Raw genomic sequence first — 144,179 nt, forward strand, 5'->3', positions numbered from 1 at the left:
CCCATCTATCTCTGCCTCAGACTTGCCCTTAAGAATATGTGACTATAAGGAATTGAAAGACACATACTACAAATTACATCTTCTCCCATCTATCTCTGCCTCAGACTTGCCCTTAAGAATATGTGACAATAAGGAATTGAAAGACACATACTACAAATTACATCTTCTCCCATCTATCTCTGCCTCAGACTTGCCCTTAAGAATATGTGACAATAAGGAATTGAAAGACACATACTACAAATTACATCTTCTCCCATCTATCTCTGCCTCAGACTTGCCCTTAAGAATATGTGACAATAAGGAATTGAAAGACACATACTACAAATTACATCTTCTCCCATCTATCTCTGCCTCAGACTTGTCCTTAAGAATATGTGACAATAAGGAATTGAAAGACACATACTACAAATTACATCTTCTCCCATCTATCTCTGCCTCAGACTTGCCCTTAAGAATATGTGACAATAAGGAATTGAAAGACACATACTACAAATTACATCTTCTCACATCTATCTCTGCCTCAGACTTGTCCTTAAGAATATGTGACAATAAGGAATTGAAAGACATATACTACAAATTACATCTTCTCCCATCTATCTCTGCCTCAGACTTGCCCTTAAGAATATGTGACTATAAGGAATTGAAAGACACATACTACAAATTACATCTTCTCCCATCTATCTCTGCCTCAGACTTGTCCTTAAGAATATGTGACAATAAGGAATTGAAAGACACATACTACAAATTACATCTTCTCCCATCTATCTCTGCCTCAGACTTGCCCTTAAGAATATGTGACAATAAGGAATTGAAAGACACATACTACAAATTACATCTTCTCCCATCTATCTCTGCCTCAGACTTGCCCTTAAGAATATGTGACAATAAGGAATTGAAAGACACATACTACAAATTACATCTTCTCCCATCTATCTCTGCCTCAGACTTGTCCTTAAGAATATGTGACAATAAGGAATAATTGAAAGACACATACTACGAATTACATCTTAATGTATTTTCCCTCATTACTCAAGTACTGTGAAAATTGGGTAGTAAAATGCTTTTTGAAACTTCTTTAGTAATAGATTCCAAGCTGGATGAATAAAATATTTTAAAATATATTTTTGCTTTTTAATGTATGTAAAAACTTTGTAAAAACTGTATGCAATTTAAACACATAAAACCATCAATCTGAGCATTATCATCCCAAACTGTAAGTAATTTATACAATCGAGATATCTATTTTTTTGCAGATTGTTTATCTGTTAAGTCTTAATTGTTGACGAAACATGGTTAATGGTTTATACATTGAAAGATTTATTAAGATTTTTATTTCCCCCTAAGAATTTTATAGAGGGTATCAGTTTATTATAAAAAAAAATAAAAACTATGCTTTATTCAAAGACTGAGTTTACATCAACGGGACGTTGCAGTGGGTGACATTTGCTCAAATGCCATCTTTCTCACATCTTCTAAATGTTAGACTGAATGTCATTTGCTGCTTTTGAATCATTCCTAATATCATATCTGTGTTTAAAAATCGAACAGAATGTGTAAGGTTGTTTTATAAAACAAAGTTTAATTGAATTATTTGATGAAAATTTGCTCTGCATTACACTTATAACACGAATCAAAATAGCTTTATGAAAAGTTTGTCAAATAAAGCGGGTTTCTCTTCACTTATAACTAAGTAAATTTCCTTCCGGTCTGTCTTGTTATACAAAATATTACAACCAATGTTGATTTATTGATGAATCCTAACAATTTGGTGTTCAGTTTATAATGTAGTTAAGATTTTATTTATTTTGGATATTGTGTCTTTGAATTTAAGTATAATAATAAATAGACACGTTTTAGCCAGCGTTGTATTATTTTTCAAAATATTAATATTTCTTTTACTCGAAACAATACATTAAAATAAAGAAAAAAATGTTTCAATATACGTATAAGAACTTTTCTTATTCTTTAAAGAAAAATATTGATTTAGTGACAAAAACATTGTAATATCTACTTGAGTTTTTCCGTTTCGTTTTAAGTCGTTATCCTTCCTACGTAAATAAAATAATAATGTCGATACCTTAATACAATAAAAATCTAATATGTTATAATAGGTCAAAAATCCTTTTCCTATACAATTGATCAACATTTTAATCTAAAAATTAATAATATATCCTACCTGTTTAAATCAAATTCCAAAACCAAATGACATGGTGCATCGATACCCCTTAACCTGAAATGAATATAACTCAGCCTAATGAGATACAGGTGCGTCTTATTGTCTTGTCATCATTTAAAGTGACAGCAACAATGCAATAAATAACGCAACAATGAACGTGGACCTGGGGCATTGTTGGTAATGAGGAACTGATTGTTGACCCCGGCGATTGTGGGTGGGCAACTGCTAATCGGCTACTGGTGGACGAGAATGGTGTCCAGAAAGATTCACTTGAAGAGGGGTTCGTTCCGATGGGGAGAAAAAAGGAGAGAGACCCAGCTCTGTGAACGACTCTTTGAAACGAATCGTTCCTCTGTTTGTTTATGCTCACAGATAGCTTCCATGATGACAATGAATATACATAATGCTTGTGGTCAATCAATCAATGGATTTAGAGGGAGTAAAAATTTATGAGTTAAATAATATCTTTTCTGTAGCTTATTTAACTTTATATTATTGTCATTCATGTAACAATAATTCGGGATCATTGTAATACTTATATATTTTCTTTGAAATGTTCAAACATTTTCTTAATTAAGGAGAACTGCCAAAAATAAAACAGCTTTAGGACTAATCTTATACATACTAGGCTCGATTTAAGATTTTACGTTGACTGTTTTGAAATAAATATAATTTTAAGTCGATGCCGTTAGTGTATGAACTAAATGAACTAAGGAGGACTAAATGAGAGAATGAATTCAAGAGTGGTTCGTTTTCAAAAGTCGGCAACAGAGCATTGTTTCCCCCCATTTATTCCCCTGATGCCCATATTTCATGATGATGAGGATTATCATGATCGTATCGTAACACTTCTGCACAGTAACATTTAGGCCCAAAACCCTCAGATTTTGCATGCGGTTCAACTCTCTAACTGTTCACTAGTAGCACCCCCCCCCCCCCACCCACGTTGTCCCAAAAATATTTGATAGGTCTTCACTAACTATTTGTAAGGATAGTAATAAACTAACAACACTTAAAAGCTAACAAAAGGCACTAGATTTAAAACTAACTCACAACAAACTGTGTTAGGTTAGGTTAGGTCAGGTTTACTAGTGGGTTGCAAAGTATACAGGCCACTTACTACCTGAACTGCTTCCCCCAACCCTTAAAAATCTTTTGTTTGGGCCGAAATGTTACTACATTAGCTTATTAAATTTGTAAAAGCCAGTGGGACAAAGTGTTACTGTTTTTTAAGACATTTGAGATTGGCTGAAATGTTATTAGGAGGCCAAAGTGTTACTATACTATCATGATGATATTTATCATAGTGATGAGGATAAGGAGGGTGATGAGGTTAATAATGAGGATGAGGATGAGTGGAGTGCTAGGACCTCGAGAGATCTGCATGCTCCAAGGTCTGCTCGGTGAGCCATGGTTCCTTATAGCTGAGGCCCCTTCTTGTAGGCGATGGGTCTGTCATAACACTACCTAGTACAAGGTGTTTGGAAACTTACCTTAGATTTGTTGGAGCCGTACTTTGAAAATCTTAAAATGGTTTCTTTTCTAAACATTAAAAATCCAAAGTAATTTATTTCCGTGTTTAATTTCTAACAAATATTCATAAAATGTAATCCCTGTATGAAAAAATCTTATGCATGAGAGAAATTTTTATTTTGTGATCAATGTGAACGCAAGTGACGTCAACAACTGTTTGGTTAAAGATAAATACTGTACAATAAATTCTTAAAATACATTCTAAATAAATGATATAATATTGCATGTTCATCCATTTTAGAGCTATGTTTCAAGTTTAAAGTCTTTAGCTCATTTAGAAGTTAGTTTACAATTGCTTGCAAAACTTGTACCGGACAAGAAAGCGAGCTAATAAAAACGTTTTAAAAATGAGTAGCTATGTCATAAACAAATTTATTTTTGGGCTACATTACCGGTACGTAAAAATAAATTAGAGTCTTAACACGAGAGGTATTTATTCTGCCATTTGTGGAATTGCTAAAACTGGATATGAGACAAAAGTTTTTTTATTCAATTGTCTATTAATCATAAAATTACTTTGGATATAATTCATTAACATTTTTTAATGAACGGAATTATATTATGGCATGAATGTAGTACACTTCGAAAATAAAACCGAGAATCAAAAATTGATGTTTAGTTTTATGTTATGAGTGACTTCAAAATTCCATGGAAAAACATAAGGAAATATTGTTTTATAAAAATTGAGGAAACACGCCGAAAAAAACATATAAAAAACACAGAGAAAGAGTTTTAAAACATTGATAACAAACATATTGAATAACATATTTTTATTTAAATTTGTTAATAAATTAACTCACCAAATTAGCCATAGACATTAAATAAGCACGAAAATGCAAGCAGTACTATTATACAATCTAATTTAATTCCTTTAAAGCTTATTTTGAATGTCAACCTTTGTCATTTTTATAACTTTTAGCTTTCATTTACTCCGTTAAATGTGTTATTCATAAGAAATTGTAGACACCTTTTGACACATTAAAACTTACTAAGATTGGAATGATAAAATATTAGATTACACACATTTGAGAATTACCCTAAAAGGTGACAGAAGGCAAAGAAAATACGCAGAACAATTTAAACGTATATTTGACTATAAAACAAACATAAATTCTATAAAATTAATTAATAAATATACAAATATTTAAAATATAAATACAAAGTTACAATGAAGCTGGTAGGCGTTACTTACAGAGAGAGGAAAAAGAATAATTGACATTTATCTACATCTAGAAAATGGATGGAAGAGTACATCAGTTTATTCAGTTACTCGATAGCTTTAATGGATTACTCGTCAAAAGCTAAAAGTTCAAGTTTTTCATTTAATCGTTACAATTATACTCTCAAAGTTACGAAATTATTTATGTTATTGTTGGTTGATCAAGGTATTGCGCCCTGATTGCATTTGTTACACTAAACAGAACGAAATGTAATTCCATAATGTAGTAGATTAAGTATTTTTAATTATCTTAAAATATAAATAAATATCTAGATTTTAAAAGATTCATTCTAAAATAACTTAAACACTTAAAGTAAATTTATAAAAAAACACAATAAAATAAAATGTAAGAATACCTGAAACAGTTTTTAAAAGTAAAGAAAATAAAGTGGACAAAGAGCAGTATGCTGTTAAAATTAATTTCTACTTGAGGTTTTAAGGACAAGTTAAAAACAATTTTACTAAAGTAATGCAGATAAATATACTGAAATATAATTTTATTATTTTTTTATTTCACTTAGGCCTAGTACATTAGCAAACTTTCCTTTGTATTTACTAAAATTCTTATAAGGACTCAACTAAAGTATGATTGAAGAAAATAACGCTCTGAGAATTAAGTTAGAAATTAATTTTACTGTTTTATTATGTCTTAAGCTGCATATTTCAATAACTGGAATAGACTTGAACATTTCGAAATACTTGTATGTACACAGTCTTATGACGACACTGATGTACTCTTAGAATGCGGAGCTGTAACATCTAACTAGACAGGAGGGGTTTGAAATACATAATTTAAGATACATTTAAAAAAAATAGAACGGAAAACGGTAAACATCACAAGTTTTAAAATTGTTTTAAACAAAAATATCTTCAAAACATTATCAACTGCAAATGAGAAATCTGTAAAAAAAATTTTGTCAAAATACTGCAATAATTCAATTTGAGATTAAATAAGATAAGGTTACATACTACAGTAGCAGTATCGTTGCTTAAGACCCTAATTGTTGCGTTAATAAGTCTTAAAACCAAACTGATAAGGTTCTTGCTGATTTATAGTGATTTTGATTCTCGAAGATTACTTCCCTACGTTTCAGTGAAGGGTAAAGTATTTTATACTGTTTGAATTTTGTTAGAAAACCTATGCGTTTTGATTTTATCATAAAAAATTGTTTCATATAACTACTTTCTTATAAAAATACAATGTAATTTTTTTCACAATTTAAGAAACCGGATAACAAAGGAATACTAATGGAAAAATCAAACATAACCAATGAGATATTGCTTGATAGAATACCAACAAAATATATTTCAAATACCAATAAAACACTAATTGAATATATATTGGATATTAGTAAAATGGACATGTATTGGGTATATCTTTTGTTAGAATACTAGTCTTTTATTAATAGAATAAGAATGGAATATCAACTAGATTTTAGAAACTAACGTGAGATGGTATTAATCATAATGGTATTGATCATAATCAATTTGATATTAATTTATAAATTAGAAGTTAATATTTCTCAATTGACAATATAACATATCATTCGCCTATTGGGTCTGATGATGATTGGAGTGTCCAATCGAAATCGATCACCACTTACCATCTTTTTTGTATATTTACCGTCTTGTGAGTAACAGTGTAAGCGTAAATATATGTTTTAAGTGTTATAAGACGTTTCTTTTATTTAGTAGAACATAAATAAAATAGAAATGGGTATGGACACTATAGAATAAAAATGGGACATCAATAAGACAATAATGAACCAGATAGATATAAAAAATTAACTATCATTAGTCAATGCCCAACCCCTCCTGTAGGACTAATAACAACAATCTGTATTCTTAGGATAACATTAATACAAGGCGAATAATTATTGTCAATGCTTGCAATAGGAACCTTTTTTCTATCAAGTAACACACAAAAGGGTGGATAAAAACCAACCCTTCACAACTCCTGATAGTAAAACTTCAGCCAAAATGCTGTTTTCCTGATACAAATTATTTCAATTATTATTGACTATTATTATGAGTGTAAAATGTAACTGAAAATGTTAAAAAAATTTCCATAATCAAAGAGTATATTTATGCACTGGACAGTTAGTTATACATGTATGAAAGAGTTTATGAACCTAGATTGCTACGAATGTGTGATTTTCATGAATTAACTTAGTTTTCGTATAAAATTCTAAGTCTTTATTTATATTGCTTTAATTTCCCTTTTTATTGGATGAAGATTAATATTTTAGATTAGTTTTTTTTTTATATCAAGATAGCATTAAAGAATTGCGTTAGTAATTTAATATAATATTATGTATTACTACTTACTTTAATAGTGCATTTAGTTAATAAATTTAAACTTTCTATTAAAGTTAAAGAGGAATATCCTAGCAAAATTTTTATTTTTCACAATTTTTCCAAGATTTACTAATAGTTTATTGTCTTTTAATGAGTTAACAAAATATATTTAGTTAATAAAAAAATACTAATAATATTCACTGAAAACCTACTACACCAAGAGAATGTATTCATTTACAAAACTTTTCATTTTACTATAAAATACTATATAACCAAAATTTATTTGACATTTTTTACTAACTACTCACAACAGATGTTGAAAATATACCAAGGAATAGATAAGGTGCAATAATTTAAAGAGCGACAAAAAGCAAGCAGTGTGTAGAAGTTTAGTAGATGTCTAACCTTGATCAACTAATGATTTGCAAAGCTTGGCAGTGGATAAAAATAATACTGAAACATCTGTTTATGTACAATGGTCTATGTACAACAATATATAAGTTAATTTACTAACAATAAATATCATACGTCAAGTCCGCGTTCAAAAACATATACAGTGCTTTCACAGAATATCTTACTCGAATAAATATATTTACAATTCCCTAATACGTGCTATAAATATTAATCTGTGAGTATTACACTAAAAGTAAAAAAAAAAAAAAAACATTATTGCCCACTTGAAATAAATATAGTAGCAAACTTTGTTTATGAAAGAATTGTTCTACTGTGATTTATAAAGAAATTGCATAATAATTAACGCTATTGCAGCAATAACATTTCCTAAACTTTACTGAATTTACAAAACTATGGAGACAACAATTTTTAGTAAAAAGACAAACTATTAACATTGAAGAACGTAACAGAACTTTAACAATCAGCGAAGTCAACAATCTTTGTTAAGTTAATAGTTAATTATGTGTTGAGTCGCCATTATCACAATTAAGTAGCCTAGTATTTTACCAGTATTTACAACACTATAACATAGTATGACCAGCACAATCGCGTAAAGCTAGGATTCTAATGACTAGAATAAATTGTAGCAGACCCACCATCGGATGATTCCTCCCTTTCATCTGAAACATAGAGGGAGAAAGTTTTAATTTTGAACACACAAAAATGCTTTTTTCTTCGACAATATAGAAATGGCCACATTGCAACATCAGTAAACAGTACGCAAATGGGTCATTTCCGCTCAAGAGTGGGAATGGATCATTCCTGCTTGCTATATCACCTGATTTCCCAGTTGGTGTTTCTACACCACCACAGACGCGGAGCCGGTACGTTAACAACCGGTAAGCAAGTAACATAATAACCTAAATAGCATTTCATAAACCACTAAAAAGTTAATCCGTGTGTTATGATAAGTTAATTATGGCGGTGGAAATATTCTTGTGTGTATTACACATACGAGCACAAACAGTCATTGCCGCTCTCGAAATGTATGGCCGCACGAAGCTAGCACCCGAGTCGCAATGATGCGCTTTGCGCTCTTAATATACAAATAGCAGCTATTAAAATATAGACACAGGGTGCAAGTACTTAAAAATGAATGTCGTTTTGGATATGTGATTTTTGTTTCTAAAAGATGTGGCATAATCTGCTTTGAATAAAATAACGCCAATGACTAGGGAGCAAAGTAGTCTAATGAGTAAAGAGCGAGTCTTTGGTTTCCAAGGTCCCGGGCTCAAATCCCACAAGTCACGTATTGGTTTTAGCTAAGTCATAATGCAAATCCCTTGAATAGGTCGGATATTTCTATTTGGTCACAAAATTTTGAGAAAAAAAATGATTAGCAATCTAAAATAATTGATTCGAATAAAGTTTTTTTACTGAGAATTTTTTTAACTATTTAAACATTGAGTATACACAGGAATTATCAAATTAGTTGGCAATTTAAATAAATATAATCAATCTTTGACAAGTTTACTTGAAAATCGATATTTAAAGATAGATACCACACACAATGCAATTTAAACTTAGACCCAATATTCATATTCAAAGTAAAAAAAAATGCTGGGTATTAAGAATTGTTTGTTTATTTCAACGACTGAGGTTCAAGTTTAAAACTCAATTTTCAACTTACCACATTATTTTTACTTCTTAGGCAGGCCTGCCCGTTAGTCCTTTAGCCTAAGCGCATCACTGTTTCAAAAGTTTATGGAAAAATCTGAAAAACAAAAGAGAACAATTGATTAAGTATAACGTGAACTAATAATCTTATCTTTAAGTAACAAATTTTTGCTATGAATTAGTAAACTTTTTGTAAGTTCTGGAGTTTAGTATTATAAATGTACTTGCCAAACTATAAAAACGCTTATTAGTCATGAAATATCGGATAAAATGGCTTTTCAGAGAGTTTGAAATACGAAATATTAAATTAATAAAGGTAAAATAAAATAACCACAATATATACTTGGAATCGGCACGATAAAAATACAATCTGTCAAATGGGAGTTGTTTCAGTTTTCAATGTTTGTATATAGTTTAAAGGCTTGAAAAATATCTTAATACACTAAGTATATGAGCATTTATTTTTAAATGAAAATGGACATTTCATTAAATAAGTTCTGTTTTATCAGCAACGCATAAAAACCGTACTCACAAAAAAACTCTTTAATTTTTACTTTAAAAGTCAGAATTTTCTACTTATATTTTCCAGAATTTTCCATTTTCTACTTTAACTTAAAAATAAGTCAAATTATCATGGTAATTATTATTTATATTTCCCCATTTAAACTTGTTATTTCATGGAATATAATAAAAGACAGTAAATTATAAACCGCCACAAAATATACACAAATAGATAGGTCACCATAGGATTATAAAGTAAATAAAATCTGTTATATTTTTTTCAAAACTTAGTAATGTCTCACTTTTTTCTAATATTTATAGCGAAATAAAATCTTTTTTAATACACAAAGCTTAAATTATACAACAAAATGATAAACTCAAGGAATTCCCAACAAAAATATTAAAAGTCATAAACGTTATTAAAACCAAATTATCCTTGTGTTACAACTAACAAAGATCATCAAAACATAAACCAACAGTATTCCTACCGCAACCAAAAAAGCAATGTTAATGTACCTTTTAACAGAGGTGATCCACATTTGTGGGTTATTAGTAATTTTTATTCCCCGAATTACTCAGTCTAGCCCGAATATCCTCGTTGGAGCTTCTACCATCCAGACTGACTGGGGGTTGGAATCTACAAAGAATAAAAGTCTACAATAAACCATGAAATGCGTGTATACTATGTTAATGATGCAATAACCAAAAAAGGCCCAAAGTGTTTAGTTTTGAGATTCTCAAAACTAAACAAAGCGATAATGTGTGATCACCAGACACCAAAGCAAACTAAACAGCAAAAGGCTTAACTGGAACTAACAGTTACAGAATAAATCCAGCTCACAACTCTTAACTTAATCCGTTCACTGAGGTACTGAAGTAAACTGTCGCGATTCAAAAGTTGGAAAAGTATCCAAAAGTGTTGATTAAATTCTCAAGTAATTTTTTACCTATCAATATTCTTTAAAATCAATATTAATGAGCAATATATTTTAAACAGATATAGTAGTAATAAAACTTGAGTTAATTCGTAAAAAACAATAATTAAAAAATAATATTTTTTGTCTTGTTTGAATCTTGACTCAGTAATACAGCAATACGCTCACTTCAGTATATCAAGTAAACGCTTAACTTACATTATAAACTAACTATTATCGCTTCCTTGGGCCCTATTTGGTATAGTTAGCTAACTATATAGGTACTTATAAACTGGGTTAGTTGAAACATAAATCCATTAACATGAGATAATTTAAGTTTGAAAGTGATATGGATTTTTAATGTTTAATTGAACTACTCACAATATTATTTTGGGCAGTTATGCTGATGATTGTATATTTCGTACCGTCTTGCAAAATCTGACAATATGTTTTTGCTAAGAAATATAGTTTTGGTTCATTATAATGTCTCAAGAATTTAAAATGTATAAATTTAATTTTTAAACGGCATGGTAAAATAAATTTACAGAGCAAACGTTGAACCATTATTATTCAATTGAAGAAAATATACTAATGGTTGTTGATTTTCAAGTTATTTGTTACAATCCAGTACTTGGCAATAAATTTATTTAGTTTAATTCCATACAATAATAATATACTGTTTAACCGTTCTATAATTTTATGTATTTTTTATATTCAAAACTTTTAGGTATGGACTTATAAAAATATTGGGTTACTGCCCATAAAGTAAGAAGATGATTTTAATCTTTATTTGTACAGGTTAAAATTTTTAATTATTGGATAATCAACAAGTTTTGGTATTGATTACGACTTAATACTAAACTAATTACGCTACATTGAATACCAATTATTAGTTACAACACAAATAACAAGTTTTAACAATCGTACATAGTAATTATTGTTTGAACAAATTACGAGTACCAGCTGTTTAACTGTAACCACATAAAAGTGTTTTTTATATTGAGTATTGCTAAGAATGCCTCATACAAGAAAGGGGTTTCTTTTTAATCTGTAATATAATATTTTCGTATTCTTATTGACAGATAGTTGTTAAATTACAGTATAACTTTCATACCACAAATATGATGATGATTTATGATAGTTTAGTAATAGTATGCGCATAAAATTATAATAAAAAATTTATTATCAAACTAATAAGAAAAATTGCACAAAAAATCTATTCAAAAACCTAACAAAATAATATTTTCAAGTGTCAAAGTTGTGTTAAAAATACGTATTATTCCTAAAATGGCTATAAAACAGCTGGCACAGATTATCAATCTTGATTAGTTGTAATTGGTTAGTAATAAGATTCTTTGAGCCAATAGCCAATACCGTCATAACTTGTACTGTTAAGCGATCAAAAAATTTAAAATTAATTTTGGAAACAGTCACGGAAAAATTTATGGAAAAAACAAAAAAACTAAATTATTAGAACTGTTTTTTACGTAAATTAATTGGGACGTCATTAGTAATTTCGAAATGGATTAAGAGTTATTTTTTATGAAACTGACACCATACAGTTAGGTAGTCTGAAGTATTATTAAATTTTCTATTATTGTTTTTTTTTCTATGTTAGATCCCTTTTTTACCCATCCTTCTTCACCAAGTCTCACTATTAAGGTGTCATTTTGAAGCTTACTTTTTAGCAGATGTCGAAAGGTTTCTAAAAAGGTAAGGTCTTTAGGGCTCCGTCACCTAACGTTTAATTTATTTCTAGACTTCACTTTTAAAGATCCAGTGATGCTGACCAACTTTCTTTATAACAGTTTTAAATGTTAATTTAAACTATACAGCTGATCCTTAAATGTATTGTTTAAAAATAGTAGTTAGATTGTGAACAAGATACGAAACGGTTTTACTAAATTAATTTTAAACATGCTCCTTTCATTTACAATTATAATCTGATTTCCGTATCACTCTTTAATCGCATAATTATTCTTCATGGTGTAGATCTACTACAAAAAAAAAAAAATTAATTGTAAAATTTAGCGGTTTTTTCTCCTAATCATTGTCCTAAACTATCATAATCTTTGGAATGTAAAAGTGTATTGTATTTTGCATTGCAAAGATGTTTTAAACTTTATTGAAATGTACAGTTTGCGCACGGGTGTAGCTATTTTGTACAGGCCTATCTATTTTTAGTGACGTCATCAGCAATTGGCTCCTAGAATGTAAGGATTAAGGATGTAAGGATAAGGAGTTCACGCACCGGTAGTGCTCTCTCCTAGCTCTCCTTATTTGCTCCTGGAGTGTCCTTCGATGCCACCATCCTTCTGGAGACCACTTAGTCTCTACTACATCTAAATCAATTACAATCACTTCAAACAAACAGTCAACAGCTCTCGTTGCAACAGAGAAATTGTAAATATTATAATAATGTATTTGAATAAATTTCCTCTACTAAAAAGTACTTTCAATTGTTAAACATTCTTAACAAACATTCATTTCTATTACAAGTGACAACAGTAAGTCTATAAAAATTAAACTATTATGTCACTGTAAATCTTGTCTTCAAAAGTTAAACTCTATGCAATATTGTTCATAACACTTAACATACCAAAGTCTATTGATCACATTACATAAAGCAACACACTGCATTTGAGATTAACAGTTGGTTGTGAGTTGGATTTATTTTAAAACAACAAATTGAAAATTCTATGCATAGTGAAAACAATAAATTTGACGTAATAGAATATGTACAAACATCCTTTTAGTATAAACCACCCTTGTACATTTGATACAAAAATTTCCTTTTATGTAAATAATAATGATAAGGCCTACTGAAAAACTTGTAAAAATAAAACAAAAAGGAAAACCCAAGTTCACAAATAAATGTGAACTGAGGGAAAATAGTGTTTTAATTTGCTATTGATATTTGGCATGGTAAATCATGTTGAAATAAGGTTTTTCATAAATATCATAATTATGTTCTCTGAACAAGTTGATTAATAGGCGCCTTAAAATAAGAAAAAAATAGCAAAACCTAGAAATAATTAGAACACAGATGAAACCATTGTTATTCGATAGTGAAAGGTATTGTGAATAACATATCAAAAGTCTCCAAAAATATCTTTGGTGGAACACCACTTTTTTTCCAAAATGGCGACCAAATCCGGTATTTTTTTGCTTTTTATTGAAATTCTGACTTTTCAGTCAATATTGGTGAAAAGTAGTTGATACATTATATTTTCATCCTGAAATTACCTTTAAAATAATACCAAATACATGTACCTATAACCAAAAATAAACCCCGTAGAAATAATAAAATATTTCAAATAATATTATTTTTTTATAAATTAACGTAATAGTCCAAGCAAACTAAAATTTCTGACAATAGGGTTCGTGTAAAAAATTGCAAGTAAATGTTTTAAGGTTTTATTTTTATTTTTAGGTGTACAGAGTGACATACTAAAAGTTGACAAAAATCAGTCCTCGGGAAACCCGTGAAATAATGATAAAAGATGGCGGCTTTTCCCAACATTGGACAAATTTTAAAAAAGATGCAACATGCTTTTATGCAAATTTGTTCGAGATATTAAGTTAGGACCACCATCAATATTTATTGGGTAGTCAGTATTTCATTTCGATAGGGAACGCGTTTTTGGCGACCATCTTGGATCCGCCATATTGGATATAAATATTTTTTAATGTAATTATAGTGTTGTGACTCATCATTATGAACTAGATTTCTACCCTGATTTCATTTTTTTAAATCCGTTTTTAAATAAGTTTTTTCGTTTCTTAAGAGATATTAAAACGAAAACTCTCCCCTATACATTAATTATGGACGTATCGTACTTTAAAAATGTGTTTAAATTATTTTTCTCCATGTCTTATTAATGCTTGCAGTTTGTTCTAGCCTTAAAATATTCAGTGATCTAAGATTATTTTTCTCCAGGTATTATTGATGCTTGCAGTTTGTTCTAGCCTTAAAATATTCAGTGATCTAAGAGTATTTTACTCCAGGTATTATTGATGCTTGCAGTTCGTTATAGCATTAAAATATTCAGTGATGTAAGAGCTTTCATTTTAGCTATTTATAGTTAAAACAGACTATTTGAAGACGAGGTACAAACCCCAACACAATATTAAATTACCCTTTATTTAAATCAGTTTTTGTTAAAAGATTTATATCTCGGGTTGTTAATATGTCAACAAGTTCGTTCTGGTATCAAAGTACTCACATATACCATTTTTTTTATCATCACCCCTCTTTTGGCATTTACACTTACTGCCACAACCAGAATGACGTTTTCAGTGGATGAGCTTTAATAGAGAAGGTAGTGCTGGTATAAAGGGCATATGCACATCAGTCAAACATCAACCCCAATCTGTTGGTTCTGCTGGTGAACTATTTCCACGCCATACTTGAACCTGATAATACACCCTTAGGCTGTGGTAGTTTTCAATGTGTGTTTAAATTGTCAAAGTACGAAACGTCCATAAGCAATGTATGGGGGAGAATTTTCGTTTGTATATGTCTTAAAATAGAAAATAGCTATTTAAAAACGGATGTCAGCATTGAAATCAGAGTGGAAATCTAGTTCATAATGATGTGTCACAACACTATAATTAGATGAAATAATATTGATATCCAATATGGAAGATCCAAGATGGCGGCCCAAAAATCATCCCCTATCGAAATTAATTACGGACCATTCAATAAATATCAGCGGTGGTCCCAAGTCAATATCTCGAAAAATGTGCAAAAAAGCATTCGGTATCTCTTTTTGCAAAATTTGTCCAATATTGGGAAAAGCCGCCATTTTATATAAATAATTTAGGGGTTTCCCGTGGACTGATTTTTTGCAACTTTTGATATGTCTCTCTGCACACCACAAAAATAAAAATAAAACCATAAAACGTTTACTTGAAAATTTTTATACTATCCCTGTGTCTGTTTTATTAGTTTGCTTGGACTATTACATTAATTTATTGAAAAACATTTATTTGAAATATTTTATTATTTCTGCGGGGTTTATTTTTGGTCGTACGTACATGTATTTGGTATCATTTTAGAGGTAATTTCAGGAGGAAAATAAAATGTATTTACGACTTTTCACCAACATTGACTGGAAAGTCAGAATTTCAATAAAAAGCAAAAAACTACTGGATTTGGCCGCCATTTTGAAAAAATGGTGGTGTTCCACAAAAGATAATTTTGGAGACTTTTGATATGTTATTCACAATACTTTTCACTATCAAACTACAATGGTTTCATTTGTGTTCTAATTATTTCTAGGTCAAACCATATATTCAGGGGCCTATAATATGTAGTATTATAACAAGTTTTTTCTGTTTTAATCTGTTACGAATGTGCACAGATTTTAAAAATTAAACACAAGGAAAATCAAAGCCCAAAACTACTGCGAACGAGGAATAGTGTTTTAATTTATCAGAGTTATTAAGCACGGTACTTATGGTTAAAAAAGGATTTTCGATTGAAAAAAATAAAAAATTCTGATCGAAACGATTAAAAAGATGCCTATCAGGAAGGTTTTTTTAAATTTTAATCTTTCAGAAATTTAAGGCATATAAAAATTAAAATACTATTAACATATTATCAAATAAAAATGTACTGAGAAAAAACTATTTAAGAACAAACAAATACTGTAACTCCACTATGGTTTGAAATATAAAGTGGTTTACATACAGGTAGACTCTTAAAACTATAACATTTCTACATCCAACACCGAAAGCACATCCACCACCTACATGCAGCTCTACAGTCCTTGGATTTGCTTTGCTTATTGTTTACAAATGTAAAAAAATAAGAAAGTACAGTGACAGTTATAAAAATTATAAAAATAATTACTAAATAATTTAACAATTTAGAGTTCGTAAAATCAAATTTTGTGGCAAAACACAACAATTAACACAAACTCAATGAATTGTACAGTTTTACTACAAAGATTCTTATTACAATATATTTATAATTTACAATAAAAACAAAACGTAAGAGCTGTCACAGGGTTGAGAGGGAAAATAAAGAAAAGAGATTTAGAACAAACATAAAAGTGTATTTCTTTGGTTTAGGAGTATTCGAGAAAGATATACAAAAACAATAAGCGATCCACCGGACGAATGTCAATAAATAGTATAATAAATAGATTTATAGATAAAGTTAGCAGTAATACGAGGCAGAGTAGCCTAGAGAACAGAATACAGTCATTGGCCTATACATACTACTACGGTTGAAGACGTCTTTGCTTTCGCACCTCTGGCCCTTGAAACCGTCCGCGCACCTGGAAACAAAGAAAGAATAATTATAATATTGTTCTGAATTAAATATGAATAATTGCATAACCTCATCTAATACAAGAGCGCGACGTTGGTGTGTGGCAACGTCGCACCGGCGGCCTATGGTGTATAGTAACAGTAATAACCAATGTTGCGCAGAAGCTCTGTTGTGCAACAGCTGTTTCGGTAGGCCGGGGCTGCGGCGTTGCCAATTCTCACCACCGTCTTGTATTAGAGGAGGATGCTATGATAGTAGAGTAATTGTATAGGTTTTTGAGGAAGGAGTTACAGCGATGTTTATAATAGTTCTCCTAACCTCAAAAACCTATCTTATTGTATAAATTAGGGGAAATACACCGTTAAGTGAGTTGTAAAACATAGGATCTGAAAGACATTGATGGTTGGTGGGGTTTAACCAGACCACGAGGGCTCCCGCACTCAATAGTAATTATTGACATTACCACAGTAAAGGAATTACTTGGTTAAAATATTACGGACTACAGTAAGGTAATTGTATCTAGTATAACCACGTGCAAGTATATAAATGTTCTTTTTTACAGTTTAAAGGCATCAAAATAATATCTTTAAAATATAATACATTTTAGGTAAAGAAAACCTTTCAATATTATGTAATGTTAGTGTTCAGGATAAAATCATCATGATTCTATGCATACTTTTATAAGGTTCACCCCGAGAAGGAGGTTTCCCACAATTTAATGTAATACAACCATACTACTCTACCTAAATAAAACAGGAAATAAACCGAAAAAGTTTGCCTAAATATTTCAGTATTACGATATTAATTGCCAAAAAGTTGAATAGAGCTTTAGTTGAATTTCAAACCAAGAATTATTCATAAGCTTACATAAATATTTAGAAGAAGAAACCCACGTATTTAAGGTAAGTAAGCCACAAAGCTTGTTTTTTGTGGCAAAAACAAAAATGGGGTTTTACTTCTCGAGAAAATTCATTGAACCTAAGCTGTGCTAAAATTGCAGCTTATATAGAGTTTTGAATTGGAAAAGTCCACAATTTCTTATCAACTGGATCATGCCTTACAGAGGGTCTACAAAAATAAAAGGAAAACTAAAATAGGATACGTATAACTAAAATATTTACTTACTGACAGACGAGTTCAGCGACGGTTTCATAGTAGGTACAGGTGCCTCCGTTGAGGCAGTAGGTGTCTATGGGACAAGGACTGCCAACAAGTGGCCACAGCGTCGTTGCTGTAACACCATCAACAGACTAAACATAAACTGTAACAAAGTCATCGTAACATGAAAGTCCATGGGAGTGCATGCACCTCTGTGTATAAGTACCCATTGTTAGGGAGTATTTATTTTTTGTAACAAATAAATAAATATATTTCAAGAAATATCCGGCTCGAAGGACCAAAAATTGAAATTGAATTAAATTCATATTCTGAATCGTAAAATATGAAAAATACATAAAAACCTAATGAGAGGATACAATTAACTAATTAAGAACAAATGTTTGTTAAAAACTGATGATAAATTGAAAAAATAACTTTATACTCACTTTTTTAAACGTATAAAACACTCCTCTTTAGAAGCTAACTTTATGCTAGGCAATGTGATAAAACCGTTTTGTAATTTATCACGATCAGTTATGTGTAGGCCTAACAGGAGTATAAATAGAAATCCTTGAAGAGAAGAACATATAACACACTTGAAAAACTAAATTTGACATCCTACAGAGAATGTGATAGATATATGTTATGTAAAGTTGGAATAATTAGCTAAAACTGAATGAACATGTTTATACTCACTGTGCAATAACTTAATGAGCCAAATCATATTTTCCCTACAAGGAAATGTGTATGAATGAATAATTTATAGTGCATGGTTCCTATACAGACTTCACTAAACTATACAGTAATATTGAAATCAAAGCATAACTTCTGTGTTGGCTAGACTGCAAATTGTTTTCGATTTGGCAGCGAAAGTTTGGCATCCCCTGTTGCCCCAGTATTTGCAACTACTTTTTAATTTTTACGACCGCAAAACCTAAATAGTCATCCTGTTTATGGAAAATAAAACCACATTTAGTTTGAATGTGAAAAGTAACTGCATACACTCAAGGAAAACATCTGATATCTTTCCAGAACTTGACTACTGAAAGCAATTAAGGATTTTTGTACTTTTTGTACTTGATCTTTTCATGATTTCAACAAGATGTAAATAGTTAGTGTACACTAATCACTATAATCACATAACTACTCAATAAACAAATTAACCTCCCTTAGGAATCCTTATGAGACTTACCAAAAATATTGATTAGTAAAGAAAAATCGTTCATAGAACAATTTTCGGACCACACTACACAAATTCAGTATAGTTTACAATTGGTTGGAAAAATTCAATACTTATTGAAATGAGTTTTTCAGAATATTTTCTGACCATTGTTTTTTGGAAAGCTGTAAATATTATGTAGGAATGGGTAAATATTCTCAGAAACATAGAAAGAAAGAGAGATGGAAAAAAGTGCATCATTTTTCACAACTAATTTGCAGTTGATACAATAATAATCAGAAACACATTAACACTGTATTATTCATTTTTTAAGTTGATATGATTGCAAAGGATAACTATTTTAATTTTAGTTTATGGACGTCTACTTTTCTACTAAGCTAAGTGTTTTCACAACACTACGTTACTAAAGGTAAGAACACTCATCCCCTTTTCAAGTGACTAACTATTAATCAACATTTTTATAACTGCCCTATCCATGGGTGTAGGTTAGGTAGGTTAGGTTAGGTAGCGTGATTATGTTAATGCAGATTAATAGTCAGGCACTTGAACCGGGAGGACCTTGCCTCCCTAAACATAGTGCAGACAAAGACTTAGCGTAGGAAAACCCCATAAACAAATTAAAATATGTTAACAACTACATTAGAATCATTAAATAATTTAGTTAAAGCTGAGGAGGCATATTTTTGTCATAATTGTTTTGGAGCGGTGGTGCTACCGATCACTATGTACAAAGTGTCGTTAGAATGGTCTTAGCATGAAGTTTTGCCATCAAACAAAAAAACTTTGGAATTCTATCAGGGCTCTGCCCCAGTGGCCTTCAAAGTACCCTTGTTATTCTTAGGGAGAAAATGTTTGTTTACATTTGAACAGATGAATACTTTGACATTGACACTAATATTTGAAAGATCTGGTTGTATAAACATTGGAGATAATATAATATAACAGATAGATAATATAACACAAGATAATATAAGATAATATAACAGTCAGATATGTGCAATAAGGATCTTCTCTTATATTAATACGAGAGGGCTGTTTTTTCTGAACATTACTCCTCCCTTATTTGTGGACCAATCTCTACAATTAGGGTATCAAAAGATTCGGTGTAATTCGTAGTTTTGCATTAAGATTTTAGCATTTTAAAGTTCCTACCCTTGAGGGCGTGAGGCCTTTCTAAGGTCGGGTTTTCACCATAAGAATTACATTGAACAAATTTAAAAACAAAAAAAAACAGCTGTATATAAAAAGAAACTCACCAGCTTCTTGGGAGTAAATAATGGTATGGTCAATGGTAATATTCAGGAGGTTATAGACCAATCCAAGAGTTAATCAGTTTTGTTGGAAGAACAGAAAATTTCTTAAAAGAAGAAATATTGAAAACAGGAGGAGGTTAAGAGGAAATCTTATAAGTATGAGAAGAGTAGTTGGGAGCACTGGTCTAACAGTAAGAAATCCAGATACACAATCACTTGGAGAGATGAATAATTTTGACCAGTTCTGCTATATGCAGCTTATTTTGCAAGTAAAAAATCATGAAGTCAAAGTGGGTAAAGAAAACCTACCTAATGTCAGATCAAATGAATACATACAAGAAATGTTTACTGGTAACAGCTATAAGTCGGTTTTAAACTTATCGAAATCGAAAATTATGACTGTTATTACTTCAGTTTTGGTACTTGACAATTGCTCGATTTCGAGCAACAGGCACACTAGTCCTCAATTACTCCTTTGAACGTGGGTTTTCAACTACATCCTACTCTATTAAATTATCAATATATAATGTATATAATAATGTGTTAATAGTAATGACCTAAATATGCAGCTAGAGGGTATTCATCTCTGAACAGACTGTCAGAAACGGTAAGTGCGACTCTCGTCCAGAACAAATATTGGTGTATTTATAGTGGCACTTGGTCCCACCGATGCTGTCTACTTCGTTAGGTTAACGCCATCTCACTCCACAACACTCTGTTGCAGTTGTGCTTCCTGTGGCTTGCACCTGAAGTTATTCCTTGTTTAGCAGCAGTTTATCACAGAAGTATTTATTATGACGGGTTTCTTTGTATATAGTCTACTTCTACGTTGTTAGATTATCAGCAGCAACACGTATTCCAACCAACATTCCAATATACGTGGAGCAACCATATTCCTGACGCAGGACAACATTAGTTGCGTCAGTTTTTCGTTTTTGATTTTTTTCCTGCCCCTTTATAAAAACGTAATTTTTATTATTTGGGAAAAACATTTTTAATTTCGTGCAGTTGCCCATTATTATATTTTACTGAGGGAAAACAGTGAAGTTTGAGCACACTTGAGAAGTAACTACTAGTCGGGGAAAAAGGTTTAGACAATCGAGTTTGGAGCTTACAGAAAAGTAACCAAACTACTTAGAAAATCATAGAGCATATAACAAACTTCATTGTTTTATTCTACATATTGCTGCCAAAACATTTTTTTTAGCTCGTTTAAAAATCTATTATGACAGTAAGCAGCTAAAATCCCTTTTTTTAGAGTATCAAAAACCATCTTCTGTCATTAAAAATTCCCACAATGTAAACTAAACTTCAAAACTTGATCAAACTTGAATACAATTCATAAATCTCCTTTTTAAACTAATAACCTTTAAGCAACAGTCTAAATTCCATTATTCATCCTTTTATAGGCATAATTCCATATAACTTGGTTACTATAAATATTTAAATAGCAACCCAGCAGACGCACAGGCAGCACTTGCCTATGTCTGCTGTATTTCATACAATCAATTTAATTTAGTTTATACAGAAATGTTCTTTTTTATTCTTCGTCTTAGTTTTATTTTGTAAGTATTTTGTATTAAAAAGTGTGTCATTGTTTTCTGTATATATTATGTGGAAATAAATAAACATTCATTCATTCATTCATTCATTCATTCACAATATACACACATATATGAATTATTTTGTTTGTTTTCAGAATTTTACTTAACCCAAAAAAGTTTTTGTTGTTAATTTTGTAAGTTACCTTTTTCTCAAAAACGGCAAACGGTGGAAAAAAATTAAAAGCCTGAGTTGAAGGGGATTCTTTCGGTATTTGGAGTATTCAAAATGCTCTAGAAAATCATGCATTACCTTGTCATACATTTTTTAACCAACTGAATATCTTGCAAGGAAAAATTAGCTTCTGTCTTATATAATGCATCTAATGGCTATAATACAAATTTCAACGTTGAAAATATTCTTTACAGTACTAGCAAAGTAGTATGTATAGTCTGATTTTCTAACTCCGAGGCAGATCTGAAGGATCGCAACATACACTGTTGCGGTGTAGTGGACTGTTTATTTTGATCCGATTGTACTGTGATGCTTCTTAGCCACATGGTTAGTGTCCGGTAAATGCTGCTGCTCTACATAAAATACTAGGAATATTGTTGCTGTTGATACTTTATTCCATTCCTTGTCCCAAAGGAATGCTTTGATGTTCATCGATTATTTTTTAGAAAAGTAGAATTTGTGGAGGGTATTTGCGGGTTTGACACAGCTATGAAAGTGGGCGTAGCTGTGCTTCAGTTGGAGATCAAGTAGATATGTTCTGAATCATTCAAATAGTTTAACAAACATTCATGAATAAGATTAGGATTTTTAATTATCTCCTTTCAAGGTGGATTATGTTGTAGTTTCATCGCTTTGATATTGTTATAGCTTTACATCCCAACTACTTCAATATTAGACCTAGTAGCTTATTTGAAATAAATGAAGCGCCTTAATTAAATAAAAAAGAACTCTAAACATTGATGAGTAAATAAAGAAAATCTTATGGGAATGTTCACCCAAGAGGATATCCTGACCTTTATAATCTCTAGACGTTTCTACTTCAGCTAAAAAAAAACTACAAATTACATAGAGAAAGAGCAGTGTTCATTTTCCACAGAGAATGCCATTTGAGAATAGTTAACAAGAACAAAACAATAGATAAACCCACAGCACACGCTGCTTTATTTGGTATAAAAATTCAAACACTAGAGTATGCGCTTATTTTCAAACTTCAAAAAACAACCATTATCTATAAGTCCTTAAATAACACTAGATTAAAGTGGAGTTGCAGATGGTACAAATTTGATGGCAAACAATCTCTACAGTACTCAAACTGCTGTTTGCGTTGGTCTGTTGATTCGGCTCTATTTCCTAGACCTCATACCGACAACAAGATTGCTTTATTATGAGTCTGGTTGCAGTTTCCATCATCGCCTGTGGTTCCAGCTATTTCGCAAGGTGATGCTCTGTTTGCCGCGATCAAAGTGAATAGCCGCCACCAACCACAAGATGGGCTCTCGGTCAAAACTGGGATGTGGGTCGAAGCTACGATGAAACCTATGGTGCCATCTTTGGCGGGAACTTTGTGAAAAACACATTTTTAAAAGGATAACAAGGATTCGATTAAAAATTATCCCTCTTTTTCAACACCCTACACATTTTGAAGAAGAAATAAGTACCTATTCCACAGAAGGCCCGCGTTTTAGAAAACGTGCTTTAATCTGTAGACTAATACAGAGAAGTCTTGAGGTCTCATAGTTTTTAGAAACCCTTTCAGTCATGCAGAAAATTGTCTGATAAAGAGCAAATTGTGAGTATGGTCTTTTTATATTTTCAAAGACACGATATGGATACTTTAACAGTAAGATTGAAATTTAGTTGCACAATGGTTTTCCAACTACAAACATTAAAAGTACCAACTTACAATTGAACATCTAAAATAAGGATGAGCACCAGAGCTCGGAAAGATGAAAGTCAACTAATGTCAAGGTCGAGTCGGGTTATATGGAGTGGAAAATGGCTTATAAACCACAGTGTCCCAAAATGGAGCCATTCTCCCTCAACATGTGAGAACAGCTGGCGAGGATTCAAGAGCTCTTGGACTCACCACAGAAAATAATGCAATGACTCTTCAGTCTCGAGACTGGCGGAACATAAGTCTGAAAAGACTGTAGCACATTATAAGCATTCAAACAGTCAATATAGTGATTTAACTCAAATAAATATTAACACCTTTCAATGAAGATCACCCAAACGATTAGTTGAATATTCACAAACTGTGTTTATGCAAAGATGCCGTCATAAATTAGAAATTTGCAAGGGCAATAAAGAAGAATAAATATGTTGTAGGAAAATATTTGTCTACCCATTCAGTTACAAACTGCAAAAAACAATATAATTCAACACATGATAAGAAAACATCCTGATGTAGTAAGAGATTGAGAAATGTGCTGAAGAGGTGCAAATTTTCTCGTGTTATTAATTATTAACTCAAAAGATTTAGAACATATCAAACATTTAATTAAGGATTACAGCCTAGAGTAGTAAATAAGCACCATCTATCTATTGGTCTAACATGCAACGATACTGCAAATCCACTCTTTCTGTAGCCTAATTCATAAAATAATAGACATTTGAAATCTTAGTTGCTATATCAGAGTTGCATCAGCCAGATTTATAGACGGCGAATGATCCTTAAAAAACTGTTACTAATTTTCTCTAGGGGCAGACGACGGCGCTTGCGCGGACAGGAATAGACCCGTCGCGGCGTTGCCAGCTCGCTCTACTCATTGTTATACTCTTGATGACGGATAGATACAACTCTCATCTTCCAAATTGAAATCTATGAATAGTGTTTGTGTACTTGGTATACAGTTTGAACTGAGCAACAACATCATATGGCTGGGGTTCCGAAAAACGCCGATACCAAAATTTACCTTTTGCTGGTACTTTAGGAAATAGAACTTGTTTAATTTATCTAAAATACGTCTACGTCTATGGCTTTAAGTACTGTGGAGCAGTAAAGGGAGAGAAATTTTGCGTATAATCCACGGCATGTCTGCTGATCAGAAATATTCCACCTAAGGTAGTTACTTCTTCCTTAAATCGGAATGGTAAACCCCTAACAATTTGCAGTTAACTCATGAAGGTATTGATTAGAAGCAGCATTGACTTTGTGATGCTAAAGACTATCAATATGCAATAGTCAAGGAAACAGTTAACAGAAGCAGACCCTATTTGATGTTTTACTGTCAACACTTTCCTTTAAGGTCATTTCAAATGCAAATATACGTAAATAATAGAAAATATACGTATATAATATAAAATCCATACATCATAGTTAAAGGGCATTTCCAAAATGGAATAGATCATACTTACTCCGACGTTCAAGGCGACGAAAACGAGGTTAAAATGGCATCGAGCTTATCATATTCATAAGCAACAGATCCAAGACTAAAAGTTTCATCAAATTATTGTTCGCCCCAAGAAAGCCATTGGTCTTGTGCTAGTGCAAGTTTTCATGGCAATAAAGCATTTCTCCAACAGAAGAACGCACCTAGACAATGTACACCTTCTTGGCTCAAGAGTCACAGATAGTCGTTTACTCCGTGTCAGGTAGTGTATGCCAGAACTTGCAAACAATATCGCAGTGATATACTCTTTGTTTACCGTTGTTAAACAAGTGTCGTAGAGTCAGTTTCCAAAACGCTTCTGCCAAACTTTGAAGACAAGGTGTGGAACTGTTTAGTTCTGAGAGTATGCCAGATTCTGCAGACAGTGCATCCTGGCCATGTACTCAACGTTGTACCTCTCAGACCAAGTATATCGCTGATACTCCTAATTTATCCTTGAGAAACTAATGCCTAGTTAATGTCCAAACTGAGCTTGTTAGAATGCGCAGGCAATTTACCTGAAGAATACACATCGTGTTTTACATCTCCTTGTGGTTTGTCAGACTTGGCAAACATTGAATCTCTGTCTTGATAATACTCTTTCAGCAAGTATCTAGTCTATGCCCAAACCGTGTTTGTCACAATCTGCAGACAATGTATCTTGTTTACCCTTGTGGACTGTTGTCTGGTCTGTCCAGCTAGCGACAGACAGGCTCGGAAGTCTGCCACCTGCTAGGGTCGTTGGTCTGATAATTAAGAGTCAGCGTCGCTATTTTCGGACGACCCTGATCTTTCAGCGCCCTGACGCGCCTCGTTGTTGGTCACTTGTTTATCGTCGAGCTCTTATCTCATCTGGAGGGAAAATCTCGAGTTTCCCGCGTCTCGAAATGATATAATGGCCAAATGTACCACGAGCATGAGTCATATCTGGCGAACGTTCAGTTAGTCTGGCCAGTTGGCTGGGCTGAGAACGTCGCTGCCGATGAAACACCTAGTTCACACCTGGGAGAGGAGAGCTAAACAATTTGTTTCCATGGCGTAAAGCTAAATACATTTCCCCATAGAATAGTAATCCAAGTGTTGTTTCAGAAGATACAGTATATTTTCTTGTCTTGACTTGATGTAGCCTATTTGTAATTTTGCTTGGGCGACCTTTTAGTGGAATACACTTTTGAGGGGATGTATTCCCGAAACGTAAGTGAATTTTTCAAACTTGTTTTGAATACACTTACCTTTAAATACTTGTTTTTATTTTGTTTAAAAAAGTACATCCGCAATGTAGAGAAGAGTTTCGATAATACTCCTCCCCAAGCTGACTGCTAAGTAGTGATTTTTAAGTCCTAATACATTCAAAATCCTTAATTTAAATGATTCAACAATAAAGATGGGTCCTACACTGCCCCTTCACGTCTGTGGCAATGTAACCTTCCAAAGGAAAAGTACGTTTTCTCGCATACATGCATGAAGAGTATAAATAATAATTTATATTGCCTATCCTCACAAGGAGTTAGAATCTACAGCTGAAACATGACGAGTTTTTGTAATCCTCAGACAAATACATCAAAATGAGAAGCGCAGTGGAAGTAGAAGCATGGCATGAGCCAAATTGAGGTTTCATCAAGATAGTGATAATGTTGTCAACAAAAGTGGTGTGAACAAATGCGGGAACATTAACAAGACCACGGTTGGCTGGCTTGAGCTGCACGTCATCCACGGTTCCCACCTATTCTATTGTCAGACATGCGACTTCTGAGAATTACTGCAGTTATCGCGGGAAATCATACTCATAAGACGTAGAAACCGAGGGAGTCCATGCAAGCGTCTTTAATCAAAATCAAGCAACAGTTGTTCTAGCTAAAAAATTCTCTTGTTGAATTGGGATGTGATGGTAACAAAGTGTTACTCTTGTACGAGATTTAGATGGTGTTCAGTGTGAAAAATTGTTCACTAGACAAAAAGAAATATATCAATAGAAACAGAACTGAACCGTTTGTGGTTACATGTTTAATCTCTTATATCCGCTATCATAATCTATAATATCTGTAAAAGATTGCATTCATGACTAAAAGAGTTTCAATGTGTGCATTGCATTTACTAATAAGTTAATTCACGCAATTCCTAGGCTATTCTTTCATGCTCAAGGCTGTCCAAGTCTTTTGACGTAGGTGTAAGCCGGGCTTGTATGTAGACTACCGTAGCTAGAGCTGCCAAAAACGACAGCCTACACGATTCATTCACAACCCCTCTCGCCCTTTGCTCCTATTGGCTAATATTTTGAGGTTTGGATAAAGGCCTAATTGATTTGTAGTATTAGCCAACAGTATGTTTAACTTCAGCTGATCAATTTTGAAACACTTGAATATCCGTGTTATGTTGAGCATGGTTTATCTGTGGTGGTTAAACAAAATACGTTTTAGATTCAATGTACCAGGTTTAGGTAAAATATAATAGAATTGAGTAGAGTAGGAATCTTAGGTTAAATGAAGAGTATTCTACCAATTACTGTTTTTGTGAGAAAATGTGTATTTGCAACACAAAAAACCACCAAAGAAAATTCACTTAACTAAAAGTGTTGTCATAAAGGAAAAAAAGAGTCTTTTACTCTACAGCTGGAATTTCAATCTTTGATTAGATTGAGGTCATATGTGCATTCATCAAAGGTTGCGAAGTTTTTATTATATAGATGTAAAGATGTTATCTCCATCAATAACAAATGAGAGTATGTCTTAGTTATTGATTGATGAAATGGGCGGACCCTAGATCCATACAATTACCGTAACTCTTTGTGCACTAATGGCCATTACAAAAAAAAAAACTTAACTAAAAACTATAAAAGTTGTACTTACTGTTGTCGGCGCCACTGGAAGGTTTAACGGGTTGGACGGTAACCGTAGCATACGTCGCCATACTCTCTCCTAATACGCTGATAGCTCTGCACTCGTAGCGACCAGCATCCTCCACGCGGACCCTGGGTATCAGCAGTGAGGACCTCTTCCTGAATCAACAACACACAGATACTATCAGCACAATGTCACATCACCTTGTAGCTCTGCACTCGTAGCGACTAGCATCCTCCACGCGGACCCTGGGTATCAGCAGTGAGGACCTCTTCCTGAATCAACAACACACAGATACTATCAGCACAATGTCACATCACCTTGTAGCTCTACACTCGTAGCGACCAGCGTCCTCCACGCGGACCCTGGGTATCAGCAGTGAGGACCTCTTCCTGAATCAACAACACACAGATACTATCAGCACAATGTCACATCACCTTGTAGCTCTACACTCGTAGCGACCAGCGTCCTCCACGCGGACCCTGGGTATCAGCAGTGAGGACCTCTTCCTGAATCAACAACACACAGATACTATCAGCACAATGTCACATCACCTTGTAGCTCTACACTCGTAGCGACCAGCGTCCTCCACGCGGACCCTGGGTATCAGCAGTGAGGACCTCTTCCTGAATCAACAACACACAGATACTATCAGCACAATGTCACGTCACCTTGTAGCTCTACACTCGTAGCGACCAGCGTCCTCCACGCGGACCCTGGGTATCAGCAGTGAGGACCTCTTCCTGAATCAACAACACACAGATACTATCAGCACAATGTCACGTCACCTTGTAGCTCTACACTCGTAGCGACCAGCGTCCTCCACGCGGACCCTGGGTATCAGCAGTGAGGACCTCTTCCTGAATCAACAACACACAGATACTATCAGCACAATGTCACATCACCTTGTAGCTCTACACTCGTAGCGACCAGCATCCTCCACGCGGACCCTGGGTATCAGCAGTGAGGACCTCTTCCTGAATCAACAACACACAGATACTATCAGCACAATGTCACGTCACCTTGTAGCTCTACACTCGTAGCGACCAGCGTCCTCCACGCGGACCCTGGGTATCAGCAGTGAGGACCTCTTCCTGAATCAACAACACACAGATACTATCAGCACAATGTCACATCACCTTGTAGCTCTACACTCGTAGCGACCAGCATCCTCCACGCGGACCCTGGGTATCAGCAGTGAGGACCTCTTCCTGAATCAACAACACACAGATACTATCAGCACAATGTCACATCACCTTGTAGCTCTACACTCGTAGCGACCAGCATCCTCCACGCGGACCCTGGGTATCAGCAGTGAGGACCTCTTCCTGAATCAACAACACACAGATACTATCAGCACAATGTCACATCACCTTGTAGCTCTACACTCGTAGCAACCAGCATCCTCCACGCGGACCCTGGGTATCAGCAGTGAGGACCTCTTCCTGAATCAACAACACACAGATACTATCAGCACAATGTCACATCACCTTGTAGCTCTACACTCGTAGCAACCAGCATCCTCCACGCGGACCCTGGGTATCAGCAGTGAGGACCTCTTCCTGAATCAACAACACACAGATACTATCAGCACAATGTCACATCACCTTGTAGCTCTACACTCGTAGCGACCAGCGTCCTCCACGCGGACCCTGGGTATCAGCAGTGAGGACCTCTTCCTGAATCAACAACACTCAGATACTATCAGCACAATGTCACATCACCTTGTAGCTCTACACTCGTAGCAACCAGCATCCTCCACGCGGACCCTGGGTATCAGCAGTGAGGACCTCTTCCTGAATCAACAACACACAGATACTATCAGCACAATGTCACATCACCTTGTAGCTCTACACTCGTAGCGACCAGCATCCTCCACGCGGACCCTGGGTATCAGCAGTGAGGACCTCTTCCTGAATCAACAACACACAGATACTATCAGCACAATGTCACATCACCTTGTAGCTCTACACTCGTAGCGACCAGCATCCTCCACGCGGACCCTGGGTATCAGCAGTGAGGACCTCTTCCTGAATCAACAACACACAGATACTATCAGCACAATGTCACATCACCTTGTAGCTCTACACTCGTAGCGACCAGCGTCCTCCACGCGGACCCTGGGTATCAGCAGTGAGGACCTCTTCCTGAATCAACAACACACAGATACTATCAGCACAATGTCACATCACCTTGTAGCTCTACACTCGTAGCGACCAGCATCCTCCACGCGGACCCTGGGTATCAGCAGTGAGGACCTCTTCCTGAATCAACAACACACAGATACTATCAGCACAATGTCACATCACCTTGTAGCTCTGCACTCGTAGCGACCAGCGTCCTCCACGCGGACCCTGGGTATCAGCAGTGAGGACCTCTTCCTGAATCAACAACACACAGATACTATCAGCACAATGTCACATCACCTTGTAGCTCTACACTCGTAGCGACCAGCATCCTCCACGCGGACCCTGGGTATCAGCAGTGAGGACCTCTTCCTGAATCAACAACACACAGATACTATCAGCACAATGTCACATCTGGCCAATCCACAATTGACAGAGTAGTTAGTTGGGGAGTAGAAGACAATAGACAATAGACTAGAAGTGAGCAAAGGTATCTGAAGATTGTGTTCCTCTCGGTTTATTCAGGATTATTTACTCAAAGTCCAATAATTAATGACAGTTGACAGTTTGGTCCATATTCGAACCACCAAAAAAACTACTGATTTTACTGGATCGTATGGAAGTCTTCTGAACAGTAAACGAGCACTATACACACTACATAGGCCAATAGCATAGATAGGATTTTGATCAACGTGGCACGATTTTCTTCAGGGTCACACAAAACTCAAACAGCTATTTAATAACCAAGAGGATTCTCCTACATATTTTCAAGCTACTGACGTTTTCAAAAACCTGAAAGTACCAAATTACGTCAAATAACACTTGTAATAATATATTTACACGTATACGGTTTACTCAAAAAACGGTAAATACATATAAAAGATGGTCATCGGTTATGATTGGACACTCCAATCATCATCAGACCCAATAGGCGAATGACAAGAATCTCAATGGTGTCTCTTATGTACTACAGTATTGGCTCCCAGAAGTAGGCCTACCGGCCATTAAGATTCTTGTCATTCGCCTATTGGATCTGATGATTGGAGTGTCCAATCATAATCGGTCACCACTTACCATATATTTATATTTACCGTCTTGTTAGTAAACAGTATAAGTGTAAATACTATACCTGTTATTAACGTATTTTTGTACTTTCAGGCAACGATGATGTTCAAGAAGTAATTTAGTTTTCTAAAACGGCAACTTTACGATTAGTAGGCAAACACCATAACCACAGCTACCTAGCTAAATGCTTGATACTATTATGGCTATATAGCAATCTAACAAGAACTTTCTACTCTAAAACATAACTCGTCTCTCGCCAGACCACACAAACTTTAAACAGCAAGTATCGAAGATGATTCTCCCACGGTTTCACTGTGTGCCATTGGCGCAGACCGCTCTGCCTTTTCCTGATGCACATTCAAGGTAAATACATTGTTTTAGCGTGTGCTCGCCCCCTCGTTCTCTGCCGTGTCACCCGCCCACCACCTGCATATCTACTCCTCCACGTCTGCAACCCACTATAGTCAAATTAGTTTATCATTGCGCCTGCCTTGCAACTTTAATCAGGCGAGCTTGGAACCTGTTGGTGACAAAAATTGACTATCACGGCATGAAAAATATTTTTTTTAATTTAATTTTTTTTTTCGAAGAGAAAAGTCGAGTTTTTTTCTGCAACCCACTGTAGTCAAGTTAGTTAATCATTGCGCCTGCCTTGCAACTTTAATGAGGCGAGCTTGGAACCTATTGGTGACAACAGTTGAGTATACGGCTTAAAAATTATTTTCTTACATTTTTTAAGATAATGGTATAATTATTTTTCAGCATCACACTATAGTCAAATTGCTTAGTCAATGGCTTTGGTCATTGTGCCTTACAACTTTAACTAGGCAAGCTTGGAACCTATTAATGACGAAATTGAGTATACGGCTTAAAAAAATATTTATTTAAAATTTTGAAGATGATGGTCTAATTATTTTTCAGCGTCACACCATAGTCAAATTCTTTGGTCATTGTGCCCTACAACTTTAACTAGGCAAGCTTGGATCCTGTTAGTGACAAAAATTGACTACAATAGTTTGAAAAATAAATTTTTGAAGATAATAACATTTTAAGATCATTAATTTTCTGTAATCCACTTTAGTCAAGTTAGTTAAGGATTGAGCCTGCTTTGCTACTTTAGTTAGTAAAGCTTGGTACGTCTCGGTGACACTGTTTTAGGCCACTATGTTTATGTTAGGTTATCATTTCGGCTGCCTTGCAACTGTAATCAGAGGAGATTGAAGCATCTTGGTAAAAGAAAGTGACTATAAACCTTGACAATAGAACCAGATATTTCCTTGTTAAGGTTGCAGCCAGTTATTGGATAAAAATGGAGTTGGGTTGAGCCGCCGACGTTGTGTGTCGATGTTTATTACTCATTTTTTCTATGTGTTTTTTACAGCCATTTAACAATCCGTCTTGAAAGTTCATAATATTTTCTTAGGAATGAAAATAATTAAGAAGAATATGAAAACAATTTTAAGCATGTCAAATTAAATTTTGATTTAGCAAAATGGAATTATTCAGTTAAAAGACCGAAGACATAAAATTAGAGTGCACTGTTTAAATGTCTCATTAAAAACTAACTGACATATTCTCATAGCCAGTTTTATATCTTCGTCTACTCACATTTATCCTTAGCAGTTCTTGTGAATTAATAACACATCAAAACTAGTCAATGCACAACAAATAATATTGAAGTCTTGCTGCATTTGGAAGGCTTTAAATTCAAGTTAGTTGATGTTTTATTAATAAAAATATGCTTGTTTGAGCTAACTCTTGATCGGTGTAGGAGAGCCAAGTATAAGATGCTCTTGAAGATCCACCTTGAAACTCTTCTGGTGATCGTTAACTTAATGAAATATTTGACTTTTGGCACACGATTTGCAATGTTGAAATGTGTACTTTACAAACATGCCAAGAGTAGGAGACTCTTTAGTTTATAAATACGTTTTGAGGGTAGTCGGTAATGGGTTTTTCAGTTTCCTAAAATTAAATTTACAAAATCGTTTTTCTGTTCTTAACATAAATCCTCAAAATCATATTATCTGAATGATCTATCTATCAAAATCCAAAATCTACTAGGCCTACTGAAAGTGTCTTCAAAATTTTGAATAAGGTATTTTATATTTTCTAAAATCATTAAGTAATTTTGGATAAATATGTTTCTCATTCAGCCTTTTTTATATGGTTTCCTGTTCACAGCACAAATTTTAGTAATAAAACTAGATTGGGTACAAGTTCAAAATGATCTAACACTTAACAAATTGCTGTTGGAGTAAAACTAGTGAATAATTTTTTTCAATATTCAGTATTTCAGTATTTCAATAGATAAGCTAGTAAATGAAATCACAATTAAGAGACTAAATAGATATTAAAAATTAATTATTTTGCTAAACATACTATGAAGACTGCACTTAAACAATTTACAAATAGTTGAAAACCCATACAACTAAAACGAATACTATTCATTGGGGAAAACAATTTCCATCATTTCGAGTGAAAATTAAAAAAATTTGAAACTGGCTAAACTAAACTCTACTGTCCTAATTATGAAGGATATAATTACGTTTACGGAGCCGTCTGGCTTTTATTTACAAACAGTGCCAACCAGAGCAGTGAACTCCTGTATTTACAAACAGTCTCTGCGATGACCAGACGTCTCGTGGGGAGGTAGAGGTCACTTTCCAATAGGAAAAAGGGAAAACTAGAGGTCACTTTACATCAGAAAACAGGGGAGCTGGGGTCACTTTCCAATAGGAAAACAGGAAAACTAGAGGTCACTTTACAACACAAAAAAGGGGAGGTAGAGGTCACTTTCCAATACGAAAACGGGGAAACTAGATGTCACTTTCCAATAGGATACATAGGAACTAGAGGTTACTTTCCAATAGGAAAAAGGGAAACTAGAGGTCACTTTAGAACAGAAAACGGGGAAACTAGAGGTCACTTTACAACACAAAATAGGGGAGTTAGGGGTCACTTGCCAATACGAAAACGGGGAACTAGATGTCACTTTCCAATAGCAAAACGGGGAGACTAGAGGCCACTTTCCAACAAAACAGGGGAACTAGAGGTTACTTTCCAATAGGAATATTGGAAAACTAGAGGTTACTTTCCAATAGGAATATTGGAAAACTAGAGGTTACTTTCTAAAAGTAAAAAAGGGAAGTAGAGTTTATTTTCTAATAGGAATATTGGAAAACTAGAGGTTACTTTCAAATTGCAATGGGAAATGGGGAAACTCGAGGTCACTTTCCAATAGGAAAACAGGAAAACTAGAGATAAATTTTGAATAGGAAAACGGGAAAACTAGAGGTCACTTTGTAATAGAGAAACTAGTAAAACTATGGATTACTTTAAAATTCACATGAGAGATAAGTAGATAAGGGGGCTATGTAACAGTTTCAAAAATCATCACTCCATTCATATAGTGTTTCCGATTACCTAACTACACTGTTCCATCTCAAATCTAGAAAATTATAAAACATACATCTCAATTTTGGGTTAGAACTTAGAAAACTACTACTGTACAATCCCAATCTAACAGACCAAGTCCGCTAGTTCCCCCGGTTCAAGTTCGCTCTTCCCGACTCGTAACCGATGCTTCCCGGTCCCCAGGGTTCGGAAGTCGTACAAATAAGATGTGCGGTCGGATTACAACGGTAGAGCAGAGGCGAGTGTCCGCGATGACGTCATGGCTTGGGAGGCTGCCACAAGGTCGGTCTACGGTCTACTTCCCACCGACGTCGTCATTACGTTTACGCGTTCGCGCCCAAAACTCCCGAGTTGCGCTTACCTGTACACGTCAAACGGAGAGATTTTGGATGTAACCATGGAGGAATTTTTTTTATAGATTTGAAGTACATACTGAAGAAGCACTTCTTGATATTACCTATAATTATAGAAAAAAATGGGTTGGAATTTTTTCACCCCCTGTGGGAAAGGGGGGAGGTGATTTTTCACGTTTTACAAGGGTTTACTGTATCATGTACGGATTAAAACCAATAAAAGATAATTAATAACGTTTTGTTTCTAAGTGTTTCTTAACGTATGCTCTATGATCTGTAGGATGGGTTTTGTTTGAATACAAAAGTTAATTGTCAACAAAACCAGACAGTCCTAGGTTGAAACAATCACCATACATTTTAAACTTTAACTATTTTCTTTAAGGTAAATAAAAATCGTAGGCTCTTATATTTTATGTTTCTTAAATATTAATAGAGAAAAGAACATGCCAAATTTCTTTTTTTAATTCAGTTTTTTTCATAAACCACCCCCTTAAATATTGATTTTAAAGAGCTACAGTTCTTATTCTATTGTAAAATGATGGGTTAAATAGTATTTTTGTTGTAATTAAAACTGTTCATTGACAACCAAGCACAGTACTGGAAGTTGTAAAACCGCTTATAGAAACAATTACCAGCTATCAAGATTGATATCAGATGCTTACAATTGAATAAGAAATTTCATGTCGATAGTTTGACTTTAAAAGATGGAAAGATCTTGTTAAAAACACTTTTTGACGAAGGAGAGTTTCCAAGACCACGGTATAATCATTGTCTAGAGAGTTTGAAGATAGTGCTGGTTGAAATTGAAAAATTCTTATTCCAAAAACAGTTAGATATTTATCTTAAGCCTACATTTTAACGAAGAAGAAAGTATTGTTGCTTACTTTTTGTACTGTATCCTCGTATTCCTCGTGGCGTTTATCCGCTGACCATCCTTCAGCCACAGCATGGCGGGCAGAGGGTTGCCGCTACATCTGCAGACCAGCCTCAGTCTCTCCTTCACCTTGACTGTCACGTCCCGTAGTCCCCAAACGTCCACGGGCCTGACTGGAACATACCACAGACATTAGAGTTCTGCAGAGGTACAGAGAGATGTTACATCTGTAGACCAGCCTCAGTCTCTCATTCACCTTGACTGTCACGTCCCACAGTCCCCACACGTCCACGGGCCTGACTGGAACATACCACAGACATTACAGTTCTGCAGAGGTACAGAGAGATGTTACATCTGCAGACCAGCCTCAGTCTCTACTTCACCTTGACTGTCACGTCCCGCAGTCCCCACACGTCCACGGGCCTGACCGGAACATACCACAGACATTACAGTTCTGCAGAGGTACAGAGAGATGCAAACTCTGCAGACCAGCCTTAGTCTCTCCTTCACATTGACTGTCACGTACCGTAGTCCCCAAACGTCCACGGGCCTGACTGGAACATACCAAAGACATTAAAGTTCTGCAGAGGTACAGAGAGATGTTACATCTGCAGACCAGCCTCAGTCTCTCCTTCACCTTGACTGTCACGTCCCACAGTCCCCACACGTCCACGGGCCTGACTGGAACATACCACAGACATTACAGTTCTGCAGAGGTACAGAGAGATGTTACATCTGTAGACCAGCCTCAGTCTCTCCTTCACCTTGACTGTCACGTCCCGTAGTCCCCACACGTCCACGGGCCTGACCGGAACATACCACAGACATTACAGTTCTGCAGAGGTACAGAGAGATGCAAACTCTGCAGACCAGCCTTAGTCTCTCCTTCACATTGACTGTCACGTCCCGCAATCCCCACACGTCCACGGGCCTGACTGGAACATACCACAGACATTACAGTTCTGCAGAGGTACAGAGAGATGCTGCATCTGCAGACCAGCCTCAGTCTTTCCTTCGCCTTGACTGTCACGTCCCGCAGTCCCCACACGTCCACGGGCCTGACTGGAACATACCACAGACATTAGAGTTCTGCAGAGGTACAGAGAGATGCTGCATCTGCAGACCAGCCTCAGTCTTTCCTTCACCTTGACTGTCACGTCCCGCAGTCCCCACACGTCCACGGGCCTGACTGAAACATACCACAGACATTAGAGTTCTGCAGAGGTACAGAGAGATGCTGCATCTGCAGACCAGCCTCAGTCTCTCCTTCACCTTGACTGTCGCGTCCCGTAGTCCCCACACGTCCACGGGCCTGACTGAAACATACCACATACATTACAGTTCTGCAGAGGTACAGAGAGATGCAACACTTGCAGACCAAATCTGCGTCGGAGAAATCATATTTATTAGTTTTATAGATTTGAAAATGGAGAAACTTTAAGAAGGATATTTTTTCTATACCTCCTTATATTGTGTTAAATTGAATATACAGGGGTGGTTAGTACTTAACATTGACATGAACAATATTTGTAAGTTGTATTAACAATGTATAATGAGAAGTGTTATTTTAAAACATGTTCGTTTAAAAAAGTAACCCTGAAATGGCCGCATGATAAAGTATTGAGGCCACATTCGGCAAACTCATTAATGTGATCACAAGGGCCTCATTGAGTAGTGATGACTCCTTGGGCTACTGGACAACTGATTAAATCTTTCTGACGCTGTCACATATACGTAATCTAATAATTATTACAAACTAAAAGGTTTGTGAGACCTACATCAACTTCTGAGTTACATGTTCAGCTACAAAATCGGCAAAAATCATAAAGAATCAATTTACAATAGTTTTTTTAAGCAACTTTTAATGTTGACTGTGTAGTTAATTTAATTGCGCTTTGGAACGATCCCTGATCATTTATTTTTATTGTTTACACTACGGGTAGATGAGAAAGACGAAGTAGCCTAAGTGTCATGTTTCGAGTGTTTGTATACTTAAATATACTTTAAGTTTATATTTGGAGGAAGGAAACGTTTGATAATGTTGAATATATACTTAACAAGTGACAATATTGGTAAAAGGAGGTCCTTAGGGAATAGGGGTGATACTCAGTTTGGGAGCTACGAGGACATGAAAAGCCCTTACAGGAATAAGATGACTGGAGGAGGAGGAAAATTGGATGACGGATGCACCTATTTATTTTTATCAACGGCAATGCCAATAATACAATGTGTTGTATTAAGGTCGTAGAAAGTACTGTATAACTAACGGTCTAGATGTACAAGATATTCACAAGCTTCAGCGAAAGGCTGAATTCAGGTGTGGAGACAAAGACTTGACACTTGAAGAGGGATATACTTGTTTCATGGAGAACTCGTACAAGGCAGATACATTTAGTAAGGAGATGAGTGTACTTTGAAATATTTACTCGTAATAACCATCAAAGCAAAGGATAATTTGAGAAAAGAAGTACTCAAAGAAACGTTTGAAGGAAGAAAATAACTTGTGTGAGTGGTAATAATCAAAAGTAGATAAACTTAAAGAGAAAATACTTGGATAAAATTAGATAGGCAAAAGATATAATCAACGAGCAGAGTGTATATGCCAGGAGGGAGGCTAGTGGCAAGAGCCTCGGCGGGCGGCACGGTCCAACAAGAGAACAAGAGTCGCGGCGGCTGTGGACATCCAAGTCTCTACCTCCGGGGTCGTATGGAAATGAACCCACATCAAGGGGTCCGTCTATTAATAAATTCAGCAGCCGGGAGACTTCATTCGGGAGTTCCCATTGTCTATGGCAACGAGCTTTTAAACGGCTGCAAAAACCGCACGGAATGTCCAATTGACAAAGAAGTTATGCCAAAACGGTTCAGAGGCTATGTCTCCTTTCGGCGAGGTCTCCGGGTATGGCAGTGGTCCCTGCATAATACGCGCATTCCAGCGTCGGCCCGCTTTGTCTTACAACTGATGCTTCATCGTCGTTATTGACACCAGAGACCACCATCACCACCCACAAACTCCAGCTTCCAGACACCAGAGAACTCCACCGGCTGCTGGCTCACATGATAGAGGGTTAGTACTTTGGACCCATCTGCCAGGAAATGAAGACATTTTTTTCGTTTAAGAACTGTCTCCATTTTGAAGCTCTCACTCCATGATCTTTACGACAGTGCTATTAGTTGGGGATGGAAAATCTCCGCGCAACTACATTTCAACACCTCCTACTTCACATGTTGGAGCTAAATAATTAATCAACCGGCTTTCTATTCTTGGCCATTTAAAATTGAAAAACTAGCTCTTGTTTGATACTAACCTTTTGCTTAAATATATACAAAATAAAAATAAACCCCTCAAGAATCATTATTTGTTTTTAAGATCATTAGCAAAACTGGGAAATAACAGGTATTGCAGACCAGCTAGCAAGAATTGACCAGAATTGGGTTGTTCGATTTGTCCAGAAGAATCGTGTTGGCAATCGTCTTTGTTAATGCACTGTCTAGTTTAGGAAACTAATTTCTAAACTTTAGGCTAGGACTATAAAATCGTCAAATAACTAAAACCATTGGTTGATTTGCAGGTTTTTAACCCAGGACCTCAAAAATCGAAGCCACACGCACTGCCACAAAAAAATAGAGACCAGATTGTTCCCAAAGACGTCTTACTACGACCGCGGACAACATTGTCCCCGACCGCCTAATTACTTGACACTATGGACCACCTGATTCACTCGCTGGTCATCCGATACCAGCTTAGTCGCCACCCGCCGAACCGGAGAATGTCGTCTGAGACCCGGACTACTTCACTGACCTTAGTCTCGTGGGAATTTTAATGAAGTAAAACCATAGTTATTGAAACACATTTTGCGACACATTTTCGTAATGATTTTATAATTTATTATTTCAAGGTAAAGGACAAGCATCTAGAATATACTAGTAAGTGACAACACCTGCATTCAGTTTTTCCACACTATATGATATTATTCGTCAGCTAGCGTTGCTGCTAGAATAATAAGTTATTATTATTACATTGTTGTCTGTAAGTGAGTAGAAACACACATTGTTCGCGCTTTAGAAAAACCAAGGACATTCAGCATGCTTTTTCATTCCGGTTATGCCACGGAGTTACTTTTAATACTTAAATGATTTTGAACCAAGTGTATGTCACTTCATTGGCAAGTAAGTAATTAGATAAATTAATATTTGTAGGAAAATATCACAATTTGTGCACGCCTGTAAATCCATAGATCACAAAAACGTCTACTCGTGTACCCAAACATCACGAATGTAGTCCTATGTTCAAAGATCATATGAAAGATTTGTCCAGTCCAAAGACCACAAACAAGCCATTCCATTCATCTACAGGCCACCGAATCTCACTCCGTGTGTACCCTTTAAGAACACATCTCTGCACAGTTAAGATGCCACAATTACGAATTGCCGTATATCCAAAGACCACAAGCGAAGTCTGCATGTCCAAAGACCTCCGAAAAACGAATTTTCGTGCATCCAAACACCAGCAGAATGTTGGCTGTCCTGAAACCTCAAGAACACATTTGAGGGCAGTAATGCAACATACCACAATAACAAATATCGGTGTTTCTTAAGACTTAAGACTTAAGGCCTGTGTCTAAAGACCTAAAAACGAATTTGCGCACATCCAAACACCAACAGAACGAACTCCGTATGTCCTGACACCTCAAGAACTCATTTGACACTAATGCAAAATACAACAACACATACCCGTGTTTCCAAGACCACAAGCGAAGTCTGTGTCCAAAGACCTCCAAAGAACGCATGTCCGAAGTCGACCACAAACGTATGTCCGGCCAGCGGTGCCGGCGGCCCTTATCTCTGACTCTGCAGGTGTACTATTCATTATTGATCCCACCAACAATCAACGACACGGAATGCGTGAACATAAAACTAATTATTGCTTGACGAGGTCTGATTAATTCCCAGCGCAAGTTCCCACACGGCAAACCCGCTAACCATCTCATTGCCCCCCGCAAATCCGATTATGGTCTTGCCAAGTCCGCATCTACGAGGACGGAATAGCTGCAGGAACAAAAACGCAAACAGGAGTTGCATGTTTTTCTAGGTGAAGAGGTTTGAATTTTTTTATTGTATGAAAAACGTAATTATGTGCGAGTTCGATTAAAATTTCGACTTGAGAGTTTGGGTTGAAATATCCGCAGTCTTAATGCACCACCTGGTTTAATTGGTGCGAACAACAGAATTGTGTTTTGCCAAAAAGTGTAAACTCAAAAAAATAAATAATTCAGGATTTTACCGAAGGTCATTTACTTGTAATAATAAATGTGGCAGAGTGATACTTGAAGTGGTTAAAATTAAAATAAAGCAAACGTTCAAGTGAATGTGCTCAGCAAGCTTGCAGACTAAACAAATTAGTTTATTGAGTTTGTATTCAAAATCATTGTATTCATACGTAGATTCGCCCTTGATAAAAGTATTTTCGCCCAATTTGTACTCATACTTTCTAAAGAAATTGTCAGTTCTTGACCTCTACTGCGATACCACTTACTCCACAGGGGTGCCAAAACAAAAATATTTTTCTGCAACTCCTAACGAGCAACTAATCCACCTCCAAATCTCGCAATAAACCACGACCTATGAAATAACTGTAATTCAGAGGGCTATAACACGAGATTAGGTGCAATTCTGCCTTGCCACTATGGAACCCCTGCCAGCATCTGAAGTCAACAAACAAACGCTTCATTTTGGCACAACCCCCGCGCAGTTGGGATAGTCCGACTTCACCATGCATGTTACTAATGAGTAGCACGTCCCGCCAGTTTGGCCCGGGAAAATGGACATGTAATGAAGTAATTTAAATGATTTGATGAGGCAATTTGGGTACGCGGGCCCGCGGGTGAGTGGGTCGACTACCCCGCCACTGTATCTACGGCGACGGCAACGACGCTGACCCGAGCGATTACAGACCCATATCAATACTACTGAGGGTTTCAAAATTACTTAATTCAGCGTTTGTATCGTACAGAGTATATATTATGTAATTGTCTAACGACGATTTTGCATTATAGCTAGAATGTTTGTATTTCGGATTGCTAAATTGATTAAATAAATAATTAATTACCAATTAATGGATATATAAACATTTTTTTATATTATAGGTTTTTGTAATGAAAACATATTATAAATTTGCACATATATGCATACTATAGAATTAAAAACAAATGTGTCAGTCACTTCTTATAAATATCGTCCAATATCAACCCAACATATACTTTTAATAGATACTATCAAGGAAAAACACAAATAATCACTGAATTTACAGCTAAATATCCTACACTTTTAACTATCGAATAGGTTCCAAATTTATAAATAAAAAGTTTGAACGGGAGGGCTATGACCGAGTTGAGATTTGAAAGGTAAAACCGCTAGGAAAATTTCTTAGAACATAATGCACACAAATATCGCCAAGAGCAGACTCGTTTTATTGTGTTTTGTTACGAGTTTACCGAGAGTTTCGCTTTAATCCTCATTCCTAGTAATTCTTTTCGTGCAGCTTCAGTAAATGTATGAGCAATTTTTTTCTATTTCCGATATAACATGTTATTTACCTACAGAACACAACAAAAGTAAATAATTTTTGTTATTTAATATTTATGAAATTTTTACTAACAAGAATTACATGATGTTTTTAGTTGTCAAGTTTATTTCTTTGTAACGTTATGCCATTCATAATTATAAATTTATCGTACAAATAGGGCGTAACATTTGATACAAAGCAATGTTTTTGTTCAGCCACTTACCTCGCATATCAATTAATTTTTCACATTGCTTCTCATTGCATTCTAATGAATAAGTTATGGTAACGAAGACTAAAAACGTCAACAAAGTGTTTTATTTGGGTGTTGTATTGTCTCCATATAGGAATCTTCTATTTTGAGTAAAGTTATTTCTCTGAATTTCAAGACTATAAATGTATGCACCCTACCCCCTTTTTTTTGGGTATGAATACATTAAAAAAGACCATATAAATACGTTATTTAGCTATAGAGTATAATTCAAAATAAATAGTTGTAACCTAATCTTAAAACAAAATTGTCTTGTTCACTTTTAATTTGTCATGTTTGGTTTTTTTATGTAATGTAATTGTAATTGTAAATGTAATTTTGTAACATGTGATTTAACGCATGTTTATGTTATGTATGTGTGGCGAAAAAAAAAAACAATTAGTATTATGTCAATCTTAATTCGTAGGCTTACTAACTAAGACAGTTGCTTACCCATCTTTCTCAATAATTTGTTCAAATTATTTCTCATTAAATTACATTAAATCCGCAATACTCAAAAACCGAATCATCTCCAACCGCAGACAGGAATCGCAAGAAGGCTTGCATCTAGTTTACACGGACGATCAGGTTTTGAAACCGCAATCTCGCAATACAAGTCTTGTACTAGGAAGCCAGTTTACACAAAACAATAAAGAGTCGGAGCCCATTCCATGTATGGGCAAGAAGTTAATGGGCTCAATGGGGCTCAGTGGCCGCCCATGAGTAGGGCGCGGGTGGGCCGTTTGTGCGTGTGTGTGTCTACATTTTATGTCTAAGCCGAGTCAGCGGTAATGAAGAAGTTGCCGGTAATGAACCGTAGTACAACTCTTTTATGAATAATAAAAATCAACGTGTAAAAAAGTTACGTGAAGACGTAGTAGAGCTGCTCTGCAATCTGGGAGGAATGCAAGCTCGGTAGGTTCGGTTTAAACGACTTCGTCTGTTGAGTTATACCGGGTGGATTCCTTGTATTCGTAGATTGGTACAGTGAAGTACTTGTAGATTATTAAACTATTTCACAAAACAATTGTTTATTGGAATTTTTTGGACTCAGTGCAAGTTTTTGCTACAAATAATGAATCAATTCTTCGAGAGAGCGGTACAAAGGTGGGGTTTTAGGCTGAACATGAATGCAAAGTGAGTGTAGATGAGGGATATGTGACTTTGTTACTGACTAAGACCGCATTTTTATTCAATCACGATCATTTGACCGAACAACTGAACCTAGTTTCGAACCATAAAAAAGTTTTGATATTTTCCAGGATAGAATTGGTGACATTCTAAATATTAGATCAGCTTTTATTACCAGCTGCACCTCATTGGGACACATAAGTTTATTAACCTAAGTTCTACCATCCCCTAAACTGTTGGTTATTAAGTACTCAGGGCCAAGTAGAATGTTTTCACTTAATCCCCTAGGATATACCTTTACAAAATACAATAATTTTCTAGATTAAATACAAGTGTAAAAACATAATGTACATTTCTTTCAGAAATTTACTGTATTTCAACTTTATTACCACCATACCTAAAACGGATAAAATTTTAATTCAATATTTCTGGTCCAGATAAAGATTCATACTACCTACACCACCCAACCTAATTTTTTACTCAATAAAAACTGTAAAACATCCCGTGCATTCCTTAATCCTCGGGGTGACAGAACACTCGATAGTCGTAAGAGATACTTTCGTGATAAATATTTTGGGAAAGGATTTGTCACCTTAAACACCCTGACCTGTCCCACGGTGTCGGAGGAGGGGAGGTGTGGCGGCCCTTTGATACATTTTGGAAACAAGGGCCATCTGGTAGGTGGGCGTCTTGGGTTACCTGACCACCCAAAACCCAGTCGGACCAAGCTCATCTGCCGCCGCCGCCACCGATAATAGACCTTAAGCCTAATGGGCCTTGTCTACCCACTTTCAATTGGTAGATCAGACATTTAGCGGCCCCTCAGTCCTCGTGTGTATCCGGAGATCTGGCGTTCTGATGAGATTAGGAGGTGGCGGGTGTGACAGGGAAGTCTAACTTGTGGGATCAGGAGAACCGGATGGTTAGTACTAGTGGGATCAGGATGTTTGGTTCCAGTTACAACTTTGGGTACTATGTGAATATAAACAGTTCACTCTTCTAGAGCCGGGAAAGTAGGTAATTGGTCCACTAAATCAATGGAACTTGTAGGATCAGAAGAATCGTCAAAGAACTTACATGATCAGGAGAACCGGCCACTTAGTACTAGTTAGATCAGGATATTTTGTTCCAGTTGGGGACTAGGGGAATAAAAAAAAACTGTTTTGTAACTACTACTAGAACAGGAGAGTAGGTATAATCACTGAATATAGTGGTATAATCTACTAAGTCTAAGGAACTTGAGGGATCCATAGAACCGGAAGCTTATCAGGAGAACCAGCCAGTTAGTACTAGAGGTACTGGGGGATCAGGATGTTTTGTTCCAGTTACAGCCATGGTGACTATGAGAATAAAGAGCAGTTTATACTACTTGTAGAACCAGGAGAGTAGTCCTATGTTACTTGTGGGATTAGAAGAGCTGACAGAGTTTAAGTGAACAGGAGACCCGGTGAGTTAGAACTTGTGGATCACGAGAACTGCTTCGTCCCAGTTGTAACATTAGTGACAGGCTATTTAATGATTTTAGAACCACAATGGTAGTCCAAACTTGGCGGAATAATGAACACAAATGATATTGTGAGGTGACTTGTGGGATCAGGATAACAGTTTAGTCCCGGTTACTGCTTAAGGTATTAGACAAACAAAGAACAGTTATGCTACTTGTAGAATCAGGAGAGCAGTTTAGTGTAACTTTTATGACTAAGAGCAAATTTTGTGATATCTAGTGACATTAGTGTAAGATTCTAGTTACAATTCAAAGAGTTATAACTTGAAGGACCGGGAAAGCTGGTTGGTTTTAATTTGGAAATCAAAATAGTCAAGGAGTTCATAAGATGAATGTTTTCTATTACAGCGTGGTAAAGATGGTGAGAATATGAGAGTACTTAAAAGCTTGATGCATAGAAAGTATATTGCTTGATGCATTTCTGGAACCATAAAATAAGGAAAGACATGTTCACTTAAAACTTGTGCATGCTTATTTCCAGTCATTGTAATGTCCGAAATGTCGCACGTGACAATACAAATATTTTTCAAAACCAAAAACACCATTTTTAATTTTTTAAAGTATCATTTTAAATATGCCTCCTTTTTTACAGGGGATAGGAGCTGAAGTTTCCCCAGAATATTTTTGAATTATATTTTTTAATTGTATAAAGTGAGTAAAAAATCTTGTGAGGAAAAAAGTAAAGTAGTTTTTTGATTCCTCCGATGATGAAGGATTTTGTATTAGGTTAAAATTGCATATATTGCACCAACCCGTTTTGTAATATCTAAGCTTGTCTAGATCTCCAGAAGCCAAAAGAACGGATAGAACTATTAATTAAGTTGCCAGTTTTAGAATCAAATTGAACGTAGTCTAATTATGCCGCCAACCGGGTGCACTGGTGTAATTTTTGTTTTATGTAGAATAAGCAACTTTGAAATCTTTCGAAATATATACAGTATCATCTATTAGAAACCACTCAGTCAACTATGTTCTTTTTAATGAAAATAGGTTACAGATGCTGTAATAGATGAAATGTCTGCTTAAGTATCTAAAAGTCAATATCGGAACGTTGTGGTAGACCCAATGCCAAGGAGCCTCCCCGATCATTTGTCTGAAGGTTGGGTGGCGCTAGACCTGTCAACACAGTTTCTTCCGACAAACGGATAAGCGGGGGTCTGGTTAATATCGTTCCAGGCGAAGAAAACGTCTCTGTCTATATCTACGAGATGATTAAATTCAGTCTCATTTAGCCACTGCTACGTTTTAGAACGCTTGAGACCTAATCTTGAACTTCGAAAAAGCTTTTGGTTGCAAAGTTAAATCGACCATCATGTTGGAAAAGGTCAAAGACGTTTTTATGCTTCCGTCGTAGTTGCCTTCAAATAGCTTGTTGTACTAATTCAATTATATTGTTACTTGTTCAAACAATATTGTTTTACTGACTTTAGACAACCAAGAACTTGAATCGTCCAAAATGATCATCCCTTACCTGATAATTCTTATGACTTTCAGTGGAAGTATATCTCTAACAGGGAAAGATGATCTCTAAACAGCTAAAGCCATTGCACTACTGCATAGCTCGTATTTAATGCTGCACAAGATGAAGTAAGAGTACAATCAATCATCAGAATCATTTGCTGCAGTACAATGAAGTACTGTCAAGTGACGATAGTGCACAGAGGTCAATGTATGCAATTATTTCGTTAATATGAGTTCAGAAGCTCGCAAGGCTCATTGATTATCAGAGTCACATTGATAATTTGGACTTATAACCGCTCTGGTTTTACGTCCCATATTATACTCATTCTTTACTCTCCTTTTATTATCTTCCCATTTTCGTCAGTTGAATAAGGTCATATGTTATAAGGTCTACTAATTATTTTCAATTTAATTTTTTGAATCCCTCCCAACCCTCAGTTTTACAAGTTTATTTCCTCATGAACACCTTTGGATCAGATAACCGTATCATAGTTTTATCACAAATTACAATGTTTACAAAAGTTTTCTCTATGGAATTAGCTTATACCTACATCATAAAAACGCGTCTAGGGGCCACCCCCTTAACGCAACATAACCTGTTGTTTTGGAAGAGGGGCTTGCCTTACGTGCGTTGGATTCTCTATTTAATTTAAATTTGTTTACAGCATAGTAAATGCTATTGTTTTCAAATGTGGTAACCCAATATAAGTTTTGTTGAGAAACCAACAAATTAGTTTATCACCCAATCATATTTGTTCCTCTGTTGGTGATCACATCACCTTTTACAATTGGTTGAGTTTGTCTATGCTGCCAAAACAGAAACGTATTCATCGGAATCAAATCCAACAATTCTGACCAATCTGACGTTTTGGTTTACACCTTTGGTTTTAGTACGATAACCTTGGTTCTATTGGGTAGCTAAGTGGTACAGTTTTCACGTTACAATCAAAAGGTCGATGGTTAAATTCTGAGGAAAAACAGTATTAGTAGAATTGTTAGGTCTTGAAACTGGACTCAGCAGTCCTTGAGTGGGCTTCCAAAAACCATCCAAGTTAAAGAATCGTCTTATCTTAGTCAGTAACAAGGCTACACACTCTCACATTCTACAATCCTTCTTCATTTACATTCAGCATAAAATATTCCAGTGTCTTTAAGGATTTGCTGAATAGAAACAAGTCACCAACAATCACCAATTGGTTTGCTGAAATTAGAAATGGTGATTCAGATTTCAATTTTATAACAAAAAGGAAAAACTTATACATTTAAACTGAACAACAGCCAACATCAGTGGCAGACCACTTCCAATGAGGATGAGGCAGCCAAGATGGCGGGCAGATTCCTAGACTGCTGGCCGCTGAAGGCACTTTGTATGCAGGCCACTCTCAACTGGGGATTCCTCGTATAGGACTTTATAAACATGGCAAAAACCGGCAACTTTTTGTCCGGGACATACTGGCCAGTGGCTGATCACACTCGACGGCTTGCCACTTAACCCGCGTGCTCGGCTAGTGTTGTCGGTTGATCCGAAAGTTGGAGCACTTTTTGAAAAGTCCATGATCTTTGGACTGAAATTATTGGCTAAAATTTTATTGTCTCCATAACAGAGATGAAGAATGTTTTTCTTCCATTATATGGCAACTTTTCGTACACGATTGGTTTGTAATGTGGTTAAGATTTGTTGGAATGACACAAGCCAATCAACGGACTAAATTTCAGCTAGTTTCATGTTTTAAACTTAGTTAATTCTAGTATCCGAAAGAGTCAGCTGCTGAACAACTTGAAAATATGACAACCTAAAAGGCCAAATGTTCCTAAGCTACTGCATAGCTTATGTTCTCGGCGGATTTTAGCAAGAAAAGTAAAGGAAGAAGACCTTTATCAGTCTTCAACAGTCTGTATGAATCAGTTCATTGATTCAAGTTCTCTTTGGGTAAAATACTGGCTTCTACACCACGTACAAAGTTGCTCTATGTTCAATTTAAAATTCGTTTGAAAAACTGTTACTTCATGAGAAATATTACACTGTAGTAAAATTTAATCCCCAAAGAATCTCTAGCATTTGCTAATTCTAGAAAAGCGTCTTTAAAAGTTCAATAGGAGTGATACTGATTGAAATGTACACAATTCCACAACCCAACAATTCATCAACAACACATATTGTACTTTCCTAATCTCTTTACAATCCGAAACATTGTGCAAAGTAATCAGTAAGTACGCTCATGATAGATCAGGTCAGCGTACTTGGGAGGTCTCGGATAAGATCTCCAGGACAGAAGCGACACATAACAGACGTGATTTGTACTGTTGACAAATGTGGGTGGGGGAGGGGGTGTATACAGTGAGCAAGTTTTAATGAAGGAATGTCCGGCACTTGGAGCCCCGCGGGCGCTCAGCCGGCTCAAAAAACCACTGGTTATATTGTAAAGAATTTTAAACGGAGCGCGCGAAACGCACCTGATCACTAGCCTGGCGGGCGCCGTCCAAGGTGGGGGATTCCTGGCGTAGCTGGGGAATATTTACTGGTAATTGGGTAAACTTTGTAATATCTTCACTAGTGGCTATCTGTTCAAAACCGCTCCCCACTAGATCCATTTCTCCATCCAGGTGAAATAGGATTTTTTTAAACATCAATTGCCTAGACGTAGACTCTAGTCGAAGGATACTGAGAGTGAAGTGCCATTACTGGTGTGAAGACAAGCAGTTGTGTACATAGAAACAAAAAATGTGGTAGGTTTTGAACCAAAAACGCCTGAATTAAGGCCGAAACGCTACAATTCAAATACTGTGTTCGGATGATTAAATACTTTGTGTGATTTACTTATTCTTACCGTTGAGGCTTATGTTGGGCCCTTAAGTCAATTCTCTGCTATCATTCCATCTTATATTTGCTGTTAAAATCACCAGAACTCACCACATGGTGTTTTTCCTAGTCATCGTCCGGGTTACACACAATAATATAATTTTAGACCTATCGCCAATATCTTGGTCTATCTCATTTTTTACTATCTCATTTTTTACTATTCAACGGTGCCTAAGTATTTGAAGTCAGTGATTTATAATTAATCCCGGAATAATAAGTAGGCTTTTTTTTATATAAACCACAAATTTCCCTGATCCAGGTTGTTCATGTTTAATTCATCTCTAAATTAAATCCCCATCGAAAGCGTACCTCTTCATATTCAGAAACTGTAATTTTCTTGTAATTAGCTTGAGCTAGGTGGTTTACTATCAAGTATACCTATATCAAGTAAAGGACATATGCTAGATTGTGCAGTTGGATAGATTGTGTGATTTCATTGCAAACAGCCCTCTCCCACCCTTGATATCACCACATTGAGCAACATCCAACGACAGCAAAACAGTTTCAATAGTTTGACAAATACAGGATAAAGTTTGTTGAACTGTTAAATATGTTGGAGTACAACATACCTAGTACTAAGGGATATAACGAGAACCTAAAGTAAGTGAATAGAGTAAAATTTGAGATGGTCATAAGTTGTTCATGATCTAAGTTAAGACGCCAAACTGTCTGTTAGGTAGGTCACGAGACTGATCTATCACACTACCTCCAATTACGGGGATAAACGTCTTTTTTGGATAGGAAAAATAGATGAAATTGTTAAACCACTCCAGCTTCAACAAACATAAAATATCATAATACAGATAAAAATTTATTTTTTACAGTTTTCAACTACTATTTGCTTCGCGGACTTAAAGCCTAGAAAAATGTAATATTTTCTTAAAAACGATTGTAAAATAAATGGCAGTTTTACAAAATAATTACCTCTTGTGGTTTTTGTTACTGATTTACTAGAGTCCGATGAGGGAAGATCCAAATATGTAATGCAGCTATTTCATCAGGTTAATTTTGACTCTCGCAAATAAAGCTGTAAATTTACAAAATGTATAGGACATTCATGGCTGCTGTAGAGGTAATGTGACAGTTGGGTTACATGTGAGATGATGAGCGTAGCGACGGACAGTATAGGTAGGCCAGGTGCGCCAGGAATAGCTGACCTCCTACTCTAGAAATACAGCGTCGTTGTCGCGTCGCGACGCGCTGGTGCAGCAACCTTCACGATCACGAAGTAACGATAACTGCAGCAACCTTCACGTTCAGGAAGTAACGATAACCGCAGCAACCTTCACGTTCACGACGTGACGATAACTGCAGCAACCTTCACGATCATGAAGAGACGATAACTGCAGCAACCTTCATGATCACGAAGAGACGATAACTGCAGCAACCTTCACGTTCACTAAGGGACGATAGCTGCAGCAACCTTCACGTTCACGAAGTAACGATAACTGCAGCAACCTTCACGATCATGAAGTAACGATAACTGCAACAACCTTCACGTTCACTAAGGGACGAGAACTGCAGCAACCTTCACGATCACGAAGTAATGATAACTGAGGCAACCTTCACGTTCACGACGCGATGATAACTGCTGCAACCTTGACGTTCACGACGTGGTGATAACTGCAGCAACCTTCACGATCACGAAGTAACGATAACTGCAGCAACCTTCACTTCACGTTCACGACGCGACGATAACTGCAGCAACCTCCACGTTCACGACGCGACGATAACTGCAGCAACCTTCACGATCACGAAGAGACGATAACTGCAGCAACCTTCACGTTCACGAAGTAACGATAACTGGGGGGACCATAAGTACATTTATGTTTGCCCTTATTGAATATAATTCAGTCAGTTTTTAAAGGTTACAGTAAAAAGGTTAATTTTAACTTAACTATTGAAAAGGAAGTACTTTAGGAAGATAAAGGGAGTCTGGACGAAATATAGATGATGAATCCCACAAAAATTCTTAAACTAATGGTGACCCCTCTTTACTGAAAGACACAAAGAAGTATAAATGTTTACAGAAGAATTTGTCTTATATAAAATCAATGGATTTATAAACAAACTAACGACTAGCATAGTCACAGATCCATCACTTCAAGAAAACAAGCGCAAACTCCTGAACAAAACAAACACAAGTACAAACTCTGGGTACGGTGAGGCGAGTAGGCGGAAGCTGGACTGCCATTGGGGCAATTGATAATGATGTCAAGAGCAAAACAATGTGGCGGCATGTTTTGACGTATTTTGACATTTGCGAGGCCCCGAGCGGCACTTGGGTGGGCCCGCTCCCCCCACACTGCCCCCCGCGCTCCGCTCACCAAACATTTTCATTATTTTTACTGCCCTCTATTAAACAGCCGGCCTCGTTACTAAGCCCGATGCGCGGTTTCGCTTTCATTGTTATGTGTTGTGCTGTGTCTCTATTAGGGACTGTTTGAATGTTTTAAGCGTTGAAAATGCTGAAAATGGGTGGGATTAACAATTTTGAATTCAAGGCTGCATTTTAATGTTGTCAATCTATATACAGTCATTTTTATTACTATAGTCTCTGATTAACTTTTCTTTCGAAATAGACACGCACGCATGACGACAAGTGTACAGCAGAAAATAAGACGAAAGATTTGACAACGCGGAACTATAAGTTTTGAAAATAAATGAAGTGATTGGAAATCAATTTAAGAATTATGACTGTAAAAGATAAGTAACCTATCATTCAGTATTGATTTAAGGATTTTTCATATGTTTCGAAGAGCCAAACATGCGTAAGTCAATTAAAACTTTCAAATTAAAATGTTGTTGTTTAGGTTATTTTACCAATGAACCATTGTATATATTTTAAAAGTCACAATCATTCCCCTCCAATTATTTATTTAAATAATCACTATAAACCACGTAAAACGGTTAGGTAAAATCAATTTCCATTGTAACAAACTTCATGATAGAAACACAATTAACTATTATTCTCTCAAAATTCGTTATTCACTATACTATAAACATTCTTTCAATTATTATTCACTATACTCAAAACCTTTTACTACGCTTAAAGCAGTGGTCCCATTTCAATTATGTTAATACTTTTTTAAGACTATTTTTTTTTAATCTATAATGCATTGGTGAAATTTTATTGGTAGGTGTACGTTTTCTTACGCTAGTGCATCTTACCTAGATCTATAAGTAATTTATACAATTCATTTCTTTGATTTTAATTAAAATAGTGTATTGCCCACAAGTACGTTCGACGTATTATTGCGACAGATCAGACAAATACATCGATGACGCTATATAATGACTATGACGTCACTATCTTCATCATAACATTCTAACCTTGCTCCCACATCTTCACTATTACCATTACAGCATCACACTCATGTGAAGAATGGACTTGTCGTGGCAATATTTATTTGTTCAGCTTCTGTAACTTTCCTAATTTCGCAACTAAAACATTTTACTGATGTTGCTTAGTATGCTTAACTGATATTTTAATTTGAACGTTTACTTACTGGTAATTTTCGCTAAGGAAATTCAAATTAAATGTTATTAATAATATTGACAGAGTTTTTGAACACTGTAAAAAATGTGCTGCTTGAATCTAATATTCCAGTTTGATAAGAATTATGATTGAATGAAAATAGTTTATTCTTAATTTAATATATATGTTGAAATTATTATTCTATGTATGTTAAGAGACACAGCATATAATGTAAATTGCTGGGAACCCACACATTTATACAAAATTCTGATAATTTTACCCTTGGTTTCTTTTTTGGTTAAAAGGAATATGTTATCTTTAGACACATATAAGGGTTTTGAACTATTTGAAAGTACAAAAATACGTCAATTTACACTCATACTGTTTACTCACAAGATGGTAAATACATATAAAAAGATGGTAAGTGGTGATCGATTTCGATTGGACAATCCAATCATCATCAGACCCAAAAGGCAAACCGTTTGTGTCTGATGATGATTGGAGTGTCCAATTGAAATCGATCACCATCTTTTTATATGTATTTACCCATTACCATCTTTTGAGTAAAAAGTATAAGTGTAAAAATATTATTACAAGTGTTATTTGAAGTATTTTTTGTACTTTCAGGCTGTTTAATAACACCTAAGATGCTGATCAAGGAGCTATTTAAAATTCAAATATACACTAGGATTGAAAAAATTAAACTTCTGAACCATTCTCCTTATCACAATTTTAGACTAACATTTAACTTTTAAATCTTAGTATACAGGGTGAATTTTAAATGAGTTCCCCCCTACTTTTTTCTACATTTCTTAAGATATCATCTCCGGACCACGTCAGATCATTGTTGAGTAGTAAGTACTTCATTTTGACTAGGTATACATTTTTGGCCGCCATCTTGGATCCGTCATATTGGATACAAAGTTTTTTTTCAAATGTAAAGGTAGGGTTGTGACCAATTATTTCAAACTATAATTTTACGCTGATTACAATGCCGCAATTAGTTTTTAAAAATATTGATTCGTTCTAAGGTTATGAGGGCATTTTATAACTTTATTTTTAGCCCATTTTAACATTGTGTATTAACAAACTAAGACCATAATCTCAAATTGTGCTAGATAAAGATAAGTATACGCCACCATTCATTGTCGACATATTTTCACTTGGTTATGACGGATGTAGTTTTTTCAGCCGCCATCTTGGAGCCGCCATTTTGAAATGTGATCAATTAATTTAAATATGAAGGTGGTATTGTGACCCATTATTTTGAGTTACTTTTTTATGCTGAACTCAATGCCGTAATCCGTTTTTCATTTGCATCTTTGGATTTTGAAATATTGAAATTTTAAATAAGAGTATTTTAATATATCATCAAGAAAGCTTGATAACCAAAAACGGATTGCAGCATTGAGTCCAGTATAAAAAAGTAGTTCAAAATGATGGGTCACAACACCACCTTCATATTTAAATTAATTGATCACATTTCAAAATGGCGGCTCCAAGATGGCGGCTGAAAAAACTACATCCGTCATAACCAAGTGAAAATATGTCGACAATGAATGGTGGTGTACACTTATCTTTATCTAGCACTATTTTGAGATTATGGTCTTAGTTTGTTAATACACAATGTTAAAATGGGCTAAAAATAAAGTTATAAAAAGTCCTCATAACCTTAGAACGAATCAAGATTTTTAAAAACTAATTGCGGCATTGTAATCAGCGTAAAATTATAGTTTGAAATAATGGGTCACAACCCTACCTTTACATTTGAAAAAAAAATTTGTATCCAATATGGCGGATCCAAGATGGCGGCCAAAAATGTATACCTAGTCAAAATGAAGTACTTACTACTCAACAATGATCTGACGTGGTCCGGAGATGATATCTTAAGAAATGTAGAAAAAAGTAGGGGGGGAACTCATTTAAAATTCACCCTGTATAATGCTAATCAAATTTCGAACCTCTCGTAGTTATGGAGGATTTTTCCTTACCGAACAAAATAAAAATCCAATTTTGACCCCCCCCCCCTCCCACAGGTTTTTTGGGGGGGGGGCTTGTCGCGTGCCCGTGCGTGTGAGGTGCGCCCGACAGCTAGATTCTCTGATACCATTATGAAATTCCAGCCCAGCCTAAACATGACATCAGTGTCAAGCATGGCGACAAAGTAATGCATTCTCATACCTGCGAAATGAGCCTTCCTCACATTTTATGTTCAAATTCAGAGTTATTTAATCCAACTCATGCATAGCACCTACCATTCATAAGACAAAGTAATTTTTCTATACTAATACATCTATTTATATTTAAGTTACGGTGGTTTCAATAGTTTTTTTTTTGTTTTCAAAGCTGGATCTAGCTGTTAATAAAACATTGGGTATAATGTTTCTTAAAAAAGGCTGTTTTTATGCAGGAACAAATCTACACATATCATCTCATCTCATTTGGAAACTTACCCTGAATTAAGGTTCAACAAATTGGTTATCGTGTTATTATTATATATTTTCGTTGGGAGGACTCTCTAAAACATAGATTGGTTGACTTACCTTTTTAACCCACTTATTCGTGTTTTCAAGATAAGTTAACTTATATGTTATAAGGTTGTCTCTGAATTACTTTGCACAAAACTACCATATTAGCATAGATTAAAGGAGTAGACATGTTTATACTCCTTTTATCAATGATATTAGTTAAAAGCATTTTTTTAACCGTCGTAGGTAAACTAATTTTAGTGTCACATTCTGGGGAAATAATGATTTTTTATCAGGAAACTAGAACATAGTCTAGTGAAAACCTTCCTAAAAAATGTCCTAAAGTTAAACTTGGAGTTCCTACACCAGACCGGCGCCCTTATCAATGCCAACATTTTTGCATTCAATGGTAACTTGTTAGAACAACTATAATTTACCCTCCAAAATGTATACCATCAAGAGGCACAGTTGTTATGTTGTTAAATTATCATTTTGATATTTATTTTGGACCATAGAAATAGAGTAAAACATAATCCTGAAAGTACAAAAATACGTCAAATAACACTTGTAATAGTATATTTACACTTATACTGTTTACTCACAAGACGATAAATACATATAAAAGATGGTAAATAGACATAAGGGGACACTCCAATCATCATCAGACCCAATAGGCGAAAATAATCGTCACCTTTCGCCTATCGGGTCTGATGATGATTGGAGCACAGACAATGGAATGTAGTGTCCAATCGACCACCACTTACCATCTTTTACATGTATTAAACGTCTTTTGTGTAAACATTATGAATGTAAGTATATTATTACAAGAGTTATTTGAAGTTTTTTGTACTTTCAGATAATTTAATAACACGTACGATGCTGATCAAGAAGTTATTTAAAACATAAACACAACTAAAACATTTTACCAAACAAAGCCACTCGAGTAAAATACGCTGGAAAAAACCATTAGACCAATCGTTTCTCTACACGCTACTTGCGCAGTAGTTATCCCCTATTAACTCATTACGAATTTGATCTGCACCCGGTCGGGGTTAATTCCCGCGCTAATCTGTATGCGACGCGCGCCGGCGCGCCAGCGACGCCCGGGGCCAACTGAACAGCTGATTGGCAGCCGCTGTCCACCGAGAATTCTGAATATTCAATAATCACGGTGGCTAAATGATGGTTTATTATATCAAATAACCGGCCAATGAGGCCGTAATTAGCGAGGACTACTACGCGCCGGTATGGAGATAAAATTAAATTTAACGTTGGTATGCGTGTAACGACGGCCCTGGAGCGGAGCCGGGGGCCGGGACCGTGGAACTGTGAGATACACTGGTAGAGAAACAGGGGAAACTATGGTATACATTGGTAGAGGAACATGGGAAACTGTGACGTACATTGGTAGAGGAACAGGGGAAACTGTGACATACGTTGGTAGAGGAACAGAGTAAACTGTGACATACATTGGGAGAGGAACAGGGGAAATTGTAAAATACACTGGTAGAGGAACAGGGGAAACTGTGACATAGGTTGGTAGATGAACAGGGGAAACTGTGACATACGTTGGTAGAGGAACAGGGGAATCTGTGACATACGTTGGTAGAGGAACAGGGGAATCTGTGACGTACATTGGTAGAGGAACAGGGGAAACTGTGACGTACATTGGTAGAGGAACAGGGGAATCTGTGACGTACATTGGTAGAGGAACAGGGGAAACTTTGACATACATTGGTAGAGGAACAGGGGAAACTGTGACATACTTTGGTAGAGGAACAGGGGAAACTGTGACATACGTTGGTAGAGGAACAGGGGAAACTGTGACATACTTTGAAAGAGGAACAGGGGAAACTGTGACATACATTGATAGAGGAACAGGAGAATCTGTGGTTTACATTGGTAGAGGAACAGGGGAATCTGTGACGTACATTGGTAGACGAACCGGGGAGACTGAGAGGTAAAGTATGGCAAGTTTAATTAAATGTTAAAGCAAAGGAAAAATAAATACGTGAAATGTTTGGTTACTTGTACAGTAGTGCAATTGCAAGTATTACACATATAAGGATGTACACTATGCGAAACAGGGCATAATTTTTCATCATAGGTGTTAAGTTTAGGTTATGTTGAAGTATTTTTATCCCAACATTTTGAGGGATTTTCTGGGAAAAATCTGGCTAAAGAAGTGTCGAGCACTAAACGGTCGCAAGTGGCTTATCAGAAGTGAAGTAGCGGCTTGGATTGTTGTATAAACAAGATGATTGGTTCAAGAGGCCCAACCTCTTGAGCCCCTTGCGTTAAGCGGCTATTGATCGTGGAGATTCTGTACTGAGGAGTGAGGATTTGAGTAAGATATACAATCAAATTTAAAATAAAAATGATTATATGGACTACCATTGACTAGTGTTATTATTTTTCAAATTTATTTTTCTTTTAATTATTACTCAGCGTCAACCATCAAAGTAAAGAAAAGTAAAAAGTATTTGTCAGATAGATGCCTACTCTAACAAAAGCAATTCTATGACTACTCTTAGTAGTCAGAATTTAAGAAGTGTTATTAATTATGCATGTGACTCACCAAAGATGGTATTCCACCAAGGAACTATTTCCAACAGGCATCTTTTAAATACTGGTATTTATTTCCTACGTTACAAATATACCTCTAGTAAAGTATCTAATATACATTTTTGGGGCACAGATGTTATAGGAAAATGTAACGATTTTGGCAAAAGGGTTGCAGAGAAATTTGACATATTACATAGCCCTGATTTATGTTTAGATTGCCTGTCTTGATCTACTGTGATATATTTCCCCAGCTATCACAACAATGATATGCCCTGCTGAAGTCCCTTAACCTCAGTACCCTTAAGTCAGTCCCATTCTTTACAAACATATTATTATCATGCGATTAACAAATCGACGTAAAACAAGGTGAGTATGTTTAGTGTAATACACAATTGCACAATATGAGTTTTGAATTGATCGAGATAATCCATTAGCCATAATTATTTACCAAGGACTATTCATTCAAAGTCTCTAGGTCCAGTTTCAAACGATCTCTTGACCGAATCGGCGACCTTTTGATTGTCACGTGAGCTCAATAACTCAGATATCCCACGTCGACACCTTTAAACACAATAGATAACATAATGCTCAATCATGATGAAGGTCCATTCATTGAGGGAAAGACACACTGCGGACCAAACAAAACAGAGAACCTCAGAATAACCAGACAACGTGTAACTGATACGTTTAAAGTTATAGTAGAAACAGTCAGCCAGAAGTGATTTTGATCCTCCGCCAAACCGTCACGCTTCGGTCTCTCTCCGTTGCTTTCGTAATCATAATCTTGAACGAGACGCTCCCTTGTCGATGGTTGATGAGAGGGCGTGTGCCAGGGGCCCTGTAGGGCTCAGTACCAGGGCATAAGTAACCTTGGCAACAGGGCCGAGAAACATTGGGATAAACAACTAGGAGATAAAGTTAAGAGGATAAAAGTACGTAGCTGCATTTTTGAATGGAATCAGTGCTAACTAAGTGGGATTGAAAATTCGACTAACGTTTATGTTTCGCCAAAGGCTTTGGTACTTTTAACTTTAGGATATTTCTACACCGGAATCCAAAACAAACCGGAAATTTTAGTTCTATTGTTAATTTTAAAATGTACTGTTTTTTAATTAGATTTATGATTTTGATTGGTTATAAAAACATTTTGGGAGAGTATAAAATTCAGAGTTGAGTCCTAGTATTCTAGTTCTGAGAGTACAGAAGGTCCTTGGTGATGGGTGGTCCCACACCCCAAGGTACAAATACAATTCAATCAAAGATAACTTAGTTTTTCCGGTTTAGTCTGTAAAGTATTGTTGAAAATTTAATTTCAATTAGAAACATAACATATTAAAAATGCTTATAAATTTTTAAAGTGTTTAAACACGCTTTAACAATTGTATACACGAAATTAGACCTACCTCATTTAACTACCCCCGTATAATGTATATTTTGGAATCAGACACTAAAATATGCTTTTAAATATAAGGAACGAATTACCGGTAGTTTAAATCTTTCACGAATTGCATCAGCAGAGTAAATTGAGGAAATAAACACCAAACGTCTGTGAACAATCTCAAACAAACTCCCGTCGGCGAGGGTAGCAACGGCTGCAGATCGCCGATCTGACGTATCGTCGCCGGTTTTATCTGGCCCAATTTCGCACGCCGGAAACCCGTGATGGAGGGAATATTGGGATCGAGGCGACGGCAAAAACAGCAAATGCGGAACGGCGGAACCCGAGCTTTTGTTTGTTTACGTCACTTACGACTGTTTGTGCGGCTAAATATACTAACTGGGGTGAAACTTTAGAGGGTTGTAATCCATCTTCTTCAACTGTCGACACATTTTTCATCGGCTTGCAGATGTTGGAATGACGTTTGGAACCCCGCGACTGTCAATACAAAGTTGTGTTAACAGCTAAGACAGATAGATGGACAATCGTTCCCAAGGTTATAATTGATCTAAGATACATTATCTGTGTTGTTGAGTCTGGACAGACAGTCCCAGGTTCGGGGTGGGACTGATTATCCATCGTTTGCTTCCAGAAATCATCGAGTTTGACAACAGTTGAATTATGCAATATGGATTTTTTGCTCTCTGATGCACTAACAGCTACGCAGTGTAATTATTTCATCAGGAAGATACTATTACTTTCCCTACAACTATAACTAGTCTTTACGAATGAGAATGCGTTGGTTGGCTTAGGTTAAAACCCAAACGCTAAATAACACAAGGATTTGTTATCTAAGTTCGTATTGCAATTTAAATATCAACGTTATGCTAAAGTATTTAGCACAAAATTAATTGGACATTAATTGGATGGTTTACTTTGGAGACTATGATGCAGATTGGTGATGTGCCACGTTTACCTGATTTTCGTATGGACAAACAATCTCAGCTGTTGGTTAGTACTGAGATAGGTTATCCAACACCGCAAACATATTTCACAGCTGAACTTTGTACTGATTGTTCTACGGCCAAAACGAAACAAAAAGGGTAACAGTGGTCAAAACATATGACGACTATTGACTCTTCCATCCCTTACTGCCACTGTTCGTAAATAAGTAGATATAATTAGACATTAGCAAAAACAGAGAGGGGTGTAGAAGGACGCGTGGCACTCAGCTGACTTGTTACTCGTCTGGAGGGGAAAACCCCGCGAACCACCTGGGCAAATACGGCGGGAACAACCAAAACAGGGAGAGACTGACAGCCGATTTGTTTCATAGGAATTATTTTTGGATGAAATGTGATACTAGAAAATTACCAATACTTTTAGATTTCATTATTATTTTACAGTAAAGAAATCAGGTCTTACCAAGTACCAGGTTTTATGATCAAGTACTACATTTAAAACGTCTTTTGGCATTCCAATACCCAATCTACAAAAAACTAGCGCCACAAGAAGAAATTAGCAATGCTCATAGATGTATAAACATGTTTTTATGACTAATCACAGAGAAGTACTTCTCTGTGGACTAATCATTAACGCAACAATCTCTTCCCGAAAGTAAAATATGACCACATTACTCAACTAGTTACGGATGAAAATTTGGTTTCCTATCCAAGACGCATTTATTATTATTTTTCCACCAAGGTCAGTAGGTAAGGACATTTAAATTAAGACATATGGTCCATAGTACAAACGATTCTTTCACTTACGTGAAACAAATAATATCCCTAGAGATTAAATAATATTATTCTACATCAATTTTCACTATCAAATAATACATTTTGAAGTATATGAAAACCACAAGAAATTGGGCATTACAAAACAAAAACATACTATGTAGACAACGAAGGTAGGAGGTCGTAAGTCCCAACACACCTCTCTACATGTGAAACGTAATTACTTAATGGCAATGGTAATAAGTAAATGTACACGTGGGATCCCCAAAGAAAAAAGAATTGCAATCAAAGCCCGCACCACGCACCATAGAGCAGACAGCGGAAGGTGAAGAGGTTGTGTCGGTGACTCATGAGTCGAGACCAGTAAGATTGTTTTGGACCAAAGCCACACACTCACACGCACACACACAACACACACTTACAGAACACTTCCACTCCACTCTGTTATGACTAGATATAGTCTATGGTTAGTTAAGCGAAAATTTGTTTGGTATTTTGTACTTCAGTAACGCCTTCATCAAAAATCAAGAAAAGTATAAAATCGTTAAAAGAACATAACATTTAGAATTTTGAAATTTATGTGAAATAAAAGGCTAACTCATTTTTTATTCATAAGTTAACACTTTAACACACCCGGGTGCATATTTTAGGAAAAGATGTGTGAAGGATTTTGCTGGATTAGATGTCAGTTTTGTAACAAGAGTTTTTTACTAGAAGTCCTTTATGAATAGGACCAAAGTCACACCTTCAAGCGTTCTTAATATCTTCCGGGGATATGAAAATCCGTTCAACATATCAACCCACGAATCTTGAAATTCCGTTGAAAACATTGAGTCTTGGTGCAATGAAAATACCATGGAACTGAAGGTTTCCAAATGCGTTGTCATTTCTTTCCCTTAGTTACCATAGGCTGTATGGGCTATCAATTAACAGTCCTTTCAAAGGAACATGTTGGCCTTAGTCAGTAACAAAACTACAAGAACGCGCCACTCATCCTACTCTCATTTTCATTCATACTTAATGGCTTAAAATACCTACCATCGTATGGTTGCCATTTCAGTAAAAATTATTTAAGTACCGTTCTGTATGATCATGTGCTTAATAACATCAAAGAGAGCTTACAGCTTACGTCTTATCTCAGCCCTATTGATCTTACTGAGATTTGTATTTAGGTTAGGTCGATACTTTAGCTCATCTCTCATATTCATCACGTAGTACAAATATATAGTATGCCCCATGATGGGGGGGGGTTGGTTACCACTTCAGCTTAAGCGCATAGATTAACGGCAGAGCATTCGGAATTCAGAGACTTTTTAGGAAGCTAGGCTCTAGACTTACCAGTGGAATTCACTTACCAATCCATTCATTTAAGTGATGTTGAGCTTTAAACAAAAAATTAAACATACAATATTTGACCAACCATATCACGACCTATGACGTGTTTACCTCTTATGACCCAACTGTATCAGAATATTCAACTTAGCACCCTACCAACATTTTGAAAACATTCAATATTTTTGAAACCATAACATACGATGTTTGCACCAATCATCGGATGAGGGCTGAGAAACATAATAGCAAATGTGTCAAAGAGCTGGCATGGCTAGGTTTAGACTTGCCAGACCACGTGATCTCTTGAGCCTCTGACGAAAATAACGCCGCCGTGATCGTGGTGGCCGTCTGCTGTGAGTGCTGAACTTGAATATTCCTCCGATAACAATATTGTGGTGGCTGTGCAAACGCTATCAATGGTGATACAAAACATTGTGATTTACTGGTCACAAGATTGTGAGGGAATTAAAAAGATGGTTGTAATCAAAGTATGAATAAGTTGAGTTACAAGGTTTAGAAAACATGAAAGAGTAAATTCAAAAAGACTTGCTGAAGAAATAATGTTATGTCACAATTTCATCGATTTGACGTTGAACTAACACACGCAGCTTTGTGCAAATTTTTGCCCCCGCAGTTCATCCCCAAGCACATTTCTCGGAATATGAAACGTAATAGGATAGGAGACTAGGTAAAAATGTACTCGTACAAAGAGAATTAGATGAATGATAAAAACCAGTTTAATGTGTGAAGTTTCTGCAAACAAAATTTTAATTATGACATTTACTTGTGTTATCACTATAGATGCTTCTCCAAGAAGTCAAAATATCCCTACGTGTCGAGAATATTTCAGCTTTCAAAGCATGTAGGCCTACTGTTTTTGAAGCTTTCAACATTGTAACATTTGTTAAGTATAATCCAGCCACTTTAAAAATTTAATTTTCGCCTGCGTTTGCAAATTTAAAAAAGGTCGTTTGCTTAGGTCAACATGTGAATGAAAAAGTTACATGTTTGAAAACTACTGTACTTATCTTTTGCACATTTGTCCTGGCAAAATATTTCAAACTTAAAATTTGCCAAGCACTCAGATAGTATTTTCTGAACTGCCTGTTCAAGTAGTAGATCAACAACGAAAGAATCTTTAACTCAAGTAATCGAACAGTCCAAATTTGCATCTTCCCCCTACAAGAAAGATCAGTGTCAAGTTGACCCAACGTGCACCTGCAGAGAAATCCTCCACAGACTCCGGCTCAACACAGCCCTTTGGAATGATTTAGTGAAAAATTGGAATGTGACAACCGGGAAAGTCCTAAACGAGCAAAGAAGTGAGGAATGGACGCCAGAGCGATTCCAACTTTGGGCTGCAGCGCGGCCTTGGTACTCGCAATGAATATAAAACATACTCCAAACAATAGGTGCATTGTCGGCGGCCTTATGATTGGTCGACGCTGGAACGCTGGCTGAATACCTAAACACCGGTTAATTGTGTCATTGGTCCCGCAGAATATAACTGCACTTTGCACTGGTTAGTTAAACCTGCAGACGGCAGTCTGCAAGAGTTCTAGAATCTGCAGTCTGCAACGCCGCTCGAAACACCTGCAATCTGCAGACCAGAAAGGAATGCTGGAAGGTACAGTAAGTTGGTCGAGCATACACTCTGCAGTTTACAAGACTGTTGAAAATTCAAGAAGCTGGCAATCTGTAGCCAGAATCTAGCACTGGAGTATATCTGCAGTATTGAACTTGGTCATAATTTGTACAGTATACTATCTGAAGATTACGTGGATGAACCTGCAATCTTCAGCCTACAGTGTAAGGCTCGAGTCTTAGTGTTTACAGCATACAACACGCAGTTATCAAAAAAGCACAATATTTGAATTGAGTAAAAATAATAGAGTACGCCGAAGTGACATATAATTTCTGTCAACCACTTCATGTTTATGAACAATCCATACTGAAAGAGTAACTTATTCTATATCATTTGCTTTTTCCCATCAACTACACACAGTAAAAGGAAGAATACAAGGAAAGAATAAAACATAGTTTCACTATGCATCACACACTGTTGCACATTCAACATATCAACCTATTTTGCAAAATAACTTGCTATCTGTAGCCCAGGCAAATTAGACATATGCTCCCCAAAAAATCGTCTAAAGCTGGAAAGTGTTTTAATACCTTTTGGGGGTCCCAAATAAGACTCCTGTGAGTTTGCGACGGATTCTGACGTCTGCTTAAGTTTTGGGAGTCGAAAAACTATGAAAATTTTGCACTTTTTTCAGTTTTTCACTTATAACTCCTAAATAACGAATCCTAAGGAAAATGTTGTTCAAAGGTGTCTTTTAGTGCATTAAATTTCGCGTCGATTGATGTTAAATACGTCAAAATCGGCCGAGCCGTTTAGCCGCTGTAGCTTTTCAAAGTTCGGATATTTTCATCAACATGGCCAAAAGGTTGATTATTTGACCAGTTTTCGACTTACAACTCCTAAACGACGCATGCTATACAAAAATGCGCCTGTAGTTAGTTTGGAAAACACAAAATTCGGCGTAGAATTATGATTATGAATGACTAGATAGTGGTTTATTTCATGGTTATCATCCAGAGGTTTATCCAAGAATGTGTGAAGGGAAGGGGACCCCCTATGCAATTTTAAATCTAATATTGTTGAGGGGGTTACAAAAATTCTACGATTCGTTCTAAGCTCCCATTTATACGATTCCATCTCTGGACACTCCCGAATGATGTTAAGCGATTCTAATATATAATAAGATATTACAACGAGAAAGATTTTATTAAATATAGCAAAAATGCTATTTTTTAGCTTAATAAACGAAAGATGATAATGGGACGGATGTACATAGTTTTACTATGTATTTAGCCTATTTAAAAAAAAATTGGGATTTTTCGTAGATTTTACCATATAACTTTTCTACTTCTCATCATTGGAATCTTAAGAATAAGGATTCATTCTTTGCTCTTATTGGTCTTGCCACAAATGGTGACATTCGGTAACATCTTTTTCGTCAGATATCGAATTGAGATAATCGTGCCCCTTGCAAGTCTTTCAGACAGTAGTTCATTATATCCCTGCATTTCATATGGAGCGAGAAAATGTAAACCTTTTTAACATGTACACGATGGTCGAGATAGGTAGACGGAGTTGAGAAGTTCTTGTCGAACCGGTGGATTAGCCGTAGTGATGGGAGTTAACCCATTGACGTTAATTTTCCATACCTATCTCTCTGAATTAAGTACAATTTTAAATGAGCTCTAAAGGATTGGTGGATGAGCAGCCCCTTTTGTAAGAATCAAAGTCAAAATTAGTTGAAAGTGTCCTCTAGAAGAGACCAACCCTCACTTGATTTGGATATTTTCTGCTCCCAACCATGTATAGGGCCAACCTGCTTCTGCAACTTCGCCAAGCGTTGTAACCCGTCAGAACACAGTGAGATCCACATTGATTGGAGTAAACAGCATGAGTAGTTTTAGGCTACATGAATAGTTAGATTTTCGACTCTTCTATGCTCTTCTACATCACGCTTTCTTCATCAAACTGCGCTAGTGGGTACGGACCTATTTTTAATCCAAAGTATGATTCAAATTGAGGCTTGGATTTAATGAGGAATATCACGTGTTGACTGAGGGGACAGATTCTTCTTTAACCTTTGCTGTTGCCATCACAGCTCGCGATTAATGTCACCACTTCCTTTTATCCTGCACAGTTTATGGTCATTATAGGCTTGCCTATTTACGATTTTCTTGCAAGCTGTGCCTTTCCATTATGATTTATACATATCTCGCGTTGATGCTATCATATGGGATAACTGCTGAGCTGATTGACATGAGCGAACAATTTTCAGTAGATGGGTCGTGACACTGGAACCATTTGATGAATTTCTTTTTGATCCCACCGTATCCGTGGAGTTTATATTGTCAACTTGCTGATAATACGTTGAAGAGGTGATCCCACAATATACCTTAACTTGATGGGTAGCATTCACTGCGATGGGCCTGCCAGCGAACCATCGGGCTAGATCCACATCATTGATTCCCCTATCTCGGAAAAAGCTCTCCACAGTAAGATGTTGCTCTCATGAGCAGTTACTTGTTCATAGGCCATGCTGCACGATCCATGACGTCACACTAGTGGATAGATTCACTGCCACATCCCCTATGTTTTTTGTAATTAGGCTGGTTGTTTGCCAGATTTCAATGGAAAGATTTTAAACTTGACAAGCATCTGATCTAGTGTTAACAATCAATAGCGGTTAAATGGTAAAGCCGATCTTAATGAATTGGAAAACATTCTACGCAGACGTTTATGCTCTTCAAACTAACAACAGGAACATTTTTTCTATAGCATGCGTTAGAAGATGTAATCCAAAAACTGAAAGACGAATACAGGGATAAATCGTATATAATGGGTGGTTGGGATGAATCCTAGGATTTTCGGAACCTCAGACAACAATATTAGACTTAAAATTATATAATCAACCTTTTGGCCATGTTGATGAAAATATCCGAACTTTGAAAAGCTACAGCGACTAAACGGCTAAGCCGATTTTGACATATTTAACATCAATCGACGCGGAATTTAATGCACTAAAAGACACCTTTGAACAACATTTTCCTTAGGATTCGTTATTTAGGAGTTATAAGCGAAAAACTGAAAAAAGTGCAAAATTTTCATAGTCTTTCGACTCCCAAAACTTAAGCAGACGTCAGAATCCGTCGCAAACTCATAGGAGTCTTATTTGAGACCCCCAAAAGGTATTAAAACACTTTCCAGCTTTAGACGATTTTTTGGGGAGCACACCCTATATTTGATCTAATTTGCCTGGACTACTGCTCAATTCCAACGTGATGTTTTCTCCAGTGTCGAAAAGCACAGAGAACAGACTATTGGTGGTCTATAGTCTGTACCAAAAGTCAATGTTTACAAGAAAAACTGACATTCTACCAGGAAAGCTCGGTCGCCCGGCGGATTATATGAACATAAATCAACCTCGACTGACCGTGTGGTTGCCGTGCGGTTACAGACCGCAGCCTATCACAGAATCGTGTTATTATTTTGGTTGTCCTCGCCGACTGTTTGATTTCGGAGCCCCAGTCTCTAATCAGGCCCCGTAAGTAGGCTGTAACAATGTGCCAACTTATTCCGCCGGCTACATTTGCATTCTGTTGGCGGCCTTTTATTTTCGCCGCTGTCAGAAGAAGATTTATAAGATTCGATTGTGTTGCCGCTTCTCAGACGCTGTTTGTTTTAGAATATGTTTTGTGTTTCGCCGTTTTCTCGGGTGTTTTTCGATTTGAAGGTGACTCTTGTTCGTGTAGACTTGTGCGGCTGATGATTGGCAAAGTGAGATGCAGGCATTGCTCCATAAAGGTGTTACTGTACTACGAAAGGCACAGCTGCAAAACACATTTACGGAACATTGCCGTAGTGATTCCTTTCAAAGTAATATCGTGTGATGGATAAACCTTTTGAGGTCATAAGTAAAAGCTGTCCCAACCTTCTTCAATCACGGAAGAAGAGAAAAGAATGTATCGGTTTAAAATATATGTAGGGTAAGACAGCAAATTTAACGAATCTTATTCATCTTCGTCTAAAACTTCATCTAGGTACTTCGGTTATCTGGTTCGCTGGTCAATAAACTACAGTGACATTTCAAATTCTATATCATTTTGTTATTTAAACCTAGTTTACTTAATTTTCCAATTTTTAGCGCTGCAATCCAAGCCTTTATCAACATGGGAACAGTCTTATTCACATAGGCGTCCTGTGTTCGAGTGCAAAGAAGAGTGAGAAGAATAATTAATGCATCACCTATCTTTTGAAGTACATTGTGTTTCCACAGAGGAAACATTAACATCTATGTATGCATTGAAAAGTTCCAAGTTCCTGAGATAATGTTTACAATTTAACGCTTGTCAAATTTTAATTCCTTTTCTTACAAACACTACCTGTGATTTTAATTCGTATGTTGGCATCAATAATTAGGTGTCGTTGGAACCACGACGAAATTCCTTAGAAACACCACCTCTACTTAAACACTCGAAAAAAACGTCACTAATTATTCCAAATTCCAAAATCAACCCGAACAGTAGCCGGGACCACCACCGATCGCCAATTTATTAACCAATTTACGACTATTAAATCCAGAAAACCCCATTACACGGGTCGAACACGCGCTGTAAAAAACGAAAATAAATTTTGGCCATGAATAGGAAGCGAAGGCGAATTCCAGTGGCCACTCCTTTACCGTGTACCCAGTCCGTAATTACGTAAGGAATGTGACTAATGAATCTATCACTATCTGACCATTGTCTATATTAACTGCTCAGACTATAAACGTATTTTATGGTTCGAGTTTCTTGTTACCGCATCTCAATCCAGTGTGTGGTCATCCCTCCCCCGGTTCTCTTTCTCTCTCCATCTCTCTCACATACAGGAGTGTATCAATTCTCTTCTGCTAGTTACTTTGGTTTACTCGTGTACATGATACGTAGCTTAAAGATTGATTAGCTTTGTACATGTACAGCTCCTACCTCAATTCTTACAACCATAAAGGTTTTTTTACAGCATGAACAACCATTACCTAAAATACCATGTAAGGTATTTTGATATCATCTACGGCCTCTCTTTTGAAAGAAACTTAAATTCAGTAAGGAATTTTATTAGCTTCTACGGCCAATCCCCATGTGGATCTGTATGAATTTTTGACATAATGTATGGTTGACATAGGTATGGGCTTTTTGATAGCATACGGTATACAACAACTACTCATTGGACTGTGTAAGCTGTTTTATCATTATCTACGGCCACTACTCATGAAACCCTGGAATGATTTTTGTCATTATCTACGATCAATACTTATAAGACCTCTTAAGGTAAAAAAAACAAAAAAAACACAAAAACTTCTGTATGGAATGTTGATACTTCATCAACTACTTATCAAATTCCTTAAGGACTTTTGATCATTTCTATTGGCACTACTCATGAGACTCTGTAAATTGTTTTGAGAGAATCCACACCCAATACCCATGAAACTTTAAGATCTTTGACAATATCAACAACCTCCATATATTAAATATTGGAAGTACTTTTGATAGCTTCTACGGTCACAACCCACAACCCATGAGACCCTGTAGAGTTTTTCTAAGACCCGGCGAGGTGGGAGCAGTCAGCAGCCGCTCTACTTTGGTTAATCTGGGGCTAATGTATGCAGCATTTAGATTACCCCATTGCCTTCCGACGTTGGCGGCATGCCGCTTTAATACCCACTGCTGTTCCGAACTGTTTTGTTTGTTTTATGTAAAACGAAAATTACTCAAATAACAGCGCTGATTGGTTATCCGGTCTAATAATGTTTGGTATTTGCTGTTGTCGCCGAGAAGAACACGTAGAATCTTCCAGGACGTTATTTGTTATGGGAGATTAATGGGCCAATGGAATGTTGTGAAAGTTCTTAATTTAGTTGTTGTATAAGTCATTTAATTAAAAAACAAAAACTCTCTCCTGAAAGTAGTTGTAAGTGCAGTACCAATTCCCAGAAACTTTGTACCACTCATGGCCACCGAAGAATACAAATTGAGGCTGTATAATCAAAAACACAGTGTGCAGTATATTACTGCACATAGTCATTTGATATTAAAATATGCATACACATACATAAAATCTGTACGATGCTTGCCAAATATTCTGCACAGTGCAATAAAATAAGTGCATCACATTATATATTCACCAATGGTTAAAATTCACCTAAATTCTTTTGCTTTTGAGAAAATAATTTAGATGTTTTATGTATTGTAATGCGTGTAGTCTTCTTCAGCTATTCACAATGGTTACATGTAAACTCCAGGTACATGACGAAATCATGGTTTAAACTTCAAAGGGCAATTTTGATTTGCTGATTTTGTTCTAGACAAAATCTCTTTCGTTAATCTTATCAAATTCCTAAGTCTTTGATACGACAGTTCGTCAACACTTCTGCGACCACCCCTCTACTCTGCTGGACCGCGGCCGTGGAAACTGACCTCAATCCAGCGTGAGAATTCCTCCAGGGCTTTCTCGGAAACCGACACTAGAAATGGACATCGGTGGGTTTCCTTCCAGGGCGGCGGACTCCGAAATACGTCACTAGCTCACAGCTGGCAGCTTTCTAGGGAAATATGGAGTCCTGCTAGACCAGAGGCATCGGTTGTAGCCACCGCGTGCCAGGAGAGCCCTGGAGACCAGACCATGGGGAGTTGGAGGGTTCGGGGGTGAGCGGGAGGATGTGGCAATCGTCATGGACTTGAGGAGGTGCATGTGGAGTCGTCGCAGGTGGTCTACTATACAGGCTGTGGCGTATAACACGCAAGGTGTAGAAAGATAATTAGAATGTTATCGTAAACAGTTGTGATTTGAAATATATTATAACTAAAAGATTATTTGCATTATGATATATCACAGTCCAATACCGTGTTTGATATTGGATATCCATACATAAATAAAATTAACACGATTCTCACTTTTCATAGCAATTTTGTTCGAAGAAGCTTAAGAAATATGTCAGTGACAGATTAACAACTGTAAGACTTATAAATGAGCCCTCAATGTGTTGTGTATTAATAAATGTTGAATTTTATCTATAAGTGTGAGTCACAGTGGTTCCATATAAGTATCTTTCAGAGGTACTTCACAGTAATTCTCCAAATACCCGCTATCTTTACTTGTTGTTTCACAGTAGCACTCGATGTAAGCTGCGTCTATGATCGTTGTTTCACCCTAGGACACATATGCTGTTGTTTAACAGTATCCCTCAACGTATGCTGTGTCTATGACTGTTGTTTAACAGTATCCCTCAACGTATGCTGTGTCTATGACTGTTGTTTAACAGTATCCCTCAACGTATGCTGTGTCTAAGAGTGTTGTATACAGTATCCCTCAACGTATGCTGTGTCTATGACTGTTGTTTAACAGTATCCCTCAACGTATGCTGTGTCTATGAGTGTTGTTTACAGTATCCCTCAACTTATGCTGTGTCTATGAGTGTTGTTTCAAAGTATCTTTCAACGTATGTTGTTTCTTTGAGTGTTGTTTCACAGTATCCCTCAACGTATGTTGTGTCTATGAGTGTTGTTTCACAGTATGTGTCTAGGAGGGCAAGTGCCTGTTTCAGTTCCTGCTCAGTTTCTCCTAGTGTCCAGATATGGACTCGCCAGCTATGTGGATCGTCCGACTGTCTTTTCACTTTGTCACTGGCTTTCTGTCGGTTTCTCTAATGACAAATCTTTCCCAATGAGCTTTTGTCTTTTGAAACGCAAAGCAAACGTTCAAAGCAATCTATTACTCAACGTGTAACTATTTAATTTTGTTAATTGAACACAATGGTTTTTGAGTCATCTGATGTTGCTTAGCATGACATGTTGTTTTTCAATGCTGAATGATCGAATGGCTTTTTTTCGTCCTACTGCAGCAAAAACAGCTGTTTTTATCTCATGCGTTGCCGGTCTAAGTAGCTCTTTTACTTCATAGGGTGTTATAATAATCTCTTTTGTTGTTTGAGGGATTGCAATAATTGGTATAGCTTCCGTAGAAGGAGATCTTAAGCTCAGGGGTTCTTCTCCCTGCTCATAAGATCTATCTTTCTTTACTTCATAAGTAAAACTACAGTTTAACGCGATCTCCAGAAAACAGAACGGATTTGTACACCCCGATAACCGAGCAGGACTCCTGCATTCCATCCACTACGTCACTACGACTCATCAACGACGCACTCTAAGAGACTAACACGAGTAACATTACACATAACCCCTTGTAAAACTGTAAGTAGATATCGCAAACTGAACATTTCGAACGATACGTCTGCAGTTGTATGTGTGTCAGTCTCGACTGGATCAACATGCCCATATCAGTCCTCCCATTTTCGGAAGGCCGCTACTTGCAACTCACATTACACATTTGCATCGTTTTTAAGTTGAAGTCTGGTCGGTGCATGTCGGAACGTGTCTCTCCCTGGGAATCGATCCTTCTGAAGACGCCTAACCGTATTTGGAACCCCGCAGTCTGGTAGTGTTTCAGTTTTTCCCACCGGCTGCCCTCACCGCTGTCAGTTGATTGTTTCAGTTTTTCACACCAACTGTGTGTTTCAACACCTTGAAACATAGGTCAACCCTTAGACAGCTTATCCGTTGATCATGTTTAGTTTTTTCCCTAGATTGGTTTATAATGTATCTGTTGATCAAAACCAAGTGTTCATAGCTGGAATGATGACATTATCCAACTCAATTACAGAACTGTTTATATTGTTAGAAATAAATGAATCATACAGATAAAAGTGTAGGCCTATAATGGGAAATAATAATCATGAAGGGTTAGCATCGAATGATTGATATGATAGATTTCTTACTGACTACGATCAGTTCTTTATTAATAACTATGATTTATTATTGCCCAAATTTACAGCTGGGTTTAATTTCGAACTAAGCTACTGACTTTTTCTCTGAATCAAACCTGCGAATGCAAGCACACTACGCTTCTTCTGCTGAAATCTATCTATATATTAATACGCATGCAGGTTTTTTGTGACAATTACTCCTCCGAAACTAATCAACCGATTGACATGTTTTAGGTGTCATTGGAAAGAGCGTAACGTGAAGTTTTAGGGAAATAATTAGAGAGTGAGGCCCTAGGGCCCTTTAAAGTTTAGTATTTCCCCATAAGATTAACATGGGAAACAAACACTGTTATGAAACATGTGGTCAATGAATTATTATTCTGCATATAATGCAATACACTATATAATTATAAAGTGATAGTAATACATTCTTCATCTAAATAATCAATTAGCACAATCGAGCCTTTGCCTATGTTTCCTGGTAAGTGTGTTGTAACTGTTTCTTATAGTATATCCAAACTATATCTAACTATATTTTAATTATATTTACTATATACTTAACTATATTTTTGTATCTTATAGTAAAACCAAATTATTATTTGCTGCATTTTCACCCCGTAGCGAAGCACGGGCAAAACAACTAGTTATTGTAATGTCGCAAAATTGAAGATAAGATAAATTTGATTACCATGGGGCTTTCCATGGATACAGTAAAAAAATGAATTTAATTTAATACCCCTTGCATTATATTAATTCATTTTTCTCTGTACGTTGCAATACATTTTATACACCCATTTGATGCAACAATATCTCGAAAGCCATGATTATGAAATGGCCGTAAATTCAACTTTATGAAGCACATGCGAGTCTATTTATGGTTTAAATGCTACTAGCGATAACACTTTAGTACACAATACACACTCTTGAACAACCTTGTTGTGTTTTTATCAGTTGAGGAAGCTGTGATAACGGCCTAAGGAAATGTCAAGATTGTATGTACAAGGTCACATAATACAACCTGATAAGCCGAGCTGTCCTATTAACCCTATAGTGTGGCATTGTATTGGAGAATTAAGAAAATTTTTTTTAGTTACACGTAATCTTTAAGTATGTCGGACTTGAACTTAATTATTTTTTAATAATAGTACAACACGTCAAATAAAACTTGTAATAATTTATTTACACTTATACTGTTTACTTACAATAAAACAGATTGTACACTAATGGTGATCGATTTCGATTAAACAGTCCAAAGGTATTTTTATGTATTTTAAAGAATTTAAAAAAAGGGTAGTGGGTATGATGATTAAATGTCCAATCGAAATCAATCACCACTTACCATATTTTATATGTATTTGCCGTTTTGTGAGTAAACAGTATAAGTGTAAATATACATAGCAAAAGTCTTCAAATCTACTCGTTCGATTTCAAGAGGGGTCGATTTTATACCCAAGTCACAATCATGTCATTGGATTTGTCATTGATGATGTAAAACAGCCCCAGCAATGTTTCAGCTCTCTGTAACTTCAAGATCACATTACGTTACTCATTTTGCTTAAGACAAACAAAACTAAGAGTCCTTGAAGCCTAGCTGTGCTAGTGAAAATCCAAGAAGGCCGTTAGCCTCAAAGGACTCCCTTGGAACACAATTACGAACACACAAAGTAAATTTCTAATCCCACATATAATTATAATAACTTTGCTATTATAATAAATTTTTTGGAAGAAAATAAATCTTCACCTGTTAATTCAATCAAGATGGCCTCTAGCCTCCAAGGATTCTCTTGAAACATTCTTTGTAATTTGGCTGGATGTAGCTCACCCCCATTCTTTTATCAAACAAAATATGGTGACCGAATAGGGCATAGTCATCAGCAGTAGGGTTCCAAATCTCTGGAATTTCACGATCATGTAACAAATTTTGTTTAAGAGAATCAAAACTTAACGAAACATTAAACTTTTGCAATAAAATCATTACATATTTTCGCCTCAACACCTTTCCGAATTCTTCACGACATCCCCTAGGCCCGGTCTACCCCACGGTGTAGAGTCAATGTATGCGTGCACGCGTGCCGGGCGTGTTGCCCGTGTGTTCGCATCTAGTAGCAGCCAGGTAGCCCTTTATTGACACTCAGTTAGCCATAGTAATGGGCTGAAAATACTACAAGCTATAAATCAAACGGTTCGTGGACGTCAGGGGCGAAGGACAAATGTTTCAGATGGAAAGACTTCGCTCAAATTAGTTAAGTTGAGAAAAACGTTGTTTTGTGGAGGTGCAAATGTGGGTACAGCGTGGAAAAATAATTGACTATGGCTAAGTGGTTTATTTTTAAAATAATACACATTTAATTGAATGTCAATAGCAGCCATAAAAAATGCTGATGATAGTTATATTATTGAATTTTGAATTTAAAAATATTTGTTTTACCATTTTTTAACCTCAAAACATATAATTTCTCAATTTCTCTTTTAACCATTTTTGTGGCTTAATAAACAAATAAAGTTCTGCGAAGTGTTTTTGTACAGTTACTCGTTATGGAGAAAATTACAAAATTTTAAATTTAAAATTCCTTGTTATCCTAATGGAGAAGAGGTAAACTATGGTTTAATTTTTTATAGATATAATTTACTTTAACTTAGACAAATTTGATTGTACTAGGCTATTGCCATTTCACTTAAAATCACAATGTATTGCCCTCCCTGTTGCAGTAAGCCAAAGATTTCTTCAAACCTAATGTAATATAAAGATAATAAAGTTGACAGGTTTAGGGTATTATTAAGTAAAAACGCAGAAATTCACTCAATCTTCAGGCTTTCTTTGTTGGAGTTATTCATGAAAATTACTACTTTTTCACCATCAGTTTTAACATACCTGAGATAATTTTTTTTATATAAATAAACCTAAAATTAAGAAAATATATTTAGCAATTTAAATACAAATTAAAACACAATTAGTTGTTTTCATATTTTTTTTTACATTTTTAGTATTGTACCCATTTCATATGTTTATATCGATTTATTTACAGAGAGGGTTTGCACTGTCTGTTTGTTTACATATTTTTTCTTTCATCAATGTATGCTGAACGTATCCAAGAACAAAATAGCATATGTTGATTTACTATTATTTAGTTATATTGCTAAATCCGCGACGTTCTCCTACAAGTATATCTCTATGCATTATGAAAATCACTTATATATATTCTGATAGAAATGTACAACCTGGTTTCAAGTGGCTTGCTTTTTCAATAAGATTTCATCTGGTGCTTTTTGTAAACAATTTTCAATGTCACTTCCAACTTAGGTATACGGGGTTTACAATATTTAAAAAAAATTAGTACGGTGTTTAAATTCTTTTTATAAACTTTTTCATATAACTTTATATTTATAGATTACCATTTATGTTAGTTTTTATTCCATTATTTTACCATCCAATCGCTTACAACTTAATAAGCTTTAATATAATTTTATTTGTTTTAAGGGGGTTTTAAAAATTTAATTTTTTTACAGTGTATATAAAACATAACTTCCCTCACATATGCTTAACGTACTTTAACCTTTTAAGAGACATTTTTTGCCATGTAAGAAATATTTTTACATAACTTAATTTGCTAAGAACATTTGGCAATACTGTTTATTTTTACGTAAATGAACATATTATATCTCATATGTGCGGTCTGGTAATATTGAAATTAACATTCGATCATATTTAGGTTCCTATTTCACAATTTATTTTTCAATCTAAAAACTTATTATTGATTACAGTATTATAGTATTGATGATATAAACACTGAAAATAACATTTGTTTTAGTAGTTCGTTAACGTAATAATATGTTTTTGTTTCAGAACAAAATGTGTTATTGTACACCTTACTACTGTACAAGTAATTTTCATCCTTTATTCATACTTTGAGGGACAAGTCCACATATTCTCGTTAGTTTTGACTCATTTTTCTCCCAAGTTGACTCAGTTTGACTGAAACTCTCACTCTCTATGAATAGTTCAACCGTCACGTGGAAGTTGCAAAATTTATAAACCTTGGAAAACAGGTGAATCAGTGTGTATTGCAAACCTTTAAAATATGATGAAACAATTACACTAAGTGAAAAGTCGACAATAGTTGAAATACTTTACAAAATCACCATAATAGAAGTCAATTTACTCCTTATGGGAGAGCTGTAATGAAATAGGGGACTATTTTTAAAATCATAGTTTCTTCTAAATTTTTTGATTCTTAATATTATTTACGAGTTGAAAAATTTGTTCATCTCTTTAGGGGACTTCTTTGAAATAATAATTCAACCAAGTTAAATTACAATTGATTGTGTAACCAGTTTACATTTTTATGTTCATTAAATATATTGTAATTTAATATACTTGTATTTGAATAAAAATTTATAAAAAATTAAACACACTAAATAAAAAAGGTTCAAAACTATTACAAACATTTGTGTTTACATTATATACATACAGAAAAAGAATTTACTTCAAATTTCAAGTTTTTCGTAAACTAAAAAGTCGATAAAACAACGCAATTAATTGTATCTATAATGAATTGCACTCTACTGAATTTCTTAATGGATTTAAAAATTGTATAATAAAAACACCAAACTTGTATACGATCGTGTATATGGATAAAAAAACTTCGTTGTACATTTTTTAAATGAATAATTATCCATATAACAATGATAACTTACTAAATACCTGTTGCGTGTAACAAAAGCTCTCTTTTCTTCCAAAGTCTGGCAATATTGATGATTTAGTAACCATTTACTATAAAATCTGTATTCATTAACACTGGTTTGGCCTATTATTTAATATAGCATAAAAATATTATTAATTGATCAAAGGAAACTCCCTCTACAGTTAGTTTTAGAATTCAATTCAGAACGCGATTGCTTGTTATTACAGTATACACTTAATTCAAATACTTTACTGTAACTTCCCAACTATATTTTTTTTTGTCCTAGGACGCTAGGCATGAGACTGGGATTGTTTTTCACACTACTTCAGGCTATACCTAGGGGTTGCGGCATTATCACTTAGACAAAATCCATTGGTGACTTGGCGGGATTCGAACCCGGGACCTCAGGCACTTAAGTCCCGCGCTCTAACCACTACACCACATCGCTCCCCAACTATCTTAAAGGTTCAAATATTAAGCAGGCCAAAGAATCATCTAAATTAAGCTAATAGAACTAACCCTCTCTACCATAGCATTTAGAATGACATGAACCTTAAACATTATTTCACGACTGGACCATTTCAAAGGTTCATATTGTTAATTTACTGTACTCAATTTTCAATAAGTTTTTAAATGTAAATGTATAAAATAATTACTGTATATTCTAAAAGCTAATAATATATTTAATGGTATTGAGCCTCTGAAATGCATAATTTAATAACTTATTCGAGTTTAGATGTTAAAGTATGTTGACTTACTGTAAAGTTTATTACACGAATGCAAAATAGACACAACATTAGGATTAACCTCTTCCACTGAACATTGGATTTAACAGAATGGATTTACTTCTATTTCTAGGAGGCTAGAAAAGAGATGTGCAACTCTACTGTAACTTTTAAGCCAGTTTTAACATTTAATATGTTAACTCACACTAAAGCATCCTATACAATTCCAAAGTAGACAAATTAACCTTTTCTAAGCCATTGGATGTTTAAGAATGGATTTACTTATACTTCTAAAAGACTAGAAAATATATGTAGAACTCCACTGAAACCTGTAAGCCAGTTTAAATATTTAATTTGTTAACTAACTTCAAGTCATAATGTTCAGCCGGAATTCTAAATTAGACGCATTCAGATTAACCTTATGTAAGCCATCGGATATTTAAGAATTATTTTACTGCTACTCCTATACAAGAAAATAGGTGTGTCTATTGCAGCTTCTAATCCAGTTTGAATCATCTCCACTGCAGCTTACGAATGATTTATCTTAACTCACTTAGCTTTCCAGCACTCACTTAATAAAGTTATAAATACAACGAGGGCCGCAGACGCCAAATGTCGTAAAGGCAGTCAAAACTGGCCGCTATCTTGTGTGGTCCTCGGTTCATTAAATAATCAGGCATCGATTGCCTCCTTGGCCGCCTATAAAACAGCAAATGAGTATGTAAATTCATCCACCTCCTATTGCATTGAGTTAATTTGACACATAAATATCAACCCGCCACAAACGTTCCCACATTCGGCCAACTTTGATAATTTAATGGCTGGATAACGACACGTCTAATTGTAATGGATACAAAATAGTCCTGGGTTTGTGATACAAAATGTATCAAATGCTGCTGGTTGTGAAACGAAATGTGTAAAATGTTGCAATGGATAGTAATGCAATGTAATGATATGGTTGAAGTGCCATTTATATCCATTTGCTGAAATTCACTTTGTGAGTGATAAAAATATTTTATAACATTTTAACGAGTCTTGGATTTGTGTGGAAACCGTATGATAGGTTGTGAGGTGGTTTCAAATACAAATTGTATTCGATGCTATAAAGAAGTTTTTTTGGGTACAAATATTTTAAAATGGTGTAATGGTTTGTAAATTTCCGAATTATATCAGAGTGAAATTCAAATTGTATATAGCTTAATTACGCGATCTTTTGAAATGCCAATTTTACTTGCTAAAAATTGCTAAGATGGACTACAATACGTTTTCAGTTTTTACTGCAGCGTTCTAGACGAATTTTATTCCTTGTATTTAATTAACATATCGGGGCACGGAAAACTTTCTATGTTTTGGCAATCCGTTATGTTTAGGTACTGACTGAATATAATATCACCAATGAACGGATACGGTTTTGGGAACCTCTGTATTCTCTTTTTAGATTCATGCTTTTGATATTACAACTTCCATTACTAACTTCGAGATGAAAGTTTTTGTTCTGTGAACCTTTCTAAGATGATAACCAATTTTGTAACTTCTCACGGAATAGTTTTCGATTGCAATTTCATAATTTAAAATAGTTTAAAATTCAATCCATATGAAAATTATCTCTTTGGTTAAAACGTATCTAAAATACACCAAGGGTGAACTAGAAGGCATTCCAATGACCCAAGCAAGGTGATGCACATTGTATGCAATCCGCATTGTGCTGCCAGAGTGCGAAGCTGTTGCTGCCTCCATGGAATGTATCTGGAGGCGGAAGGATTTGCAATCTTTGATAAGCACCAGACTTGTCTGGCCAACACAGCGATAAAGGCAGTGTCCTTGTCGCGTTTTGAGGATGAATAACTAAGTCTAAAATTAGACGGAATTGTTTAAAATTTTATTTGACAGTGATTTCGGATACAACTTCCTATGGTATGTAGTAGAAACATATACTACTTACCAACTATTTCACCCCTTTTCTATGACCCCATTACGTGCTAATCCGTCTACTTCCATCCCTTTTCCCTCTATCACCCTCATGTAACTATCTTCTTTTCCCCTCATATTTTGCACCTCCTCCTACCACCCATTCACCATATATCTCTCCTACACCTATAATCTGAACACATCTCTGTCATCCAATTTCTACCCTGTCTCCTTCTGACCCTTAAATTTCCAACGCTCCCCTCACAATCCCGCTTACACGCCAATAACCCTTCTTTTCATATGCTTACCTCTTCATATGCTCCAATTCCCTCCCTCCCTTCCAACCCCTTCCCCTCTCCCATCTCCTCCTCCCTATCCTTTTCCTTTTTCTTTCCTTCTCCCAAATGTCAACCGTTTAACCATCTTCATTTTATCCAAACTAATATAAATGTTGTCCATCACCCCCTTCTATTCACATATTATCTTTTTATAGCTCTATTCTATCAGCATCTTTTCAAACCTCCGGCACACTTTCAACCTCCCTTCTTCCAGCCATTCTGCTCTCAGTCCTCTTCTTCCCAGTAATTTTCTTCACATCAACATCTCCTTTTCCTCCATCATCCTCCAATACTCCAATAATTCCTCCAAATACCTAATCCTACAGTCCACTTCCTCCCATCTTTCGTTCCATCAACTGCTTTTCTCATCCAATTCTTTCTACTATCCTCCTCTCACCCACTTTTGCATCTCAATCCAAACCAATCGTACAGAAGTGAACTGAGTAATCATATAGCACCTGAAGGATCAAATTTGCGGAAGCGGACTGAGATTATTTCTCGTCGGATGAAGGGAACCAGCTGTCCGTGATGTAAACAGTAGTGGTCCCAACACATTGCCTTGGCGCCGGCCAGCCCTAGCTCATTTGTATCTGCCAGCGCAGTCTCCGGGTAGCGTCGATCTGTCAAATTGGGGAAACCGAAAGATATTTATACACCTGGTATTGTCGGGGTTTTAACACTTTTGTGTTTTAGTTTGGGTAAAAGTCTGCGTGGTGTTTCTTTAACACCTCAATTGTTTTAAGAACATATTCATGTCTAAATAAATTTACTTTTTGTATTAATTTTTTTTTTTTATTCTTTATTTAATCTTCTGAAAAATGTTTGCCTCTAAACAAAATTTGTGTACCAAAAAAGTACAAACTAGGGCACTAAGTCTTTGTCCTAAAGTATTATTAATTTTCAATATTTCGACGTCCTGGGTTTAAAAATAATACAATCTAGTTTTATTTGTACAATCGAAGTTTTCAAAACTGGTTTAATGAAAGAATTCTCACATACTAAAAGGTAGTTACATATTACTTCTCTGTGGTTTCATGTAACATATCGATTAACACGTGGTGTTTAATACACCAATCTTTATAACAACAAGAAGTTTATAAGTTTATAAGAACAATTTCGCTTGAGCTCATCGGGTAAAAATGTCTTCACTAGTGTCTACAGGGCTTCGTGTAAGAGATTTTGAAACGTTGTTTTGGCTTTTGAGATGAGTATATACATCGAAAAGGTTAATTCCACCAAGGTTCTAGCCACTCGATTTAAATTAAGTTTACGTACAAAAATGGGTAGCTAAAGTTTGGACATGCGTATGGGGTTTGAAATTTGCAATCCATTCAACTGGTATCGATATTAACGATTAACATTGATCGGTCCAAATTTTATTCTTGTATTGTACAATAACGTATTTCACATTTTCTCTAGTAAGAGATATTGTAATTTGTAAGCCATTTTAAATATTGGTTCCTCAAAAATGCATTCAACTAATACATGCATAGGAAGTCTGGTGGTACAGTTTATAAATGAGCTGTTTTTTTAATGCTTTGATGATTTTGGCATGTTAAACATATTGCGATTTCTGGTTAATTTTTTGTTAATTCCAAATTATTCCGCGTAAAGAATCACAAGTATTCCAAATATTATTACAATTACAGTAAAGGGAATTGTGAACGTTAACACATATAATAATTGGTTCTTAGAAATGCATTCACAAACTCCACCTAAAGGAGACAATTGCAAAATAAGTTCCCCACCAAGTACCCTAATAAATTTAGCATTTCCCCAAGAAGCATTTAGTTGCCACTTAGTTTACTAATGAATTATATCACTATCCTACATCCAGCAAAAACTCGGAATTCCTCACTGTTCGCGCTGTTCGAGCGACTACCCACCACGCTCTGGTTGCTACGGATCCTTGCGCGCACGCCACGTCCAACAATTAACACTAAAATATGTAAGCCTAATCAAAACAGCCAGACAGTAATTAGTGCCAACAGCAGTGAACAAACACGGCTTGGTAGATGGTTATCGCACGAGCTGGGAAAATATGAAACATATCCCTTGAGCTCATCGGGTAAAAATGTCTTCACTAGTGTCTACAGGGCTTCGTGTAAGAGATTTTGAAACGTTGTATTGCCTTTTGAGATGAGTATATACATCGAAAAGGTTAATTCCATCAAGGTTCTATTCGATTTACATTAAGTTTACGTACAAAAATGGGTAGCTAAAGTTTGGACATGCGTATGGTGTTTGAAGTTAGAGTAGTTATCCATTCAACGGGTATGCTTCAGTTAAACGTTAAAAGAGTTAAATGAACCAAAGATGATTGCACCAAGAAGTAAATTCGAATCAATGGTTGCTTTGTCAATTGGTTCTTGTCAATTGTTTTGTGTTTAAGTGATGAGTGAGTGAGTAGGGTATGCATTAATGAGGTAACCTAGGATCAATCATCTCATCAGTAAGTGATGAGCCGGATATCAATGCATAAACCAGTAACTTGAGACTAATTTCTATCTTCAAAGTGGCGAGTAATTTATAATACACTAAACAGCATCCTGGGATCAATTGTTAGATTTTTTAGTACAAAATAGAGAAGAGAAGAATGCACCAAGCAGAATCCTAAGACCAATCCATCAACCAACATCCAGCAACCTAGGACCAATCGTCTCATCTGTAAAGGATGAGTAGGATATGAACACACCATCCAGCAACCTAGGACCAATCGTCTCATCTGTAAAGGATGAGTAGGATATGAACACACCATCCAGCAACCTAGGACCAATCGTCCCATCTGTAAAGGATGAGTAGGATATGAACACACCATCCAGCAACCTAGGACCAATCGTCTCATCTGTAAGTGATGAGTAGGATATGAACACACCATCCAGCAACCTAGGACCAATCGTCCCATCTGTAAGTGATGAGTAGGATATGAACACACCATCCAGCAACCTAGGACCAATCGTCCCATCTGTAAGTGATGAGTAGGATATGAACACACCATCCAGCAACCTAGTACCAATCGTTGCATCTGTAAGTGATGAGTAGGATATGAACACACCATCCAGCAACCTAGGACCAATCGTCCCATCTGTAAGTGATGAGTAGGATATGAACACACCATCCAGCAACCTAGGACCAATCGTCTCTTCTGTAAGTGATGAGTAGGATATGAACACACCATCCAGCAACCTAGGACCAATCTTCCCATTTGTAAGTGATGAGTAGGATATGAACACACCATCCAGCAACCTAGGACCAATCGTCCCATCTGTAAGTGATGAGTAGGATATGAACACACCATCCAGCAACCTAGGACCAATCGTCCCATCTTCAAAGTGATATAGCAGTTACCTAGAACCATTTGTCCAATTTTTAATTAGAAACGGGAAAGATATGCACCAAGCGAGTCACCCACGCCCTGAATAAATAGCATTTTATGCAAGTGATGAGTGAAAAAGAGTTGAATGCACCAGAGGAGTTCCAATTAGCCAAGTGCGGACTCATCTTGCCGCTATTTCTGTCAAGGTTCGCTGCGACGCGACGACGTCTCCTCCACCTGAAGCGCCGCGGCGCGACCGAGTAGAAACCGTGCAGTCTAAACTGATATCTAAATATACGGTCATGGTAATAAGGGAACTCTTCGCTTTGGATACTGAAGATATAATCCATGGTGTCACAGGTTTTAATTTTCCGAGTTGTAAAATGTATTTGTACAGTTTAAATTTGAAAAGATTAGATTTCCTTATAAAAGGTTATAGTTCCTATAGCGAACTCGTTTAACATAAATAAACACTCAGCAGTTAGGTGTAAAATACAGTTATATTACTGTAATTGAACCCTTTATAACATTTTTACATTTCAATTAATGTAAATTATAGCTGGATCAAAGCCGTAGTCAGGACACACTTTCAAGAGGGGGGGGGGGTCTGGTCAGTGGTGGTTGTATCAAGGGGGTTTGGGGGTCCTCCCCCGGGCAAGAATTTTAGATTTTTAAAGCCGTTTGGTGACTTTTTAAAGACATTTTTTACGTCTAAAACTGTGTCCAATAAACTCCCATTTCCCCTGCTGTTTGTCATGAAAAAGTAGACATTTTTAAAACTAAACTATGATGATTGCACTTATAAATTTCAAAACATTTAATTTTGATTTGATTGATTTAATTTGAACATACTTTAGGCTACGGCAATAATTTTTTCTACTAATTTTCGAGATTTCGGGGGGGGGGGTGAGGGTTTGAACCCCTAACCCCCCCCTGGCTACGGCTGGATAATGGATAGGTTATTCGTGTTCTCTAAACGAACGGAGAATAGGAATAGACCATTATGTTGGTCTAATTGTCTGTGCTAAAAGTCGCTGTTTTGATCCAGAGAAAATTTAGTAGCTTTTTATAAAAAAAAGAATAAAAAATTAATAAAAAAGAATCCGCTGATCTTGATACTTGACAACGCTTACAAATTTTACTCGTATTCCTTACTCATCCAAGTATTTTATATTTAAGTTTTCTTCATTATGTTATTACTTGCCTTTTTTATACCTTGAAAACCCAAACTATCACTTAAATAAGTTCAAATTAAAATCCATGGGGGGAGGTTTTCGGAATCAACCGCACTGGCAGTTATCTAAAACACGATGACGCCAAAACAACCATCATGGGTTATAATGATAACGGTCGCCTACGTTTAGCTTTATTTTAGCTAGTAAGCATTAGGATTATTAAATTAATGTTTGTACATAGGTAATTTCCACAATTAATTTCACTAGTTTTCTCTTACATGTCTGTTCAAAAAATGGTTTCTTGGAAGGATGATTATTCCTGCATGCACACCATTGTCACAAACTCGTCTAGGCTGATACATTTGGAAAATGTAATCGTTCATAAAAATTACTGTCACAACAGATGGATAGGAAAAGATAACACAAATAGTCAAGTGACACTTGTAATAATATATTTACATTTATATTGTATACTCACAAAACGGTAAATACAAATAAAAAGATGGCAGTAGTGATCGATTTCAATTGGACACTCAATCATCAGACCCAATAGGAGAATCGAGATTAGGTCACAATAGACAATTCAGACCTATTGGGTCTGACGATGATTGGAGTGCACAATCGAAATCGATCCATTTTTTATTACATTTACCGTCTTGTGAGTAAACCTTATAAGTGTAAACATATTATTAGATGTGTTATTTGACGTATTCTTAGTACTTTCTGTTAATATTCGTCTAAGCCTGATTCATTTACAGCTGTTACTACCAAGTCCCGGCTTTGCAATCACAGTTTGGATCACCGCCTGATAAACTTACGGTTTCACAACAATAATCACTGTTGCGCTGTTATTGTTATTGTTGCAACGCCCGCGTGGCGTGCCGCTCAATCCGGCTACAAATATTATCAATTGATGCCCGCGCCCTGTGACTACAAACACGACTACAGATTGTGTGACTACTGTGACTTCAATAGAGATGTTGGGACTTGAAGAATAGAAGGTGTAACTATTTTTTACTACTAGATGTTTTTTGACTTCACTAGAGATGTTGGGACTTGAAGGACTAGAAGGTGTAACTATTTTTTTTACTACTAGATGTTTTGTGACTTCACTAGAGATGTTGGGACTTGAAGGACTAGAAGGTGTAACTATTTTTTACTACTAGATGTTTTGTGACTTCACTAGAGATGTTGGGACTTGAAGGACTAGAAGGTGTAACTATTTTTTACTACTAGATGTTTTGTGACTTTACTAGAGCTGTTGGGACTTAAAGGACCAGAAGGTGTATTTATATTTACTACTAGATGTTTTGCGACTTCACTGATATTGGGACTTGAAGGACTAGAAGGTGTAAATATTTTTTTACTGCTATATGTTTTGTGACTTCACTAGAGATGTTGGGACTTAAAGGACTATAAGGAGTAACTATGTTTTACTACTAGATGTTTTATGACTTCACTAGAGATGTTGGGACTTGAAGAACTAGAAGGTGTAACTATTTTTTACTACTAGATGTTTTATGACTTCACTAGAGATGTTGGGACTTGAAGGACCAGAAGGTGTAACTATTATTTACTACTAGATGTTTTATGACTTCACTAGAGATTTTGGGACTTGAAGAACTAGAAGGTGTAACTATTTTTCACTACTAGTTGTTTTATGACTTCACTAGAGATGTTGGGACTTGAAGGACCAGAAGGTGTAACTATTCTTTACTACTAGATGTTTTATGACTTCACTAGAGATTTTGGGACTTGAAGAACTAGAAGGTGTAACTATTTTTTACTACTAGATGTTTTATGACTTCACTAGAGATGTTGGGACTTGAAGGACCAGAAGGTGTAACTATTCTTTACTACTAGATGTTTTATGACTTCACTAGAGATTTTGGGACTTGAAGAACTAGAAGGTGTAACTATTTTTCACTACTAGTTGTTTTATGACTTCACTAGAGATGTTGGGACTTGAAGGACTAGAAGGTGTAACTATTTTTTATGACTTCACTAGAGATGATGTGACCTTCTTTAATATCACGTGACTATACCATTATTTACGTGACTACAATTGAAATTGTGTCTTTTTTCTAAATTAACGATACTTTTTTGTGACTTTACAAGAGATTCCTAGAATTATGTGTCTTCACGATAGGATGATTCCAGCATTGATTTTCCGATGGTAAAAGTTGTGTGATTTCGTTATAGGTGCATTTAGTTGTTTGTATAAATAACAGGGTATAACTACGTATTATGTAACTTAGCAAAATAGTCTACTTTTACTATAAATCATACAACGAAGATTGAACATAACATTTGGATTCACTAGCAGTAGTGCAACTTGACTACAGTGTTATTCCTTTATACAGGGTGAATTTTAAATGAGTTCCCCCCCTACTTTTTTCTACATTTCTTAAGATATCATCTCCGGACCACATCAGATCATTGTTGAGTAGTAAGTACTTCATTTTGACTGGGTATACATTTTTGGCCGCCATCTTGGATCCGCCATATTGGATACAAAGTTTTTTTTTTCAAATGTAAAGGTAGGGTTGTGACCTATTATTTAAAACTAGAATTTTACGCTGATTACAATGCCGCAATTAGTTTTTAAAAATCTGATCCGTTCTAAAGTTATGAGGACTTTTTATAACTTTATTTTTAGCCCATTTTAACATTGTGCATTAACAAACTAAGACCATAATCTCAAAATAGTGCTAGATAAAGATAAGTATACACCACCATTCATTGTCGACATATTTTCACTTGGTTATGACGGATGTAGTTTTTTCAGCCGCCATCTTGGATCCGCCATTTTTAAATGTGATCAATTAATTTAAATATGAAGGTGGTGTTGTGACCCATCATTTTAAGTTACCTTTTTATGTTGAACTCAATGCCGCAATCCGTTTTTCATTTGCATTTTTGGATTTTGAAATATTGAAATTTTAAGTAAGAGTATTTTAATATTTCATCAAGAAAGCTTGATAAACAAAAACAGATTGCGGCATTGAGTCCAGTATAAAAAGTAGTTCAAAATGATGGGTCACAACACCACCTTCATATTTAAATTAATTGATCACATTTTAAAATGGCGGATCCAAGATGGCGGCTGAAATAACTACATCCGTCATAACCAAGTGAAAATATGTCGACAATGAATGGTGGTGTATACTTATCTTTATCTAGCACTATTTTGAGATTATGGTCTTAGTTTGTTAATACACAATGTTAAAATGGGCTAAAAATAAAGTTATAAAAAGTCCTCATAACTTTAGAACGAATCAAGATTTTTAAAAACTAATTGCGGCATTGTAATCAGCGTAAAATTCTAGTTTGAAATAATAGGTCACAACCCTACCTTTATATTTGAAAAAAAACTTTGTATCCAATATGGCGGATCCAAGATGGCGGCCAAAAATCTATACCCAGTCAAAATGAAGTACTTACTACTCAACAATGATCTGATGTGGTCCGGAGATGATATCTTAAGAAATGTAGAAAAAAGTAGGGGGGGAACTCATTTAAAATTCACCCTGTAGATATTGTCTCATCAATAGGTATGTAGTTACCTGTACTTTCGTGTAGAAAAATTGTGGTAATTTACTAGAAATTGAATTGAATTCTTAAAATTCGCTAGGTTCCACTATTCACAGTGTTATGCCATACTTACATTACATTATATAAATTCGGCTCAAATGCATGTTGTACATTCATATCTTGTGATATGACTAAATATTTCACTAAGTCAAGAGACATAAAAAAAAATCTTAATTATGAATTATTTTACTTTGTAGAGATCATGCAACTTTAAAACATACTATAGTTCGGCCGCTTAGAAAACGACCTGCGCGCTAATGCTAAACCAAAGCTAGAGGAGGTCGCTTTCTAAGCGGCCGAACTATAGTATAAAAATTCTTTGTATCGCTTGTAAAGAGCGCATAGTTATAAATTACGAGGAATTAACTTATACTACGTTGAAAGAATTGGCGAGTATGTTTAGGGTAAAACGCAGTTGTATTCATAACTATAGATCGAAGTCCGTAATGGTTATATTAAAACTATAAAAAATACAGTAAATGTATTTTTTTTCAGCAGAAAATACAATATTATACTTATCCGTCCATATGTTTGTATGATTTTTAATTTATACTATGTTTTACATAGTTAAATGTGTTTTTTTCAATTGTCAAACATGAAAATTTAAATATAAAAATAAAACGTGTTTAGGACCTCTAGGTAGATATAAAAGAATCTAAAAAATCTAACTGAGCAAATCTTAAGAGAAAGATGACGTGATTAAAAGTTAATTTTGTTAAGTTTGTCTCAGAGTTGTATGTATATTTTTTACTAATTGTTATTGACAATTTGATATCTTGGTTATGGATCAAAACTTTCTCAAAACTCAGTTAATTTTTATAAACTAAACTTTGTAAATAGGTAACCTTAATCAAGAAGTACTTGATTTTGAAAATGTAGAATGGCACTTTTTCAACCGTGAAAAATAAATATGGTATAAAACGGTGGTTTAACAGATTACTGGATATTAACGGTAGCCAGTACTTTATACAATTTATTTAATCTATGAAGTTATCAGTAGTTTAAGTTAAGCCTAAATCACGTGATAAGATTAACACTGTAGCCGGTATTTTACACAATACTAATTCTATATCTTCTGCTTTATCCTTGTAATTATGGCTGTAGATACATTTGAATACGGTTATGAAAAATTGCTCCCATTCTTTCTTTGTAGGTTGTATGTGAATACAATGATATATTACAATACTATAAAGTATTACTCTAATTTATTTTTTTATTGTTGGATAAGGTTTATATAAAACCATTTTATATATCAATGGCAATAAAACTCGAAATTAGTTCTAAAAACCCGTTTAAACGGTGATGCTTAAAAAATAAATAAATATTCAAAATAGCTAGGTTTACCAAACTTTCAGTACAGTAGTAGGCCTACACAAATAAATTAATAATATTTAAATAGATGTAGTGTCCATATATTTATTAAAATTCTGTCTATTTTTTTCGCAACTGTTTCTACTTTGATAGGTTTTTTAAACCGTTTCTTCAACCGAATACAGGGGGTTGAATTTAAAAAAAAAATACGAGGAAGTTTCTATTTTATTTTGGTTAAACAGAACTAAAACACTATTCAGTACTCATGCAAAATACTTGATGTTTGTAAATTTCATATTTAACTATTAAGTGTTAAAATACACTTTTTGAGTTTAATTCGTTACAAAAGATATTTCATGTTATTTTGTTAACCAAGATCGCAAACTAATATTAAGTTAATTCTAAAATAATTTAAATTCAAAATAAGCTATAAACCTAAGTGAAGACAACTATTGCACCGTTACGCAAATATTGGACACTCTACATAATCATAAAAAGATACTAGGGATGCAGAAAAAAATTATAAATCTGGAAATACCAACAAAATAAAACTAAAATCAAAATAAAACAAATGAAAACATAGACCTAAACGAAATACTAAAAATGTTGGTTAAATATTCAATTTGACTGGGCATTAATGTTGTAATATTACAAATAATAGTAAAGTGATAATATTAAGGCTAGACAACGGTTTTCGTTTTGTAAGCTTTTCCTCCTGGCGAAAGAATACTAAAAAATGCCATCATTATGCTCTATATTAGACATATGTTTTATTGGTGGTCATAAATTACATAGAGGTGAAAATATTTCCTAGATCAAAGAGGTTGAAAGTTTGTTGGAGGAAGAGGTTAAAACTTTCGTAAACTACGTCATAGAACACTTGGAGTGAAGTGGCAATTAAACACAAAATAACTCAAATTTGACATGTATTGACGGGCAATATATCATTTGTTATTGTATACTATTAACTATACCTGGGTTTAGGCATGGAACATGTCTAATGAATATAATATTATAGTCCTTTGAAGCTTTTGTAAACAAAACTAATTGTATAACTAGAAAACACATTTTTCATTGTATAACAAATCTTATAACGTCGTTTCATTTGATAAGTTTTTGAACCTAAATAAAGTTAACTTTAATTTTCATTCTATTGCAATGAAGATCAAAAATTATTTATTTCTCAAAATTATATTAAAATGTGAATATGTCAATAGTAATCATGTATGTTTATTATCTCTGGGCAATCTTCGGCTATTTATTCCACTTTTTACATTAAAAAAAATTCCTTTTTTTATTAAATAGTGAAGATTGGCATTTATATTTTTTTAGAGTAGTAGGTAAATTTTTTGTGTCAAATTTAGGGGAACTTGCTAGCCGCATTTTGTCTCATACATGTTTTGAGCGAATAATATTAAGATTATTTGCATAGAGTAACTATTACTTTTTGATTAGCAACTTAAGTAACAAACTATGCACGGGATATGTCAGAAATTTTGGTGATAGTAACATAAATAAAGAAAGATTTATTTCATAAATTTACAAATAAGAAAGGAAAGTTAAAAATGTTAAAATATGAGCAAAATAATGGCAAAAATCGTCACCCATACAGTTACAATAAGATAATATATTTTAATCCAATATAATTACTTTGAACTAAAATGCAGTACTTAAAAATTACCTATGACCATAGATTAAACATGTTTAATCATGCTATGACAGAAATAGTTTATATTAAACCCGTTTCTAAAAGGTTTAAGAGGGGAGTTCAAATAAAAAGTGAAAATCTTTATTTACAAACCAATTTTACTCATACTACACCTTAAGGTGAAGTTAAATAAAACATACAGAAAAAAACTGGAAAAATTTTTTTTCCGCTACCCTAGGTGGGGGGGGGGGGGGGATTTTTGCGTATTGCAAGGGTTTGCGAGAACATAAATTTCTCAGGTTTTAAAAGTGATAGAGAGTTGTTTTTTTTAAAATCTGTTCCTGAGAGTAATACCTACAATCTCTAGCATGGGTTTAAGGAAATTATATAAAATAAAATTACAGTAAATTTTTAAATTTTGAAATATTTTTTTCCACAAAATAACTGGTAAAAACTATTTTTTTAAATACTTTAATGACATTATTTTTACAAATCCATGCTAGAGATTGTAGATCTTGTCAAACTGAACAAAATAAAAAAGAATTCATCCTTCTATGTAGTATAGAACTTGAGATATTTATGTTCCCATGCGAAAAAAGTAAACTTTTGAAAAACGACCGAATACCAAAACACGTTGCTTTTAGTGATTGACAAAGTGCTACTTCAAAGTATTTTTTTATGAGAAAAAAAAATCGTATAAGGGTGGTTTTAACTGTTTTATGTTCAGAATGTAATATATAATAAAAACAAATAAAAAAATAAAAAATTGTAAAAATTCATATTTTGGCCATTTTTGGCGTGAACTCCCCCCTTAAGACATAATATATAAAGTAAGGGTTAACTGATACTTGTCTATTAATAGCTGTATAATTAATATACTATAGACCACAGTCTGTTTCTAAATAGTCAGTTTGTAAACCTAATGGTTTCCGAAAACGCACACAGTTGTATGTAGTGACAGTAGTTACAGTTGTATATAGTTACATTAGTTACAGTTGTATTTAGTTACTGTATTTACAGTTCCGATTCCTCCTACAGATTAATTTGTTTAATTATTCCCGTCTAAATCTGGCTTTAGAACCCATAGCGAGTTCCAAGCTACACTTTTAAAATATTTTAATTGCTGCGATTTTATTTTTATATTTATATACAAATGACAAGGGTACGTTGTAGCCTTTACCTGTTGTGCATACAAATGAGACATCGATTAGCTTAGTGATACAGTATTTCAGTCCCTTTAAACATAAGAAAAAGAAAAAAATTCCTTTCTATACTTCTATTTATTCCACGGTCAAAACTAAGGGGCGAAAAACTTTTATTGTTTTCTACAGTTTATAAACAGGTAATAAAAACAATTTATTTCAGATAGGCTAGTTTTACTGTCAATAAATTATTAATTATCTTTTTAAAGAACCAATAGTTGGACATATATTGCTCGATTAAAAACATATTGGCATATTAAAATAATGTCAACAAATATAATTTATTCCTTACTTTTTATTATCGGTTTTGTTGATTATTGAAGTTATGTTTTTTTTTTTTTGAAGCTATGTTGTCGTTGTTGAAGTTACGTTGTTGTTGTTGGTGAAGTGTTGTTTTTGTTGTTGAAGTTAGCGTTGAAAATGTTTTTGCCTTATAGGCTCTTAATAGGCTTAAAAACTAATGTTTTTTTATTATATTTAAAACTTAACAAGCAATATAGGCCTAACCAAAATGAATGTTTATTTACTCAGCTTATATCTATCAAAATTGTAATTTTTAAGCCAATATTTTGACATAAATTACTTTGGTTAGTTTAAAATTACTTTTAAAAGAAATTTTAGAGCTATCCATAACACAATTAATTGATGGTTAAGTTTTACGATCAAATTATAAACGGGTGTTTGTTAAGTTATATTAATCAATGCGATGAATCTAAAAACTACGGAATCTGCCAAGGGAGTGTCATTGTTAAATTAAAATGTTTTAACTGATTTTTTATTAAACTAATATTCAACAAACTGTATAATTTAGTGTGTACTTTACTCACGAGCCCAACGAAATCGTAAAACTTTCAACTCTTTACATAAATTAAAAATATTCGTTTGGAATTAATGATGAAAATTGGCTGCAATAGAAAGTCTTAATACGATTTAATAACTAAACAACTCTCAGTTTAATAAACTAAACTCATTCGCTATGACTAATTATATAATATACTGCGTAATTAGGCCTGAAAGGATTCTAAACTTAATACACTTTAATGAATAAACCTTTTATACATAGAAAGTTATAATTGTATAGATTTTATGTAAAGTCGTCTCGGCCGCGCTCAGAATAGAGTTCATGGAACGCAACTCTAAACTCTAAACATCTTCTTTGGGAACCCTTCCTTATAGATAGCGTGTACATTGTAAAATAGTAGGCAGTTAATGGACTAGTTTTATTGTTAACTACTTACTATAGTAACATTGTTTGATGAGTAAATTTTTTTTAATATCCTCGTATAATTCTAGTCTGTTGTTTTGCAAATTGTAGGTAGTAATTCTAATTAAAATCTTGTATTTAGGTTTTAATTGTATTACACAGATTAGTTGAGTAAGAATTTCTCGTATTTTACTTAATTAATTTATTTTCTTATTAGATAAATTTTATGCTTTCAATGGGTACAAAAACAGGATCAAATACAATGTGTAGCTTGTCCTTTATTTCAATGTATAGGTGATATTGTTTGAAAAACATAGTGTACCTTCTCCTCCTATACACAAATAATTTACAAAACATTACTTATTGGTTTTGTCAGTATTTAAGTCAATAATTTCATAACTCACATGTAATTTGATACGATATTTTTGTGTTGGCAGTTTTCTAATTCAGTCTAACTGCTTGAATACTTTATCCTTTTTAGACTGCATAGGAACATATTGAAACTACACACGTGGTTTTGTTTAGGTGGGAGTATTAAAAACTTATAATATTAATGATTTCCAAATTCATAGCTGAACATATAGAGTATAGGCAACTTTGCTAAGATAATTAGGCTTAGTAACTGATAACATTTAGATTTAGACATTATATTAGCATTTTATTATTTTAAAAGGGATAAATAAAATTGATAAATACTTATTTATTAATAATAATTATTGCAACGAGACATTGCACTGAACGATTTCCATACTACGTTTGCAGTAGTAGCGCTACCTTATATCTTGTTTTGATTCAGATAGGTTAGATAGGGTGTTTACAATCAAGAGATAAACTAAAACAACGGTGATATGAGCATTGTTTTGTTCTACACGTGAACTGTTTCAACGTCTGATCGATTGATCGATTTAGCGAATCGTGGTGTTTTCTTAACCAGCCTATAGAGTGTGTTCGTATAGTGTGTTGGGTTAACCCGAGGAGGTCGTACGCAGCGGAGGGTAGCGATGACGACTATTGACAAGTCACTAGGTACTATCGACTGTTGACTAGTGACTAGTGACTAGTGACATTGACTATTGTCTAGACTCTAGTGAACCTCGACAGTTCAGGTCTGGTACTCACCACAGTCTCTGCACAGCACGTCTTTCACAGCTTGCAGATTCTTCTTGCTGCGGAACACGGGTTCGCCGATCACCGTGAAGTTGTGAGGTCCCACACCGCTGACGAACACTAAGTACTTTCCACCGCGTTTGATATTCGCCCGCACAGGCCCGTCCGCGCCCGCCGTGTAGTTATAGTTCTGTACACACGCGGAGACTCTCGGACTCGCAGTCTTCTCGCGGAAATGCAGTCTGACTTGGCTCCTTAGCCTCAGCGCCCCCGGAGTGTGGTCCTTATGGACGTGTTGTACCTGGAAGGTGACGGCGTAGGTGCCGCCGGCGTTGACGCCGCTCCTCGACCGGGCCTTCCCCTCGAACACCGTCGTGGCGAGGAACGCCCGCGCCGCCACGTCGTTGGTCAAGTCGCCCACGTGGGAGCAAGGTTGTTGAAAGTCCGAGGATTTCAGGGACTCCGAGAACCCTCGGGAGAACCCTCTGGACGTCCTGGATATCCTCCTGGAACGTTTCAAGAGCGCGGACGATCCCCGCGTCTCGTAGTCCACGGGGGAGGTAACGCAAGTTGTCCACATCGCGCACCAGACTACTGTGGCGAACAGCACCGTCCACGCAGCCGAGGGGGTCATACTCTAGCACCACTCACAGCTCGTGCAGATACCTAGATACCCACACACCGAACCCGTTACACCACATCCTCACTACACACTCACTACCCTCTCACGTCTACCCTCACGCCGCACAAGTATCTCTTAATCCGGGTGATGAAAGGGGGGAGACGAGTCGCTGGAAGGGTCCAAGTAGGAACCGAACGCTCCTGAGTGACGTGTCCCGCAGGAATCGCCGTCGAATGTGTGAGACATCGCAAACAATAAGAAATAAATTTAGAACATTTATGGTCGGACGGGGCACTGGACGGGTCGCACTCACTGACGGTATCACAGCACTGCACTATCACTAGCACGTTGTCGTGTCGACGGGGCCGGCGCGCTACCTCAACGTGAACGTATCAACCACACTCCACACTGTGTCTCAGAGACTGGTCCGCTTGCAGCGCGCCTCTAGCGGGGCGGTCATGTACTGGGAGGGGGTAGTGGCTTGGCTAGACACAACTTACTACACAACTGACAACTGTCGATCGATATAGTAGTCACGTCATACTACTGTCAATATACATTAAAACTATATACAGCTAAAAATCTTCACTATTTCAAAAAATATTTAACATTAATTACTTTATTAGTTTATACAATCTTTTTATTGCAATAAAACTAACAAGTTAATTAGTTTCAACTGTAAAATGCACCTCAAAATTGTTTCTAAGACTATTAAAACATTAATTAATTGTATCGGCTTAGCTAGAGAAGGCTTTAATAATGGCATCATACTACTCGCAATGTATATTAACAGTAACACTATATAAACTAAAAAAGTTTATTAGACTATTTTTAAAGATATATTTTACATTAATGACTAAATTTTTTCTCAGAACTGTTCTAATCTTATAATAACAATGAAAGTTAATAAATTTCGTTTTTTATTGAAAAATATACTTTGACACTGTTGAATATACGGTTTAAATGTTTGTGAATTAATTGTTTTGGCTTAGCACATAACACAATTTTACAGCTTACAACTGAAGAGATACAGCATTTTTGTGGTAGTGACACATGATGCCATATTAATCACAATACATGTTAAAAATAATTAAGAAAAGTAAAAATAAAAATAAAACTCCGTTAAAATATACATTGTGAATAGCTAAATTAGCTTGTTCAACATTTCAAATTCAAATATTCGTATAACATTACAATTAATTTATATCAATACTGTAGCATTGTTCCCATAATGTGCACGCAGACAATTTACCACTGAAATTAATAGCTCTAACATATCTCCAGAAGATAAATTAAGAAACTATCTTTAAATGACATTACTAAGACTAGATTTACTAAAACTAATGTTTGTTGAATTGTGTATTTATATGACTTGAATATAAATATATGAAGTGTACTGGGCATAAGAATTCACTATTTTCAGTAATTAACTATTGTTCATGTTATTCTTATGTTAACCTTTTTCTTATGTGGTCTTTTTTCACAGGATGTATTGATACTTAATCATAAATTAAGAGAAAATGTACTTAACTTCCGTCAGTGCATAAATAATTATGATAACCATGAAAATACCAATTTATCGTCAAACGTAGATCCTATATTATAGTAATTTACATGTACAATGACTTAAATAATAAAGAGATACTACCTAGACAAAATATCACAAAAATATGTTTCTTTAATTTTTTAATAACATTGATTTTAATTAATAACATAAAAATGTTCCTTACTCCCAATTTAGCGCTTTCGTGAAACTGCTATATTATTTATATTAATATTAGGCAAGCTAGGCATTAAAAAAAAATATAATTAGTTTTACATTTTATTGTAGTAATTTATGCAGCAAGTTTTTTTTCTGAATTGTTAGTAATATTGTATTAAAATTATTTTTGCCTATTGTCAACATGAGTTTTTTTTTCTAAGGAGAAAACTGTATCATATAGCGTGTAATACGAATAAAAAACACGATTTTTAACAAGCATTATCAGCTAATAATAGTTAAAATATGTTAAATTTATGAAGACACAAAAAAATATTAAACACCAAACTATTATGAAGCGTAAGAAACCAACAAATTCTCCACACTCATTTTTTACATTTAGAATATTATTTTCCCCAAATCACACATAAATAGTTATAAAACACAATTATTTGATTTTATAAAAAAAGTTAACTTTTGTACATTTTAAAAATGATTGTTCATGAGAACTTAATAACACTCACAAAATTTGTATACAAACAAACTAAACACAAATACTCAATAAGGTAGTGTAAAAAGAAACATTATATGACTATGTAACATTGTACATTGTAAAAAATTGTTTTCGGTTTTGCAAAATAGCGTTAAAATCAAGTGGGTTTTACTTTACACCCTCTCCAAATTTAGAAATGATTAAAGAAATGTGAGATTCTATTTTCCGGTTTTCCCTGTTGCTCTTGAGATCACAAGGAGTATTTTTGGTTTCCCGGAAAAGTTAAATGCAGATAGAAACAAGTCTGGAATCCCGTGAATGTTTTGATTTCGCTGCTAAAAGTAACACTTGTATAACCTGTGAATCGACGTTTCCATATATAAGCTGTACGTAACATGTATGTGGGAAGTGGAAGAGGGAAATTAGTAAGTATTCAGATCTAAATTTATTTGCTTTACAATCATTGGTAAACCGTATCCTTAAAATAGAATTGCCTACTCATTATGGTACCAACTTGGATTTCTTAGTACGGTACGCATTAATCTATGGAATGGCTACATAACCTAGCATAGTACTTTGCAAAATTATGAGCTGTTATTGCAAAAATAACAATGTTAGATTTTGTTCGTATCAAAAATAAACACGACACAGTTTGCACGGTTTGGTTTCAAGGTTCTGATCTAAGTAATCATGGTATACACAGGTTAAAATTATCTTTATGCGGGGTATGTATTAGTACAATTGCATCCAGTACGATTTTAATAATTTCGAATCAATTAAATATCGCATGTATGATGTTTATAAGTATCTAGGCTTATGAGGGTATTTTCTAGTACTTGTATAATATTTCCGTATCAATTGATATTCGTATAAAAGATGTTTAAAAGTATCCACGATCTTTATAAATGAGTATATTTGCACCTATAGTACGTTTGTAAGTATTTCGAATCAATTGAATTTCGCTTGTATGATTTTTAAGAGGATTCTTATAAAATGGGTTCATTTGCACCTATTAAGTGTGTAATTATTCTGAATCAATTGATTTTCTTATAATTAAAATGGTATATGAATACGTGTTTCCGTCTATGATCCTAAATTTGTAGTAATGAGCTTATGCCATTTTAATTTTCAAGAAGTGATCTTGGACCAAAGAACATCATTATGATTTTCTTATGTATGATGTTAATGCATTTACTTAAACTAACATCATAAATGAGTTTTGTATTCGGTATTTTATTAGTGGTTTATCTTATGGTTGTTAACATCACTGTAACAACATTTATGATTACTTAGTAGTTGATAACTTACTTTTATTAATCATGACTAAAGAAGAACTAGAATTGAAAAAAATGTGATTTATAATCGAAAATATTCTATACGCCTGTTATAGTTCAAACAAAACTTCAGTACTTATGTTTGTAAGTTTTAATCATGTTTACTAGTTCATGGATTTGTTTTACAACTCGGTATAGAAAATCTTTTCTTTAACATCGTACATGCAACATACACTTTCAGTTACAACTTGTTATAGCTTACAATTGTATTAAACATGTTAAACAATATATTAACAAAACTTTTTAAAATCTATCTACAAAATAAAATGTCTTAATGTTGATGTTTCTGCGAGAACATTCATAACATGTCTACATTGGTTTGTTGTAGTGGTTTATTTTGGTGACACTTAATGGTTCAATAAATTCATATTCATAGTGGTTTTAAGTCACTATAATCTAGTTGATGGCAGTTGAAAATGGTTATAAAATTTAATGACATTTACTTGGTTGGACTAAAATAAGTAAAACTATATTTTCACCAAAAACTTTAAACTATTAAGGATATATAAAGATCCTAATATACATCAAAGATATTTTCAAGTAGATACATAATTTTATAGGTATTTACATAACTAATTTTATTTAATTGGCACCCGTACCACTGTATTGAAAAATAATGACTGCAAATGTTCTAATAATTTAATAAACAATTATTTGTAAAAAAAAAACAACATTTATAGATATGTTAACAATTACAATCATTAGGGCTCTTCACTTTTATTTAAAATTTTATTTATATAGATATAACAATTATGATATGATTCTACATGATATGGTGAAACAATCAAAATATTTCTTTTCTGGTTTTACGATTTTAAATTATCGTTGTGATTTAATTATGCACTTAAATAATTCAAAGCATAAAGATGCTCTTACACAACAATTAAGTAGCATAATAATGGTAGAAACAGTATTGACAAAATATTAATGTAAAATAGCAAAAAACTAATGTCGTATTTTTCGTAAACAAACTGTAATTTACAAATGATAAACAATTATTTCATCCCGTTCCCCTTCAATCCATACGATTATAAAATACGAAAAAAATAAACACTGTTTTAATGTATACTTTCAAAACATATTATTCATTTAAAACAATAAAAAATCATATTTCATTGCAATTCTCGGGGTTGTTGCCCTATGAATTTTGACAAACAAGAAAATTTGTGGGCCTCTCAAAGATATTTCTCAACTGAGTCTCTTGATTATGTCTCGTCTTGTGATTTATTTGTTTTTCTAGTTTTTACCCCCCTCCCCCCCGAAACAAAGGAGTGAGACGAGTACGATGAAGACCAAAAGTTTCCAGACACAATTTTACTCCATCTACGGCTGATAGTAAGTAGTAAGACTTTGACATTGTTTTTGTTTTTAGTCTTTTGATTTATCGCTACATTTTTCAAGGATGTCCATTTTTTACAAAGTTTGCGCACTCTCTCCACCCCTTGTTCTTGTTTTTTGTTTACCAAAGACGTTGGATAATAATATTTATCGGTCAAATATGGTATAACATAATATGAACTAAATTAAATATGTTTTTTATTACTATCCTAATTTCTTTGCATGGTTAGCAGTTTTAATCAAGGTAATTCTCAATAATAATATATTACTTAAAAATATTCAGTGAATTACTTATCAGTTTCCAGTATTGTATAAAATGTTATAATGAATAAAACATTATTTTTTTCTATGTAGATAAATAGTAAATATGTGTATAGATGTGATAGTAAGTATCCTGTAATGATATACAACTTTCCTATTTATACATTCCCTGAAATAACTGTTTTATAATTTTTAATTGTGTACGATAATTATTTTGAACCAAATCTAAACTAAGAAACGCATTAGTAAAATAAACAATATATTCGTAATTGCTGAAATATTTGGGATATATTTAGATAAAAATCATAAACCAAATAGAACATTTAGTTGAAACTTGAATGTTTATGACCTTTTATGTCCTTTTAATATGTCGTTTTAAACTAAAGTATAAAAACATTAATGGTATAAAACTTAAGGAAAACTATCGAAATGCATAATTTAAACTAGGTTTTACGAGAGCTCACCCCATGGTCGAAAATTCGACTAAAAGTATGTATTGTGCAAACTTCTCTATACAAACATCTCTCTACACCCTAGCTGTAAATAAAACATGTGATTGGTATTTCTTTAATTTGTTTTAATTTTCTGTTTGTATTCTGTTGTTATTTCGTCACCAACGTGGCAACCCATAAGACGAATATTAGTTTTTCTAAAATTTAAAATTCATTTATTGTGCTCTTTTTTTGAACCTATTTAAATTCATAAAGGGATTCTACACATCTACAGGAAAATATCTTTCATTTAGTACCAACCGCGTGTAATTCGGTCCAGTAGTATGGTCAGGCTAGCTGTCATAAGTTTTGCAAAAGTTTTTTTAGTATATAAGATGTCATTGTAATAAAATTATATTTATAAGTAATATTAAAATAACTAATTTTTATAAGGAACTATTCACCGTATTAATGTACTAATTTTCTGTTTTATCTGTGCAGTTTTTAAGCCATTGTGCACCAAGTATATACTACTTTTAATGCATGGTTTCTAGCCAGTTAACATAACCATAGAGGAATATGCATGTTAAGTGTTTATTACACATTTGGGTTGCAAATATGTAGCCAGAGATTATATCGTTCTTTAATTATCGCTTGGCCGCGTTAGGAGTGTAATTTTAACTCCAATTTATACTAACAAAGAAATCCGTAACAATTAATGGTTGTGTAAATTTAATAATATAGTACGATTGACCAGTCATGATTTAGCAAATGAAATCTACTTGGTAAAAAAATAATTTGTAATAGACCCGTTATACTTTTTTTTTGCTATGACAAGTTTATTTTTTATTTTTTTTACCTATAAATTGTGCAAACATGTGTGGTTTCTGAAGAATGATTTAAAACCTTAAGTAAAACTTGTTATAGGCAAACAAAATAAATATTGTTAATAATATAATATTATATAATATATTGTTATTCATGAATTACTCTAGTCACATTTTGATGTTTTTTGTCAGTATGTTACCAAATGATAAAGCATTCTTCTTACAAGCAATAAGATGAGAGGTGTATTTTTCTGTGTGACAGAACTTATTTAGAGATTTTTCACACCTTACCTTTTTCCATGGATTTAACCCCCATTGATTGGATAGAATATTACATTTTACAACGGTTTGGCTTATAAAGTACGTAGAGACCCATTTGATTTTAATTGTTGGCTATTGCTCAATTATGTATGAATGTTTAATCATTTCAAAAAATTGATATTTCAATTCAAAATTAATTTTATTAAAGCAACAATATTTTTAGGCATGAAATAGGATAAACCTTAAGAATTTATTAGAGTATTACGTTTTACTATAACACAATACTATTTAAATTGTATTTTTATACAAACCTATTGTAATTAAACTACACAAATCAGCAAGACATTTACTTAGGCTGTACTTTAGCCTAAGTAAATGGCTGGCCTGTTTTACAATATGTCTGGGTGTTTTAAAATGTCCCGTAACAGGTATTTCGCTTTGTGATGAAATTAAATGTACGTGATAAACATTAAACATCCCATAAAATAATGGTGTTCATACGAATAATTGTTACGGTTAAATTCCAAATATGCATTAAAAACCATATCGATAATATAATCAATTAATCAGTTCCCTACTCCCCTAAGTCCCTACTCTTCAAAGAATCAGTAAATACAAAATGCATACAACACAATAAAATACTCCAATCTAACTTAAACTCTTCAGTGCATTCAAACAAACTTCGTAAGTAAAGGAAATACAATTTTCGACACAGGCAATATACAATATATGTATAAAGTTTACTTATATTAATAACATTGCTAAGTCAGATACAAAATATACGATGAAAAAATTCAAAATATCACCTTAAACCAATCCAGCTCCGAATTTTTTTCCTGAAGACGATGCTAAACAAGAAACGTAACAACTGTTAAAAATTACAAGAAAGATTTTTCCCTCCAAAACTGGGGGAGTGTCAGAACACCGCGCCAAAATAACTTACTTCCCCCCGGCCACTGACCTTACATGCACGATGTTTGTTTTGCTCAGCTCAACTATTGTAAAACTCGTAAAACTTTGAGTACATTATCACAATCTTGCTTTTAAAATGTTAAATTTGATGAATAAATTCATATCAATTTCAATTTTTATGAATTTGGCCTATTGATCATAAATATTTTGTTTTAGGCATTATTTTGAGTATCGGGCTGTAATTAAACGTTCAGTAATGCACATTTAGGGATTAGTAATTTATTTGAATGGCTTGTAAAACCCAGTTCCTGTGAACATGGAAGCAATGACACATTCACAAGGGTCTTGAAAAGGGGCTTTATTAAATAAACTTAGATTTTGGAAGAAACGTAATTGGTTGATTCATAACATAAATAAATCCGTCAAATCGAATCAAATCATCGGATGCACAGAGTAAATCTGTATTGTTTTGTCTTAGGATGCAAGGCACAAGCCCGATGTTTTACACATTACTTCAGACTAGTACTAGGGGTTGCGGCTCTATCATTTAGATAAAATCCATTGGTGATTTGGTGGGATTTGAACCCGGGACTTCAGGAACCGAAGTCCCGCGATCTAACCACTAGACCAGCTTCCTCCCCGTTAATCTATAAATCTGTATATTAGCGTCAAAAAAGTTTAATACGCTCCATCAAGTTAGTAAAAGGAAGGGTATTCATAACGAAGCATAAATACTCATTAATTATAGGAGATCCAATATGAATTTAACAGGGATAATAATTTCACAATGATTATTCATACTACATAATTAGGCCTACATGCTTTGAACAAGACAAAAATGGTTTTATGAATACTTTGGGCACCGGAACAACTGCTTTTAGTTGTGTTACAAAGCCATAGAGATAAACCGCTGCTCTGTAAAAAAATGGTTCTGTACTCCTGAAGCAACTTCGTCATTACTTAAAACTTTTTGTAGAGATGAAGTATAGTTGGTAATGTATATAAACAAACCCCATACCATGTTTAGTTTATTTCATTTTAAGTACTATTTCAGACTTTTATTGTCAAACCAATCATCATACATCATAATAATTGATTATAATGATAATATGAATTGATGAATTATTAATCAAGAAAAAAATAATCTCATTGTCTCTTTAGGAAAGCGCATCACCACGAAATGAGTCGTCGAAGACAGATGAAAAGACAAACAAACTTGAGCGCCAACAGCTCAATCTGCACCTTACTTTGTATCACGTGTATCAGCATGGTTATGCTCAGTTTAAAATAAATTAGTCTAATTTTAGAAAAGCGAAGCGCACGCCGCTCGCCACAGAGTACTAGGAAGCTTGGCGAGCACTCCATAGAGTACACAATGCCACTTCGCCCACTTCTGTGGCCTCATCAAAGTTACTCTGTGTCAAAGACGAGAAGATCCGTGGGTAATTTCGCGAAACCGTCTTTGACGATTTGTTGTGTTGGAGGATTTGTCGATGAACTGAGCTGTTTGGAATTCTGTTTGGTTTTTGATGTGTTACTTTTACACTTAACTGTTGAATAAGTTGTGGTGTAACATAGAGGGTACAGCTCACCATTTATGAGCATTAAATTTTGTAATGTTTTGATACGAAAAGTTATTTTGTAAATTACAGCATCGTAAATGTTAAGTTTAGGTCTTAAAAGAAATGCTTTCAAAAATGTTAATCGCGTATTTATTGTTGATAGCTAATTCCAGCCGTTTTTAAGCTCATGAAAAACTTTTAAGGCAAATTTATCATGTCCAGTATTGAAGCGTAAAGAACTTCTTACTTTTCTCATGATCAAGTCGGCTGCTTGGTTAGTAGGCAAGCAAGACGAGCTCGGTTTCTGAAGGTCCTTGTAAAACCTTTAGCCATGAAACATATTTTTCCCAGACTACTAGACCTACAACAGTACCCTCGCGGGTTTAAAATTGTTGGTACATCTTCTCTCACACCATAATCAACATTCTGAAAGAATATACCACTAGTTATCGCGTTTCATCCCCTTTACGTGAGTAGCTCTTTATGTTCCCAAGTCAAAAATACTCCACTGCCATTTTCAGCAGATTCTTGATAAACCATTTGCTTGGCCAAATTGTCTTTCTTGGCACTTTCATCTTGGACTCTAGACTAAACTTGTTCGTGTATCTTTTTAACCTTGACCTTGTTATGAATCTTAAACTACAAACTACATTTTGAACATAGACCCAACTCAAGCCTGTGTCTCATCCATGCGAACAGCCCCTAAGTCAAATACCCACCTGCTGTTGATCTTGCTGTGTCTCCTATTAATCGTCTCTACGTGATAGAGCCTCACCTGCTGCTGAAGTCTTTGAACCGCTCAGGATATCACAATATCTCTACGTCGTGACTGGTTTGTGCTACTGCAGTTTAGGCTAAGTAATTTACGCACTTCACTCAGCCCAATGGAGAGCCACGCGTCTAATTGCTGCATCACGTTTCTTCACTCCGTGCTCGTGCTGCAGCTTCTGGTCATTTTGATGAATAGCCTCCACGCGACCAGGACGTGTCGGCAAAAGAGGCTTGAGTTCTGGTTTATTAAGCATTCATTGCTAGTACATTTCAATTAATGAATGTAGTGTTGTTGCTGATACCAGTAGTTTTTTTTTTGTTTGGGACCAAAAAAAGCTATACGATCATGGAAAGCTGAGTCCACTTCCGAACGGTTTAATAGTTCCTTACTCTTCTCATGTCCAAACTGTCGATCTAATGGTTAGTAGTCACTCAAGTAGTCACCCCCTAGCTTGACTAGAGGGTGACTACTTGAATTGTTGGGTATTTGGGTTGAATAGATGTGAGCGTGAGGAATGTTTCATGAACTTTCGAAGCTTCAGTGAATTTTGATTTACAAGGTAAGTCTTCATTGCATATTATTTTGATTCTGGACTCGGCTGGTCAAGTGTGAGGGTAACGAGGAGGACTTCTACTGGCCTCCGACAATCTCGCAATCACGTAATGACAATGGTGAAGACAACTGTCTCACCAACTGGCATCGTGTAAACCCGGCTCAAGCTGACAAACCCCACCTATCACCCATGTTTGGAGATATGATGCTTTTATCAATGTGATGAACATTTTCTATGTTTTTTTTTCACGTCTAGTTCCTTTGGATGACTGAAATCTGTCATCGCTTGCTGATTGGTTCCTGGAATCTGGAACCCAACCTCAAAAAACTGATGAGTCCGCCCAAAATAATTTAAGAACAATGAGTGATGAACATGTTCAAATATTTATCCTACTGACTTTGCTGAGGATACAGTAAGGTCCCCAAAATGAAATGAAATTAGGATGGTGCCTTTAAAATGCCTTTGTTGCTCCAACAACAATCGGTGATGGGTAAACATTAAAGAAACAACATACCAACAGCGGATTCTGAGGCAGCAGCCCGGACGGCTACCCAAGGCTACTTGTAACAGTATATTAGTAGAGAGGCTAACATCTTCATACTGACGGGGCCACCGGTGCGGCGAGAGAGAAAGAGAGAGATACGGGGAGGGAGAGAGAGAGGTGATGACAGCTAAAGTGGGGGAAGTAGTTAGGCTGTTTGCTTAGTGCGGCGGATAGGCAGGGCCGGCGGAATATTCGAAAATCACAAGGCACGCTTATACGTCTTTATTTTTTACCTCCCTCTCCGAGGTTACAATTTGTAATACCGATTTATAAATGCGTACGCCGGTGCCCGGTTGGGAACGATTTATGGGTACCCATGTAGGTGGTCCGTATATGAGCGATGCACTCCCGCATTGATATGCGGTCCACGCGCCCGCAACTCCGAAATCGATAAAAATTCCTCCGCGATTGATGTACTATTCGGTAACCGCTACAAAAACCGGGATTGCGCCGAGCCTTAGGTGAGGGACTCTAACTTTCACATCTCGACATAAATATGTCACCACCGCCACCGCCACCGCGGGTGAGGCCATACTTGGTGCCTTAAAGCGTCTGTCCCACCTCCTCTTGACGTTTTTTCCCAATTGAATTGCAAAGTGTAAGAATAAGGCAGGGCATTACTCCGGGCTTTAAATGTTGGAGTGCATGTTCTGGCTGTGCGTCTGGGGGATGTGATAAATTAGGACGTGTAGTTAGGTGTCGTATTCCGTGGAAAGTGGCAAGTACGTAGTTTCAAAGTGGTATTTCAGTGCTGTTTGAACTTTTAGCTGCAAGAGAACTATTTTCAGTATAGTTTAAATTTGCGTCGTGGCCAAAATTTTCAGACAGTATGGGATTTAGAGGAATTGAGGAATGGAGGAACATAACTAGCTGATCCGGGACCGATGTCGTTCCAATATGCGAGGCTTGCGCTGTTCAAATTTGACCTGTAGTTAAATTGAGGTTCAAGACGCAAGAGGTGTCATCGTGGCTTAAACTTCGAAAATCATTATTCTCCGTCGTTGTGTTAAAAATAGTAAAAGATTCAAGTGTATAAATTTAAGACAAAAGAGGTCCGAGAGCATTCTACGAGTTTTGAAGATCTATTGCTAAGAATTGAGCTGTGAACGACAAAGTTACGACTTGAGCTGTGAGGTACTCCGAAAGAACAATAAGGTTGAAATAGGAAAGAAAATCTGGCGGTTTAAATTGGCATTTGAATGGGTTGAGTTACAGATTGAATTAGTTGTGAAATCTTCTGCTAAAGATTTAGTTGTAGATCCGGAGGTATGGTTTGAGTTCTGAAGTTCTAGCAAGAACCAAGCAGTGAGATGTCCGTAAATAATATAAGATCCATGAGATAACCACTCTTTTTCTTATACAAGAGAAAAGAAATTCCAACTTTGAGTAATTGGTTTTTCAAGAGGTTTTAAGTTATGGTTCATGCGAACTATCAATAGATAGATTTTAAGATGTAAGAGTTATGCAGTTATGTTATAAAATAGTGATTTTATTTCCGATCAAGGTAATAATCGAAAAGTGAGAAGTCCGAATATTTTCAAGCAGTGAGCGGTCCTCTTCCCAGCTACGCGAGAGGTAGAGTTTTGCGTGGGGCCTCCCCTGAGGCTACTAACTCCGCCCTATTAACTTGTTACTTTACTCCAATATTTGAGTAGGGCCAACGAGCGGTGGCTACTCTCTAATTAACTGGCCATAATAGTTCACTTAGCTCGGCATTCCTCCCCGCTGTCACACGTAGAACATGGGAATCGTAAGAAGATACGGAGTCTCGTAAAACAGAATGCAATGCGAGATTACAGAGTGTTTGACATTAAATCACTAGTCTCTGAAGCGATTAATGGTATTTTTTTCTAAGCCATTTCAACATAGAATTGAAGGTTAGCTTCCATTTCTGTTGACTCAATAATCTTGGTTGTTAAACTTGTGAATTAACTATAATTTGACAATGTTTATTCCATAAATAGGGAGGTGTAATTCACTCATTTATAATTAGTTTATAGTTGATACGTTATGTTAATTAAAGGCTCAATCCTAGCTGAGAAATCTTTGACAAATCATATTTTATTATTGCACACATGAATACTTTAGTGTGGACTCTTACTACATATAGTAAGATAAAAATATAGAAAAACTCAACTTTTTATATTCTTGTGTATATTTTCATAAAAAAAAATTAAATTGTTATACAATATAATCTTTGTTATAAAAAGGTGTCACAAGCCAAAAGCATTTATTCAAGTTTAAAATTAACTTTTGATACGAAATTTAACAAAAATGTTTGTTCTTTCTTTATAAACTTTGGTTTGAAACCAATGGCAAGCTAGTCAGACAAATAGGAAAGGGAATTACCAGTTATTTGATGTGGAAATGAAATTCTTTCAATCGAGGCAATTATCCAAGTATTCAATCGAAGAAGTTGTTTGTTTCAATTAAACCTGCCAGCATTTCAGAAGCCTAAATTAAAGTATCATGACATCTTACTAGCTATAAGCCTAAACAATTGTTAAAATAACAAAATAAACCATGGTTCTCAGAAGTGAGAGAAATACTAGAAGAAAGAGAGCAGAGACTTATTACGGTCTCCTAGTAACCTGATATCCACAGGGAGGCGGCCCCGTTAGTGGACCTCTGCGGTAGTTCTAACAGAGATATATTTCATTAGGCCTTACAATAAACAAATATTCAAATTCGGTGAGGTGGTGGGTCACTTTGAGTAATGTGTGTTGGCGGGAATAACTCGCGCCGTCATTAGAGGAACATCCCGCTGCTGATTGGCCCACAAACTAGAGGAGTTATAGCGCCTGCGCAGAGCCCTCCCGCTGTCTGCGCCGACGCTGTACGTTGTAACTCCCACCATGTGAGGGTGCGCTGTACCGCTGTATTGTTGGGTAGCTATTGCCTTATAGTAATCAGGTTGCCGGTTCGATCCTGGGAAAAGTCGGAAAGGTGTTTGTGTTTGGAAACTGGACCTAGATGTTATTGATCCTTGGCCTAGCTAACCAGCTGATCTTAGTCAGTAAAAAAGATATACAGTAGTTCTTTCAACACTCATCTTTCACAAGTCACCTTAAAATACATACCCGGTTGTATCAACTTTGTATTTAATATTAAATAATCTAGCCTGCTTTTGATTATAACGACCAAAGAAGACGCTTACTGTGTACTTACAGCAACTCCAGCTAGGTCAATGTTTGCTGAATATGGGTGAAAGATAGCTGTAGAATCGAATGAGATGGGCTGTGTAACTTTGTTGCTAAGATCAGACTTCTAGCCAGGGATATTTATTAAAAGCCCAATGAGCAAAACAGCAAAGCAAATCTTTATTAAGTGCAAGGAAAATACTCAAACTTGTATTAAAAACGTGTTAATATGATCAAAAATGCATCAGACATATTCGTTTCTTGATAGTAAAAGAAATTGGTAAATTATTTTAATTTGTTTAACGTTCCACACTATCATTACCTTAAGAAAGCAATAGCATAATTTTTAATGACAAAATCATAAAAACAAACGCAATAAAGCAAATAGTATTTTTCACAACGTAAACAAACCAAATAACAATGTGAACGGCGGCGGCAGGAGGCAAGCGGAGGTCTGGTCAAATTAAGACCACCCCGAGGAGCAATCGTGGAGTCGGCGGGTTTGATCCCCGCAGCACCTGACTAAACAGCTGTGCCAATCAGTCAACCTCAATTACGACCGACGTAGCGCATGCGTTCGCAACTGGGAAGCCGAGGATAATCGAGGGACTGCTTGTTTCAACCTGCTTAGTATCCTACCTCCTGTTTGTTTGAATGTAGCTTACGTTTAGTTTGAAATCTGTTTAAAAGCACACCTTTTGAGTACTGGAACTACTTAGTAGCTTATCTCGTGTTTGTTTGTAGCTTGTGTTCTATTTGTTGAAATCTTCTTAGTAGCTTACCCCCTGTTTGTTTGTAGGGTATGTTTTGTTTGTTGAAATCTGCTTAGTAGCTTACCTCCCGTTTGTTTGAATGTAGCTTACGTTTTGTCGTTTGAAATCTGTTAAAAAGTACACCTTTCGAGGACTCAAACTACTTAGTATCCTACCTCATATTTGTTTGAATGTAGCTTACGTTTTGTTTGAAATCTGTTTAAAAGCACACCTTTTGAGTACTGAAACTACTTAGTAACTTATCTCGTGTTTTTTTGTAGCTTGTGTTCTGTTTGTTGAAATCCTCTTAGTAATTTACCTCCTGTGTGATTGTAGCTTACGTTCTATTTGTTGAAATCTGCTCAGTAGCTTACCTCCTGTTTGTTTGTAGGGTATGTTTTGCTCTTTGAAGTCTGCTTAGTAGTTTACCACCTGTTTGTAGCTATGTCCTGTTTGATAAAATCTGCTTACACCCTGTGTATTGGTAGTTAATGTTCTTTTTGTTAAAATATGCTTAGTAGACCTCCTGTTTGTTTGTAGCTTATGTTTGTTTATTGAAATCTGATTAGTAGTTTACCTTCTATTTTCTTGTAGTTTATATTTTGTTTGTTGAAATCTGCTTAGTAGCTGACTTCATGTTTGTTTGTAGCATATGTTCTGTTTATTGAAATCTAATAATTTACCTCCTGTTTGTAGATTATGTTCTGTTAGTTGAAATATGCTTAGTAGTAAAACTTCTATTTTTTGTAGTTTGTATTCTGTTTGTTAAAACCTGCTTGGTAAATTTCCTCCTGTTTGTTTTAGCTAGCTTGTGTCCTGTTTGTTAAAATCTGCTTAGTAGCTTATCTCGTGCTTGTGTGTAGCTTATTTTCTGTTTGCTCAGTAACACTCCTCCCAGACTGCTCGTTATAGACTTGTGTTTTGAAAATTATGTTCTCTTTACCCTATTAAAAATTGATTTTTGGTTTAAGGGACTTGTACCACAAATTTTATGTTAGACTTGCTTGGTAGATAACTTCTTCATTTTCTGTCACTAGCGTCCCTGGTCTCCTTGCACACATGTTCTGAATATACGATAGAGTTAGAACAACTTCAATAGAAACTACGTCACAAAATAAACCTTGATGATGAATCATCAAGTCTTCAATCACACCCTATATTACTTCTACGTCATAATAAAACCATATTTCAATTGCGTTTTGTACTCATAAAACCAACTAAAATGGATAAAGTTATCAAGTATTCACGTGATGTAGAACCCCAAACCCACTGTTAGGAGGTGGAGGGGGAGGAAAGGCAGTTAGTACGTCTGGCAGACACACAAACAGCAGTTTAAATACAACTTTCTTGCACAATGTACCACTTTTATTCTTCTCTCATAAATCGGACAAATGCTCAATCTTTTCACAGCAGACGAATTTATCTTTAAACAGTTTTTCATTCGGTCTGATTCGCCAGAGTTCGGTCACCCGAAAGTCTTGCAACTTGTAACTGTTGACTGTAAATCCAACTCTCTGATGTTGTAAAGTCAACAGATCTTACAAATGATATCGCATTGCATTTTATATGTTTACTAGATTTATAAACCCTAACATGTATTGTAAAATTCAGATTTTAAAATTTACAGGTTGGATTTTAGATCTAAGGTGGATATGTAAGTTCTTGAAATTATAATTAAAATAAAGAGATAATATACAGGGTGACTAAAAAGTAACTTGCACCCCCCCTTAACATTTGGACCTTTTGAGATATTTGAAATTGGTTTGCGGCAACCTTCTTTGAAATGAGGGACTACAATAATTATGGTAAATTTTGAAAATTTTGCCCTTAGGGGTAGTGGGGGTAGGGGGAAGCTCAAAATTTTCAAATGACAAGTATAGTCGAGTTTGGTATCATTTTACAGGTCTTGACGAAACATAACAATTAACATAAAGAAAATAGAAATCGGACCATAAATAACAAAATGGCAGTTCAAAATTACTTTTAATGACCATTGTCTTAATCATTTTTAGCAGCAATTTTGTTATTAATGGTCCGATTTCAATTTTCTTTACGTTAATTGTTATGTTTCGTCAAGACCTGCAAAATAACACCAAACTCGACTATACTTGCTATTTGAACATTTTGAGCAACCCCCTACCCCGGTACCACTAAGGGCAAAATTTTTAAAACTGACCATAATTATTGTGGCCCTTCATATTTAAACAAGTTGCTTCAAACCGATTTCAAATATCTCAAATAGTAAAAAAGTTAAAGGGGGTGCAAGTTAATTTTTTAGCCACCCTCATGGTTATTTGGATTTGAAACGTTTTAGGGTGCCATTATGTTATTAGTGGGCTGATTTTGGTTTTCTTTATGTCAATTGTTATGTTTCGTCAAGACCTGTAAAATGATACCAAACTCGACTATACTTGTCATTTAAACATTTTGAGCTACCCCCTACCCCCACTACCCCTAAGGGCAAAATTTTCAAAATTGACCATAGTTATTTTAGCCCCTCATTTCAAAGAAGGTTGCAGCAAACTAATTTCAAATATCTCAAAAGGTCCAAAAGTTAAGGGGGCGGGGGGGGGTGCAAGTTACTTTTCAGCCACCCTGTATGTTTTAGATACCTTCTTTCAAATGAAAATCATTTTATTGATCCTACGTGGTTATGATGTACATATTAACTGTTGGTTACAAAATGTTCAGTTAATAATGCGTCCAAATATTACAGGAAATGAGTAATTTACGTTTACAATTAAAAATAGCTACAGGTATATAGTTTTATTTACTGTTCGATAAAAGGTCAAACTATCAAAATAAAGGGTGGTCCAAAAAAAGTGTTGAACTTTCATAGACCTGTTTTTAGCTGTAATAAATTTTAGACTTTTAATTATTGAAACAATAAAGAACTTACCCTTTACAGCAAAAACGAAGGAGTAGACAGTTCAACCACGATATTTTTTAGCTTTGTTAAAAATAACTTTTTTTAACAACACTAATGAAGCACAACAACTAACAAACTCATACTGTATTGCTTTTTCTTGCACCCTCTTACCCTAATGTAGATGGTATGCAGTTTTTCCTCCAAACTAATTTATAGTAAAACCTTTGAATGGAAATATTATGTCTACTGTAATCTACAGTGTGTTAGAAAAGTCCTGGAACAAATTGTAGCAACTGGGACATAACCTAATGTTCCAGACTTCACGAGTGGTTTCCTTAGTTGTATTTATTTTTTGTATATATTTTTTAAGCATTTTATATAAATAAAACCTGCCGCAACAAACCTGCAGAATAAGCGAATTTCTACTGGCTGGATTTCTACTAAATATTCCCTGAAAATTTTCAGATTTTTTTCCTTTTTAAATGACATTAATTTAAATGAGTACCATGGTTTGCTGCTACAGGGAAGGTATTGAGGTGTGTTTTTGATTGAAATGAGCTTAGTATGAAATAAACAAAATTGCCAAATTTTATTCAAATATGTCCATAAACAAACAAACTACAATAGTTGATTAATTCTCCATAAGAATAGCATGGGAATTTTAAATTTAAAGTTTTGTTTTATTACCTCCGTAACCATTAGGCATATAACAACGCTTCAGCATACAAAATTATTTCTTTTTTTAAGCTCTACTAATCAAAAAAGAAATTATCTAGGAGAAGAATTATCTAAAATCTAGGAAAGATATTGTAAAATTTTATTATTTTAGAGTCAAAAATGGGAAAAACCAGTGTTAACCCCATAAAACCCCTCCATAAACCCCCATTCCTATAGTTGGATCATGCTGGGTCGCGAACTCGTTCGAATAAACGTTGGTTTACACGTTTTTACCAAATTTACTCAAAATCAGATCATTTTTGCTCGAATTATCGCACTCAAAAAAATAACTATGCGATAAAAATATGTTGAAAGTAATATTCTTTTAAACAACAAAATAAATTAAGTTAGGTAATTGATACACACAGTTGGATAATATTTAGCCCCCTTTTACTCTTAAGCCGATTTACTACACCAAGAATAAAATGTATAAGGATATAGGAAATGAAAAAAGTACCATTTCGATTTTTACACTCACACTTAGTTGTAAAAAAATATATTTATGAAGGACATTGAAGCCAAAACTATAAAGACGTTCGCACAATAAAATGCACAATGTGAGTTTGTCCATTTGCAGTTTTTACGGGCGAAGTGCCAGCAGGCGTTACATACTATGGCTACTCACTCGAGCAAGACTGGTAGCCTGCCAAACTTGCAGGCGCTACATGGAGTATTGCTTTTACAAATGGCTCTGAAAGCTTCTTTCTTTATTTCTATTTACCCACAATGCACAGAGTACAGAGCTTTTAGTGAGATTTTCTCCGAGCATTTTCTTACACAAAGAAAGTGCCGGTTATTCGGTTTGGAAAAGGTTTAATTTGTTTTAATGTTGATTGTGGTGATTTTAATTTATAGTTTTTCTATAGTTGTGGGTTTGGTTAATATGTTTTCAACCTTTTTATAATAGATAAACACTTTCATTTTTAAATATAAACACTAGGATTACAGTTGGTGTATTTAGTTTGTATGTATATATATAATTGTACGCATTTATAAAGGTACGTAATCTAAACTATTTATTATTGAAATGATTCGTAAATGAATAGAACACAAATAGAAATAATAGTAAAATTAAAGGTAAAAATAAATATTCTTAAGGAACTTAGGTATCTATTATGCCAAAACGTGTTAAACTACCATTGGAACCAAATTAGAGTTTACTCAGGCAAACTTAGAATATACAATATAAAACTAAAGTAGATAGAAACTTCATGGTAAGAAAAAAGAAAACATGAATATTTTAATAGTTAATATAGAATTTAATTGGTTTTACCATGGATAAACTGAAAAAATGACAATTCATTCCCAAGTTTAATTTGAAGGTTTTATTTAAATTTTAAGGTGGAATAATTTAAACTGACTCACCGATATAGTTGTAAAATACTTCTTCCTTTACAAAAATTTCGAAACAGGACAACCAATTTCTTCTCTTATGTCCCAAAAAATACTTAAAAGCGTAAAATAATATTTTGTACAACCAAAATACCCTTGCGTTTACTTTACCTATAGACCAATGCTAAATTAAATAATAGGAACTTTAGTAGTCTATTAATATTACTTCTTCTAATAAAATCCCAAATCGAGAGCATTAAAAATTGTACCTAAACTGGGCATTCCCAATAACGAGGCAGGATCAGAAAAACTTGACAGCTTTTCCATGAAGTAAAGGGTTCTCGGATAACCTAGCGAGCTGGTCCGCGAACATCTTAAGCTAACAAATGCAAAATATGAACAAAGACAACAAAAACAATAAGGCATTTTTTTCAAATTGCCGATCATTTTCCCCAACCAACCATCGTTCCATTTCCACCTGTTCCACTGTCTCCAGTCATGGACCAGTATGCAGTTGGAATGTTCAGTATGCATCAGTGAACTGTTATCACTGTTATCAGCTACAAAGTAGCAGCGATGTGAAGACTTCCTTAAAAGTCTCGAGGCACGCCGGTATCAACCTTAGACACCATTAATCACTGATTAAAAAGTCCTCGTGGAATCTACATGAACGATTTGTAAGACGAATTCTTAAAATCCTTCTATTGTTGGTGGGAGGAGGGTGGGAAAACTTGATTGTAACTAGCCTATTCATTGAACTATTGCACTATATTGTCTATTGAAGTCAACTTTCCATCCCCATTTGTTGTGCCTGGTACAAAAAATACGTCAAATTACAATTTAGTAAGTTTTAAAGCCAAACAAACACAGGTAATTTAAGCCAACGACAGAAGGTGCTGATGTATATTATTTTTGACGACTTTTCCAACATTTTAACCCAGTGAAATTGAAAGTACAACTTGTTGTAAAGTCTAGCATCTGTTATTTCACATCAACTATCCCAACAAATTCCAAGAGTAGAAAAATAATTATGACACACTTTGAGAGTGTCTCACCAAACCATGTTCTATGTGAACCAAATTGGCTACAAGATGTCCATATAGATGGATTCCATAAAGAGCCACAACAGGAACTAGCCACTATAGTTTGTTAAAAAAAACGAAGGCGGTTGTGGGTTAACTGCGACCGATGAATAAGGCTTGTATTCATTATCATCATCATTTATCATTATCATTTGAGATGGGGACGCCACCTATGTGCGTATTTTAACCCAAACATGAGTCAAGACTGCCATCGTTATTTGAACAAACTATAGTATATTATAGTGATTTGAGCACTCCAGACTCTTAAAAGGCCTGGGTTCACATTTGGTCGATCACCTGACTAAATCATCAACCACCACTTAAAAATAACAGATCTCACAATAATTTGTCCTATTCGTTTGTTCTGACTAACGTGCAAGTTTTAAAAGAAGCGTTTAAATTATGAACCGTCATATGTTCGAAATGTGTGCACCATTATGAATAATTATTATATAGTAAGGAAATTAGATATCATGTTATAATCAATCACCTGGCTTTGTATCAGAAAATGTTCGATTTATACCAAGCCTTCAAACTAGGGTACGTGTAATAAGGCAAAGATGAGTGAAGTATGAACGAGAACAACTTGATACTATATAAAATTAGCAGGTTCTCTACCCAGTACAAATTTTTAAGCCCAATGATCAAGAACACCTGTGTATATTTCTGAACCAAGAAACATCTGATTTTTCTCACGATCGAACCAGCGACCTTCACACTACCTCTACCCAGCTACGACGCGTTGCACCGATCTCCATACAAATGACCACCAAACCTATATCTTCAGCACAGCACAGTAGTCGAGAGTGGGCAGTCTGACTCATGTTTGTGTTTATTGTAGATAAAACATGTTTATAACCTCTGAGTCACATAGTGCGTCACCGCAACAAATGCTCCTGGTTGGAACAGCTGATTCCGATCGGTATCAACCGATGACAACCGTTTACGAAAATTGCTTTACAGCATCGTGGGAGTTGGGAATGATAGGGATGGATATACATGACGTTTGTGTTATCCTTTGTGGATGGATAAAAATAACCACTAACTAGATTGACTATGATTAGTGCAAGTGGTGCAAGTGCTTCTCATTCTATGGTACTGTAAATCTTTTAACCTTGTTTTATGTTTCGTGATGGGAAAGTTAGGAGTGCGCTAGTGTTGAATTTACCGGAGTGTCGTCTGGGTACCTGAGTGGTTGCATGCATAATAATCAAGAAGGTCACCGGTTCGATCCTGAGAAAAGTCAGTAGCTTTTTGATAGTTCAAAACTGGGCCCAGCTATCCTTCAATAAATTATCCTGGCTGAGGAAACAGCTGATCGTCAGCAACAAAGCTACACAGATAATCTCACACCGTTCTACACTCATCAGTCATATTCGGGTTGAAATAAGCACCTAGGTGGCGTCTCCATCTCAATTGATAATGGTTAATAGTGAAGATTTTTCCCTCACTTGTTTTAAATCCATAGGATAAGTTATCGTTAGAATTAAAGGATTTTATCTGGTTGATATATTTATAAAGTGAGTTTTAATTTACAAGAATCAATCAGTAAAACTTCTCGAATGAACCGGAATGAACTAACATGAAAATAGGTAGTGTGCTTAATTGGTTCAACTTAGGATTATTATTATAATTTATAGTCAAATATACAAACATGATTTGAATTGTAATTCGGAAATAATTGTTTTGAATTCTTACATGTATTTAATTTTCATCAGTAAGGAAAAATGAAAATGGAATCCTGGAGATTTTTGGAATGTCTAAATATTTTGCAGAATTATATGTTATCGATTTGGTGGTCTGGTTGTAAGGCGGCGGCGGCAGACAGAGAATCGTAAAGCTTTGGCGGCGCCGTCCCCACCCTTGTCTTGCTGCCCCCGCCGCCTCCATCCACCCCCGGTGGTTGCCCCCAGGCGAAGGTCGCCGAGGGGTTAGTCACCTCCCTTACTTCGTCTTTACGACTTTCAACCTGATTTAACGATGTTTAAGTTAGGTTAGGCGAGATGAGGGATGTTAAAAGTATTAAGTATTTGTTAGGTTTGAGTAATTTGAAAATAATGGTGTTTTTGCATAAAAAAATATTTTAAGGTTTGAGTATGTTAAAATGGGTATATAATATTGTTTGGATATGGGTGTAATTTTTTAAAGTAATATTTGCATGTTTTGAGAAATATTAAGCAATTTAATGAATTGTCTATAAAATTCATTAATAATGTTTGAAATTGATTTTATGACATTGGAGTAAGGTAGGAGGTGGGGGGACCCACTAAGGAGATTTGTCCGAAAGATCAATCCAAAAATGTATTTAGATAATTAACAAAAATAAATTGTTAAATTTTACATCATTTACTAGACAATAAATAATAATGCAGCATTAGAACGCAAAAGTCCGAGTACAGTTACCTGTTTGGGGAAAAACATAATCTTTATATCTTTGCTAGCTAATATACAGTACAATGCAGTTTTCTCCTAGATTGATTTCGTAGTAAACTTTTTCTCCCTGATATGTATTGTTTTTTTTTTTTGCTTTTAGCATTATTTTAACCACAAAAATAATCAAAAGTTAATATTAATGTATGTGTATATTATTCCTATGTTTCCTTGTGTATTTATTGTACGAAATAATTTTGCTGTAAATAAATAAAATAAAATTACTAGAGTGGCAATCTAACCTTAACCTAATTTGTATATAATTGAAAAAAACTATGAAAGAATCAAGAATCATGACAATCAAAAGTGAATTTAAAATATTTTCTGAATACATAAACACTAATTAAAATATGTCTTTTGTAGAATATGATAGTATATAAATTATGTTTTAAACGTTTTTCTACACCATAAACTGAATTACTAGTTTAAATTTTGATGTTTAACAACTTAAAATAGTTGGATAGGACCATCATGAAGGTAGGATGAAAGATAGTATAACCATAGATGAAGTAATATATTACTTCATAACCATAACTATTTGTTTTTTTGCAACTAATTCTGCAATAAACGGTATGCAAAGTTTATTAAGAAATATCACTAATTTTAGAGTTGCATGATGATATTTGTGTATCGATAAGATTCAAACCCATCTTAATCGTTCTTATTTCTGCATCATGTACATCCTCGTGCATACAGCATGTTACATAAACATATACAACATATGTAACCATGTCTATCGTTCGTCAAAAATTGTGTTTTCGAGCATATTACTTGCATCGTAAGATCTACAATAAAATGGTTAATCTAAATGTTTTGTTCACTAATTGAGACAATTTCTAATCCCTGGAAATTGCTATACTGTAGTTCACAAAGATTTTGAAAGATATTTATATTTAGTCTATAATATAGTTTTTACATAGGCTTATATTTTGATTTTTATCTAGATTTGAGAGCAGGATGGTTGAGTGATGTTAGAGCTCGCCTGGTAATCAGAAGGTCGCGGGTTTGATCCTGAAAAAGCTAGATAATTCGAAAACATGACCAAGCTGACTTTGATTGTCAAACTTGATTGTCATGGCTTAGGAAACAGTCTATCGTATTTAAAGCTTCATTAAACACGCATATTCAGCTTAAACCACGTACCGCAGTCATAAAGAAGTGTTTAATTGATTATAATTTCTGTGGTACGGATACTTTATAATCTTCTAGATTCGTATATCCTTGAATTTATTCTTTTCACTCATTTTATAAATTTCCTCTCTTAATGGTGAACTGCACCATTACCATAATTTAGATGTTTATTATACTAAAATGGGGCTGGCCATAAAGGAAAAGATAAATCACATAAGCAAAACTTTTTCTTCATAAAAAAAAACAAACGTTTGTGGTGCCCCACAAAAAAAAGAAAACTTAATCGTCAGTTGAAAGTTAAAGAGTTATTTAAAAATAAGATAGTTCATGGTCTTCTTAGGTTCTGCTTTATTAGTTGAAGAGTGTTGAATGCGTCGTTGACTCAGATGGTAGTGCGATGGTCTAACCCATTGAAACCAAAGCAGCAATGTCTTGGGTTCGCACCCCGGTGCCACTATTAACAATTTATCAGAGCAGCTATACTTTTTTTGTACCGGATCACCCCTTGATTTACCTGGTATATTGTTCTCCTATAAGGTCCATTTGGATAAGCTAATGCAGGGTTAAATAATGCCACCAACCTTATTTGATTAAAAACCAATTGTTTATGTAGTTGTTTGATACCTAGTATTTTAGATTTCTCAGGAAATCCACATGCAAGGATTTGTGAAATTTCTCTCAATATGCTATATCCTTAAAAGTCCCGTTCGTCAATACGAAAAATGCAACTCACTTTTATGGATGTCGTTTAAAAGGCTTACTCTTAACTCTTTTTTTGGCGAACATAAAAAGTGGCTGAGTTAGACAGTTCTAAAACAGCCTTTGTAGGTTCTAAGCCCAATGGAAGACTCTAAACTAATTTGTTGGACTTTAAATAATACTCATTTAAACTAAAAGAGACAACAATGAAATCAAGCAGGCATATGTCCTTCAGCGTAAAAGTTAGTGTTGTTCACAACAATTTCAATAATTTAATTCAGCACGAGGCTATTATTTACTGGTAAAATAAGTGAACTATAAGGATAACTGGGGATGCTGTTGGTTTAATAACAAGTTTAATCGGGAAGTTAAGTCAAGAAGAAAATTAAGAATGTTTATTTATAGGTTATGTCTGCGGCGATGCTGGTTGCCATGACAACCAGACGCAGTGCCTTATCGATCGGTGGTCGCTTAGCAACTAACGGTCCAACAGCTGGAAAATCAGCTGACGAGCTGAATACAGTGATCAGTGCTTGGACTATAAGCATCTAGAATACGACATTGGCCGATGTATAGGTTAGTGTAGTGGAAATTTCAATTGCTATAAATATATGTGTTTACATAATTAAAACTTTATAGTTTGTATTACAAATTTATTTGTCAACAACCATTAACTATCTTAGCCAATTATTACTTAGTTCTTATAGTTGCATCACAGTGTGAAAAGGGAATGAAAGTTTGTGCAATTTCCTTTAAATCCCCCTAATTATATTAAAGTTAAAGATATTATAACATAGCTTATATTGTAATGTTATATGAGCTGTGATAGAAAACCCCCCACTCAATACTTAAATTAAGTTATGTCTATTTGAGTACTATAAGACTAGAAACCATTGACTAAACATTACTAAAATACCTAAAAACTTTATTGTTAAAACTAACTTAAGAGCAAAAAAAATTTTCTGTGCCTTTGTTCTAAGAAATGCATTTATTCAATTGAGAATTTGTACTGCATTAGCTAATCAACTTGAAATTAATCTTACAATTAACAATGATGAGGTGTTTTGATATTTATATTTTGCAATGTTGGCTATAATATTTTATGTTTGACTAATGTAGCCAATGGGTTAGGCCTACTATATTTCACTAAACTAAAACAAAATGTATTTCACCGTACCTTGGAGTAGGCCTACATAATATGTAAAATTCACTTTGGACTACAAATAAACAAAATTTCAGCTTCTTCCAAATTTATGCATCAACTATCTTTTAATAGAATCTGAAAAAACATATAACAATACATATTTATGGAAATAATTGTACATGCTTAATTATTGCAAAGAGCTAGCAGTCTCCCTAACATAAAGTCATCTCAAAGTACCTAGCCTACCTTTAATTTAAGCTTTATCTCGTTTTTCAGGATTTAAACTGAAATGAATTCATAAAATTACCATATACATTTTTATTTAAGTTTAAGATTACCGGTAGCTTAAGAAAGTAAGCTAAACAAATGTAATTCAGATCTTTCCTTATTACATTGCGATTATGACAAATATCCCAAAAATGAACACAGAATAAATATTTATCAATTCGGAACTCCGTTCCTCCACAAATCGAGCACTGATGCATTATACCAAATCCATTTTTAATACTAGAATATGCTATATCCTTCTTAAATTTACTTTCATAGTGCTTGAATTCACTAAGATATTTGAACAAGTTTATCCCTACACAAAAACTTTGTAAAAAGTTATCAACCAAAAATAACAAATAAAAGTACCATAATTTGATAAGAACTGATACACATTTGTGTTGTTATTGTGTCATTCTTTATTATTGTAATGTTGATTTTTACCATAAATAAGAAAATATAAGAGATTTATAAAATAATTTTTTGGACAAATAGAATAATAACATACTTTTTCAGCTTACAGTCTTTTGGTTTTGAGTAGTCGATGAATTACTAGTTTTGGGTCAAATGACCCTTTTGCAAATCCAATATATTATTACAGTACGCTTATACTGTTACTCACAAGATGGTAAATATACATAAAAGATGGTAAGTGCTGATCGATTTCATTCGCCTATTGGGTCTAATGATGATTGGAGTGTCCAATCGAAATTTATCACCACTTAACATCTTTTATATATTTACCATCTTGTGAGTAACAGTATAAGCGTAAATATATGTTTTAAGTGTTATAAGACGTTTCTTTTATTTACTTTCCATAAATTTATTAACACCTACAGCAGTGACAAATTATTACCTCAGCGGCACATAGGCACATCTAAACTTGCCCCCCCCCCCCCAAAAAAAAAAAAAAAAAAAAAAACACACACAAATTAATACCAAATAGGTACGGTAGGAACTTACAATTAAAAACTCGGTTAGTGGGTTTTTACACTTTTGTATGAATGACCTTTCATTAAAATGTTATGAATAATTTGATATTTCCTTACAAAGGAAATTTTCTTGCTTTTCATGTAGAAAACTCTGATATCATATTTTTTTGTCTGTGGCCCCTAGGCAGTTGCATAATGGGTTATCCTCCACTGATGTACACTGCTGATCAAGAAGTTATTTAACATTATATTGAAGAGCATGAGACCTTGGATTGTCTTTTGAATCCATTGACTCCTCAATAGAGCTAGGATGGAATTGGAACGCTAACCTCTATCCATATACATATACAATTCGCATTCCGTAGTCCTGTACTATTTGTTAGAGTATACAAAAATGTATGTTGATCAGCCCATTTGGATTAATAGTTTTTTTGTGCCAATTCAGAAATGGCCTCAAAGCGAAGAAAACAGTCTACAAGTGCCAAGAGTAACTCCTCCTTCTCTACTATGGAAACCAAGGGGAAATCAACACCAAATGAAGAAAGTTTTTCCTCCAGGTTTGAATCAACTTTGGGATTTAGGTTGGAAGACCTTTCCTCTTTTGATGGGTTTTGTCGACTGATGCACCGTCCCTGTGATCCCAGCTGTTTAGCTGTCATTAGGATTTTATTCGGTGAGTCACACTTAAATTGAGAAAATATTGTATGGTTTTAGATCTATAAATATATATTTCTATTTTGTGTTAGCTGAAACCCAGAGAAGATTTGATCTTGGCTCTTTCACCTTCCTGGGGTGAAATCACTGACGGAGACAGTGAGATATATACATATTGTAATTTATATGTGTTGTGTTTATCACACAGGAGGAACTCTTTCTCATTCAAATAAGCCTCATATTCTTTAAAAATCATAATATTGGTAATGGATTTATCTGGGCTTGGGTGTAATTAATTGTATTATTGGCACCAATATTGTGACGAGGGGCCCCATTCTTCCCTTGTCTAGGGACATTTCACTCAATGTGAGGGAAATTTATGATTTTGGCAATACAACAAATTTGTGTGAACCTCGAAGCCTGAGTGTATCCCATCAGTCCAGTAGAAGTTTGTGACAACAGGAGAGCGGGTGTTACCGACAGAACGGTGTACCGTTCCATGGACCTACAACGGGCTCAAAGGTTTGTGATAAGCGAGCGTAGGAATTATCCCGTATAAATTTGTCATAAGAGGGCCCACAAGGAGAGGCGCAGAAGGGTTATTTTAACCCAGATAATTTTTAACATGCCACTCTCTTTATAATATGGATGCTCATTATAAAAACACCAAGACCAATTCAACCTCTACATCTAGAGTGGGTGAGTCTGATCTAAAGATTGATGTAGCAGGATTGAACTTGTTTGGTTGATGCAGGTTTGCTGATGATGGTGGATGTGATGGAAGAGAGAGGTTTGTCAGAGGCAGACCTCAAGTGGGGTGATCCTCACAGTTGTCACTTCCCTCTGCTCAACTTTCTGAGACCTCTACCTCTAGAGTGGATGTGTCTGCTCTACCTTATCATGTGGCTGGGTTAGTAATGCAAACAATAAATCGGCACTGACAGAAAGAGTAGAGGCTGCAAAAACAGTCCTTTATATCACTTACTGTTGGTTTTCCTAGGCAGAGCAAAAAATTGTAACTGTCAAGTGACAAAGGTAGTACTTGTCATTCTTCCTTAAGGTTGTGATGGTATCTAAAGCTGAACGAATTTGTGTTTAGCGTGTCTTATTAATAATGAATTCTGTTCATCTAGTAATCTACACATTGCACTATAATGCTTTTTGTCCACATATTCATGATGACATATGCAAGGTAGTTTTTAATTTTCAAATATCTAAGGAACTTATCAGTGAAATCAGTGATATCACAGTTCAACTTAAAACATTTGCTCTTCTCAGCAGGGTCCTTTATCTGACATTTTCGAAGAAAAAACTGTAAATTCTATGAACTATTAAATCTGATTTGCCACTCTGCTTTAGTGGTTCAAAATTCTTGTTTTGACAGGAAAGTTGTAGTAAATGGACGAGTGACTGCCCATGTAATTCACTCTTTTTTGCAACCCACGATTGTAAAATCAAGCGTGTTTGAATTTTCTTGCTACTATCAAAAACTTAGGCCCCTATAGTATTGGTAAGTCTGCAAAAAGTGGAACTAGCAAGTTGCAATCATAAATTTGCCATCTCATAGTATACTTTCCCTGTTAGTTGCTTAATTCATCTGTAGGTAAGAGTTACACAGGTGGGTATCCGATAAACATTTACACATTCATAGTTCAAATGTCTTTTCAATTACGGTACTTTTTACCATAATTAAAAATATAAATTAAGTATAGCTTAAACTTTAATACTTTCTTATTAAATATTTACCACCATCAATTTAAAATCCCAAAGTAATCTTTTGGACTAACTTCTTAATGGGTACTGTTGGAGTCAACAGTAGAGTAGGCAAAAGTATTGCTTCAAAATCTTTCACATAATCTTGAAAAATACTTTTTAAAAGTAAACAATCAATAGTGTTACTTCAAAAATTCCCCATTTTACTCCAACCTTTTCACAGGTGCTGCTGGGGTAATGCTGGGAGCCTATTTTAGACTCAGCTGTCTCAGTTTCTGTCTACCCTACTGGTATCTCTTCCTTCTGGACAAGTCTGCCTGGAACAACCACTCCTACCTATATGGACTACTCTCAATAATGTTCCTCTTCTCCAGCTCTCACTACTGCTGGTAAGACTTTAGTTTGTTAAAATATTTGGGTATGAAAACTGTGCTCTTTCGATACCATCTCTAAACGTTGTTGTCAAATCTTGGGCTTTGGGGATGACTATCGCTACCTACCTATTGAATTGGAGAAAATACTGATTGTGTTTCAAATGCATTGAGTTTCAATTTATTTTGTGTCATCCCAAAGATAAAGATTCAACAGTCTACTTGTTTAGTTTACTTGTGCTACCAAGTGTGCTGATGTATTACTGACTGATTCCCTTGGAATTATACGTACTCGTTTGTTAACCGAGCCGATAAGCTAGATAAGAAAAGTTAAAGGAGGAAATAGACTTTTCCTCAATATTACAATCTTTGAGTGGATCACACAACGTTTTAATTCTAATGAAAACATAGTTCATCTTAGATGGGATGTCTACTTCATCCAAATGTCAATGGTACATATATCCTGTGTTCAAATACGTCACCGTTTTTGTTGTTCATGAGCCAGCTATCTTCAAAATGGCTTTAAGGCTTTGTGACCATGAAATTTTTTACTTACAGGTCTATTGATAGTTTGAGAGGGAAGGCTCCAAGAAATGGGCATGTGCCACTGTGGAACTACGCAATTCTAAGGTTCCAAGTATTTGTTCTTTATTTCATTGCTGGACTAAAGAAACTGGACCAGGATTGGCTTAGTGGCTATTCCATGACTAACCTGGCTTCCCATTGGCTGTTTGACCCCTTTAGGTAAGTCAATTTGTCTTAAATGTAGGAGAATGTCCAAATCAGTTTTACTTCCACTATAGTTGAAAGTATACAAAAATATAGTTAATTGCAAACTTAAGTAAATTTGGCCGACCACCGATGTCAGTTGCAGACAAGACTGGCGCGGAAGAACGCAAAGTGCTGAGGCACAAGCCTTTCTTTAAATTTTGGAACAGACAGGAAAGCCTTGTTAATATTTGATGTGTTATTGAATGGGAGCTGCTGCTATATGGGATAAAACACGCACCATGCCACCTTTACACCATGCCATTCGCAGGATCTGGCAAATCCTCAAAAGAGCATTCAATTCGTATTTCCCTGTGTTGTAACGTTTTGTTACGTAGATTATTGTCATGTTCCGTCTAGAGTATAAGCTTCCATTTGATGACAGAAAGCATTCGTCAGAATCTTTCCTGTCTTTTGCGCACACATCCCAAAAGAAATATACTTTAATACTTTCTTATTAAATAGCGACCATACGAAGTAGGTATTTTAAACCAAGTATGAATGGAGATGAGTGGCGCGATCTTGTAGTTTTGTAGTAGCGAAAATTGCACTAAAGCCAGGCTTCATCCCTGCTGTACTTCCTTTGGTGTTCTTTTGATTTCTGTGTTCAGTCTGATTATTTTATTGTTGGTGTAAACCACACCTTAACTTAAAAGAGGTTGGTTGCCTCTTTTAAACTTGTGTTTGCCCATAGCCATGCGTCTAAACCTGTGCGGGGAATGTGTCGAAGCCAGGAGTGAGTCAATACACTATGAACAGTACTGACTCTAGTGACAGCACTGGGATTAGAACACACAAATTTGCAGCCCATCCCGCAAAGGACTACTTACTCAGCTTAGAGGCTTTAAGATACGAGGAATCAAGAGTATAAACAATTGTGACTCATTTATACGTACCACTGTGAGCAAGTTATGGCCCAACATGTGACACACTATATAGTTATATGTATATGGCAATATTGCTTACATATAAGTCTTCATTTAATTAAGTTACCGCATAGTATTCCAGCTACCAGTGTATGTCCACTATTTAGGTACCTAGGGCCCATGTTATACGCTCAGCTTTGTTGTGGCGCTGAAGCCATGATTAAACGCCCTGTCGATAAAATGCTGACGCTGATCATTAAAACTGAGCTGTTATACGAGCAGAAAAAACGCTGCGACATCGACAAATATGCTTGGTGATGGAGCTGTTATACGAGCAGCAAACACCGCGACAGGTACCGAGGGTGCCTGAAAGCTGTCAAATATGCCCTCCCGATCTGCAGATCAGCTGTCAGCTACAACATGGACGCAGTCGGTTTGTATCGATTTCCACCATTTTTTGGATTGGAACATATCTTGATGGCACCAGAAGGGAGAAGAGGCGCTGGTTGGGCTCATGCCCTGTTTTTAGTAGCCGGTTGTCTACTGGGACATTTCACATGTTATCATATGGCTTTGTCACCTCTGTCCAGTAGTTAACTTTTACTAACTTGTTGCAATAAAATACTCCTTCAACTAAAATTTGTAAAGTGCTGGACAGTTTTCAACCTCTAAAATAAACTTCTTGGTGTCAAATATGATTACCTATACAAGTAGAATGGGGTGTATAGAAACACTTTTTGACTTTTAAGCTTCTGTAAAAATAATATTTTTATTTTTTAAATTTTCAACACTAGCTCATATTTTCGGTCTTGGACTCCTCTACTCAAACCAGTTATCAATTTTTTTTCTTTTTAACCATTAAGCAGAAAAAAAATAAAATATGGCTGTTTCTATTCACCCTGCACTTTGGGGTGAATAGAAACACTGTGTTAAATTGATGATTGTTGCTTTTCCCCACTTACCAGGGGCAATAGAAACATGAAATTTATGCTTGTTAGCTTAGGTTGTTGTAAATAAAAATATATAAAGTTAATTAACACATTTATTTATAAGTACGAAGTATAAAAACATCGTTTTCATAAACCCTTATCCAAAGAAATCGGAAAACATAAATGACAATGGGTAAAATCAGAGTTACAAAATCTTACATAGAAACCAACTAAATGAAGAGTAAAATCAGACAGATCTTCCTCAAAATACAACATTCCCTTAAATCTACAAGTTGTACACGGCTTGGGAGTTGGAAGCCGACGTACTACGTCATCGACTCATCGAAGAGGGCCTCTTAATCTGTCCCTCAGAACTTGTTGGTTTGCGCAATTTTCTTGATGAATCTTCCTATTTATCCTTCCTCGGCAAATTCAATACTTTTGCAACATATAAACGATAGCAAGTTTTGTTTTTCCCCATTACTTTGACAATTACATGATCATGAAGGGACAACTTTGAAGACTCGCTGATGTCTTGAGCTAGGAGCTAGGTATGCTGGTTCTTCTTCATCAAATTGTTTGTCTTTGTCACTTTCTTCCAGTGAGAAGTGTGACTGATGTGGAATCATCTCCATCTCTGGTAATTTTTTTCTTTTTTGGGGGGTTTTCAGGTCCACCTTTATTTGCACCACTGGTTAAAAAAAAGTGTTTCTATTTACCCTGGTTTTGCAAAATCATGACATAACCTAAAATAAAAATAAAGTAAAAAAATATAGTTTATTCTAAGGCTAATCTATTAACACACTTGGTTTTAAGATACCTAAGACAATATAAAAAATGGTTATTAACATAAATACATGTAATAGGTTCATACTTAGAGAGAGAGTTTTGAAAAAAATGTTTTTCACCAAAATTTTCAAATGAGGTTTCGCATCATACAACATCCGAAGCAGTGATACCAATATGCTGAAATAATTTATCCCAGGTAGATAGGATATGGTCATAATGGGGAAAATAATTCACTTATATAAAGTCAATGTATAACAAAGTTATAAAAATGTGAATCATTCATTGAAGTTTTGTTTCTATTCACCCTGTTGTTTCTATTCACCCCATTCTACGGTACAACAATAAAACAGGAACCAGCAAACTCACTCTGAATGTGCAGGAGCAGTGTGTGGTGGGGGTGAAGTAGCAGATATGTTGTATCAAAGCTGCCTGTATAACAGCAACTGACAGTCTCCTGCTGCTATTTTTGTCATCCTATACTTGCTGCCAGTTTACTGGTTTGGATAAGTATTACTGTATTAATAGTCAAAGGTATTACGCTGAAAGTTGACTACAGGGTCCGACTGAACAGATTAAACTCCCTTAACTTGCACACAGGGAAGTCCATTGTCCGGTCGGCTTGAAGGTTTTTACCTTAAAAATAATCTGCTGCGACAAAGCTTCCCTTATAAGATGGGTCTGAGAAGGTTTAACTTTTGTTTTTATGACCTGGAACTGGATGTTAAATAGTTAGAATACCAACAATAACATGGGTACATTTATGTTTTTCAAATTTAAACTTATTTGTAAAGAAGTGTAATTTGATAAATTAATTGGCGTCTATTAAGATCTTCATGGGCATATCCTTTTCAATGTTTTCAGTATTTATACAGTACTACTATAGTTTTAGAGTATATATAAATATGTTCCTATCTACTAATATGTCTTTACTTTATACTTTATTTTTTGTTTCAGGTTAATTCTGACCCAACAACAAATTGACTACTGGATTGTCCATTTTTTTGGTTTTCTCCTGGATCTGAGCATTGGATTTTGGTTATACTTTGACAAAACAAGAGTTCCAGCATTGATTTGTCTAACTGCCTTCCATGTCATGAACTCTAGGATATTTACAATAGGTAACTAGCAAGAAACTATAGTAGAACTCATAACTAGTAGAACTCATAGTTTGGTCCTTGATAATAACCCCCGCCCCCTGTAATACTGCTTAAAGAAATAGTAGAGTAAAAATTTAAAAACGTACGTTTTCAGGAAAAGCACTTTGTAAATTTTTTCCCCTTTTTTCAAAACTTTTATTATTTTTTTTACTTCATTTACATTTGAAGTTTCATAAAATGTCCATTTTAACGCAATATCTTTGGTAGTTTTTTTTAAGAGCATCTTTAGTGGAAAAACACAAAATCCTGTCACGACCATAACGGACGTTTAAATGAGTATTAAAAATGATTGATATTATTTTTATAACTATGTTTTGCTATAAAATAATTTACTTTTATGACCATTATACAATAAAAAGGTCACTAAGCTTTTGGTATATTTGGTCTTTCCAGAAAAAAATAAAAAAAACTCAAAAAATTGAAAAAAGCCAATAAAATCTTTTAAAGTTTGTATAACTACGAAAAAACTTACCTGAGACCCGAAAAATCGTTATGTTTGTATAGAGGTGTGATTTTTTGTGTATAAAACATTGAAATATGACGATATTTTAATTTTTGAAATTGTTATGATAGAAATCATAAACGTGATGGTCAGGGACAAGCGGAACGGTCGTGAATTGTCTGGAATAATCTAAATCTTTCTAAACAATCCTTCAATTATACTGTTAGTTATAATAAAAATATGTGTTACAATTGAACTAAACTGTTCAATTTACAATTATATTAAAGTTATTGTCACGACCAAACACACTATAATCCATAAGGCTGGATTGGTCGTGAAAAAACCCGCGATGGTCGTGAAACTTTGGTCGTGAAATTACGTGTTATTTGGCTCTGTTCTGGCGGTAGCCCTGCACCTCATGTTCGAGGATACAAAGTGGACTTCTAGGTTAATCTAGCAATTGAAATATCTTATAAATAAAAATTAACACCATGTCTACTTCATCGAATGACTACGTACGGTCATGAACACACCAAAATTACAAAAAACACAATCTTTCCTTTATTAATCTTGTAATTCCTCCTTTCAACTCTAAACGACCGGCACTACAATTCTGACGTACACCCCCAACTAGTCTCTCAAACCAACTGACTCCATCGACGCCAGGCTTGCCACTGTCGTGCTCCAAAGTTGAAATTTTTTCCCAAATGGTCGTGACGCCAAATCGAGGGACAGACTTATTTTGTCATGGTAGTCAGTTTGCAATGACAATAAAATTATAATATGCTCCTTTTTTGTAAGTTTTTGATGACATAAAAATATGGCTTTATATATTTCGGCAAGAATAATTAGTCTAAAAACAGTGTGAAAGTTGGAAAATGTACCCTAGGGACACGTCATGGTCGTGAATTTCGAGACTTTAAAAATACGAAAAAATTACCTAGAATCTATTTAAAACCAAATAAATGTGTGTAACATGTTGCCCCCGTCCCAAAAAATATTAAAACACATAATAATAAACTACAAATCCAGTATCTACAAAGTAAATGGCCAGGGACATGAAAACATACGTTTTTTAATTTTCACTCAGTATGTAATCACTAACAAGACTACAAGATATCACCACTCATCCTATACTAATATTAGGGTTAAAATATGCACATAATGGCGTCCCCAACTTAAATAATTGATTGATTGATTGAATCTAATCTTATATTTATGTACAGGGCAAAATATAAAAATCTATAGTAGGTACTGTTTAGTATAAAATTATATGCATAACTGTACACTACCTAATTATGCAATAATTTTACAGTTGTAAGTAGTAATTTAATCATCAGATTCGGACTATGTTAGGTAGTGCGGGGCCCTTAATACTTAGTAGGTCAACATCTTGATTTTGTTCAGTGATCGCAATTTTTTATTTGACACAACAACGTAAAAATAGAACAAACGATGATTATTGGCAATTATTCATAAACATAATTTACCAAGATTTTTATTATTTTTTGTGATTTTCCTCAAAGCACAGGGCCCGCAACTTTGCTGCACCCCCCAAAGCAAAGGGGGGCTTTGGGGGGTGCAGCAAAGTTGCGGGCCCTGTTCAGCTGCACCTTTTGCACATGCCAAAAACCGGCTCTCATACAACACCAAACTACAATAATCAGAAATCAGAAAATCTTAATCAATACTGCAAGTAGAGGACAATCTGGGGATGAAACACGGAACTCACATATTCCGCACTTGTCTCTCAATAAAAAAATAAGAGAATCACTCCTAGACTGCAATTATTTATTGTTATCTTTGCCACAACTTTGTCATCACACCTACATCCCAGCACATAAAACTGCAGCACATTAAAGCGTTGCTGTTGCTGTTCTCTTTTTGCAGGAACTCTGACTGTCTCAAAATTCAGTAATGTTAACTCTAATTCACCGCACTATTTAATTGGTCTCTTAGATGGTCTGGTCTTTTCCTAAATTGGGTCTGAACACTGCCTGTTTAAGATTAAGATTAAGGTTAAGACCGTATTATCATTAATTGTTGCCTTATCAAGATGTATTAGTTTAGCTGACTTCAATATGCTTTGTATAAAACTTGCCTCACAAGTTTTAGTTTAACCTATCAATTAGTTGGTACACCATTTAAATTTTAGCTTTAAAGTGGTCTTATTTTAAACTAAAATATATGTTATTGTACACATTCAAACTTTTTAGAGTGGTTATGTGGGATTTCAAAAGCAACATAAAACCCCATGGGGTTAAAACCATATACAGTACGTATTCCTTGCTCGCTGAGTAGGTACAATATGCACTAAATAGTTGCAGGTAATGCTTCAAACCATTTTTTTTATCAATTTAATATTACATCTTAACTGTTAAAAGGAAGCATTTGTTTAAAGCTCACACAGTGGGATAGTTTTCAAGGTACAAAGTTGACTTTTTCGCAGTTTGTAAAGTAACACAAGCCCAGTGGGCTCACCGTATATATTATGGTTAACCACCCAATATCTGCACGTAAAAACAAGTTGGACAAATTAACTCTGCCTGCAATTCACATGCTGATTACCAGATTTTGAGGGACTAGATCGTAAACTATCCACCTGTACTTACAGTTACCTGCACCTATGGGACTGGGGCTAGTAGTATTAGTCTTCATAATATTAAAGGAATTATGGTTATAGTAGAGACAGTTGTATGCTATGTACAACACCCCAACAAGCCTGCTTTCTTTATAAGCTGGCAAATACCTAACTTTATCTGTGTAATCCACCCTTAAAACAATATAACTAACTAGGTTTTTTCTTTTACTTGTTATGTATTTTCAGGAATGTTTCCTTACGTGTGCCTTGCTACAATGCCTTTGTTTTGCCATATGGACTGGCCAAGAAAGTTATTGAGCCGTTTTCAAAAAGAGACCTTGCTTGAGGAGCCAGAAACAACAAATGTTTGTATTTATCCCTCAAAACATGGTGAGTTGTTCTTTTGTTTCGATAAAATACCATAGAGAGCAAATGAATACAAGCTTTTACTATTGATCAGGCCTGGACTGGCCAGGTCCGTGAACGCTAAGAGCTCACAGCCTGAGACGGCCCCACATAATATAAAGAAAAAGTTTTTTGTCTTGTTAGAAGTAATTTTTTGTGTTATTATTAGCAATGTTTGTTTCATTGTAAAAAGTAGTACACATCCAACAAATGTTTATATTTCTCCATATATACAAAAACAGGGCTGCTTTTATAAATGGGCCCGGTGAGCCCGGGCCCAGGGGCGCATGAGGTTTTAGGTTTTTTGCGGGCGCAAGGGAAAAAGATTTCTCCACACTGTAGGTGGAGAGGGGCACAAAATTATCTCTTGGGCCTATAGTGAATCACATGCAAACCACGAGCCTATACAAAAGCTTTTTATGAGCTACCTCGTCCTGAGTTCGTTCCGGTGTTGTGGTTTAATTTATCATCTGCGCACTAATGTGTTTACAGCAGACAACTCCACAGCAAATAGCAATGCAACTGTGGTGTGTCAGCATCGACATAATCTTGTCTGGTATAAACAAATATACTTTTTTTTTGTCGTTGGATGAAGAGGTTTTACATCCCGGCTATGCCTCATTCCACTCATTGAGCACTTAAAGAGTTTCCCCTTATAGTTGTGTGTGTTTATGTATACAAAATCATATTCATTTTGTTTATAACTAATAGTGTTGACTAAAAATATCCTATTTGTTGCAGAAACCAAAGATCGAGTGAAGGATGTCCGATGGTACCATAGACTGACATGTAGTATTTTGCTTCTGCATGTAGCTTTGCAAGCTTTCTTGCCTTATTCACATTTCCTGACAAAGGTACTATCGTTTTGAATCAGTATTATTCTACGAAAATTGAAATAGTTGAATATTTTAAATTTTATCATATGCAGCTTCTATGCTAGCAAATTTACCAATCATTTCATTAGATATTGTGTGAGTTTATTAGTGGTATTCAAACCTTTAAACCACTTTGTGTTCACATTTTACTCATATTTGAGTGAAAACCTATTGCTTACCACAGTTTACGTCAGCATTGGTGCAATCTAGTGTTAATCTGTTATGCGAGGAAATGTTCGAGTAAAAAAATTACCTGGCATAGCAGGATGGAGTTAGTTTATGTTAATTACTTTATGTTGCTACTATGGAGTTAGTTGATAGCTCCAACAAAATATTGCTGCGGTTGAAGACTAGAAACCCATATTATGGGTTCACAGTACTTGTCGTACAGTTCCAAATTGTACAACTGCTTGTTGGGTGTTTTGGCTCATAAATATTTTCAAACGTACGTTTGATTCTGCCACAAGGTGCTGTATTGACATAAGTCTTTGTAATTTACTACACTGCTAAAACTTTCTTGAGCTACACAAGTGGCTTGGGTGGCTCCATTAGGGGTAGCCGATTTTTATCCCCCTGGACAAACCCCTGGGGGGTGTTTATTTTTTAAGCCAGGAGGGTGCAAGCGCACCCCTTGCACCCCCTGTGGGTGCCCATGCCGGGGGTAAAAATACAGGGGTAAAAATCAGGGCCGTACATCCGTACATACTGTTGCTTAAACGTTAGTTATTAGGACAGGGGGTCAAATTCTGGTTTTTATTGCTTATCTAATTTATCACACTCTGTCTATATTTTCATTAGACTTCCAAATCCGCGGAGGTAACTACAATGTGACGCCAACTTTGCCCAGGGGGTGAAATTCCAGGGAGATAAAATTCCGGCGACCCCTGCATTATGACTGGCAAACACACATACGATGGTCTACAAAGGCCACTGTATGTAGGTGATGTGCTATATTTCAACTGGGAACTGGTGTGCTACTGCCCAGTAACACCACTGGCATATGTTGGCTCAAATATTAGTGGCATTTGTTCAAATGGTGTGCCATTTTACATCTCCAATAAAATCGGCACGCCTTTTAAAGCTACACTCTATTTTTGTGCCAATTGAAAGCCAGTAAAAGTATGACAATTCCTACATGCTAACGTAAACGTAAACCTATAGCATTCGTCCAAAGATTTTGAAAAGCTTATGCCTTCAACTTTTTGAGCTCAACAATAGTTAAACAATTCATTATGTTTGAGCAACATAAAAGTAGTAGAGCCAGAGTAGTAGAGTGGCAGAGAAGATGTTTGTATGATTTTCACATTTAAAAAAAAACTCAAGCTGAGTAGAATAGAATACTACAAGCTGTTCTTAGTTGAAGTTTGTATGATATTTGCTGTGCCATTCCATTTTGTTAAATAATCAAAGTAGCATTTACAACAAGGGTTATTTTCAACATTCGAATAGGAGATGAAAATATGCATCTGATTGCTTTCTTTATGTTATAGGGCTATAACAACTGGACCAACGGACTGTATGGATACTCGTGGGATATGATGGTCCACTCCTGGGATACCATCCTTGTGGTGGTGAAAGTAGTTGACAAGGATTCTGGACAAGAACATTTTCTTGACCCTCAGGTAAAGAAATCCTGCTTTTGATTGGAAAATTAATTTCGCACATACCGGTAGTCGTTTATGTTAAAAAATTTCTAATGAGCAAAGTTTTCGATCTCGCAAACAGTTTGGTAAAGCAGTTTCATTAAACTCTCAACTACATCCAGATTACGTATAGTCATATAAATCTTTCAGAGAAGAATTACTTTATGGTTTATTTAATTACTTACCAATTACAAGGGTTGTACTGAATGTTTAAGTCTCTTGCTAGTTCTACTTGCGGCCATGCAAGCCAAGTACAATCTGATACTAGCGCCATTTCCTTTCCTTCCCTACACAGCACTTAAATTCTAGCCGATTCCCACCCTTATGCGACAATTAGTTTTGTCTTAGTCAATATAAGCATATGAGGGAAAACCTACGCTCTGAGCATAAATTGGGTTCTGTAACTAGGTTTTTGTTGCAAAGAGGTCAAACTGTATTAAAATGTGCACATTATTTTACCTCCACTGCAACGACGGTGTCGGTTGAGGGGATTGTGGAAACTGTGTTGAAATAAACGTTTTCGAGTGGTTGAGGGAATTTGAAGAATGCGTACATGAAGTTTGGTGTCCATCAGTTTCAATCAAGACAGTGATTCGGGTTGAAATAATACCAGTGTAGCCCATATTAGCAGTAGTGCTCGATTTTGCAGGGGAACACGGCGGACAGGAGTACCTAATATCTTTCTTGTACCTAATATTGGCATAAGTAGGTACAAATCACATTAAATAAGTAAAAGTTCCGGCACCTCATATTTTACAAATCGAGCACTGCATATACAATTTTCTATTCAGTCACACTTTGATACGTATGCAACATTTCTCTAACTTTGGTAATTACTTTCTAAAACAAAACCGCAGCCAAAACATAGTAAACATTGTGCAAATGTGTACAATTATCCTGAACCTCTTTCACCTCATACTTGCATTTCTTTGTCCAAAAACCTTTCTCCATTCACAGCCGTGAACTGGCAATAGACAGTAATAGGGGTTGAACATTTAGACCATAGAAGTCTAATCATAGAACCCAATTCATACTTGACCAAAGCATTTATTTTCAGATTATTTACTCAGCTAACCCGACAAAACAACTTCAAATAAAGGTGAGGACTTAGAATAGTAGTGGGAAAGAAACAGCATTGATGTCAGCTTTGAATGAGGCTAACTTACCTGACGTAAATGTGGAATCAATTAATTAAGCTTCAAACTTTTCATGCATTTCAAACTTTGCATTTCATGTACTCTTATGTGACATTTAGTTGTGTTGTGCAGGCATGGACACATACAGATAGATACAGCAAACATGGTGACATGATGTATCAATACGCTCAATGTCTTAGGGACAACATACAACGAGAGCATCCGGTGAGTGCTACAGTTACTGTTACCAAGGGAGTTGGTGATAATTCTCAAAATTTGTTCAACACATATTAAGTAGTCTAGTTGATCCAAAACGCGTTCATTGTTGAGTTTAGTTTCATCAATAGAAACAAAGCTTGATTTCTAAAACACAATTAACATGTTCTGTAAAGTTTTAAACTTTGCAAAATAACTAAAAATTGTGCATCAGCTAAGGGAAGGAGATAGAAATCCCAAAAATTGCTACCTATTATTTCTTTCTTGTAAGCAGTGGATTAAAAATTAACAATTTAAAATCTCTAAATCAATGTGTTATAAATGACAAATCATGGCTAAATGCATGCATATATGGCTGTACATAGAAAGATTCATACTGACATACAACATTGCTGTACTTTATGAGTCTACTAAAGAGCATATCATAGTTGCTCATAGTTTACTGGGAATGGTTTGATGACTTTTACTTTGATAATTGGCTGACATAGAGTCTTTCATCATTGCAGTTTTTAATTCAAATCATGAGAAGTTTACCTGTTGATGTAGTACCTAATGATGGGTAGTAAACAGTTTGGTTTGGTAAGAATATTTATCCTTAATGTGAGTGTCCATCAAAAGTTTTTCAACCGATCAATGTTTTTTTCAGTCCTTGTAATAGAATTTTTCTACAACCACACACCATTGTGTGTATTTTAAAGCCAAGAGGAGTGAATGGCGAGAATTGCATGAATGATGACAAGCCTCCTCTGGTACAAGCTACAGCCAACAATGTTGTAGTACTAACTGTAAAGAAGCTCCATATGAGTGAATCCCGGTTCACCCGAGCGACACATCTAGCTGCTAGGCTGTGTCAAGGTCACAGGGGCGACTTAGCGGACCACAGGATCAAATGGAACCGTCACACGAGCGTACAGCAGCGGCGATCAAGGTTGTTGTCGGAAACTACTGCCAGGGTGCGCTTCCTAGCCGATTGTCATGACTGGCAGTGGCTGCTAGTCATTAGCTCTGTTGTGTAGAAGTAATGCAGCCATCTGAGAGCATTCACACGTGCGGTCGGTCTTCGTGCTGCAGCTTGCATAATGCCTTTATCGATGCTCATTCGTTTAAGTCACGTCTACGATGTAGTCGGTGGACTCATCTCTCATGCGGAAAATTCTAGTCACAGCCAGTCAGCTAGATGTGTTGCTTGTGTGAAATTGGCCTTAGCACTTCCATTGATGAAGTCTTAGTAATGGCGCACTCCTGTCTCAGAAGGCCGGACCTACTTTGCTATTCATTGCTGGCTGACACGGATGACAGCTTTGTTACTGACTAAGATCAGCTTGTTCTTTAGCCAGGATTATTCATTAAAAGTCTAACGATCAAGGTCAACTGGTACCAGATTTTAATTACTGAAAATTTACTGACTTATCAGGGTTCTTAACATTAAAAATTTGTATTGTGACTTTCTCAGGCTCATAAACTTACCAGTAACCTTCTGATGGTGGCGAGCACTGTTATAACAGGTTACATACCTTGACATCTACAATTCCTCAGTAGAACTAACATTGACTAGTTTCGACTACTAAGTAGTCATTTTAAAACGGAATGTTAAATTTAATTCATCGAATGTCCTCAATTTTGAGTAAAATCATCGACCAGTTTAGTGACAAGTGCCGGCCGGCCAACCATGTTAAATGTCTACCGTGTTATGTATGTGTGTTTACTATCTATACAGTAGTAGTTTATGCAACGATTGCGTAAAGATAGTGTTAACTGTTAACAACACGAGTAGAAAATTTAAGTTAATAAAAGAAAAGAAATTTAAGAAATTTAAGGTTATTTGCCTTGGCGAGTGTCGTTAACACTATTTATGCGAGTTGCGTACACTACTTTCCCTACGACAGTGTTTTGATTACAAAAAATCAAATCACTACTCATAACAAGAGAGGTTATATTTTCGTTTATAACCTCTCATTGCCACTGACAGTGATGCAACGAAACATTATACCAAAATATAATTGCACTAATCAACAATTAAATTGACCTGAACTAGTTGAATTAGTTGAAGTTCAAATCATTACATTATTACTGCTTCTCTCTCAATCCTTTAACCTCCATTGGTCCGTTACCCATGTTGTTATGTAAAACTATGCTGTAATGAGAAACTTTTTAATTCTATGAATTGAACTGGAATGGCTAAGTACTTTATAAAAAAACAGTCGTAGGTAAATTATTTAACAAAATTCTTAACATTTGACGAATGTCATTTAACGTTCCGTTTTGAAAATGACTACTTAGTAGTCAAAACTAGTCAACAGAAGTTCTACTGAGACTGAGGAGTTGTGGACGTCAAGGTACGAAATCTGTTATAATTGATTACCAATTCCTGAAGGCTTCAAGATGAATAAGCAAGCACTGTTTCAATTCAGCTACCCAACTATTTTCTTTTTATAGTACGTCTAATGTTACAGGCATTGAAGAATGTTTCAATCCACATTGATGTTTGGTGCTCGCTCAACCGGAGGTTCCAGCAAAGGATGTTCGACCCCCGAGTGGACTTGCTGACTGTTGATTGGTCACCCTTTCAGCCAGTATCTTGGCTGATGCCTTTACTAACAGAATTAAGCTCATGGAGGACAAAGATTGCCGAGATAGAAGAACAAGTCTACTCTTGGTCTAACTACAGTGACGTTCTGTTTGTAGCTGATTTTCCAGGTGAGATTGTTTGTTAGTGGCTATTGTTATGTATTTTTTCAAGCTGTACCAACTGCTGGATGTATTTTATGCTCTGTAGCTGGTGTTATTTGAAATTGTTGTGTGTTAACCCATTGTTTCAAGCAGTCTGTAAAAAAAATAGGCCCAATCGAGCCGAGTTTTTATCATTGCAACCGTTTCCAAAGAATTCCGGATAAAAAAATTCATGCTTTGCACAATTGTTGAGGATAAATTAGATTTTCCGTTACCGCAGGAGACGAAGATGAAGTCTGCAAGACCCTGTGTGGAAGCTGTTAAAGATTTTTCTGAGATCACGGAACCAGATTAACCGATCACAAGGTAAATGATGATCATGTCTATATAGCCGCAGAAGATATTCAAGATTTGGCCATGAACACGGAAAACCATGGCGATGTGTCTGTGACCCTGGGAGACAATGATGATATTTCCATGACCGAGGAAGACAATGATGATGTCTACATGACCGAGGAAGACAATGATGATGTCTACAAGACCGAGGAAGATGTATGAGATTTTGCGGGGATCCCAAAAAATGATGAAGATGTTTCCATGAACAAGGGAGACAATGACTATGGCTACAAGACTGCGATAGAGGTTTTGGAATTTACTGTGATCACGCTTTCTACCTTCTTTAAATCAAAAACAGTCATGTGACGGATGAGCACATTAAAATACACTGACGTTGTACATTTGCGTCAGTGTACCAATGTTATTTCAAAAAGATTATATCTTCATAACGCTGTCTATCCATTTGAAGGTCTATCTGATTTAATTCTCTGCAGTGGTCTACAGATGTGTCTGTTGCATATGTGCGTCACTTGGTCTGTGGATATGATGATTAGTAACATCATATGATAGTTGGAAAAACTGTTTTTTACTTGCTGCATCACTGGCCCGTAGTCTGCATGTACTGTTGACCATGTAACACCCGGTCTTGTGTAATATTAAAATGTATACCTCTGTCCGTGCCAATGACGACAGCATTGCACATATGTGGGGATTTGTAGGGAACGTGTTAGTAACGATTCTTATATTCTTATATTATTGATTGCCATTGGCTGTATATGAGCTATTAATTAACAGTTGTGTCCAAGAAACATGTCGGTCTTAGTCACTAACAAGACTATGAGATCGCCTGACTAATTCTTAACTCATATTTGGGTTTAAATTTAAAATAAGCACATAGTGGTGTCCACATCTTAAATAATTGATTATAACTGTGTTTTTTATTTTACTTTTTAAAATTCATTTATAAATAAATAAATAAATAAAATGCCTTTATTTAGCAAGCGTTCCTCAGTACATACTGCTTTACAGGATAACTCTTGTCAATTTAATTACTAATACTAAATAAAACTAATAACAAAAAGTACATAATCTATTTACAAAATTTGAGGTCCTTTCTATACATTTCTTTTAGCTTATTTCTAAAAGCTGGAACACCCAGCAATTTAAGATCACAGGGGAGGTCATTATACAACTTTGGCCCAAAGTATGAAAAGCCTCTCCTGCCAATCTCCAGCCTCACTCTCGGGAAGTGAAACAGCTTTTCCTGTCGAGTATTGCACCGAGACACCCGATCGCGGGAGACCAGTCTTTCCATCAGGTAAGCTGGTTCTTTTTTGACCAGTACCCGATGAACCAGAGTGCAGGTTTGCATCCTGCATACGGCTGCTGAGGGCAAAAGACCGGCAGTTTTTTCAAATTTACTTGGAGTTCAGATGAATAGAGTTTTTAATGCACTAAGTACTTCTTCAGTTTAAGTGACTAATGGCTAAATGTACATTGATGAGACATTAAGAATATAACCAACCAAAGTGTATTTTGGATTTTGCAGTGAGTATGGATGAAGAACTTTATTTGTTTTTAAGAATCATCATCAATATAAAATTGCTAAATAAAAATTCATATTTTCAGGCTTATACTTGGAGAACTACATTCACGGAGGTCTATCGAACGTTAGTCTCAGTGTTTTAGAGGGAAAAGTTCTCGTGGAACTTGAAGACGGGGCTAACCTAATTGTCCATAGTGGGGAAAGTAGTTTTATTCCTGTCCAGAACTTCCACAAAGTTCATACAATCTCAGAAACTCCATCATGCTACATGTACACCTACGCCAATGAAACCTTGCTAGAGTTAGGGTCAGACAGGGAAAAGAAAGCTGAAAGTAAGAAAACTGTCGCGTTTCTCCATGAAACCAAACGACGATGGAAAAACTTCATGCAGGCTGCTAATCTTGTTGGTAACGCTCTTCTGAACGTTTTATATTCTGTTCCGATGAAGAAAAGGGTTAGAGTTAACTAAGAATAATGCTTCTTACCATTTCATGACTCAAACTGACTTTCATCAATAGGTAATAAATATATGATTTAACCAGTGTCCTTCAATTATTGAAAAATGAGCTGTAAACTATTTCTGTGAGCATCACATTATATTTACAAAAACTGATAACATACCGCAATTAAAGGTGTTTTAAATATAACTGCACCCTAATGCACAATGTCTTATTGTTAAAACTTTTGCCTTTACAAAAATGTCTATACCATGTTATTGTTAAATCTTTTGACTATTTTCGTTGTAGCTGATTGGAAAAATCTGTTGAATACTGTACCTGATAGTCCCATGCCAGTTTTGATACCCTAAAAGTTCGGTGCTCAATGTATTTGTAAGACAAATATGTTGATTGTAGGATGTTCATTAAAATATTTTTGTTGTGAAGTGTAGTTATAGGTGTTGTATTTTTACAAAAATGTTTATTACAAAGACATTTATGTATATGTTATTATGAACTAGTCAATTATGCTAAAAAATAAAATCTATTACCAAGTATATATTGATCATAATCAAGTCTGCATGTTGATATTTGGTGATAATCATTGTATACGTATTGTAAAGATGTTATGCCTATATATTCAAGGTTCACTTTTAACTAACATTTAAGCCTTATTTTATTGTAAAGTTATGACACATAAATGTTTTTGTACCAGTACTGTTCATGAGTTTTTAACCAACCTCTTGAGTTTTTAACTTTGTACCTAAATTTAAAAAAAAAAAAATACTTGTAACATTTTTAACTCTCATGCCTTATTATTTGGTATAATTTAGAACTAATTATTATAAATTGTCCACTAGTAGGAACAGAATATTTTTTTATGTCGAGCTGAATCCTGGCTGAAAATGTTGTCTCAGTCAAATATACTATTTTTGGGGAGTATTCAAGTGTAAATATTTGTTTGGCTTTCCTAACAGGATGGGTTCTTTCTTCTTTCACATTCAGGTAATCTTGCTTCCAACCATAATTAAACACAAACAAATTGTCTATTAAATATAGTTTAGAGCCTATAAAACTAACTTTGTGAATTTAGCGCAATGTA

At 35.2% G+C, this 144,179-nt stretch overlaps 2 protein-coding genes across 4 annotated transcripts; one reads left to right on the plus strand and one right to left on the minus strand.

Annotated features, from left to right (window-relative positions):
* Positions 1-4,798: 4,798 nt before the first annotated feature.
* LOC128986831 (protein vein) lies at positions 4,799-96,464 on the minus strand. Of its 3 annotated transcripts, XM_054407383.1 has the most exons (9): positions 95,452-96,464; positions 36,133-36,295; positions 28,297-28,445; positions 18,117-18,222; positions 16,940-16,998; positions 12,963-13,053; positions 10,314-10,434; positions 9,310-9,393; positions 4,799-8,299 (listed from the first exon to the last, which is right to left on the minus strand). In XM_054407383.1, the coding sequence occupies exons 1-7, from the start codon at positions 96,071-96,073 to the stop codon at positions 10,347-10,349; spliced, it is 1,278 nt and encodes a 425-aa protein (XP_054263358.1). In that variant the 5' UTR covers positions 96,074-96,464; the 3' UTR covers positions 4,799-8,299; positions 9,310-9,393; positions 10,314-10,346. The 3 variants fall into 3 exon arrangements, with proteins under 3 accessions (XP_054263358.1, XP_054263360.1, XP_054263359.1); XM_054407385.1 differs by lacking the exons at positions 10,314-10,434; positions 12,963-13,053; XM_054407384.1 differs by lacking the exons at positions 4,799-8,299; positions 12,963-13,053.
* A 25,156-nt stretch (positions 96,465-121,620) lies between these two features.
* On the plus strand, positions 121,621-143,794 carry LOC128986236 (vitamin K-dependent gamma-carboxylase). Its single transcript, XM_054406475.1, has 12 exons — positions 121,621-121,776; positions 123,989-124,216; positions 124,952-125,107; positions 126,134-126,299; positions 126,840-127,025; positions 130,588-130,751; positions 134,060-134,203; positions 134,960-135,072; positions 136,584-136,715; positions 138,005-138,097; positions 140,542-140,785; positions 142,724-143,794. Exons 2-12 carry the CDS (start codon positions 123,991-123,993, stop codon positions 143,107-143,109), a joined length of 2,010 nt encoding a protein of 669 aa, XP_054262450.1. The 5' UTR covers positions 121,621-121,776; positions 123,989-123,990; the 3' UTR covers positions 143,110-143,794.
* The last annotated feature ends 385 nt before the right edge of the window (positions 143,795-144,179 follow it).

The sequence above is a fragment of the Macrosteles quadrilineatus genome, unplaced genomic scaffold, assembly GCF_028750875.1.
Source record: "Macrosteles quadrilineatus isolate MER2022 unplaced genomic scaffold, UCM_ALF_1.0 Scaffold_2__2_contigs__length_208266976, whole genome shotgun sequence".
NCBI lineage: Eukaryota > Metazoa > Arthropoda > Insecta > Hemiptera > Cicadellidae > Macrosteles > Macrosteles quadrilineatus.

Excerpts from the sequence above, each read along its gene's own strand:
- LOC128986831 (XM_054407383.1), bottom strand. The coding sequence starts at position 96,073 with ATGACCCCCTCGGCTGCGTGGACGGTGCTGTTCGCCACAGTAGTCTGG. Across the intron at positions 36,296-95,451 it reads CGTGCTGTGCAGAGACTGTG|TCAGGCCCGTGGACGTTTGG; the intron begins GTGAGTACCAGA and ends GGTATGTTCCAG. Across the intron at positions 18,223-28,296 it reads TTCCAGTGGCGCCGACAACA|CAACGACGCTGTGGCCACTT; the intron begins GTAAGTACAACT and ends ATGGTGTTACAG.
- LOC128986236 (XM_054406475.1), top strand. The coding sequence starts at position 123,991 with ATGGCCTCAAAGCGAAGAAAACAGTCTACAAGTGCCAAGAGTAACTCC. Across the intron at positions 126,300-126,839 it reads TCCAGCTCTCACTACTGCTG|GTCTATTGATAGTTTGAGAG; the intron begins GTAAGACTTTAG and ends TTTTACTTACAG. Across the intron at positions 134,204-134,959 it reads TATTTATCCCTCAAAACATG|AAACCAAAGATCGAGTGAAG; the intron begins GTGAGTTGTTCT and ends TATTTGTTGCAG.